At 43.2% G+C, this 108,419-nt stretch overlaps 1 protein-coding gene and 1 long non-coding RNA gene across 3 annotated transcripts; one reads left to right on the forward strand and one right to left on the reverse strand.

Moving 5' to 3' along the window:
- The first annotated feature begins 16,366 nt into the window (after positions 1-16,366).
- On the forward strand, positions 16,367-79,229 carry LOC119660176. Its single transcript, XR_005250404.1, has 3 exons — positions 16,367-16,458; positions 16,534-17,073; positions 79,079-79,229. It is a non-coding gene; the product is annotated as an uncharacterized LOC119660176 (long non-coding RNA).
- On the reverse strand, positions 78,825-89,435 carry LOC119660175 (troponin C, isoallergen Bla g 6.0101-like). Of its 2 annotated transcripts, none has more exons than XM_038068583.1 (5): positions 89,239-89,435; positions 80,206-80,233; positions 79,717-80,118; positions 79,236-79,256; positions 78,825-78,999 (listed from the first exon to the last, which is right to left on the reverse strand). In XM_038068583.1, exons 1-5 carry the CDS (start codon positions 89,257-89,259, stop codon positions 78,995-78,997), a joined length of 477 nt encoding a protein of 158 aa, XP_037924511.1. In that variant the 5' UTR covers positions 89,260-89,435; the 3' UTR covers positions 78,825-78,994. The 2 variants fall into 2 exon arrangements, with proteins under 2 accessions (XP_037924511.1, XP_037924512.1); XM_038068584.1 differs by lacking the exon at positions 89,239-89,435 and adding an exon at positions 89,173-89,228.
- Positions 89,436-108,419: the final 18,984 nt, after the last annotated feature.

Consider the following 108,419-nt stretch of genomic DNA (forward strand, 5'->3'; position numbering starts at 1 on the left):
ACAGCGCTTGGTAATAAAGATTGCTTCTATTTCTTCCTCCCCAAGTGTCAGAGCAGAACTCTCTAGCCAACCTTGGTTGCTTCTCTTGAATACAACTTAGCATCTTCACCAGTGCCATGTCGTCGACATAACCCACCACCGTGGCTTCATTAAGCGGATTAAGGAAGATTAAGCGTATCGCTGCACATGATGTCCCACAATAGTGGACGAAATAAAGAGCCTTGTGGGACATCCGCAAACATAACGTACTCTTGGCGTCCGTCCGTGTAATACCAGAGCGTCCGTTTTCAGCTATCGACCGTAGCAGTCCTAGAGGTGGGAACAGCAATCGTCGCCAGAAACTTTCGTATAAAGTTCCAATTGGCCAAATTGGATGCATTTGTCACGTCCATGATCACCGCGACGCATTATTTGCTGGTACAGCCGCTTCCGTGAATAGCATTTTGGGCCAGACCAGTAATAATTTTGATAGCGTCAATGTTGAGCTGGTATTACGGAGCTCACACTGCATACCTGAGAGGCCTCCGTGATTCTTGACAATCAGGAGTAATCTATTATAAATTACCCGCTCCAACATTTTTCTCAGAGTGTCTAGAAGGTATATCGGTCTATAGGAGAACGGTTCCTCAGGAGGTTTGCCCGCTTTAGGCAACAGTACTAATTTCTGCCAAAGATCCCCGTGGACATACATGCTTCGACCGACGCAAAGTAGATAACTTTTCCAGATTTTGTGCCAAACTTGAGGGCCTTGGTTAGCATTTCATCTAGGCCAGGGCTTTACTGCCTATTCTACCGCAGATGGCCAGTAGGTCGTCTCTGTTGACTGCTTGAATCAATGCCCTGTTTAGAGATCTCTGAAAGGTGTCAGTACTCCATTGCTGGGGAAATAACCTCCGGGCGATTTTTAAGAAGATAGTAGAGCACGTGATGTGCGGAGATCAACGTGCTCTAAATCGTCCCGTGGTGATTTTGTAGGCGCTACCCCACGAGTTTTTCACTCTTGTTCTGCTGGATGGCAAGCTTGAGAGTTTTATGGGCTTCCTTGTAGGCGCGTCCTTTTTGTCTCTGGTCGATTCTACCTACCGCCTCTGAGACTGATGGAAGCTGGCCAGTTCACTATTCCACCAGTAATTCGGTTTTATTATTATTATTATAAAGAGCAGCTTCTAGGCATGAACACGACACATGCTTCGGCGATGTACTGTGCTAGATCTTGAGCTCTTTCTGTAGAAGCGCCTGCTTTATAAGGTTGAATAAACTACACATTCATGAAGGTTGATGATTCTGCCCTGTGATTCCCCCGTTTTTCAACGAGTATTGCCTGGTGATCGGTGCGGGTATAGTTCTCGCTGTTGCCAGGACATGCTACCCGCCACTGTAGGGCTGACAAAGATTAGGTCTGCAATTGAAAAAAAAAGATTGTCAAGCATTTCCTCGAATTCGGACAATGTTAGACTTGGTGGGGCATAGTAGCTGTAGACATAGACATCACTTGTTTTCGCCCTCACAAATCACACTAGCTAGCCCAGTCTTACTTATAAGTAAAGGTGCTCAATGCATTTAGAGTCTGTATATTAGAAACAAAGCTTTCCATTGACCACGCAGCCTTTGGCGTATGCTGTTTTGCAACCTTAACCTGACGAGACCAGGTTTTTTCTAGCTCACTATAAAACCTATACTGGTTAAGGGATTATCCCATAAGAAATAGCCGACAGAGGTAGAGGTGGGAAAGAGACCTCAGAGACCGCGTCTTATTAAAATTTAAAGTAAGAGTGAGACCACCTGATGATGTAGACTATGTTTTTTTATATTTTTTTTTTTATTTGTTTCAGCATCACGTTGGTATTGTTAATTTCTTGGTTTTCCTCGTTCGGGTATTTCAGATACTAGTGCGGTTCAGTAATGAATAAGGCTTACTTCTAGTGAGTAAATTTACAGTCCGAGTTGAAGTCTTTGTCTGGTATTGTAGATTAGATTGTAAGTTTTTTCAATTTCTTTTTGTTGTTTGTTGTGTGGAGTCCTAAGTCCGGATCTACTTGGCGGACCGGACCAAAAGGACCCCAACCTCAAATAAAACTTGTCAAGCTCCGGCCAAGCGGAAGAATTTACGTTGAATAATTCGCATCGTTGCCGTGTTTTGCGAATCATAAAAGGGAGTGTATCTGCGAGCCGCTTCGGTCACACTGCTCCCAGGGCAGAGGTGAGGCAGCGTCTGATGAGTTGCCTCTGCCCGGGTACGAAACCGTAGCCATCTTCGTTACTATTTCAATTTTCCAATCTTGTTTTAAAAAAGATTTGTACGCTGAATTAGTTTTGAAATGTCAATAGTGTATGCTTGTTAATAAGTTGATTATCTAAAAATCAAATGAAACTAAAGAAAAGAGGTAATAAACGGTCGTTTCTATTATTGTCATTACTACTAAATCTTCGGCTGAGTTAAAAACGATTTTGGCAATTAACCTAGTAGCCTTTTGAAGTCAACCCCCATCCGAAACAATAATGATCCTTGACAAACATCCTAAGCAACAATAGGCCTTGACAAAATTTGTTTCTTAACTTATATAACAATTAAAATGGTATCATGTGTTAAATTATCAAGCAAAATCGATCCCGATCTAGGTCACTCTGCATCAAAGACCAAGCATCAATTAAAAATGAAACAGACCAAAGTGCATCAACCATTCAGCGAGCCAAGCCCATAATTCAAATGTTGAGTCCGGAGATGAAGTCTTTGTAAAAATATTAACTCTACACGATGATGGAAGGCAGAGATAGTCATCGCCGTTTTTCAAAAGTATCCAACAGTTTATCGACCATAAATCGTTCTCATGCCAACATATTGAGCCGTTCCCGGCGGCGTCTTGCAGCATTTCTTTCAATTACTTACATGACGCCCGTTAATGCGATATGACCTTAGAAAGTAATCGCACAAATCACACCATCATTTAGTAGCAAATTGAACTAAATGGTCCATCGCCGACGATTACTTTGAAAATTCAGATGCCTTTAAGGGGTCTCGCAAAGATTGAAAATGAGTTGCTTCTGCTTCTGGGAGGTGATCAGCTTGGCTCCTCTTGCTGGGTTCGGCTAATAGGCACACTTAAGTTCAGCGAAATGCCATATTTTTCAAATTGGTTTCCATCATTAGCGCGGTAAGATGGCGAGTGAATAGGGACAGTCTCCTTTTCGTTTAAGAAAACCTATTTCGGAATATGCAGACACCCTAGAAAACAGGCATGTTTAGATCGCTTGCCAATCCACTGACACCGCATGAGTGTCTTACAAGATAATGGTATTATAAGTTTCGAGAATCGACTTTCCTTTGAGCGTTTACCCTTTAGCGAAAGCGATCAGTGGCCTGTAAATATCAAGTCAAACCCTAGATTTAATCATGGCTTTCCGTCACGTACTTATTAATATCCGGTGAGGTCAAGCGGCTCACCTGACATTCATAGACTGCTGCTGAAGGGGCGTATACATGCAGAGTCGTACATATGGACATGTTCAGCTAGTATTGGACTTTTATGAATGGCAAAAGTGTTATTATTTTTACCATCGAGATGAACATTAAAAAAATAGATCGATCTTTCGCTGTATCTCTACAATGCACACCGCACCACAATGAGCTTATAGAGAGTCACGGTCATACTTTTACATGCCACACAGAAAGCTAAACCAAAATGAAAATATATTTGAAAGTAGTGGTTTAAAACGCAGAATCCCATAATTTTTAGAATAAAGGAATCAGTTGGATCTGATCCCTATCCCTATCGAAACAGGCTTGACGAGAGGGTGGGGAAAAGGATTGACTTCCCCGGGTCCCAAAATAGAGGCCGGAATAACCAAGAAGTGGGTTATTTTGACCAGGTGAAACCGTGTGGCTTATATGACACCTACATGTTGGTGTTTTACACTGTTAAATAAAGGTTAGATATTAACTCTTGTCTGTTTGATGAAGGTAGCCAATTCCGTGCAGAAGTTAGCTACAACTTCTGAGACTCAGGCCGCCTTGGCCCATTGTAATCGCCACTCCCATCTAACGGAATATTCCAGATTTCTTGACGTATCGCATGATTTCCGTTAATGGTTGTAATGGTACCCGTCGCAACTGTAGAACATCGGCACCGAAAATCTGATGCCTGATGCGTGTATAGAGGGGAGGCATTCACACAGGAAATGTTCCGTGGATTCCGGTTCCTCATTACAGGAGGGACACGTTATTATCTTAAATAATTCCTATTCTGAACATATGCCCAGCTAGTGAATGATGGCCTGTCAGAATGCGCACAATACGTCTGCAAGTTTTCGTGCTTTTCGACAGAATAAACTTTACCGAATATCTGTTTTGTCCTGGCAAGAAAAATTTGCTGTCTTTAGCAATTTTAATCCTGCCATTATGGGAAGCTTGTTCCCAGTTTTCGGTGGCATCATTAGTAATTTCAGATTCCGGTCTGGTATGGGCAAATTGAGCCTCGTTTGTTAAAGCATCCGAGATTTCATTTCCCTTCAATGACCAGGCACCCAGAGTAGTTCCACCGTATTGGGTCTAGGAGTTCAGTCGATTTCTACATTCCTGAACGATTTTTAAAGTGATGAAAGGATCAGATTGCGACGTGCGTGCCTTTCAATCCCTTGTCAATCGTCCAGGTTGCTACCCCTAGGATCTCATACACTTCAACCTGAAAGACCGTTACATATGATCCCAAGGGAAAAGCCCAGTTATTACTCGATAGGTAGCTGCAAAACCCTGTTTTGATTTTGAGTTAACGATGTAGACATTAGTGTATCCTAACACGTATTATTCCAGTTCGTCCCAGTTTTCTATTCGTTTCAAGATGATTTCCACCAAACAGATGTATAGGGACCGAGCATCAGAAGACACTGACATTCCAACACTCTGTGCTCCTCGCGTCCGTTGTTTTTCCCATATATCTAATCGAATTAGTCAATGCACTGCTCTCATTGCAGTGCTCTGAACAAATATATCTAAGGATTCAAAATTGAGTAATGCATTTAGGTCGTCGAATGATACGTTCATGGCAACGATAATTCCCAGATAAACAGTTCTTTGCAATAAAAAAAAAACAAAGTTTATTTTTGAATGCCGTAAATTTTTTTATTCGTCATATACCGGTATTACGAGGGCCAGTTGTCCACATCCTCAGTGAGTTTTTGTCTGAACTACTTATAGTCTAGCTTGGCCTTAAATACCTAAATCCAGATGTTAATTGCGAGTTAATTTTATTACCTAATTAACTTAAAAAGTCACCTGTTATCATCATCATCATCAGCGGCGCAATAACCGGCCTGCTTTAATAAGGAACTCCACATATCCCGGTTTTGCACTGAGGTCCACCAATTCGATATCCCCAAAAGCTGTCTGGCGTCCTGGCCTACGCCATCGCTCCATCTTAGGCAGGGTCTGCCTCGTATTCTTTTTCTACCATAGATATGGCCCTTATAGACTTTCCGGGCGGGATCATCCTCATCCATACGGATTAAGTGACCCGCCCACCGTAACCTATTGAGTCGAATTTTATCAACAACCGGACGGTCATGGTATCGCTCATAGATTTCGTCATTGTGTAGGCTACGGAATCGTCCATCCTCATGTAGGGGGCCAAAAATTCTTCGGAGGATCCTTCTCTCGAACGCGGCCAAGAGTTCGCAATTCTTCTTGCTAAGAACCCAAGTCTCCGAGGAATACATGAGGACTGGCAAGAACATTGTCTACCTAAGCAAAGAACTGATCAAATGAATGGCGCGTTCTCTTTTTCTACACACCATTCCGAGATCTCCGCTAGCAGTTAGCATTGCCAGGTCACGAGTCACGTGTCGATCATCAGCAGAAGTGGCAGTAACACACTTCTTTAAGGCAGCCTTTCGTCGCGTCCGTTGTTAGCTAGCTGTCAAAACCCACCTCAGCAGAAAGCATAACGGATATCCACTTAATTAAAGTTTAATCAACACCATGCTTCAATGTCCACAGACACTCCCATCGCGTACTCGTCGTTCAGAGTTGCGTCTTCTATCTTTGAAACCAAAAAGTGACGAACAGACTCAATAGATTTTCCATACTGCTAAGCATGCTAGTTTTCATTAAATGGGTACGAGCTCAGTGCCTTCTCGCGAATGTGACGCTCAACCAGTTTCTCCACGCATTTCAGCGAAAATGATGTTAAGCTGATTTGTTTTTTCGATTGGATAGTCATCTTCCCAGGCTTAGATAAGAAACCTACCTTTACTTATTACCAAGAGGAAAGTACGTAGCCCAGAGTAAGACATCCACGAAAAATATTTCCTAGAAATTGCCCTATACCCTCCTTTAACATCATTGGATTGATGCCATCCATGCCAGGTGTTTTGAAGTGTTTAAGCGACTCTTGTTTTTTCATTGGTAATAACCGCTCTTGCATTATCTCAACTGCGCTGGCAACAACTACGTGTTGAAAGGTTTACAAAAACCACCAATCCTCTCCCTCCCACTTCTGAGATCTGCTCTCCCAGGTGGTGTATTTTCAAGAGAGTCGGCATAGACTCAAGTCTGGAGTCCGTGAAAGATTCATCCGGGTTTTTAAGAGAGTCCAACTTGGCGACTCATCCTTAATAAGGACTCTACACAGCCTGGAGGTCTCCCTTTTACCTTCCAATTCCTCACAGTATAGACTAAAGGAGTCGCGTTTCGGGGGATTATATGTGAGTTCCGGAAGTTTAACCAGTCCTCATTCTTATTGCTTCTGCGTGCACGATTTAGAAATCATCTGAGTTGTTGCAGTTCTCGGTTCTACCACTGAATTGTTTCATCACGTTGGCTTCGGGAAATAGGACAAGTCTCTTCAAAGCACTCTAAAAGGGTGCGATTCATACTTTCCAGTTGATCTTCCATCGCCAAAGGAGTGGTTAGTCATTTAGGAAACATCACCCTGTCGCCAGGAACTTCATTGAACTTTCCCCAATCTATTTTCCTAGGATTCCGTCTTTGTATTACAAATTGTTCGCCTGGAATAGTTAGGTTAAATTCTTAGTAACGGTGATCTGAGAGTGAGACTTCATCTAACACTCGCTAATATCTAATCAACTCTAACAGCTTGGAAGTGTAAATTGTTGGGTCAATTACTTCATTTCACAACTAAAGTGATAAAATCAAATAGCTTCCCTCCTCAAGGATTGCTACTGGCCGAACAAATATACTGCGCGTTCACATCACAACCTATTAAGGGTTCAAGACCACTTGATTCTACATACACTACCGGATTCCCTAATTTTTGCGTCGGTGGTAGGCACAGGGAGTCATAGAGTAAGTAAGCAGAGGCAACTATGACGTTTCTCCTCTCGCTATTAACCTGGTATTGTAAGTTGACCGGAACTCCTGGAAACCAAATTGTCTAAGCATGGTTGCTTTTAACAATTTTAACATCGGGACGCAGGCTCTCGATCTCGCGGATCTCCCATCGAAGGATATCCTAGTCCCCTTTATTGATCCAATACCTACATAACGACGAAATCTATGAGCGATACCACGCCTGCTTGGTTGTGAATAAAATCCTGCTCAATAGGTTGCGTTGGGCGGGTCATCTACTTCGTACGGGTGGGAATTATCCAACCCGGAACGTCTATAAAAGAAATAGCAATGATAGAAAAAAAACAAAAACTGTTTCGCTCGAAAGGTCTCCTATAGGGTCAAACTCTTACTATGATCTTGCCAGTCCTTATGTATGCCTTGGAAACCTGGGTTCTTAGACGATCCCATAGCGTACATAATGACAAGATCTACGAGCGATACCACGAACGTCTGGTTGTGGTTAAAATCCAGCTCAAAGGGTTGCGGTGGGTTGGTCACCTAATCGGTGTGAATGATGATCATCCTGACCGCAAAGTCTATAAAGGTAATATCTGAAAAAGGAGACAAGGCGGTCCTAGATCGGATACCAGTTGTTGCGCCATTGATGACAATTATGATGATGAAGGTCTCGAACGGTCAGCGAAATTATTTGCTCCAGAGTTGCTTCGCCTAATTCTTGACGAGAAAGTTTTAATTCGCGAAGTAGTCGTCCTTGTTTCTAAGGATTTCATGTATAGCGCCTTCTTGATTTCCTCAGTGACGTGACTGTTTTTTATCCTAGCTCATAATCTAGTTTTGGCTGTCCTATATATAGCTGCAGATATTCTTTGCAGAGATCGCTTGGTAATGTACGAGTGCATGGTCAATATATTTTTCTTGATCATCTTCTGTTCACTACGACAGCACATCGTAGCATTATTCCCTTCTTATGCTTCGGCTCGTATAGGGACTGACCTCACATCAAAGACCGTTGGCTACCGAAAACCGTATGATTAGTTTCTGAAATGCTCGCTTCCTCCAGCTTCAGAGGGAATTCTCTCTTGAAGGGGCAGGCGGGTTCTGAAAGACTTCTAACTGCTAAATTCCGGTCCAGGTTAAGGAGCATCACAATTGTACAATGCTACGCAATAATGGAGGCTTCCGATATAGTGCAGAAGGATACCTTCTATGAGCAATTTAACGCGATTGATTGGAGGCTTTTTAAAGGTGACATTGCCATCGTGATGGGTTATCTAAATGCCAAGGTGGGATCTTAAAACAGCTTGCTTGAACATGTGATAGGGAAGCACAGTCTTGGTGACGGCAGCGGTAATGGTAGGGGGCTCGTATATTACCGTTGACTACGCTGATGACATCTGCTTGCTTTTTTACCGGGTCATGGATCTTGGTCAAGTCAAATGAGTTTGGATTTAGAAAGAGAGACAAGTAGAGTTGCACTGAAGATAAACACGGCGACTCTGGACTAGATTTTGTTCGGTTCGTTAACAGCGCTCAGTCACGTTTGCTGCCCTGTCTAAAATGTGGAAATGTAGTTATATCAATACCAAGACCAAGTTGAGTCTATTCTGTGCTAGTGTTCTTTCTCTGTTGCTATAAGGGAGTAGCACAAGGAAAGTAAACTGCAATATTACCCAAAAGCTCCAAGGTTTCGTCAATACCTGTCTGCGTCGTATCATCGAAGAACGCTGGCCTGACACTATGTCCAATTAAAAAAAAAAAAAAATAACTTAGTCGGCCTACAGGCACTTATCGAAGTGGATAGGTTACACATTACGGAGGGGCGACAATTGCATTGCGGACTCCGTCATGCACTATCCCATTATGGCAGACAGGTGGTGCGTCCCAAGGGCACTTGGCGCAGAGGAGAACGAGCGTTTCGGGAGGTCGTGGGGGAGCTGAATGGCATTAAAGGTAACCGCGAGTGGTGGTACGTAGGTTTGGTTGACGCTTTATACATAGGAGTGAAAGGCAACCCTATATATATAGTCTTCAGCTTTCTTTTTCAACATCCCCTTTCTTGGCTATTTTTATAATAAACTATTTTTCTTTTCAGTATCTTAATTCGAATAAGGAGGTTGTAACTAAGCGGTGGATCGTACTGTTGTAAGTAGCCATAAAGTTGTTGCTATAAAGTTAAACAAGTTTGCTTTAAAGTATGAATGGCATTGAGGCGAAATTAACTGCCTCGTACATAGGTGAATGAAGAAAGAGGCTGAAAAATTATGCTATCACACACTTTACTTACTCTAAATGTTTGACAGCAACAAATATTCATTATAAAATTCATGAAACAAACAAATATTAGGAACAAATTTGCGAATAAATGATGAAGCTTGTAATTATGTATAATGGATATGTTGCTGTTGCCTTCAGTTTAAATGCATATCATTCAGTGCAACTTAGTAGCAGCGAACCGTTATATGTACATAAGAGTAAATTAATTAGTTATATTGCTTCCACGTGATATCCATACAAGGCTCGAATTAAAAAATGCTTTACTTACCCAATCCAAGTTATATGAATATGGGTAAAATATCCGAATTCAATTGAATCCATTTTTTCTTGCTAATTAGACTGATTTGTCCAATTAGCACCACCAATTATCATCGAGTGGTTGAAAAAATATTGAAAAGGCCAATTAAGAGGTGTCTATCTTGTTAGTGGCTACTTTTTAGAAATAATACCGCTATTATCTCTCGCATGAAACTTTGTTGTTGAATTCATTATTCATACGTGTAGCATCTGGTCCGTGAATGAATGTTGCATGCGGCTAATCCACGGCACCAAATTATGGTATCGCAGGTATTGCAGCCTGTATAGGCGCCTGACCACAAAATTCCTTCAAGAACCACAAGAACGCGCCACTTGAGATACATTTGAGTACTTAAACAAAAACCGCCTGGTCAAATTAATAATGGTTACAATCGACCGTTACAATCATGCTAAAGTACAGACGATAGTAATTAATGGAATTAGGGGCGGTTTCAATTGGAGTAAATTATCATAAATAATAGTAGTGGAAGCTTTTCGTAAGGAATCGGATTACATACATCAGCATCTACGCAAAGAAACTGCATAATTTCTCTCCAAATGACCGTTACTTTTATAGGACGCTCGGGGGCTATTCTATTAACTCGACAATATGTTAACATAGCCAGGTTAATAGTGAAATAATTAACTACAGTGATTAATTGACAGTCATACTTCTATAATGAAGCAGCATCCGTTACCATCATCACCTACAAGAAGATCTCATAACAATTGCCCCCGTAACATTGATGATGATCACTTATATAATAATTGTAATGATAATCAAGCAAGTCATCGAAAAGGCTTTTACTTTCTTTGGAATGCCCTACTTCAGTTTTCATCTAAATATGATGGTAATTAAATAACACTCTGCAAAAAAACAGAAATTGATCTGCCAAAAAGTAAGTTCTCCTCCGAAACTGCAGACTCCAATCATCATCGTAAATGAAAATGAAACCATTTCACGATTTTCATGTTCATCAATTTATTTATTTTTTGCTTAATTGTACGTATTGGGTCGCTTATGCTTTTCCTATTGGCAGTAAATTTAATTCAAAGCATAAATGAGTTTTGTGTAAGTTTCCATTCATTATCTATATTCGCTTAACCTTCATTAACCTTTGACTGACTGAGTGTGGGCAATGGAGAAACGAGTAAACTCCTGAAATAGCATTTCCGAGATAAGATCAAATTGGAAAAGTGATCAAAATAATGCCGACTAACTGTTCAAGAAATTAAAGCGTAGTCGTTGGCAAATGTTACCCTAATCAGAATTCGACTACTTTTCTGAAGACAGACTTTGGTATATATTTCAACAAATGCGAGCTGAAGTAGCTCTCTTTGTTTAGTTCCTCCCAGTTTTATTCTTAGCGTCCTACAATCTAGTAATTTCAAATAGATCATCAAAATGAACTCGCAAAATTTACCTAAATACTATCTTTTCGAACAAAGCGGTATACTCACTATAGATGATTACGATTATGATTGATATTCGAAACATTTCAGACAATAATTTCCTTTCTATTGTTGCCAAAAAATATACATTGTGTTGCGCGTTTATGTAGTTAGCAGTAAAGTCGATCTTTCAAACGAAAAACTTCTTGGTAGTAGTATATATATATACCTATTCATAACCATAAGCACTGTAGATAACCAGAGATGAAATCCCGGCGGCCTAACGCGAGTACCTGCCCTGTCAGATCAAGGATCAAGGGTTTATATATTCATACTTGTGGACGCGCAGGCCGGGTAGGTGGGAGCAAGCGCCCACCCGTGAATTAAAGTGGGCTATGGGAAGCATACTCAACAATCAAACCAAATAAGAAGGAAGTTCTTTGTGGTGCAAAGTGTAAGAAACTCAATATCGGCCGCCGATATCCAGTGACCGCAGTGCCTTAGTAGTGGGAAACTTGGCTTGTTTGGCATCTACTGCTACAAGTGCTAATGTTGGAGTGAAAATGAGGTCCACTCCGGATCCTTTTCGTAAGAGCTCGAAATTTGAAAGATCACCAACGAAGGCAGCATGAGTTCATTAAGGAGAAGTGGAATACAGGCTCTGTTACGGGGTAAAAAGCTGTCCTATATTAGCGTAATATAGGAGGAGAACGCCCAAGTGTCTTGTAGGAAAATCACGCGAGAAACACAGATGACACCTCAACATAAGTTGTACTGAGCAAGAGACCAAGGAGAAAAAATAGACCCAACAACTGAAGACACGATTAGGAAGCGTCAAGGACCCCAAGGAAGACAGCGAGAAAAGCGGAATCTATAAAATAACCTGCACCAGTTGCGAAAAACCATATATCAAGCAAACTAGAAGATTAATAACCCCGCTTGTGAACCGGACAAAGGCTGAAGAAAAAGAAGAAGAGATTCAATGAACATAGAAGGGAAGCAAATCTAGCGAAAGCAAAGAGCACACCAACACCTGTCCTCAAACCATTGGTAGCCAGACATATCATCAAAGAGAAACATACAATAACGGAAGATAACCTTCTCTTAGTGGAGAACATCGGCACCAAAGATCTGATGCGTCCATAAGCGGGGCATTCACATAAGAAATGCTCCATCGATTCCGCTTCCTCATTACAGGAGGGACACGTATCATCTTGAGGATGATCTGATCTGGCAGGAAAAGTTTGGTGTGTCGAGCACCGTTTAGGCTCTGCCACCTGTCATTGTGGGAAGTCTGTTCCCAGTTCTTGAAGGCAGACTTAGCCAATGCTGCTGATACTCCAATTGCTGGTTCCGCTCTTTCGCTAAAGCATCCGAGATTTCATTTACCTCTACGCCACAATGACCAGGTACCCAGAGTAGTTCCACCATATTGAATCTAGAGATAGAGTTCAAACGATTTCCGCATTCCTGAATGATTGTCCAGGTGATCAGTTGAGTAGTCCTCAACTACAGATTACGATGCGCCTGCCTTTCAACCGCTCGTCAATGATCTAGTTTGCCGCCCTTAGGATTGCATAAACTTCGGCTTGAAAAACCGTTGCATATTGTCCCAAAGGAAAAGCCCACTTCTTTGTCTTTATTCGATAGATAGACTCCGGCCCCGAACCCTGTTCTGTTTTTGAGCCATCGATGTAGAAGACTTCCATATATCCCCGCCACGAATTCCTTTGAGGCTTCCAAGTCCTCTCTACGCTTCAGGGTAATATCTTCTCCCAAACAGATGTATGGGGACACGAGAATTGGAATGCATTGTAAGAACTGGATGCAGTACTCTCAGTAACTCTTCCAATGCTCTGTGCCACCCCCCATCCGTTGGAGTGTTACAGGGCATGCAAATTGAGTAGTGCATTCAGAGCTGCGCAGGATATGGTCCTCATGGCACCAGTGATACCCAAACACACAGTTCTTTGCACTGTGGCTAGTTCACGGTGGAAACCTTTTTGTTTCACCTTGGCCTACCACACTACCTAAGTGCGTTTCCACGAATGTGAAGCTCCACCAATCTCTCCAAACCTTTCAGGAAAAATAAAGTGAAGCTGATCTTTGTCTGAAGTTCTTTGGATTAGAATAGTCGTCTTTCCCAGATTTCGGTGTGCATACTGCCTTAACCTTTTGCCAAAAGGAAGGCACGTAGCCCAGAGCAAGACATCCTCGAAAAATAGTTCTTAGAGGTTGCTCTAAGTGCTCCATACCCTCCTTTAGCATTGCCCGATAGGTGCGATCCATGCCAGGTGCTTTGAAATGTTCAATGGATAATATGGCAGCCCTCACCTTTTCATGGGTAACAACCGCTTTCGCACTGTCTCAGTTCCCCTTGCAGCACTTGCGTATTGAAGGGGATGCAAGAACCATCAATTCCCCCCCCCCCCCTTGCCACTTCTCTCACCCGTTCTGCCGGGTGGTGTACTTCCGGGAAGGTCTGTACTAAATCCAGTTTGGAGCTCGTGCAAGTACCGTCGAGTTTTCTAAGGAAGTCCAACTTGGCCAACTCATCCCTTTTAAGGACTCTGCACAGCCTTGAAGTCTGTTTTTTACCTTATAGTTCCTGACAGCAGGCTCTACAGGAGTCTCGTTTCGAACACCTAACAAGCCTCTTATATCCACGCTGTGAGTTCCTGAAATTTAATCAGTCATGGTTCTTATTACTTTTGCAAGCACGGTTCAGAAGCCACCTGGTTGATTTCCTGAGCTTTTTGCTGTTTCCAGTTCCACCTACGAATCGTTTTATGGCTTTGGCCTCGGAAAATAGGACAAGCCAAGAGGCTTGAAGAGATAGCACTCCAAAAGTGTACAGTTCAGAGTTTTCTATTCATCTTCCAGCGCCAAAACTGAACTTTATTGCCAAGAAGTTCATTGAACTTTGTCCAATCCGTTTTCCTAGGGTTTCGTCTTTGTACCGCAGACTGTTTGCCCGCAATAGTCAAATTAACTTCTAGATATCGTTGATCTGGCAGTGAGAACTCGTCTAGCACCCGCCAGTGTGTAATCAACTCTAACAATTTTGAGGAACAGATTGTTACGTCAATTACTTCGCTTCTTCTTGGTGCCACGAACATAAAACGCACCCTTCGTTTGCAGTCATAAGACCAACTGAAGTGATGAAATCAAATAGCTTCTCCCATCTTGGATTGCATTTGCTACTGCACCAACAAATATGTTGAGCATTCGCATCGCAAGCTCTTAAGAGTTCGACATCACTTGATTCTCCATACGTCACTAGATCCCTAAGCTCTTGCGTCGGTGGAGGATACAAAGAATCATAGGACGGTCTTATGGATCTTTCATCGTAGAGGATCCTAGCTCCCTTTACTGATCCAATGCCACAGATTCTGTTAAACCGAACCCACGCCTCTTTCACCAGAAAGATGTAAAGGAAATCCTGCAGCTTTGCCATTCTCACTGCCAACAGGTAGGAGGGAGCTTTGGTATGCTACAGGTTGATTTGACCAATCTTCATGTTTTCGACATAAACTTAGTTTATTGTGTTATGGAAAACAGTCACAAGCATATGCGGCAGTCCGCGCGTGACGGGGGTTTCCACCACACCGTACCGCCAGAGACTCGATCCCCTCGTGTTGGACTTCCTGAGAAAAGAAATCTCACCTCATCACGCAGAGCATTCGTCTGTTTTCCGAGTATGAATGTGGTGAGGCTTCCAAATCCGCGCCTCGGCCGCGGCATGATTGCTCATGGTCGCGGGTGGCTTCTTACCACTTGGAGAGTTTATATCCTTCGTTTTCATATTCATATTTTGAACACCCTTAGTGTAGTAGTAAACTACTACAGGCTCCACCACCACGACAAGGTGGTGTCCCAGGGGGAGTACTACAACATATTCTCAACTATCTTGCTGCGCGGAGAGCCCCATATTCCCGGAACATCATTGGCCCATACCAAAGACGCTTTACTACAGACAAATCAGTAACCGATCAGATTTTCCCTCTGCGGCAAGCGATGAAAAAACTGTATATGCCATGAGAGAATTCGGTATCCCGACGAAATTGATAATACTGACTAGGCTGACTGGCCAATGATCAGATAAAAGCAGCAGAATCAGACTCGAGACCATTCGACATCAACAACGGTCCAATGCCAGGGGATGCAGTATCATTCGTCCTCTTTAACCTGGCCCTGGAGGAAGTGATTGGCGATGCAGATGCCAATGCAATTTCACTTAACTACTGGCCTACGCTGACGATATTGACATTATGAGAAGAACAACCCGTACAACCCATCCAGTACGGCTTACAAAAACTGTTCCGCTCGAAACGTCCTCATTTATTTCTCGGAGACCTGGGTTCTTGGCAAACTCTTGGCCGCGTCCTAGAGAAGAATCTTCTCCAGAATTTTTGGCCCCCTACATGCGGATCGGCGATTCCGCAGCCTATATAACGACGAGATCTATGGGCGATACCATGACCGCCTGGCTGTGGATAAAATCCAGGATATAGATGAGGATGATCCAGCTGGGAAAGTGTATGAGGGCAATATGTATAGTAGAAAAGAAGACCAGGCAGACACAGCCTTAGATGGAACGGTGGTGTAGATCAGGACGCTAGACAACTCTTAGGGATATCGCATTGGTGGACCTCGGCACAAAACCGGGGTGTCTTGAGCTCCTTGAAAGATTTATTAATTTCAAAAATTGCATTCGTGTGATATTGCAAAAAATTCTAGGAAATATAGCGCAATAGGTAGCGAAACGAATTTTCAAAATTGTTTACAAAGGACAGAGGATGTTGCAAATGAGAATGAGTCTCGTCTCCGATACTACAAAACGCTTTTAGAAAGTATTAAATTTCTATTAATTGAAACAAATCTTGGATGCATTATACATATATAGATTTGTACTGACAGAATTGACTTGAATGGTCATGAAAGCCTTTTCTGAACAAAATTATTTACAATTTCGACCCTTTCAAAATGTTGCATGAAAGCTTCATGTTGTTGAGTTCTATCATATCACGCTCTCGACTTTCTCCAACAACATCGCTCAGGCCCTTCAGTAGAAGCTTCTAATGCAATCACTCGAATCTAGTGCAGTCTCGCGTGGGCAACAGGTTTGCATACTTCGTGCTAAATTATTTTTTCTATTCAAATTTTGTCGCTAAAATTTCACTACATTTTCGGTAATAATTTACAGAATTTTAATACAATAATGTTGTATAATTTTTGAATCAACATCAATTCCTTCTTCCTTTCAGGCGATTATTGTGAAAAGGGACACATTGAATAGCATCGCAACCGCATGGTTCCTTCAAGTTCAGACGTGTGAAGTCTCCGCAATAAATGCGAAAACCAGTTTTCTTCTATTCCGCGCGCCAATAATAAGTGTTTCTAGTTTCGGGTCCGATTTCGGCATTTTTAATTTTTATTCACGAATGATAAGGACATAAGGAAAATGCATTTAGAATTTGTTCGTCCTTGACCGCGTTTTGCTTTTCCTTTGAATTATTCGAAGTCAACCGGGTTCCAATTCGTGTAATGCGGGCGAATATTAATATCTACGTGAGTGAATTGTGTGTAAAAGCTGACGAGATTGGCGGTGACTCCTTAGGAATACCAGTGCATTCAGTGATACTAGAGATTGACAATGAATTCAATTTTTAAAATTTCAAAAAATTCGATGAGTGTTTATTCGGTAATTTCGCGAGTGGATTGCGTAGTGTCCGAAATATATGTAGGAGTGCAATTTCTGAAGGAGCCGCAGTTCAAACTACGACTGGATAAGGAGTTATCAGGCGGTGAGTACATATTTCCATATATTTCTCTTATATCCAATTTATTATTAATTCAGTTGAATGATAAGGGCTTAATTATGCGGTGATTTACAAAATCGAAATTGTTATAGAGTCAAACGAATCTGGTCATGGCTTGGTCATGTCATTTATCGGGGCCAGTCTCAGCAAATCCTAGCTGAGCATAGGCTTTTGTTGTGATGTGATCTCGGGAATATTGCTCAATGCTGGAAAGTTGAAGCGAGTCTGCGTTAGGGTAGCTCTTGTAGCAACTAAATGTGCTAATTTATTAATAGAACCCCGCTGTGCGCTGGAGTCCAAATTATTTGGGCTTCCTTAAGGTGAGAATCCTCGACATAGCCAGGAGTTTTTGAAAATAAGTAGTGGATGGGTGTTTGAGATACCATGCATTTCCACGCTACCAGACTGTCAGGTAAATTCCAATTTTTGGGCATTGGGATCCTGTGCTGCACCGGTTGCAAATTTGATAACGACTTGCTCAACAATGAGGATCGAAGCTTCACCGAGATTGAAAAGTAAACATTCCTTAGATATAGGAAACACAACAGCGCAACCTGTGGAGTCCGCCGAGCGTGCTGTGTCAGTTCCAAGCGGATGAAAGCCAGGTTTTGTGAGCTCATCCGCATGTCGGCAACATTAGGATGCAATTTGGGGCTGGGTTAGTTGGAGTACTGTGTTCCAATATGGTTTGGATTTTGGTGGACTTAGTGTGTGTTTGATCGGAACAATGTGGCGAATATGGCATGAGCCGGGGTGGAAGTCGTGAGCCGTGCACAACATCGCAGTTGGAGGCTGCAATACTTTCCAACTGCTAGTGAACGCTGCAGCAAATTCAAGCCTCGGTCTGATTAAGCCTCTATAGAGAATTAAAATTTTGTTTAGGTGGAGTTAACTTTTAATATCGGACACTATCTGTAGGGCATTGGTTTCAGCTGATGCAATTTAATATGGCTGGTGAGTGAGATCATCTGATACTAAGTCCTTCCTTTTAATGTCTGATAATTCGTATGGTCCTGGACTTATTGATGTTGATGGGCAACGTTAATCTGTTGCTTAGGCTAATAAATTGATTGATCTCCAATTGGAGGTTGCTGGCTGACAATTCTCTTACCAGACGAAATGATGAGGAAGTCGTCAACAAATTGCCGTTAGGACGTCAGCAATAGTGTTTGGGCTAGAAGTATACACATTGAATAAAACAGGGCTAAGGAAGCTGCCGTGCGGTAGGCCATTTTGTATGAGTGTGTGGCAGTTGCCAACTTTGAATATGCCCTCATGCAGGAAGTTTAGTAACCACGTTGAAATGTCTGTAGGGATAGCTTGAGATTCAAAGCAAGTTTTTTAGACAGAGGCAACCGCGACGGTGGATGGTACTGAGCCCTAAGCAAATCAATGCTGACGTTTGACCCTCCTGGGCTTTTGTTGCCATTCGCCTGAAGCTTTTTTGAATAAGCTAAAACTTCTTGGATTTGATGTGGCACAAAAGGCTTTGTAGCAACGTTGTCTTTCGTTGAAAAAATGTTTTAGAGTCTTTTGGCTTCCTAGAGTTATTAAGGTTTTGTTTGTAAAACAAAACCTTATTAAAATCGGTTCACTGTCTGTCTGTCTGTCCGTCTGTCTGTCTGTCTGTCTGTCCGTCACACGCATTTTTCTCGGAGACGGTTGTAGCGATTGTCACCAAATTTGGTAGAAAGGTGGGAACTGTGAACGCTCACGCATATAGTGAGTTACATCCTTTTACGTCCAATTTAAGGGGGGGTCCCCATACATGCAAAGGGAGGGTGTAAATTTTTTTTTCATCAAATATAGTCATGTGGGGTATCAAATTAAAGGTCTCGATTATTACTTTTCGAAGCCAGTCTTAGTTTTAACATTTGTTGAAAAGGTGGGGGGTGCGGGGGGTTGAAAGTGGTCATTTTTTTAACGAACCCATTCTCAGAAACTACTCAACCAAAAAATCTGAAAAAAATCAGGGGGCTGTCACTATATGGTGCCTAGGCTCCGAAATACCCTCCATACCGATACCTGTTCAAATAAAGTCAATAATAGTACATTACTACAATTTTTAGTAATTGACAGGTAAACCCCCCTTAAGTTCACCCTAGAATCACCAAATTTCGCAACAATAGGCTATAGCATAGAGCATGATTCTACCAAATTTGGTGAAAATCGCACTATTACTAACAAAGTAATACTAAGTCAAAGCTGTCGCTTCTCTGCAAATTCGAGACTAGGAATGTCAATATCACTTGAAAGTGGCTATTTTCACATAATATATGCATATTTTACGTGCTACATGCTAATGGGACAAATGCACACCCAAATCTCTTTATAAAAGAAATAAACAAAACCTTTCATACCTGAAGCGTCTAGCTTCCGGTGTCCCGACTTGTTTTTAATATTAAAGGTGAGTGGACTTGGATATTCAGACTGTAGGTAGGAGGGTATACTGTTTATTTTTATGGGAAGTGTCATGTTTACTAGATTGTAATATCCTACATCCATCTTAAGCTGGGGTTGTTGATTATTGTTAAGTCCGTAATTAAGAAATGATTCCATGTGTCGCTGATGAGATGCTAGTAGCTAGGTTTCTCATTATTAAGAATCTGGAATTCTATTCCATGAAGGAGTTCTGAAAGAACTCGACCCTTGGAAGAATTGATAGTATAACCCCATGTTTGGGAACATGCATTGAAGTCACCAGCCAGAACACCATTTGGTCAGCCCTCATTGGTTGACGAAGGAAGTTATACGGAAACAATTGTGATATTGAATTGTAAGTTTCTAATGCAAGCTATGATAACACCGTGATCTGTTGGATATCGGACTCTTTAGAAAACAATTTTGTGTGTGAGGGCGATTACGACATCCCCAAGTAGGTCTGGTATTAATTTAACAATTGCATTGAAACCAAGAATGGAGAAATTACTGCTTTTTTGCTAATAGTTGAAAATTTCGGCCAATACCACTATATCAGCATTAAGATTTTTAGCATAATACTCAAGAGATGCTTTGTTTTGCGGAAAACATGGTTAGCTAAAATGCAGCTCTTCATCATTCGGTTTGGTGGGAATTGAACGAAATGCTTTAAAATTTATTTTAGGAGTTTGTAATAGTCAGAAACTATCTGATTGCTGGGATGGTTATAGATGGAAATTCCGCTATGGAAGGTGACTTTCGTAGGGGTGGGGAAGATCGACCTTTTTGTTTACGGGATAGAATGGTGTTTTGGCACTGTGCTGAAGGGGTGTTTTCCACTTAGTGTTTTGTTTACATCCTCTTGAGGGTTTCTGATGGGTAAAACCCTCTTTTTCGTAAGGGACGGGAAAGTTTTTTTTGAACATGAACTAAGAATAAGAACATCATAATAATTGGTAGAATTGTTACGTTCTGGATGGGAGTTATTTGATTATTTCGAAGATACTCTAGCCATTTTGCCGCAAAGTAAGCACTCTGGGTTTTCGAATGGATCATAACATGTCGGGATTTTGCAGCATTTTAGACATCTTTCATTGGAAGAGTAATCTTATCTTGCACATTTGCAACGTTGTCAGATTTTGAGGAACAAAGGCTTCCAAGCATTTTTCCTTCAACTTTTCGTTTTTGACAAAATCGTTCGCATTTTCAGTGGTATCAAGGATGACACGAAAACGTGAAAAACCAACTTTTTAGCGTCGGTGATACCATTTAATTTGAAATTTATGATCGCTTTGAAAACTGGAGACCATCCAAGCTTTTAATAGTTTCGCCTGGGCGGAAAACGTTGTCAACTAATAATTTTTAAGGATGCTTTCGTCGTAAGTGACTCTTTCGCGCCCCTTTCGTTTGGGGGATGTTTTCAACAGGGGGCGGGGGTACCGGGGATACCGAACTATCTCTTAATGTGCGTTCTTCCTTTTGACAAATATTCAAGGCAGATTTTCGGACATTGTGAGAACGTGATGGATGCTGATGATCATTCACCAACATCGGCTTCCACTTATAATCGGCACGTTGGGAATAGAAATGGCCGACTTACCTTTTTGTTTGTTGATATTAAAAACTACCCATGTAGAGCCATGCGACACTGATAGAAATTAAGTAGCAACAATGTCTTTGGGGTCAACGCTTATGGATGCTAACAGTCTTGGTTTCTGGTCGAATACATTCGGATGGTAGTTGAATATTAGCTTATCTTTTTTGTTTTACGTTTTTCGTGGAGGCGTTAGAAAATGCACTCGTGATGTCCCAAATGCTCAGATTCGACCAGAATGTCATTCAAGTAGACGAAATAGAAGTACATGTTTCTTAGAATAGAGTGGATGAAACTCTGGAAGGCTTTCGCCGCATTGTGCAGGCCAAAAGTCAGCCGTGTAAATTCGAAGAGTCTAAAAGATCTGCAAATTACTGTTTCTTGAATATCTTCCGGAGCTGTAGGGGTTTGGCGGTAGGCGAGGTCAAAGAGGCATGACAGTTTGCCAAATAATGCGAAAGGATTGGGATAATGGGAGTAGGGTACCGGTTAGAAATCGTCTTAGCATTCATCATCAGCAACGCCGCAACAATCGGTATCCGGTCTAGGAACCAGACAACGCGGGTTTGCGCCGAGGTCCACCAATTCTGCTGTCTGGCGTCTTGACCTATCGTCCCCTCTCAGGCAGGGTTTGCCCCGTCTTCTTTTTCTACCACAGATATTGCCTTTATAAACTTTGGTGGCTGTATCATCCTAATCCGAGGAAGACTGAGAAGATCATAGTCTTGTACAGTAAGAGCTTTGACCCCATGCTGAGGCGATTCGAGTGGAATAGTTTTTGTAAGGTAAAATAGGCACTGTTGACAGCCAACATCTGGCCGCGCACATTGGTCTAAGTCAGCCTAGTCAGTCTTATTAATTTCATCGGTATACCGAATTCTCTCATGGTCGTGTATAGTTTTACCCTGGCTATGCTATCATAGGCGGCCTTAAATTCGATGAGAGATAGTGCAACTGATGTCCATATTCCAGCAGTTTTCCATCGCTTGCCGCAGAGAAAAATGTTGCTCTATTGCTGATTTTAATGGAGTGAAGCCTCTTTGATATGGACCAGTGATGTTCTGGGCGTATGGGGCTATCCGACCTAGCAAGAGAGCGGAGAATATCTTATAGATGGTACTCAGCATCGTGATGCATCTGTAATTGCTAAACAGATAATGCCTCTTTGCAAGTCGTTGATTCGCTGAACCATACCTTGAGCATAAGTTAATGAACCGTTTTGTATAATTGGTCGCCTCCATATTTAGCCGTTCTGGTGATGCTAGTAATTGTCCGTCGTTTTTAGTTGGCAGGACCTCCAACTCGCCGATATTCTGGTTGTTTAGCAGTTCATCAAAATACTCAACACATCGCTCCAATATGCCCATTCTGTTGGAAATTAAATTTTACTCTTTGTCTCAGCAGGGTGATCATCGAGGTGTAGAAGGCTTCATCCTGCTGACTTGTTGGTAAAGCTTCCGCGCCTGGTGCGGTTACTCCCTGCAATTTGCGAGTTCACAAACCTGTTGGTTCTCCCAGGTTTTCTTCTCCCGTCTGCAAAGTCGCTTCTTCGCTCGACAGAATTCGTGGTAAGTCCCCGCGCAGGCCCGCGTTCTTTGAGAGTGCAACATTACTAGGTACGTGAAATTTCTCCGTTCCGTTGCAACTTTACACTCATTGTCGAGCTCTTGCGACTGATGCCAAGTATTTTTGTGGCCGTATCAATGATAACGTTCTTGAGGTGGTTGTACAGATCGTTTGTCGATTCTTCATCTCTAGATTCTTAGTAATCCGCAGTCCGTTATCATTGGCATCCCTGTATAAGCTATGGGAGCCACCATATCCCCTGAATACGGGCTATGTCCTTAATGGGCTGTTAGAAACCCTAAGTATAATTTTAATGTCATACTTGGAACAGTTGTTGAGGGTTTGTTTTACGCCCTCGTAAAAGGCATCCTTCTCCTACTCCCCTTTTGCGGCTTTTTATGAAACTACGATTGCCGCCCACTTCGGAGGATTACAGAGGTGCGGGTGGAAGTCAAGGGCAATTCTATATTTTGATAAGTAGTTTTCCTTATATCAACACCGGGTACTGTTGATGTTTTGTGATTAATTCTGAGTAAAATATGTGCTTCGAGGATGAAAAGGTCGTGTTCAACAAAGTGACCTGTTCCGTTAGCAAACTGGAAATTTGGGAGGAAATTGTTATCGTAATTCTCGTCCATAATTGATTTGATGGATCGCTAGAAGAGTTGGCGGAAGTTGAAAGGAGGCAAGTAGGCCTGTAGCTATCACGAAGGAAGGGTTTTCGTTTTTCTTGGGAATGGGTGTGGTTTGAACAGACTTCCAGTTCGTCGAGAAATTGGTCTTCAGCAATCAATGATTATTGAGGGAGGGCAGGAACGGACTAATGTTTGTGAAACTTTTCTTCAAGATGGGATTTTGCCAAGTCTGGTTGACTTTCTGTTTTTGCTCCTATTAATGGGATTTGTAACCATTTTTTAAGCTTGATTAACGTGATTGACGTAATCGAGGCAGACAGTCTGATTGAGAACAGTGGGTACAGGAATAATTTAGTTTGATTGGTTGTTTTGACGTACAATAAGGAGTTTAAGATGGACGATTGATGCATAAGCTTCAGCTTCAAAGCTTTAGTCAAGCATGTGGAGGGTGCAGCGGTGAGCTTTGAACAAAATTTTTGCAAGGATGTGTGCTTTTTCGGGAAGAGAATTGTTTTAGGATAGCTTATCATAACGGCAGCTAGCTTTGTCAAGTTATAGTGCGATTTTATGGATTTCCCTATATATATTTGAGTTTAATTCTTTATTGGTCTGGCGGTTATGAAGATGGATGGCATGTAGGGTGGCGATTTTTTTGTTGATTGAAGTAACAAGGCCGTAGATCTCCTCCTTTGCGGAGGAATATTGCTGAGGGTACCTATTTCAAAATAGTAGTTTATTTTGTAAAAGAAGTTGTGGGGAATGTCGTCCGGAAGCAAATGCGGTTTCGGTAATTGAGGGTTCGATGACGCAAGTTCGTCGCAAAATTCCGGAGTGACTTTAGTATGTTGATGTCAATAGTATCATTCGATACTGGGCGGTTTTAAGGAGGTTGAAATCGATGGACGGATGACCCGATCTGAAAGTTGTATGTTGAGGATAATATCATCGTGGTCACTGGTGCCACGGATAGTTTCCAGGAATGGGAAAGTGCTTTGTTTGGACGTATGTTGATATTGTTGCCGATGATGATGTAGTCAAAAGTAGGAATAGCGGTTCAGCACACCGTATGCAGGGCGCGCCGAGCTGAAATGGGAAATGTCTCCGGCAGCGTGGCTTGTTATTAGTCTGCAGAGTAGATGGTGACCAATGTTGTTAACATAGGAGCCAAATGGGGAAATGTATGTCGCCTCCTAAAATTAGGAATCACTATCAACCAGGTAGGCGTGGTTGATCCACGAAGAAAGAAATGATAACGGCCATCTCGTGGGATTTAAGGACGTTGGTGGGTAGAAAGAGCTCTTTAGTTAGGAATTTGTCAGAGAATAGAATTGGTGATGAATATAAGCATTTGGTTTGGATAGTGTCTGTCGGTCGAGAAAATATTCAAGTTAGGAAATGAGGACCTATGGCGGCAATACAGCCAGATTTCACTCAGGCACAGTATTTGCGAGCTGAGTTTATATTTAATTCAATGATTTTAATATTCCTGATTGAATGGAGTTGTAGACCATGTGTGATGTACCTAGTGTGACCTTCCCCTTATGATGAGTGTCATCACGAATAATTTACCCACACAGTTCTTCCTTTGAAAGAACATCAAGTTTCACCGACAAGCGTTAACGAAGATTTAACACTTTCATCAATTTTGAAAAAAGCAGGGAAGGTGGATCTAGGCGTAGAACTGCATTAATTTTGGTGCCGCCGTCGCCACAAACAACGTCTCCACAGTATACAAAACTGGAAAACATTTCCCCTATTCTGCCCATTAATTTAGGCAGGACGAAAGTGACATCCTGACTGATTGAGAACCTTGGTTTTGTTGATGTTTCGATTCAATTTGTCTTCTTTTCTAAATCTGGAGTCATTTGGCTAATGTCCATGACTGCAACACTTACATCTAATTCACCAAGCAAGGGTACGCTTGCTTAGGATTTGACGTCGAACTGGGAGGTTCAACATGCGATCTTCATTTTCACCTCAAATAGACAGTACTATTGCACGGAGAAAAAATTACCAAATGCTTAGCAAACTTGTTTCATTATATTCGAAACAAATTATTAGAGAACTTTTGGGCATGGAACATATGTTGTAAGACTGTATTTTCTCCAACGGAGGGTGAGGATTAAGGTTGTCAGGTTCGAAAAAAGTGGAGCTATTCCTATCTACGTTGTTGCTTTTATTTACTATTTCCTGATTGACTTACTTTTACCAAACCACAGACTAGAATGAAAGCAATGTATATTCTTTTCCTTTCCCGTTCTTGCTTCACGGTAATCCGATCTTCATCAGTAAGTTCCTTGAAAAGAATGTAGGCGACTCTGACCCATGGAATTATAAAGTTAACTTTCTACCTACACGATTGTCGGAACGTCGCTTATGTGGATCTTGTTTCTAATTAATAGAAATGCACCTGGTCAGTATATTATATTCACGGGAAAACCAAAGATTTAAGCAAGTAACTCGATTTACTTCCAAGAGTATTTTTCCACTGAAACTTAATGATTCAAGCAGTTTTTTAAAGAACTTCAAGATGCAGCTGAACTAGTGGCTTGCAAACAATTTTGCTTTTACACAATAGGAAAGCAATGCTATGTTCCGAATAAACAAATAAATTATCTGCAAATTAAAAGCAATTTACGGTGTTTGCTGATATTTTCGATTATTCAACCATATATTAAGCAATTGTTTGCCGCTTTTGTCCTGTTTTTTTATATTAATAGTTTCCCGGGTTTAGTTTCGTTTCCATTTGTAAGTAACTCCATTTTCTCAGAACAAATATTTCATTTTATCTGCAAAACAATACCTTGCAGGCCTACTGTCTATCATGAAATCTTATAAAACAATGCGATTTTTTGCGTCAACCATTGCGCAATTGCCATATCATTAAACTATTTCAGTCCATCAAGACACCCACTCACCAGAAAATCCGCCACTATAAATCACATCACGAACTTAATTTCTTTCTCCATACCAAGCATCGTTCCCTAACTCAGCCAGCAACTTAAGAAACATAATTTGATATCTTTTTTGCAAAAGACCGCTTATGTGTCAAATTATAGCGAAAAGATATTTAAACAAAATAGTGAATTCCTTTGACACTTTCCCGTTGTTTCCGCTACAAAATTAACAACGCAGGCCGAAAAGCATAGCGCCATTGTCTATTGACTCATTGATCGGATTGCTGGGATCGCAGCATGCTTGGTCCTCAATGGTATTTGCATAACCGCGTGTCATGTTCAAGTGCCCAATTGCATAAAAGCCTGTGGGACACGATATTCAATCTGATTAACTGTGGTCTCATTAAAACGCCGACAATGATGGCAATGACGACCAGCACATTTTGAATGAAGCACTGAACAAAGGGGAATTGCAATCGTGATATTAGAGAAAGAACTATCTAACTATCTTATTAACGAAGATTGAAAATGTTCAGTTTTTGGTGTTGACGCAATGCTTTGGTCAGGAAGAAAGTGTTAATGGGAAACTGTAATGATTCCATCAAAAAAACGTTTTTTTTTTGTATTCTATGTGTATTTGGATATTAGTATTCGTTTTCTCAAACCAGACATCTAATGCCCGCAACTATTTACTAAATAGGCTGCTCGTTATTTTTGTGATTTTAAATTATAAAATAAATTAATTTTTTATTTGGTATTTGAACATTATATGTAAATGTACTTTTTATTTCTGGAGCATGTTCATAAAAGTATTGTTACTATTTTCGAATTTTTCTCAAAATATTGAGTGGAATCAAGTCCGCATTACAGCAAGAAGTCTTCATGGGTCAACAAGTATTCACTATGCTGAATAAGTAGTATCAGTGGTCACCCCAAGGAGTCCCATTATCGTTGTGATCCTCCGTTTGTGATAGCACAGACTCCCAAGATCAGGACTTCTGTGGTAAACGCAAGGGGGAAGTGTTCAGCCAGATCATATCTTTAGAACAAGCCTGTAGCATTCACGAAGGATAGCAGCCCCCCTACCTTGCAATTAGAAATCTTCTCGAAACCCTCTAAGAATGGGCGTAGCCTGGCGCTAATTGGGGCTGGGCAATATCAAAGGCAGGGTTTTTTTCATCCTCTGAGCAGCTTCAGCAGTACTAATTGAAGGGTATACTAAGTCTGGCAGCATGGTGAGTGCCCCGTACAAATTGCTGTAACCCTATATGCATTTGCGCTCGTCTGGCCAAGAAACTCTGCCGATCGGATTTTGTTATAAGAGGGCTAAATTATCTCATGTTACACTTTTAGCCCGGATTTCTTAGCCTTTGGCAGGCCTTCACTATCTCTAGTACCTCCGCCAGCAATATACTGGTAATTCCTGGAAGCCCACTTGGCTAAATTGTCTGTATCCGAGAAAGCCCCCACGCCCACTCTACAGATCATTTTTAATCCGCCGGTGCAGAACATGTCACCGGCCCTCCACTCTATCCTTGTTAGAAAACTCACAACAAAATTCCTCTTGATGCTCGACTTGCGTATAGCATAGTCTGGTGGGAATGCCAAGAGCTCCCAAGGTTTTTCGTCTAGAATTTTACTATGGCCGTATGGCTTCGTTGTCTAATATCCGGATTTGTGTAATTTGACGCCACTGCACGCTACAACGTATTTAATGTGGAGGTCTTTGGGGACACATGAGTACATTAAAGGCATCTACTGGGCAGAATTTCGAACAGCACTAGCACTAGCCCAGAAAGCTTTTGAATCTTCTTAAGCTGGGTTCTATTACATCTCTTGCTCAACGACAGCCACCACACAATAGAACCGTACAATACAGCACAACAAACCAAGATTCTGTACTTCCTTTGAACCGCCCTTGATCGAGGATCCCATTTCCTTGCAAAGGTCCTCTTCCAGACGTAGGAAGCTATACAGGTGTTCATTGAGCCTTTGATGGCTCATCGAACCTCCTCTTTAGTAACATCCGTAAAATTTATGTAAGACATAATGACATGTTGAGTGCCTTCACGATCTACTCAGAATGCTAGGCGGGTAACCCCTAAAGTCAACTCCAATGTTATTTTGCTTCCGTCACCGAAAACTATACGGCGTGGACGCGCGGTTGGGAATCGTCGAGAGATATGAAAAAGACTTCGCTGGTTCCTCGCTGGAGTGACTTTCGCCATACCGTCGTAATCGACTACATATGACAGAAATTACTGTTTTAGTGCGTCCAGAATTTCAACCACGGGTGTTTCACTGGGGATGGCATAGTTCCTGTAAACCCTCTGCACTTTATTTCTTGCCCGTCTGTTGGCATTGCCAGAGCTGATTTGAATCAGTCTAGCAATGTCCTGCCTTAGCGGGTCACGCCGACGTTCAAGACGAATTTTCCATGGTGGTTCTCTTCAGTCACTCAAACCAATAATCCGAAAGCGAACCTTCTGATCGTACAATCTGACAGCCGTAACTGCACCACGCTACACAAGTATTTGTAGTTGCAACAGCGACATACAGTGGAGACGCAATCTCATCAATAATTTAGAATTTTCGGAGGTTCATCTCCTCAGTCGACTTTATCCGTTGTCTATGCGAACCTGTTGAAGTGGTGGCTGCAAATTGTGGCGAAGCGGCTGCAGCAGGCGAACAACGCTTCTTGTTATCGTGACGTCTAGACATCGAAATCACCCCATGATTAGCGATTTCGGCGCCGTGCTGTCGACTCCGTAAACCCGGACGAGTCACCAAGTCAAACGATTCCCGCCAGTAATCCGTACCGAACCTTAAATTCCTCTCTCTCCTCATTTTGGGGTTTGAATTATACGTAACTACCCGGTGTGGAGATAGCTTTGCAGTGAGTAATCTGCAAAATTGCAAAGTTCCTGGACTTTTCTCACTGACCCCATGAGACGCTGCGGTGGCGTACAGTCATTCAGGCTGGAGCTATCCATCCCACCTCCTTTCCTAATGGGGCTTGAGACCGGCAACGATCCTAAACTTCCAACCAAGCTTTCTCAAATCGATCCTCCTGGGGTCTTTGAAAGATCTCACAGTTGACAAGCTTCTTTTGAATGGATCCCTTTCTTCGTCCTGAAGGAGCAGGAGGTACTCCTGCTGTCAGCCATCTTGAACATATGCGGTGACTGTTCTCATAATTTTAGTCGTCCAACGATCTGCCTTGAGTTTATCTATATTTGGTCTTGTGACTGGTGTTCTCGGGAAGGTCGTACTTCGCTCCTTCTCCATATCTAAATCACTTGCAGTATTATATGCCAATGTGGCCAAGTTGTCCACCACCGAGGCATTGCGGTCGAGGGATACCGACGACCGGGAGCCCACTTGCTCCTTCCGAAAAGCCTCCGCTACTGGGGTTCCGATCCTAAACACCGTAAGTTTCCTTCTCCTCCCTTTTACATGGTGATTTTATGCTCTAGCTATCCTTTCCATAGTCATTTTGGTCCACGCGCCAGAGATACGCAAACACTAGCCCATATACAGTCAGAAAAGAAAAGTGCACGAACACATGTTTACACATCAATAGGTATGCCCCTATCCGCCAACTGTGGTTGCGACTGATGGGAGATCTGAGGGACTGTGTGTCTGTCTGTCTATCGGTCACACGCATTTTTCTCAAAGACGGTTATAACGGTTGACACTAAATTTGGCGGTAAGTTAGGAACTGTGAATACTCACGCATACAATGAGCTACATCCTTTTACGTCGAACTAAAGGGGGGGGGGGGGGGACAGGCTAAAAAAGGGTATACACTTTTTTTTCATCAAGTATAGTCATGTGGGGTATCAAATGAAAGGTCTGGGTTGGTACTTTCCGAAGCTAGTTTTGACATTTGTTAGAAGGTGAGGAGTGCGGGGGTCGAAAGTGATCTCTTTAACGGACCCATTCTCGGGAGAGAGAGAGGCTGCCACTATATGGTACCTTGGCTCCCAAATACCTTCCATACCAATATTGTTTCAAATAAAGTTAATAATAGTATATTACTATAAGTTTTAGTAATTGGCTGCAAAACTTCCCTTAGGGTCTCCTAAGTACCACGAAATGATGATTGCAGTGATGTAAGCTATCACATAGAGCATGATTCTACCAAGCTTGGTAGAAATCGCACTATTATTAATAAAGTTATAAAAGATCGAAGTTGTCGCTTCTTTGCAAATTCAATATCACCCGAAAATGGATATCACCTGCTACCTACTAATGGGGCAAATGCACACTCAAATGTTTTTATATTGTATAAGAAATACACAAAACCTTTCAGACATGAAGCGTCCAGCTTCTGTTTTCTGGACTTGTTGCTCTTATTTTGATATCCACCAGTGAATTAAACATTCCCCGAGCAAACCCCTTTTATCAGACATTTCTTCAATTAGATTTAGAACAATTTCAATTCGATACCAAAGATGAAGTCACGTCTTTTCACATTTCCCAAAGTTTTCTTTACTCCTATATTAAATAAAGTTGCACGCTTAAGTCTTTTGTTTCTGGGTTTATGATATTTGTGTCAAGTTGATTAGGTTCAGTTCTACTTTATGTGAATAAATTTTGTTTGACACTATCTATTGCAGTCCGCCAGAGATTCACACCCATAATAAATAGTTGTAAATATTAAACTAAGAATTGTGAATTTGTTTAACGACGGAACCAGCTGTTTCCAAACAGTTTTATATTCGGACTGCATTATAAAATCGATTTAAGTTGTAATTACAGAGATGAAAACGTAACATAGATAACGACGTATTCCAAGCATGCATCCTTGAATATTTGTCGAAACTTCCAATACTTGAGGTAAACCTTGGGGGGTGTGGTAAACCTTTGGGACTAACTGATTGATAACAATGGATAAGTTGTATAATTGTAGTTTCCATTCCTCGTCGATGACGCAACTAGAAACTTACTACATACATCCTATTTCCCACAGCTATGCAGCGAAAGTTTGGTGAATAATTGTTCAGAATCATAAAACAACAAATTGGTTACCATATCGAACAATTATCCGCGGTTACGTAATTACTCAAACAAAACTAATCACGCTTTAACATCATTAAAGCATATTGTATCCCCGTTCACGAAAACATTTCATCAAAAGTATCACCAAATCGATCCATTATCTGTATCTTTGGCTACAGGTGAATACCTACCACAAATAACGAACTTTAAAAAAAAATGGATTCATCATCTACAAAAAGACAGTTAATTTCTTCAGAAATTCAATTGTATTAGACTCTTGAGGGACAGCCAAAAAGAAAGTAAAGTAATTTGCTGGACTGGCTCCAATGCAGCCATCAACATTTAAAGCGTTCATTCAATTCAAATCCAGATCAATAGCAGATACTTAATTGCAAATAATTATGGCATTTTATGCGGGTCTTCTCTGCATTTATACGCTTGGCTGCCTTAAATGATTCCACGGTGACTTTGATTGACATCAACTGCAGAGGTGAAAACTGGCCGATTATTAAATAAGTTGGCATAAACTGCCGGTCAACCTGGCAATGGGTCGGAATTTCAAGTATTTCAGTGATTTTATTGGAAAGATTTCAAGTTCAGTGACGAACGTTGCTATGAGAAATTCCAGCGATGCATATTTCCGAAGTTTTTAATAATTTATTTGGACGTAGATTTCAGAAGGCGTAAGGCGTGAAAGTGGTAATAATGACTTTATCTGAAGCAAGTAAGGCTCCCGAAAATTACAGGATGAGGAACAACTTTATTTGCATTACTGAGTCTGACTGACAAATATGTCCAAAACCTTCAGTTAATTATGGTTTTCTTATTATGAATTTTAAATCAGATCTCCTTCTCAAAATGTGCTGTGGGACATACACAGCATTCCAACTTATTGGTTATTTTCGCCATCTTATAACTTTGCTTTCATCTGGGGGTATATTGTATCCGCTCATTGGTAACAATCTGGACCCACATTTCATAATGCATTCCGAGGTAATAAAGTTCATGTATGAAAACGAACGAAAAGCCAAACATGAAGGGGGCTAACTACCCAAATTAATGGGAAATATAGTCCGCGCAACCCGATAATAGATGTAATTTCTCCTTAGATGGGAGTGGTTAGACCAGATAATTTTCCACTGGAAATTGTTAGCCTGCTGCAAAATACTATGAAATAAAATCCGTTTAACTTTGATACCCTAATTAATTAACTAGTTCACCACAAGAGTTGGCTCAACACTATTAACTTTAGCCAACGAAATTAACACATTACCCACGTAGCTTTCTGGTGCACATTGGGACATTGATAAAAAGTCGTTTCCATATACGATATGATTGGTGATTGAATCAGGTTGGACGTGATAATTTAAATGCAAGCAGCGAGTTAGAGCATGAAAGTGTAATGAGTGACACACCGCTTTTCACATGAATAAATAAAATAAATGACAAAAAACATTTGGAAAATAATAAGAGACAAATTTATTGGCAATATGTGGACTGAATTCTTGGGAAATCTTGCGTTTATTTCATAATTTTCTGAGTTAGAGTCGGTAGGTATCAGGAGTCACTCCAAGAAACCCAATTATTGCCGTCATATACTATTTTGATGCCACAAACTCTTAAGATTATCCCCGCCGCTATAAAAGCATGAGGAGTAGCCAGCCCATAGTATTCATGAATTATACCAGCTGACCATCCCACAACTAGACGCCTCTTTAAAGTACTCAAAGAATTGCTTACCTAGTGTTCGTAGCCTAGCTCTAATTGGAGCCAAATATTCGGAAATGAAGTGTCTGATTCAGTATGTAAAGCGAATTGGGTCTGACACATTTGGACACATGTGACTCAAAAGTTGTTAGAACCGGATCTCGTTATAGGCGAACCGAATCCTCCTTAACTGACGCAAGTGGTGAACCTCCACAGCTCTAGTCCAGTGACTACCTCCCAGAATCATTTCGATTATTATTCTATCCATTGCATAAGATATCCCCTAATCGTACTCCGGTTAGAACTTTCTAGATGGCTTTCTAGATGGTTGTTGAATGTTCCCTCTATATCCAGAGAGACTGCTAGAATATATGTTTTGCCTATAGTAAAGCCACCACCCAACTAAGCTAGTTACTTGATAAAGTGGGTGTGCTGAGACTTGGAAGAAAGATCTGTGGTTTACAGATTTCAACAGGAAAAAGGTGAAGCTGACTGGCCGGAAGTCCACCGTGGACTTAGAGTCGCGACAGCCCACTACCATTATAAAAACTAAGCGTACGCGTCTCCAAGGGTGCGGTACATATGCGAAAGAAATGCAGTTCCGGTCAATCTCTACAAGCTCTATAAGTTTCTGTTGCATAACTGACATTATACGATTCCGGTCCGGAAATTTATATGCAAAGAAACTGTTTATAGCCAGCTGATTTTACCCTCGGTAATCACCGACTTGATAATCTCACATGACTAGGGTTACATACTCAGCTTGAAGCCTGAAGTCATCCTTGCTAGGGGAGGAACGCATATGAACTAGCAGTTTCAAGGTCGGACCAAAGGACCAGTTTTCTTGTGTTAAGATAACGCTACATTCGTCACCATCATCAGCTCTTAATGCCAGTGTTCGGATAAAGCCTTAGTAAGAAAGTCCAGGCAATCCAATTTTGAGCCGGAGTTCACCAATTCGATAACATTATCCACTGTTTTGCCTCTTGCTCTAGGTCTGTTATGTCTTCTTTCTTTACCGTTGCCACCATAACATATTACGGCTGAACGATCGTCAGCCATACGAATTACATGACACTCTCATAACCATCTATTGAACCTGATTCTATCCACAACGAAACAACGATGATATCACTCATATATTTCATCGTTATATAAGTTTCAGGGGTAGAGGGAACACACCTTCCATTTTCTAAGCGGGGTTCACAATTCAGTCTAGTACTAGGTTCCTTTTATGGCTTCGTGATATGTAGAATTAATTGGCACAACTTGTCAAAGTTTTAAGGAGCGGAAGACATCCTCCACCGTGTGTAACTTTTCGTGTAGAAAAAACTACCTCCGCTTACTGCGTCAAGGTGGCGATAAGGTTTGGTCACTGAGCTATTCGTGTTGGTATAAATATAAGTTTCCAAGCACCAATCCCTCTTGAATCTAGACTGCCTTTTAACCATGATTCTAATTAAGCAAACAGAAAACTTGAAGGATATTAATTATCTTATTTGCACCCTGAATTGAATACTATCTATATCACTATTTAATTTGTGTCCCACAAGATCGCTAGGCTTTCTTGTGCACCTAGTTTTCAGCTGTTGCTGCATTTCCTAATTCTGTGCATATTGTTCCATATAATGTTATGCCCTTTTTCTTCAATATGCGGTGCTACTATCGATTCCAGAATACATCCATGATATTCTCGCACCCAATGGTTGCAGGCGGTTCTTAGTCACGATAATATGTTTCGTCTCCTTTTTGATTTTTCTGTACTGAGAGAGATAATTGCATTACATTATGCACTTTTTTGTGGAAGTGACTGCTTCCAGCCTGTCCCTTGCATATGTGTTCATTTTCCTATTGATATCAATGAGAATCCCTTTTTCCTTCTAATTATATCTCCAATCTCCATTGTAAATCATTCTCCTTCGTAAAATTTTCCTGTCGATGTTTGGTAACTTTCTGACATGCACTCTGGCACATCCTTCAGCTTTATGGTGAGGTCTTCTCTTTTCCTAATCGATCTGTCAGAAACTAGTCGACTAGTTCGTCGGAACTAACTAGCAGCTAATTTTGGATTAGCGAGGTTGCCGCTATATTAGAATGTCTGTTCTAAAAGTAGGACGACCCATTTAAAAAAATTATTTGTGGGAATGCAACAAACGAAGGTGCACCCTTCCGTATCTACAGCGTGTTGCCAACGAGTTTTCTAGTTTTAGTACGCTCTCAGCAACATCTAGCCCAGAATGTTGTTTAGTTTCCATATCAAGGTCTTTTTAACCGCCTCTAGCTTCCCTTGAGTGTCGATTTTATTCTCGAGAATAGAAAAAAGTCTTCGGGGCCTAGCCTAAAAGATCGGGGTCCTCATTCACATGATGAAGAAAATCCTGGCGGATAACCACTTTTCAGTGTTCCTTTTATTCCTTCGACAACACTCGCCGCGCCAATTTCGCGCAAACTTTTCTCATGGCTAAGTTTCCACAAAATACGACAAGGTTGCGAATTAGAAACAAGTTTAGACCGCCGACAGTTTGGCTCTGAGCTAGGCCAAAGCCCGTACCAAACAAGGATAGACCGTGTATATTCATGACCAACAATGGCGAAACAACCAATATCTGGTCTAGGCCTGCCTTAATAAGCAACTCCAGACGCCACGGTCTTTGGAACGCGGCCAAGAGTTCGCAATCTTCCTTGCTAAAAACCCAAGTCTCCGAGGAATACATGAGGACTGGCAAGATCTTTGCCTTGTATAGTAAGAGCTTTAACCCTACGGTGAGACGTTTCAAGCGGAACAGTTCTTGTAAGCTGAAATAGGCTCTGTTGGCTGACAACAACCGTGCGCGGATATCGTCATCGTAGCTGTTATCGGTTGCGATTTTCGACCCTAATTAGGAGAAATTATCAACGGTCTCAAAGCTGTAGTCTCCTATCTTTATCGATCCCGTTCGACCAATGCGATTTGATGTTGTCGGTTGGTTGGTTTTCGGTGCTGACGATGCCACCATATACTTCGTCTTGCCTTCATTGATGTGCAACCCAAGATCTCGCGCCGCTGGCTCGATCTGGATGAAGGCAGTTTGTACGTCTCGGGTTGTTCTTCCCATGATGTCGATATCGTCAGCATAGGCCAGTAGTTGGGTGGACTTAAAGAGGATCGTACCTCTTACATTTACCTCAGCATCACGGATCACTTTCTCTAGGGCCAGGTTAAAGAGGATGCATGATAGGGCATCCCCGTGTCGTAGCCCATTGTTGATGTCGAATGGTCTTGAAAGTGATCCTGCCTCGCACATTGGTCAGGATCAGTCTAGTCAGTCTTATTAATTTTGGCGTGAGACCGAATTCTCTCATGGCCGTGTACAGCTTTACCCTGCCTATGCAATCATAGGCGGCTTTAAAGTCGATGAACAGATGGTGCAACTGTTGTCCATATTCCAACAGTTGAACAGTTGATCTGTTGCTGATTTGCCTGGAGTGAAGCCTCTTTGGTAAGGGCCAATGATGTTCTGCGTATGGGGCTATCCGGCCTAACATGATAGCGGAGAATATCTTATAGATGGTACTCAGCAACGTGATACCTCTATAATTGCTGCACTACGTGATATCTCCCTTTTTATATATGAGACAGATAATGCCTCGTTGCCAATCGTCAGGTATTGATTGGCTGTCTTACACCTTGAGCACAACTTGATGAACCAGTTGGTGTAACTGGTCGCCTCCATATTTAACCAATTCGGCTGTAATTCCATCGGCTCCTGGCGACTTATGATTTTTTAGCCGATGAATTGCACGGACTGTTTCTCCTAAACTTGGTGGTGGCATTATTTGTCCGTCGTGTGTAAGGCTTCATCCTCTTGACTTGTTCGTAAAACTTGCGCGCCTGGTGCGGTTGCTCCCTGTACTTTTCGAGTTCACAGACTAATTGTTTCTCCCAGGCTTCTTTTTTCCGTCTGTGAAGTCACTTCTCCGCTTGACGGAGTTCGTGATAAGTCTCCGCGCATGCCAGCGTTCTTTGAGAATGCAACATTACTCGGTATGCGGCATTCTTCCGTTCCGTTGCTAGCTTATATTCATCGTCAAACCAGCCGTTCCGACTCCTGGGGCCAAGTACATTTGTGGCCGTATCAATGATAACGTTCTTCAAGTGGTTGTGGAGGTTATTTGTTGATGCTTCATCTCCAAAAGCACCATGCTAACGAGATAGTGATCCGAGTCTATATTGGCCCCCCTATATGTTCTGACATTTATCAAGGCTGAGAGGTGGCGGCGTTGGATCGACACGTGGTCAATTGGGATGAAAATGGTCCCATCTGGGGAGGCGCACGTGTGTTTGTGGACCGCTTTCCCCGCAAACCGGGTACTTCCAACAAGCATTTCGTGTGACACTGCTAATTGAATGATCCGCGGTCCATTATCATTTGTATTTTGGTGTAAGCTATGGGAGCCAATGTATCGCCTGAATGCAGGCTCGTTCCCTACATGCCTGTTAAAATCCCCAAGTATGATTTTGATTTCATATCTGGGACATTCTTCGAGGGTTCGTTCTACTGCCTCGTAGAAGGTATCCTTCTCCGACTCTGCAGTCTCCTCTGTAGGGGTGTGAACGTTAATGAGGCTTATGTTTCAAAGCCGATTACAGCAGGTTTCATTTTTTGGCTGACTAAGGAACCTACTCCGAGCACATGGTTTACTGGATGGCCACTATAATATCTCGTGTAGTGGCTTTTCTCCAGGAAACTGGTCCCTGTCCAACGCATCTCCTGTAACGCTGTTACATCAGCTCTATTTTGGGACAGGGTATCGACTAGCTGCTCATCAGCTTCATCTCTGTACAGGGAGCGCACATTCCATGAGAAAATGCGCAAATCGTTATTCCGTTGTCGTTTCCGGGTTCGTCGTTGTGTAATCCGTCCAGTTCGAGGCTCCTTCCGCGGCTTCGTAAAAAGTTGTTTTCCTTGTTGGGTTGTCAGCCCTACCCAACCCCCAACCTGGAGGGCCACTTGGTACAATTTGTCCCGTTTTTAGGTGCGTTAAGAAAGAGCTCCCAGCGGTCACCACATAGAGGTGAAGATAGGGTTTGGTAGTGGAGCTGTTGGTGTTGGTTCAGCAGGCATTTCCCAGGTTTTATGCTCCTTCGTGGGTACCAATCCTTGTTTTGCGCTGGGACCTATACTACTCTTCGACCACCGCCTTGCTTTTCCTATGTATACGTGCACAGGTAAGCCACCGAATTTGCAACCGATGAAGCAGTTACTAGCTTCAATTGCTTCAAAGGATCGGTCATCTTCCGCGATCGTAAAAAGTTTGCCTCTGTCCTCCTCTTTGCTTCTAAAAACTGTTCATACTCGCATGTGGAGATCCATCTTTTGAGTGATGAGGATTCACAGAAGCTTCCTCGTCTTGATCGTTTTTACTTTGGAAAGCTAAACATTAACCGTTTATATTCCCAGTATATGATACAATTCAGCAAATGTTGACCGTTTTTTTTCCATCTAGCCTCACAATTTGGGGACTATGCCTAAGTCAGTCCGCGTACTTTCCGTCGCGCACTTTACCTATATATAAGTTACTTGAAAGCGTATGTCGGTGGACACGAGACGCCCTGCTCCATCCCTTACATATTTCCATGACTATAAGCTCTTTGCAGACTTCTTGCTTCTTACGAGTGAGTATTAGCTTTACAAATGCTTTCAGCAGTATAGTCAATCAAATGCCCTTCAACACAGTATCAGAACCTTTCGGATGTCCGACATTTTGACCTCAGAAGTACTTCTGCTGGTTTCTGTTTTTTGAACGGGCACCTTTATTGGTTGTGAGCTTTGTAGTAAGCCAATACTAATTTTGACTTGTCTATTTTACTTCAGCCGCTCCATAGGTTCCACCGTAAGGCCAAACTTACTCACTGAAAGGACCAGCTTTAAGTGAGCGTGGTCCATTCGAATTTAGTTATCCCCGACTGGTTCGCATGACAGCCTGGATTCTTAGTTTAGATCCGTAGTGTTTTGATAAAAGTAGGGGTATCTCGTACAGAGTGTGGCTGTCACCGCCCACTAACAGTGTTTGTAGACGACTAGCTCCCGGAGAGTCGCATATTAACCTCCAAGAGAGATATGATAGCTCCCATGGAGTTATATTTCCCATCAGTATATCCCATAATCCACTGCTTGATCCCTGGTATAATATTCAAGGAGGTTCCACATCCTATGGACATGATCTAGTAAGCCATCATACGAACATGGACTGCACCTGCCAACACAAGCAAAGTTATCTTTGTCGACAACTTGCTCAAACGGAGTATAGTCACCAACTTAGATTGTCTATATGCGCAACTTCTCTACAGCCCCTGCACTCTTTATAGGTTCGTAGGTCCTGGCGTCCATGATGAGCACCATTAATGGAGGAATAATAATTTTTCTATTCCAACGATATCAATCTAATTCTTAAAAGATACAATAGATGCAGAACAGCAAATAAGTCTAGAAACTTTCTATAAATCATGATCATTCCCCAATTTCATTGATTTATAAATGATTTTCTTGTAGCTTATTCGGTCCGGTTTAAATGCATCTTAATACCTTATCTTTCACTGTATCTTCTGCAAGTCGCCTCGCAAAAAAGTCATATTTCGAATTCGAATTACAAGTATTTCACTGACGACTTTGAACACAGCCAAATTTTGCGTGTTTTGCTACCATCTTTCATTTTTAACGTAGTCAGTAGACATGTGCCTGGTCACGTAGCCATAACTCACTAGGTCCTCATCCGCCTTGCGCTTCGGTATTTTTGCAGTCAACTAGTATCAATGTCATTGACGTTAGAAGTTTCTCTCACTTCTTAGATAAAACTACCGCAATTCCACTTTTGTATGTTCATATAGATTTAAAAGCGCAAGCAGTTCGTGGTAGAAAAGAATAAATGGAAATTTTCAAATGAAGACAACAAAAGTAATTTCAGGAAAATGTATCGAAGCCTAAGATGCACGTGCTTAACACACTTTTACACCTTGAACCTGCCTTTGCCGATTTTGAGAGTTGAAAGTTGCTAATCATCCACCTCGAAGTGATGGTTATTGTTTTCCACCTTTCGCCAGAATCGAATTAAGTTGCTTCAAATTGAAACATTACACCCAAATGGTAAGCGTTACTAACATCTGTTACTGATTCCAGTAGCCACATTAAAATTTAATGTGCAGTTACGCATCGTTTTCTTTCACGTGGAATGATTTATAATCGTATCCACACGCACTTACGCTAATCCGTTAATATATGCGTGCACTTGCAATTAACGTCTTCCGAATCATAATAAAGTTTGACTGCAAATTGCTAGCTTTCATACAAGGTCTAAAGAAAGTAAAATATTTATCTATCACGCCGCGATAACTACAAGATGTCAAATAAGTTTGCAGGGCTAATTACCGACTCGGTAAAAAGGAGGGACTGACTTCTTTTTTAGGGGCTAGAAAACGTTGCCGTCACAAAATTGATCCTCTCTGCTCCCGCTATTTCTAAATCGGTTGACCGGTCTGAGAAATAATTAACATCAGTTTCTTCAGTATCCATAAAATAAAAGATAATCCTCGTCTATAACTAGTATTCCTGTTTTCTGATTACACTTGCATATAAGGCGGGTGCCAGTAAACTGATCGCTTAAACGGACGCTCTTTACGAGGGCTTTGCCCTATCATCATGAAAAGATTGCAGTCTGAATTTGAGAAATTTAGTTAGGTAGATAGATGGCTTACCCGATGATGAGGGTTTGGAACCGCAAAACTTGACGTCAACCAACGGCAATATAAAGTTACTCAAATGACATTAGGAAACCATGGAACAGCAGAGGCTAGGTATATATCTAAAAACAAAATCATCGTCAGTCTTCCTGGGCAGTCTCCAGTATAAGCCCAATATGGAAACGCATTGAATGGACTCTGAAGATTTCAAAGGATAGGACTTAGCAAAATGCTATAATCGGCCTGCTAAGGAGGACCATCATTCTATCTTGTTATAGGGTTGAAGCCAAGACAAGTGTTGTAGTACAAAGTAAGGAAGTCAACAAGGGCAGCAACATAGCTCAACAGATGCATGTTCCACTTTGGTGGCTTTTCGCTATTGTAACAACACTGGCAAATTAAAGGATGACCCTGTGAAAAAGAGACAAAATGATATTATTCACGGGATTCGTCACGATCACGACCATTAAAAAAAATACCGAAACGAGCCACACATCCTGCATCCCGCGAGCGTCTAATCAACCGTGATTCATGGCTATGAAACAACGATATCCAAACTAAGGATTGTTTAAAGTAGCGCTTTTACCACAGTTACAAAACGCAGAAGGTCGATATTAGCTATTGCGAGATTTCGAGCATTTATACCGCATTAAAGATAAGAGCAGAAACCTAAAGACACGAATATATCCCTCGGTAATTTTTCCCTCGGCCATTTTCACAAACACGACTGATTTTTAGAGGTAATGAAAGAAGACGAAAAGACAGACGAACCTGATAACATTGCAACTGATTTCTGACATTTCCATTAACGATAATGAAGTGGATAAAGTGGTCCGTTTATGCACAGAATCACTCCCGCGATTACCATCACGGCCGGTTCTGAGACATATATAAGGCATTTGCGATACAGGGTATTTGCCCATGTCTCCGCGCCGTAGAGCAGAACGGACTATGTTAGTCTCCAAAGAGGTATAGAACCCCAACATCCGCTATTAGCCGACTCAAGGCCGAGTCTCCAGCTACAGCCTTGTCCGTTGCTGTTTTGATTTGCTGGAAGAAGCTCATATTCGACTCGAGCCTTAAACTAAGGTATTTAACCGCTGGTTTTAGCTCTGTACCCAACCCGCCGATCGGTGTGGAACGCAGGGTAGAGATTCTCTTTTTAGTCATGGTGATTTTTTCGGTTCTTTCCAGCGCAAGGTTGAAATAATGAATAGCCATCCATCCGCTTATCCGTTGCATTAATATGGCAAGCCTGTTTTACACCTGTTCCACAGTGCGTCCGGCAACAAGTTTCGCAACGTTGTATGCATAACCGCCCAGGCGCGACTCTTCTGGTCCGGCCCTAGGATGGATCTGTGTGGTACTCCCGACGTGATCTCCATCCTCCTCTGGTCCACTACCATCTTATAGAGCAAGATACAATCTCAGTTCATTCCTTAATATCAGCAGGAGCATTTTCTAATGTGCCTAGCATATCTATCCAACTTACGGAATTGAAAGTATTTCTGACTTAAAGCGTTATTAGTAGCACGATCTGTCGTGATTAGTAGCTGTGTGCGTCAGCTCGATGAACTGCATACACGACCTCCACCACAGCATCCACCGTGAATAATCCTGCTCTCAACTGAAACTCCCTTGAGAATAAGTCCCTGGCAGCGTGGATCTCCAGTCTTGTCAAACATACACAATAGTCGATATACAGACGGCAGCGCAGTCTTCTTTTTCTTACTGATTAGCGTGAGACTCGCCACTTTTCACTTACAAGGAAAAATGTCCTCCAACAAGCAAGCATTGAACGTGCCAAGCAATAAGTCTGCCGTTGGCGGAACACCAGTTTGTAAACTTCCCCATGGATATCATCAGCAACCGGTGGCTTTCATAGTGAAAAGTGGGCAGTCCTCGACCCCTTCTGCGCTGTTGACATCAACTCGTACGCAGTGTCCCAAGAATAAAGCCCGTTCAATGTACAATGCACAATTGGGTCACTCGGTCCGAGTGACAAGTTTATAGAAATAGATTCTGCCTGCCGCAAGCTTTGCTTTAATTTATCAAGCTGCAAAGTCTCCTTTTTGGCGATCTGTACTCTGGCCTTGTGGCAGAAAAAACCCTGAGCCAAACAAGAGAACTAACTACACTCCTTCCGGGAGTAGGCAATTTCTGCCGTCCACCAATCCATAGAAGACTTTTCACGACTGGGGCCCCTCCGAAATGTGGAAGCTTCACAGGCTGCTCTTATCAGGTTCATCACTGAATTTTCGACAGTGTCAGTTGCGATGATAACACTCTCCGAAGTGTTTTCTGGCGCAACTCACGAATTTCACGATGTTTACCCTCCCAACATTTCACATCACAGCGCCGGAACAATGGCATGGAACCGTTCAACTGTGTTCCAAACTACAAGCCTGGCTCTTACCGCCATGCCCAGGGTCGATTCCATCCCTCTGGAGTCTGCCCCATTCAAAAGCCATTAAAGTTATATCCTACCAAGATTCGCCCCCCGTGCCCGAAACGGTGTCCTCCAGGTATCAAACTTACGTCGGAAGCCCGGCATCGCCTCATTCGGCGTTATTTAAACACTGAAAAACTTTATCCCTAAACACCGAATCCAGACTAAGCCATTCTCTCGTCCTAGGGCAAAAGCCTGAAATCGAGTTCCATCCCGAACCCAGATGGCAGCGGTGCTCGATAAGTCGAGATGCCATGCAAAACTAGCTTTGATCAGCAGAAAGCTACCAAAGCTAGTTTTGTGCTGATGAAGGGGGTAAGTTGCTTCCGAAATACATATCTACACTGAAAAATAAAAATTGCAGTTTGGAGGAAGCAACTGGTTTATCAATTTTAGGCTAGACTACAATTAGCAGACAATATCTAATCTCTTAGAAAGTGCAATGCTAACCACATTGCTTCCTACGAGCTACTGCTGTCCTGTAGTCTACAGTTATGGTCTTAAATGAAGTGCTCTAGCACACTTTAAAGCCCTCATACAATTGGATCTTCGCGCCTACAATTATTGTTAAACTAGAGTATAATGCTTGGACTGTAGTGACCGTTCAACTGTGCTAAATACCTTGTGAAGAGCGGTTTCTGTGAGTTTAACTTTCAGGTAGGCATGCTCAGACTTGAGAAGGGCGTCTTCTTCATAATCGTGGATGTTCAGAACCCGTTCTAGGATCTTCTACACGGCCGCCCCTGTTCGCTACGAAAATCATGCGCGCGAGTCTCCAAGGATGTAGTACATATCCAAAAGAGATACAACAGTGGCAAAGCTCGACAAGTCATGGTGCGTCTGTTCCTGGCCGTCTTAATGATATTTTTTCAGGTAATCCTTGCCTGGCTGCCATTATTTGTGCCTATAACATATGTTCAAGACCTTCCTGGCCAGGTGAAAATGTCTATTTGCTGTACTTGACAGGGCACGAGGCTTTGAAGACGGTTTCAAATACTTTTTTCCGAACCTCGACTGTTGGCTCCAGTTTGTTTACCGTGTCGATTTTACCAATTTTCACACTGTTGAGTTTGTTTTTGAAAACTTCGCCAACGACAGGAGGAACCAAAAAAAACAAAAAAAGACTATCGGTTTCGTCCAGGGCAGAAACAACTCTTCAGATGCTGCCTCACCTCTGCCCTGGGAAACGTGGGAGCAAGTTGTTCCCCATTTGGTTCGGTCCAACATCATGTGGATGTGGACTTAGGATCCCAAATATCCTCAACAATTACGACAGTAGGAAGTCGTTTCTCCTGGGGTCTTAGATTGGAGACTTCTGCAGCGATATCTAGACTGAAAAGTAGTCAACTGTGATATACGAATGATCTTTAGTCAGACACTCACTAGTTCCTCACCATTAAAAACGTATTGAAGGGTGATGTCAAGAGGGTCCCCAACCATCACAGCTCTCCGAGTACAGAAAGTGGAACCTCGGTGTTTTGCCCCTGTTGCGCACCGATAGATTTGTGTTAATAATAAAATCAAAAATTGTCCCACCTCTTTTGTTGATTTCTCGGCTGCACGAACGCGTTTGCTATGCATTGACGTCACAGCCTTTCAACAGGTTGGTCTTCTTTGGTGCGATTTTGAACGTCAAATGTTGCAGTTCTTCTGGGCGAGTTGATCGGTCCTGACTCATGACCGCGAAGCCGTAGAAATATACACGTTTTTCACCTCCGCCTGGCACCTGAAATCCTGACGCTGCGTCGCTCAAGGGTTTTGCAGTTCATGCCTCGTCGGTTGGCTGGTGCTGCTTTCGTGCTTGCGGAGGTTGCTTGGCGTCAGAGCCCTTGCACACTCTGCTTCGCTTGTATTGATATTTGACATTTTTTGAGGTTGGTTGTGTTTGAAAACGATGGGCTTTGCTTTCTGTTATGTAGTTTCCTAGACGTTTATTGTTATATTCTTCAACAATTGTCTTGGTTTTTTAGCGAGGTCCTTTTCATGCCGCTTGTCGGCAGCATCGACCTCCTCATTGTTTGCAATCCTTCTCCAAATGTGACTTCTGAGACTGGCTTCCTTGCTTGTTTGGGGAAACCGACATTCTTGTTAGCCTTTACCGATGTTGACGCTTTTAGGTTAGGAATACTATGGTTCGTTATACCCAGCTCGACGACAGCAATTTCCAAGCTGAAAACCACAAGTCCATCAACGCAAGTCCATGTTGCTGGTTTCATCACTGCGCTCTACTGCTGGCATCAACTGTACGGCCTTCGGCGCTACTGTTTCTTGGCTGGATGCCAGCAGCCCGTCCTCCGATTAGCCACCTAGCATCACCATATCCTTTCCTTCTATCAACGATCTTTTTATTTTTTCTTAAATTAGAATGTATGTATTGGCCCCACGAGTAGTCCGGGAAAATGTTGACCCTGGCTAGCTTTGCCATCAGGGTAAGGGTCTCATTAGAAACTGATGGTGCCCAAAATATTCAGAGTTCGCATATTAAAAACCAAGCTCTGAATTGGTCATGCAATCTTCGGCGTATACTGTTAAATCTCAGCTTAGGGTCCTGTTAGCACCAGTGCAGGGATACCCGGGTTGCTGCTTCGGCTCGTCCTTCAGTTAGATCCACTTGCCCATAACACATGACGAGTAGACAAGTCCCAGCTCTTCGCTTTCCAGAGCTCAGATGCGATGTCGTCAGGTCCTGTGGCTTTCCCCGATTTCATTCGTTTTATTGCTTGCTCGACTTCAGTTGTGCTGACAGGTGGAATTGCTCAAAAGTCGGCAATGATTGTGGAAGTGGAGGATGAGCAAATTCTTCAGTTGAAACAGCGCAAAGTATTCTCGCCATCTATCCATCGCGGCTCGACGGTTGGTAAGCAAAGTACCGTTCTTGTCATTTACGCCACAAAAGTGTTCGATATCCTGTGTGCGTTCGCTTTGGCTTTTGGCAAGTCGATACAACAGTCTCTCGCCTTCTCGAGTGTCCAGTTTATCGTTAAGATTTTTGTAAGGGTTACCTCGGGTGACAGCAACCGCTTTCTTTGCTTCCCGGTTGGCAATTAGCAGGCGTTTTATCGTCGAGAAATTTGTGGTAGAGGCGTTTCTTTTCAGGGACCTCAATTTCAACATCATCGTTCCAAAGTCAAATATATTGGTTGATATACCGCTTACCTGGTTTCTTGATCCCGAGGGTTGCAGAGGCAGAGATCTCATAGATGTCCGCAAAATCGATTATACACTCGCCACCCTCATTGCGCACTCCAAACCCTTTTCCCCATGGCACATGTTACCGTCTGCCTTTTCACCCACATGACCATTAAGGTCACCGGCAATAAAGATATAGTCGTCACCAGGTACGTGGCAAGTCTTTTCATTGAGAAGTTGCCAGAAGGTATCTTTCTTGGCATCAGGTCCACCTGTCTGTGGTGCGTACGCGGTGAATAAGTGAATAGTGCGAGCTGATATAATGGTGAGCTTCTTTGGCCTATCATTAAATCGTTCAACTTCTTTAATAGCATCACCATCACCATGTTAAGTATGTGAGCTACCAAAATAGAAAAGTTTATAGCCATTTTTACCGCGTTCGCGTTCAGTGTCGTAGCTTTTTGCACCAGACCATCGGGTTTCTTGCAGAGCGCAGATATCAGATATGCGCCTTTTCCGAAGGGCTCTTGCGAGTTCCTTGGTCTTTCTAGTTAGAGTGCCAGCATTTAACGTGCAGACACATATTTGTTTTGTTCGGACTAACTTACTTACGCCCTGACGCCGTCCATACGTCAAGAACCCTTGCCCATTTCTCGACAGGACCGGGGCCCGTCCTGCCGCGTCGATTAAGGTGGACGACCCTAGCATTTTCCCGAGGCGTGTGACTCAATCCGATCATTTTGTTGCTAACGACATTGTATGCATTTTCTTGGTCGGTGTGTCACGGGACCGCCAATAGAGACTTGGGACCAGCATACTATGTTAATAGCATGACGGTGTTGATGTTAGGCAAATTGATCCGAACGATTTAGATATTATCCGCTTTCTGAATTAAGACCACTTCTGACTCCATGCCCTTGTGCAAGGCTATGTTGACCCTTACCGCCTTAGAAGAGATCCTAAGATGATTTATAGACCTGTCTGGAGTAGCGCTGAGAATATAACATCTACACCGGATAATTTCAGTTTTGCTGGTTTAAAGGTCCCCACTTCCCCTGAAAATGTGAAAACATTTTTCATTTAGCGTAATGGAAAACTGAAGATTTGATTACCTTTCAGGTAGGTAGGTAGGTGTCAGTGGCTGCTCCAAGGAGCCCAATTAGCGCTTTAGCGCGCTGTTTTGATGCCACAAACTCCTAAGGCCGTGACTGTTGTTATGGGAGCAGGATGGCAGATTCCAACCGGCTCGGATCTTCAGAGCGAGCCCATAGCATTTACGAAGGAAAGCAGTTCTTCTACCCTCCAGCTGGAAACCTTTCTGAGGTCCCCAAAGAATGGTTTACCCAGTGTCCGCAGCCTGACTCTAGCTAGAGCTGGGCAATCGCAGGGAAAATGCATGAACAGCTTCGGCAATGCGAGTTATAGGGTATGTTGAGCCTAGCGGCATGGTCCCCTATGGGCCAGTGCCCCATGCAGACCGCCGTAATCTTGAATGCAATTGCACGCGTCTGGCACAGAAGCTTTCGTGATCGGGCTATGTTATAAGCGGGCCAAATTCTCCTTGACTTAGCACAGCTCGTAAGCCTACGCCATCACAGGCCCGCGACTGGTAGTGTGAGTGGACTTAGCCACCGACAGCCGCCAGCGGAACACCGACTGTATTCGCCGAAAAACTGCCCGGAACCCAGGGGAGAGTGACCTTGAGTGTGCCGCCCAGATGGTTAAGCGCTTCTCTGTACTGCGCCACCAGCCAGGAAGATGTCATCGCTAAGTACAAGGCCTTGATCGCCGCTTGGCTGCCGATCAGAATGGCTATGTTACGCTCGGAGCTCGAATCACGCTCCTGCCATCGACAGACTTCCAATATCGCCAGTATTTCCGCCTGGAATACCCTGGGGAAACCTGGGAGACTGTACAGTCGTATGTATTCGAGAAAACCCCCGCGCCGCCTCCATAGGCCATTTTTGATCCGTCCGTGAAGAATACTGTATCATAGTCTTGCAACACTCCGCCGGTCTTCCACTTCGCCCTGGTTGGAAGGTCCACAGCAAAGTTTCTGGTGAAGTTCAGTTTGCGTGTGGCATATTCCTCTTGCAGGTATAGAAGGCTATACAGGCCTTGTTAACCCTCAGTTCTATGTTCAATCTCCAATTTAGCTTAGTATCCAGGATTACACCCAGGAACTTTCCATTAGAGGAAAGAACCAATCTATGTTCATTCAGCCGTGGTAGATGGAATTCAGGTATCCTTGCCTTGGTCCTTCGCAACGCTCCTTCCATGATGTCGCTTATAATGGACAGAAACATCCCTGATACTAATATCACCAAGTCGTCATTGTACGAAAAATTTTGTCCAAACCAGAGCACCGGTGAGATGGCGCCACCCTGGGGCGTGCCTCTATTCACAGCTCTGTTCGAGTGGTTGCCTCCCAGATCCGACTGGATTATCCTGGTACTTAGCATGGATATAATCCATTACGTGAGATACCCCTCCAATTCAATACCTGTCAAGGCTTCCTTGATGGCGTTGGTACTGACGATGTTAAAAGCTCCTTCTATATCCAAGAAAACAGCCAGGGTATACTATTTGTACTGCAGCGACCCTTCAACCAATTACCTCGTGGAGGGCCGTTTCTGTGGATTTTCCTTTGAGGTAGGCATGCTGGGACTTAGAGAAAGGCGTTCTCTACATAATCGTCCTTAAGTAAATGTCCAGGATGCGTTCTAGTTTCTTCAGCACGAAAGAGGTCAGGCTGGTTGGTCGAAAGTCCTTCGCGACTGCTGCCTTTCGGTATGAAAACCACTCGTGCACCCCTCCAGAACTGCCTAAAGAGATGCAGCTCCGGTAAATCTCAACAAGCCACGGCACAACCCTTGTGGCATGGCTGGCCTTATGCCATCTGGACCTGGAGATTTGTATGCAAAGAAGATGTTTATAGCCCCGCCGATCCTATCCTCGGTACTTACCGATTTGACAGTCTCGCACAACTGGGGTTGCCGCAAACCTTCCAAGCAAGGTTTTGACTCACAGTCCTCCTCGCTGGAGGGAAAATGCGTTCGAACAGCAGCTGCAAGGTTTCGCTATCCTCGGTACTTACCGATTTGACAGTCTCGCACAACTGGGGTTGCCGCAAACCTTCCAAGCAAGGTTTTGACTCACAGTCCTCCTCGCTGGAGGGAAAATGCGTTCGAACAGCAGCTGCAAGGTTTCGCTAGTAGATTCCGTCCAGGAGCCTTCCGACTTTTTTAGAAAGGATGGGCTCTTATGTTCTCTCGATCCTCCTGGGGTCTCTAAAGGACTTGGAGACTGAGCAGTAACCAACTGTGATCAGAGAAGGATCTCTGGTCAGACCTTTCAGATAATCATAATTTCTTAACTCCTCTTTTTCCTAATGCCTTTCAGGCCGTCTTCCATATGTCTGAGCGTTTATCCTTTACCCAGTTGTTTTCCAGCATTATGAGAGCACTTTTCCATCACCCTCCCTAACCTCATCTACAAAGCTTCACTTGAAGTAGCAGAAAAAATTGGAATACGGTATTCATGCATATCAAAATTACAAAATAGATTGTTTCTATTAAATCTGTTGGCATATTTCCCGTTAATATTATGCTATATTAAGAAACAACTATGATTTCACGGAATTTCATTTACCCAGATTCCGCTTAATCATGCACAGATAAGCACCACGCCCCCTTTACCATACTATATGTGGCGCGAAGTATGATCATTAATCGAATTTATCAGACCGATCAAACCTGATACCAATTTCATTTTGTGCAATTTACAGAATATTTGAAGAAAATATTTGAATGCAAAGCACCCCAAAAACGTATCCATAAAGCATACCGTTGGATTATTGTTTGATTTGACACCTTTTCCTGTTTGATAATTGGAAATAAAGTGAAATTTTTCTATTATTATAGAAAACTGCATTCACTGAAAATTTAGATCATAAAAATTTGCCTGCAGGAATGCCATATTTCTTAACACCTGACACTATAGGAACTCAGTTAGTTGCAAGTATCTTATGCTAATTCAATTATGACTGTAATAAACTTATTTACAAATACGCTGAAGTTTATGTGAATAAAATATTTCGGAAGCTACTCAATTCGCACATCCAACCAGATGAAACCCAAATTGACCTAGAGCTCACCGTAAAATTGGCGTTATTGCTCCTCAGCATGAACTTTCTTTGCGCAGCGCCTCTCGGAAAAGCCCTGGGGTGTGATATGGTTTCAAAGCCATAATTTTTCGTAAATTATAATGATGCAGTCGTGAACTGCTCTGGGCTTTTGTGACTTCTTTCTTCTACGGATAACTACCATTCGCAGACGTCCAAGTGCTCTGGATATCAAAATGAATCAAAAACTGTTGATCTAATGGCAATACAAAACGGCCACGCAAACATCTCAATAAAAGAGAAACGTTTGCAGCCGCAAGATATTTGGAAGTAAAAGATGCATTTCCAAATCAATTTTTTATTGAAAGGTGCAAACGTCTAATAGGGGCATCGATGACTATGGTCACAATTGATCTAATTTGAAATCGTTTCCTTATACTAAATACGTGCGGTGGGTTCCTTTTAAAATATTTTATTGCCAGGGTTTTGTTGTTTGACTGTCCGCTAGTTGCCATAAATTCAAACTGAGATTAGCATCTCCAATCTTTAATCCCAGCGCGTGATGGGTTACAGCTTACGGAAGTCGGTTTATCTGAAAAGTGTCTCCGAGCTTATTTATGCATGCAACGATATAGATTGAAAGGTGTGTTTATAAATATAATTACTACCAAGCGAGGCAAGTTATAGTTACACTCAAGGCGGTACTTCTAATGAATCGTGCCACTTAAGACTTGCCCATTCATATCGTAATGCGATGTAGTTGCGTAAGGAGATCTGCTCTTTTAGATTTCCATGTCGAATTCCAATCCGAAAGACAATACCGTCCATTGGAATTGTTTACTACGTAAAGTCACTAGATTAGTTCAATTCGATTGATTTGGACCTTGAAATCGGTCGATCTGCACTATTGCTTGACATTTTTGTCGATCTACATATTTAAAATTATCTTTTAATTTATTCTTGGTAAAATTAGGTCAATGTATTAGGAAATTTTGATTGAATCTCATTTTATACATTTGATTATTTAACAGAAAGTAAATGTTATTTCCATGATGTCAATGTGTGGCATATGAGGTCATATCCATTTGATTTGAATTTCGTTCATTCTAAGCCCCCATTGAGAACTTTAATAATCTATAAATTAGAGCAAAAAAAATTAAATATTCGCATAGATAATTAATTATAACGTCTTGTGAACACATTGAAATTCATTAATTATTATAATCGTCATAATTTGCATGGAATTTTGTAGGTTTTTCCGTTTATAATGACTTAAAATATATTGTGATTTCGGACTATTTATCTTCTCTTAGCTAGAGAATAAACCAGCTCTGTTTTACATAATATAGTAATATAGAATATATATAAAAAAGCTCCAAATCAGATACTTTTTGTTGGGAATTCTAGCTGTTTGTCTGGCCCATCTGAAGGTCTTATCCAAGTGGGAAAGATGGACTGGATACGACGAAAAAAGTCTCATTATTTTTTCTGAATTCCCCAAGCAGACCAATGAATGATGGAATGGCAAATCCTACGCATTTGAGTGGGACTAATACTCTATATTCGGGTAAATTCATTCGATGCTTCCGAAACCTCAGTAGAATCAGCATGAATTGGCTTCAAGTCGATTTTTCCATGTAACAAGGATTTCGTAGTTTACTTCCAATTCGGATGAAATATTGTGTCATCTGTAAACCATTCAGTCATCGTCGAGGCACTACACCCCATTTCGGGCCTGCACTTTCAGGATGTCCTTCTTCTAGCCATTTTGATACAACGATCGCTTCCTTTAATTTTTAAATCCAATAAAGGTGAGCTACTGTAGTTTCCGCGCCTGTGCGAACGGTGCAGTTCCTTCTTCTCCTTTTTCAGAGACAACGAAAAAGTATATATCATTCTCCCCTTTTCCTCAATTTTTAACACCTCTTACCTTAACACCTTTAACACCCCTTACTTTTCCTATTATACTTCTCACAATTTCGTTTTCCCCATCCCCGACATTCATTCACATCAATCATTTTAAATTAAGAAACAAATAATCATTTCATTTCGTTTATCAAATAACTTACCACATGTTGCCGTTCCCTAAAATTGCTTCAAATCCCTTTATACATTTATATACTGTCAGTTCGACCTTGTATTTAAACTTGACTGGTCCATATATTTCGGAATGCACACCTAATGGTTGGTCTAGTCGAGGCGAGTGAGGATGTATAGAGTAATTAAAATTATTACAATATATTTTATCGATTAAAATTTTTACAAATTTATAAAGTAATTATTAGAGAGGAGTACCTGTCTCTTCGGGCTTATTTTTGTACTGAATTCTGTTATGACACCGTGTAATGAATTAAGGGGGAATGGTGATGATCAAATGATTATCCTGAGTGGGCTGATGCGACCTAGAGGGTAGAACTACCTCAAAACCTAAAAGAAATTGGCTAAGTTGACCGTGAAGGTCTGCGCGCAAATAATGAAGCTCCATCAAAATCCTCTGTCGACACGAGCTTGCACGCCACTGTGCTAGCCAAGCTCGGGAATGCAAGGGGTCCTTTGAGCGCTTCAATCACTCACGTGTTATTCTACAAAATCCATGTGTCTATACCAATGCGTGGGTCTGCACCGAATCATGCAAATATTCAAACAAACAAAGGGGATTCGCATAAGCCTGCTGTGATAATCCAAAATGCGAGCTAACACCTGACAAGCCGTAAATTTCTAGATCGAAAGAAAGAAATCCACGACGGATCACAGTCTTGATCCCTGTTTTTTCTGCCTAAGACGTTTATTAAGGCACAGCCTCTGATATTCCCTCCCTTCTTTGACATCCTGAGGCCATTATTCTGGAGGATGCCCCTATGTTAAAGTTTTAGCGGGGTTTCCGGAGGATACCCTACTTTTTGCAGAATTTCATGGTGCTTAAAGGAACTTAGGGGAGTTTTGAAGCCAATTACTAAAAATCATAGCAATATATTAGCTATTATTTGTAATATATTAACAATTATTAACTTCATGTGAACAAATATTGGCATGGAGGGTATTTCGGAGCCAGTTGTGTAGTTTCTGAGAATGAGTCCTTTAAAGAAATGATCACTTTTGACCCCTCCGCACTCCTTATCTTTCCAACAAATGTTAAAACTAGCTTCGGAAAGTACTAATCGAGACTTTTCATTTGATACTCCACATGATTATATTTGATGAAAAAAAAATACACCACTCTTTTGCATGTATGGGGACCACCTGAATCAGCTTGAGCTTGCCTCACGCCGATGCTTGAAGGCACTTTTCACTCCTCCTCCGTTTACTCATTGATAGTCTCACTTGACTATTCGAATACGAAACGCTCCCGCATCATACTGGCGCATTGCCTAAATTCTTCTCTCAACAATTAACACTAACTTCCGACACGCAAGTTGCTCGCTCCGCCGCAGCACTCCATTCCCAGCTGAAACCAAAGGGGGTTTCAACTAGGAACCAGAGGCACGATTCCCTCGGCTCGGCTGCCACAAATTAAAATGAATGCGTCGCGCACCCCTGCTCCTGGCTACAATTTTGTGCTGGATGAACGGCTTCAGTCGAGCCAAGGAAACCCGTTTGTGCCGTCGACGTTGAGGGTATAATGAACCCCACTTCGCTCGAGAACTTCGAAGGGTCCCTCGTAAGGTGACTGCACCGGCTTCTGAAGGGTCTTCGTTCTAATTAGGACATGCGTACAGGATTCGAGATCCTTGGGCACGCCAGCCACGATTTTCGCATAGTTAGTAGGTGGTAGCGGCTTCAGATTTGGCAGCGAATTCTTCTCGATTGGCTGTCCAAAGGCCAAGTAGAACTGGTGGCAAGACTTGCGACCAAGAAAGGCCGGCTTGGACCATTATAGTGGCCTTAAGCGTCCTGCGCCACTTTTCCAGCATCCTTTAGACTGCAGTTAGTACGCGGTTGTCTGGTGGCGTTTCAATCCGAGGAGTTTGCCCAACTCAGAGAAAAGAGAGGATTCAAACTGCATTTCCCAATCGGTGATTATAATTGCCGACACAACAAATCGTAGAATCCATTCTCGGCAGAGGACGTCTGCACAATTAAGTGTAGTAATGTCTTTCAGAGGATTGCCTCAGCATCGAGGGAACACTCCTACCTCTTTTCTCACATGCTTTGTAGTCTTGCCCTTCTGGCTTGCGATGCACTGTCTGGCCCAAGAAGTAACGTCCTTGTTCATAGAGGACCAGAGATATTTCACGGTGACTAATTCGTTATCCGAATGCCTGGGTGCACCAAATTGTGAACGACGTGAAATACTTGCTTTCGGAAATCGGCCGGGATATACGGCCTTGGCACCTAGTCTGAGGTCTCGCAGTATATACTGGATGTTGAACCGAAGATAGGAAACTCCCTAAATGTGTAGTTAGAGATGATACTCAAGCTCTGAAGAACTGCGTCGTCTTTCTGCGCCTTGGTGATGACCGTAAAATTGATGGCGGCAAGGACTTTGACTTCTGCAACTCCAGACAAAGCGTCAGCAGCCACGTTATCTTTTCCAGACACGTTTTGAATATCGGAAGTGAATCAAGGGAATATTTGCCAGGCTTTTGTTTCAAAGCAAAAGTGAGTGGCTTATAATCCGCGAACAATATAAACGATCTGCCTCGAAGGGAATACCGGAAGTATTCAATTGCAAGATACGCGGCTAACAACTCCCGATCATAGGTGCTGTCATTCCGTTGACCGAGATTCACCTGTTTGGAGAAAAAGCTCAACGGTTTCCGGATTTAGTTCACTTTTTGGTGAAGAACAGCATCTCCAACAATGTCTGAGGCATCGACGAGTGGCATCTTGCGGAGGGAATGCCAGAGTGCAGCTGCTTAATGGTCTCAAATGCCTGAACAGCCTCTGGCTACCACACAATCAGACGAAATTCTTTGGTTTTCGGCCGAGACAAGAAAGCGTTAAGACGTTAGGGCAAGAAACGACGACAGAAGTTTAACATGCTCAAGAACCTTCTGGGATCCTTAACAGTTTTTGGAAGCGGGAAGTTCGAAACCGCTTGCACCTTAACTGAGTCCGCTTGGATTTACGCTTTTCAAAGTTGGATACTAGACCGGCCTAAAAGAGACGTTGAAAAATGCACTCGAGGTGTTCTAAATGCTCGGACTCATCGGAAGACGCGACCAGAACATCATCCAAATATACGAAACAGAAGTTGAGATTTCGTAGCACAGAGTGGATGAATTTCTAAAAGATTTGCGCCGCGTTGAACAGTTCAAAAGTCATCCTAGTGAACTCGAAGATTCCGAAAAGTGTGCATATTCGTTCGAAATGTCTTCGAGAGCTATAGGAATCTAATGGTATGCCTTGATTAAGCTCAAGGTCGACAAAATACGGCAGTTTGCGATAGAGTGCCCAAAATCGTTGATGAGTGGGATGGGGTATCGGTTTGGAATCGTCTGAACATTTAGACATCTGTAGTTGCCACAAAGTCTTCATTTACCACTGGGTTTAGGGACCATGTGAAGTGGCCAAGATCAACAACTGTCTGAATGTCTGCAAATACCCTGCTTAAAAAGTTCTTCGAAGATTTTCCGCGCAACTTCGAGCGTCTGCGGTGGCAGAACCGGTAGTGTTGATGTGGTGCTGAACATCATGCTTGACAGGCTCAGGGAGACTACACTCGGTACTGATGTTGCAGTATTTTTGAAGCAGTGCGCGAATACGTGCGTCAGCAACGTCTTAAAAAACTATGGGAGAAATGCTGGGTGAGCAGGATGAGGTTCTTCCTGATGACCTAGGAAATGTTTCGGGGTCAATGAGGGACCTATTATGTATTTCCACTAGCAATCTATAGTGGCACAGGAAATCCGCACCTATGTTAGATATGCTGATGTCCGCGATAATGAACGGCAAAGAAAACGCTCGTCAAAGTAAATTGAAACCCAGTGAGGGGATCGCACCTCCATATGCTAGACAGAATAGCCATTTTCACCATGTAATGGAATAGAAGTCTCCAGATAGCGGCGTGATTAGAGCGATCTCACTGGTGGGAGTGGGATTTGTATCGTGATTTGACGTCGGATACTAGTCGACTCAGCTGTGAATGAGTACTTGAGTCAAATCAGAGTAATAATCTCGGGCGAGCGGAATGCTCACCACATTGTCATGTTCAGGCATGCCTTAGTCGAAAGGAGTATCATCGTAAACCCTTTAAAAGTTAGGATGACTTTTACTCATTGAATCTGCATTTTAACTGAAGTTTCATTGACATTACCATGGCTTTCTAAAGGCCATCATATGCCGAACGTGGGTTGTAGCGACTGCAATGTAGAACAATGTTCGCTTCCATGTCCATCTATCCGTCAGCCGCATTTTTATAATGACAAAATCCTCCCGGAACTATGGCAGGGCTGAAATATATTCCCTTCAAATTTCTGGACTGCGACGGTTCTGTGGAATGATTTTTCACGGAAAATGGCTATGGATTCTCTCCACTTGCCTAAACATTCACCGTTGTAACGCTTGTTGCGGTATTACCATCTCTCCTCTGATTAACTATTGCATCAACACACCATTACTTTCGCGGCGATTCAACATGCCTTCCGTCTGAGAGATGGGATTCCCATTCGGCATAAAGGATTTCCATGATCAAAAGAGCAAGCTTCGAGAGAATTTATGGGCGAGCTTGCCCTATATGGTTTTGATTCTCAGTGACGACTGTAACCTTCCTATGCTTTCCTAGCCTACTATTCCCGGCGTTCTTTCCCTTTCCAATAACTCATCTCATTCTTCCTTCGATTGTGGATTGCCGAGCAAATCATAAGCCTCCTCGGACCTCAGCATCTCCGCAACTAAGTCCTCCGGGCTCACGCTCCTGCCTAACACTTGATCTAGGTTCCTTCTCTCCATTGCAAATCTTGGGCAGTGAAATATCACATTCTCTGGATTCTATGGTATACCACCGCATCTTGGATAATTCGGAGAATAATCCAACCCAAAACGATGCAGATACTGTCTGTAGCAACCACCGTATCCCGTGAGGAATTGGTTAATGGGATATTTGGTCTCTTGGTTAATGTGATATTTGGTTTCTTTTCTTTTGCAAAAATGTCAACAGTGATCATTTCTGCCACCACCAATAGTGCCTCATCTGATGTAGTTCTAAAAGCACTGCAAACCCTCAAAGCCATCAGCCGGTAAACCGAGTTCGCCTGCTTCCGTCTCTGAGAGTTTGCAAGCGCCTCTGCCCACCCATGTGCCGAGTAGAACAGGATTGAACGTACCACCCCGGCTAGAAGCGACCTACTACAATGTTTCGGCCTACCAATATTCGACAACATTTTTGCAAGTACGCGAATCAGCTGCATATTCTAGGTGTTCCCTAAAGCTCAATTTGGTGCCAATTATCACCGCCAAGTATTTTATAGCCGGCTTTGATACGACCGTATATCCACCGACTTCCACTTTCACAGGGTTATTTTTCCCGCGTGTTCGCCAAGGTCAGCCCAGCTCTTTCTAGCCAGGACTTTACTGCTTACTATTTCCGTCGCGTAGACCTCCACATCTTCTAGGTGTTTTGCTGTAACAACCATAGCTAGGTCATCAGCAAAGCCGAAAATCGTAACCCTGTCTGGGACGGGAAGAGCAAGCACCCATCTTACTTGATATTAAACAACAGGGGAGCAAGTACCGCTCGCTGTGGTATCCCGGCTGTGACAATGTACTCTTTGGGGCCCATCTTTGGTCATCTGTCCAGTACTAGCGAGTCCTCTCTGAGAAATAGTTTTCCGCCAAATTCACCACCTCTGTCAGCCAACGCCCCTTTAATTCTATTTAATTTGCCGAATTGAATGCGTTTTTACATCCAGAGCCAACACGGTACAGCAGCCATCGGATACCAGTACGCCTATTGCCAGGTTTACTACCATGCTAATTGCGTCCACCTTAGTGTGGACACGTCGAAAACTTCCATCATCTTCCCCATTGTATGCAGTAGGCAGATTAGACGATACGTCGCTGGGTTTCCAGGTGGCTTGCCAGGTTTCGGAAGCAAAACCTTAAAGATGTTGACAAAAAATTTCGAAGCTCGGTTGGGGATCCCATCTAAACCTGGGGCCTTGTTGTCACCGATCCTACCACATATTTTTCGTAGCTCCTCCACAGTTACTGGAGGTATTATGCCCACATTTAGCTGGACAACCATTCGCCTTCCCCTATTTTCGTAGTGAGGGAACAGAGTGGAAACAACCTGCTTCAGGAGTCGCGGACAGGTCACCTGGGGTGCTCTTCGCAACCTTTTTATTATCACCCTCTAAACCTTGCCCCAAGGGTTTATGCCGGCATGGACACACAGCTGTTTTGAGCAGTCCTTTTTGCTCCTACGAATGGCTCCTTTTAGGCGGCCATGCAGTTGCCTGTGCACCTCCTCTCGGCGGTCCCTACCGGGCATTCCCCTGAGCCTCTGACAAAGCCTTCTTGCCAGGAAACAGTAGTTGAGTTGCCTACTGGGGAGCATTCGCCTTCTGGGCATAGTAGCGTCGCATGCTTCCATCATCCATTAGGTGTTTGAATGGCATTTTGTCTACGTGTAGCATTCAGAGATATCTCGGGTTTGAGCGCCACAGAAAACATGTCCCCCTCAAAAGCTTTCGCGTTCAGCCGACCCTCTTTTCTCTTTTTCGAACTCGATCGACCCTTGATTTCCATGCAGATTGTGAGTAGAGTCCTCACTAGCAAGTCAAGTGACTCTACTGGAAAAAGCGGCACTCACGTATGCCAGGTCCACTATAAACCCCATTTGTATCATCCTCATCTACGATTTTCGTTGCTGAAAGTTTGAGTGCTCACTCTACTGCTAGCCTGATAATGGTGGTTTGTGTTCCCCCGTAGGCTTTCCTTACCGTTTTCATTGCGGACTCTTGTAGGCCAAAAAATCGAACTGCTTCGCCAACACTTTGCGAACGTCTTCCTTCGTGGTGACTTCGGCTTGCAGATTATAGTGATCTCCGGGCTTGCTTGCTCCAGAAAATTGAAATAAGTAAATTTATTCATTCCTCTTGTGTTGCAAATTATTTTATTATAAATTGTAAGGCAGACAGATATATGTATAGATATGTAGATAGATAGATCATACTACTCGGTGGTCCTGAGGCAAAAAGATATGCAGATTATATAATAAATTTCATCTCAACTGATTACCGGGCTAACATCTCTTTAGTAAGGGAAATTAAGAGTTATTAAATGCTGTAATTAGCACCAAACGTTACTCATTAAGCTCATAACATCAAATGCGAATAATATAAGAGTTCAGTTCGCAGCATGAAAGGTCGTACTACCTCACGACTCACCTATGTTGAAAACTCCCCCTCTTAGTGATTGTATAAATACAAATTCTAGGTCCTGTTACGACTTCAAGAAAAGCAGAAATAAAACCGGAAGTTCACCCAAGAGTTTAATTAAAACTACATAACTTCTACAATATCTTCGCTCTCGCATAAAATTAAGACAACAAGCAACAAATATGATTTGCAATTTTTATGTTTATTGCAAATTTAATAGTAGCACGAATCAGTAATAATTTTATACAACTGCTAGAAAGTGTGCAATGGACGAGTAATATCCACGAATAACAGCGCGTTTATGTTGATGATTGCACCCAGGATTACCCTGGGTACTGGCTTACGGGGGTACCTTCCAACGATTCAACAATGTCATGCAATAATTGCAAGCGTCGATTATATTGTTTCAGCCACTCATCGACGAATCATTGCAATTTGCAATAACTCAATACGCTCGTAAACGACCACGCATAGATGCGGCATGTTTACAATATGTTACGGAACGGAATGGAAATCTTTTCCAGCCCCAGTGATATAATTATTGTGCTAGTTTTCACACAAAAACGCTTTTACTTCTACTTCTTGCCACTTGAACGTTTGTTTGCATAAATTTTTCTTGTCATATTACAATGCAACTTTTATAGGTGCTTTTACATTTTTCTTGTTATGTCTTGATGGCAACATGCCGGAGGAATTTGCAACATCATTTGGTTTCAGAGTATTACATGTGCTCAAATTATGGATATAATGCTTGACTGGAGCAAAATTCAGAGGAGGACAGACCCTAGGCAATTTATAACCGAACAAAGTCATTGAAAATTAGAATTAGAAAAAATGTATCCGATCGAACCATAGGCTAGTTCATATCACTATATATCGCACGCGGCAATGTTCCAGTCGAGGACTAAGTCGACCGTGGGCTATTGGTGGGGTCAAGGGCCTAAACTTCCAACATGCTGACCTATTGTATGCCAATGAAGTTTCAAGACAGCAGCAGTCTCAAAAGACTTCTAGGCTAATTTGATTAACGACCTATGTGATGGCTACACTGCATCCGCTAAACTAATCATAAAAAGTCAACAAGGAAATAAAGGGGTACTCTGGTGCTCTGCATATTTCCCCTATAACGCAGAATACGTTCCCAGTGGAACATTCACCAGAGCTATCCAATATGCCAAAAGTAATGGCACGGGGGGAAATAGCAGGATGTGATGCAACGTTCACCACATATGCTGAGGAAGCTCCAACATCAATGCAAGAGGATTGAGACTACTGGAGTATCTAGTAGGAACCGATCTGCAGATCCTTAATTTGGGTAATGAACCAACTTTCTTCAACGTGGTCAGGCGGGAGGTCATCGACATTACAGTGGCATCTAATGACCCTGCGGCTCTGGTCAGGGGGTGGAAAGTATCAAACGATATCACACTCTCAGATCACAGACGCTTTGATTTCGCAATGGGCACGGATCCACCTTCACCCACTCCATTTCGAAATACGCGAAAGACAGATTGGACAACATACAAAATAGAACTAAGCGCCCGAGTCACGATCCCTGGGAAGCGCATCAAATCCATTGCTTGAATTGAGAAGACAACCCAGATGACCACAACTGGCATGAAAGAAGCTTTCGAAGAAAACTGTCCACTCAAGATGCCAAAGAAGAGTAAAACACCGTGGTGGAACTCAGGCTTGGCAAAGCGGAAGAGAATGACAAAGGTGCTCCTGAAACGTGTTCTGAACTGTGATTCAGCCCCTAGCTGGAATCAGTACAAAGAAGCACAGAAAGCTCAAAAGAAGAGCATAATATTGGTTAAACGATCATTAAGGAGCCGCTTTTGAGAAAAGATTAACTCTCTTGAGGCAACCTCAAAGCTGTAGCCGATTCCTGTTAAAGAACGTCCAAAATCTAATCTCGGGACCGACAGTCATGCAAAGTAGTATCACTGGATCGAGTAAAATGGGCATTTAACACGTTCCATAGATACAAGTCTGCAGGTCTGGATAGCATCATTCCTGCGCTAGTAATAGAGGGAATGGATGCCCTGGGTCTACATATTCGGAATATATATCGTGTATGCCTAGCACACGTTTAAATTCCAATTAACTGGCGTGATGTGAAGCTAGTATTTATTCCCAAACCAGCGAAACCCTCCCATACGGACGCAGAAAGCTTCCGACCAATCAATTTAACGTCTTTTCTAGTAGATCAGTTTTTAAGAGATACACACATTCCTGAGTGGCCATTTCACTATAGACAACACGCCTACCAGAAAGACAAATCCACGAAGACAGCAGTCCATGAATTCACTGCAAAAATTGAAAAGGTGATGTCGGAAAAAGAATGCGGATAGACATCGAACCGCTGTTAATCAATTGGATCCTTCGCATTTGTGTGTGTGTGTGTTTGAGGTGGGGGAGAGGCAAAGCCTCTAAGCACTCAGACCTTAGTGGTCCATTGTACTCGATTCCCCTGTCTAACGCAATTTCCCGGATTCGTTTATGTATTGCAGGATTTCCGTTAGTGGATGTGATGTTATCCGCTGCAGTTGGTGCACATCAGCTGATGCGTCCGTAAGCGGGACACTCACATAGAAAATGCTCCGTGGGTTCCGCTTCCTCATTACCGGATGGTCACGTATCATCTTGGATAATTCCTATTCTGAACATATGTCCAGCTAGTGAATTATAGCCAGTCAGAATGCCTACAATACTTCTGGAAGTCTTCCTGCTTTTCGACAGGATAAACTTCGCAGTATGTTTGTTTGGTTCTGACAGGAAGAGTTTGGTCTGTCTAACGGCATTAAGGCTTCGCCAACTGTCATTATGGGAACCTTGCTACCGGTTTTTGATAGCAGCATCAGCCAATGCTACCGACACCACAATTGCTGGTTCCGGTCCAGGTATGGGGAAAGTTGAAGCCTCTTTTGCTAATGCATCCAAAATTTCATTTTCCTCTACACCACAATGACCAGGTACCCAGAGTAAATCCACCATATTGAATCTGGAAACAGAATTCAATCGGTTTCTACATTCCTAAACGATTTTCCAAGTGATCAAAGTACTACTCAACGCCTTCAATGCAGTTTGAATAAGGCTACAGATTGCGATGCACCTGCTCTTCAACCGCTCGTCAATCATCCAGGTTGCAGCCTTTAAGATCGCATACACTTCAGCCTGAAAGACCATTGTATATTGTCCCAAAGGAAAAGCCCACTTTTTATTCGAGAGGTAGACTCCTGCTCCAGAGCCATTTTCTGCCTTGGAGTCGTCAGTGTAGAGGACGTCAGTATATCCTGAAACGGATTCTTCTGGTTCGTCTCAGTTTTCTCTCCGTTTCAAGGTAACATTATATCATACCAAACAGATGGGGATGTGAGAATCGGAAGACATCGCGAAAACTAGATTCAGTTCTCACAATACCTCTTCCAATGCTTTGTGCCCCCCACGTCCATTGTTTTCCCATAGATCTAATCGAATTAGTCTATCAGACGCTCTCATTGCAGTGCTCTAAATAAACAAATCCAAGGGCTGCAAATTGAGTAACGTATTCAGATGTGGTGCTCATGGCACCGGTGATACCCAAACATACAGTGCTCTGCAGTGTGGCTAGTTTACAGCGAAAACTCTTCTGTTTCACCTTAACCCACCATACTACGGATGCATAAGCGAACATCGGCCTAATTATAGACACATATATCCACATTACTACCTCAGGCCTAAGTCCGCATGTAAAGGCAAAGGCCCGCCTACTCAACCCATAAGCTGTGAGAGCTCCTTTCATCTTTACCTCTGCATGTTTATTCCAAAGAAGCTTTTTGTCTAGAATAACTCCCAGATATTCCACTTCTTCTCTGGAAGGCAAAGCCCATTCAGTTTCCTCCTTTTTGTAAATAATACCATTGTGGTTTTATTTTGATTTACTGAAAGTCCATGCCTGAGACCCCAATTGTCAATCAAATCAACGGCACGTTGTGTATTTCTACACACCGTTCCGACCAACAGCCAGTACAGCCACGTCGTCCGCATAAGCTTGAACGTGTATTGGCAGATTTTGCAGTTCGCATAGTAGTGAGTTCATCAGCATGCTCCACAGAAGTGGCGAAAGCACACCTCCTTGAGGGCACCCTTTCGTCGCTTCCGTTGTTAAGTAGCGATCAACACCTACTTTAGCACACAATAATCTCTGCGTTAGCATAGCGTAGATCCACTTTATTAGAGTTTCGTCAACCCCATGCTCTCTCTCGGCATCACAGAGCTTTTGAAAGGGCGCCCATTCAAAAGCCCCTTCAATGTCCACGAACACCCCCATCGCGTACTCACCCTTCAGAGTTGCATCCTCTATCTTTGAAACCAAAGAATGAAAAGCAGACTCTCCACGTTGGTAAGCATGTTAGTTCTCATTTAAGGGGGAACTTTAGCGCCTTCTCGCGAATGTGACGCTCAACTAGTCTCTCCAGACATTTCAGCGGAAATGATGTTGGGCTGATTTGTCTAAAGTTCTTTGGATTAGAGTAGTCATCATTCCCAGGCTTTGGTATGAAGGCTATCTTCACCGTCTGTCAAGAGGAAGGCACGTAGCCCAGAGCAAGACACCCTCGAAAAATATTTCTTAGAAGTTTTTCTAAATGCTCTATACCCTCCTTTAGCATCGCTGGATAGATGCCATCCATACCAGGTGCTTTGAAGTCTTCAAATGATAGTATAGCAGCTCTCGCTTTTTCATTGGTAACAACCGCTCTCGCAGTGTCCCAATTCCCCTTGCAACACCTTCGTGTTGAAGGGTTTGCAGAAACCGCCAATTCTCTTCTTCCCACTTCTGAGACCTGTTCTCTCGGGTGGTGTACTTCAAAGAGAGTCTGTATAGACTCAACTCTGGAGTTCGTGAAAGTACCATCCGGTTTTCTAAGAAAGTCCAACTTGGCCGACTCATCCTTATTAAGGACTCTGCACAACATGGAAGCCTCCCTGTCACTTTCCAGTTCCTCACAGTACGCTCTGAAAGAGTCTCGTTTCGAACGTTTTATGAACCTGTTATATTCACGCTGTGAGTTCCGGAAGTTTAGTCAGTTTTCATCTTTATTGCTTTTGCAAGCACGATTTAGAAGTCGTCTGGTTGATTTCGTGAGTCTCTACTGTCCTCGGTTCCACCATGCAACTGTTTTACCACTTTGGCCTCGGGAAATACGACAAACCTCTTCAAAGCACTCTAAAGGTGTGCGATTCAGGGTTTTCAATTGATTTTCTATCGCCAGAGGAGTCCTTAACCGCCTAGGGAGGGGATTTGTCGCCAAGAAGTTCATTGAACTTTGTCCAGTCCGCTTTCCTAGGATTCCGTTTTTGTATTACAGGCTGTTCGTCTGTAATAGTTAGACTAAATTCTAAGTAACGGTGATCTTAGAGTGAGACTTCATCTAGTACTCGCCAGTTTGTAATCAACTGTAACAATTTTGAAGCGCAGATTGTTAGTTCAATTACTTCACATCTTCTTGGCCCCACGAACGTAAGAGCGCACCCTACGTTCGCGGTCATCAGACCAGATGAAGTGATAAAATCAAACAGCTTCTCTCCTCTAGGATTGCATTTGCTACTGCCCCAACCAATATGCTGAGCATTCGCATCACAACCTATTAAAAGTTTAAGGCCACTTGATCTACCAGATCCCTTAGTTCTTGCGTCAGCGGATGGCACCAAGAATCATAGTGTAAGTAGGCAGAAGCAACTATAACATTTCTCCTCCTACCATTAACCTCGTATTGTAAGTTGACCGCAACAAGGTCCTGTGAACAGAATCGTCTCAGCATGGTTGCCTCTAACAACGGTCTAGAGAATCTTTCATGAAGAAGATCCTGGTCCCCTTAACTGATCCAATAGCACAGATGCTGTTAAAACGAACCCATGGAGTAGGTTTTCCACTGAAGTGGAGAGCCCGTATTCCACAGATTTCTCCATGGGGGAACATGAATTAGGTGAGGCCTCCAAAATACGTGCCTTGGCCGCGACCTGATTTCTCAAAGTCGCGGGTGAATTCGAAGTCTGTAACTTCTTACCACTTGGAGAGTTCCTTTGTTTCCATCTTCATGTGTTTTTCCACACTCTTAGTGTGGTAGTAAACTACCACAAGCTCCCCCACCACGACAAGGTGGAGGGGAGGGGAGGATCTTTCACATACTAGAGTGGAGAAAAATCCACATATTAGTCGGCCAGAAGTCTATTGAAGCAGGACGTCTTAGGGGCTGCCCACAGGGAGGGGTTCTCTCCCCTTATGGCTCATAGTAATGGATACCCTGCTCTGGCTCCTGGAGGACAAAAAAGTCTTCGCGCAAGCATTTTCGGACGACCTAGCCGTAGTAATTACCGGCAAGTTTGCGGACACTGTATGGGACAGCAACCCTGCACATTGCTCCGACCTAAGGCACCTGCATTAATGCAATGTCGATGTCTTCCTCTAGGAAGAGGACATGCAGATTAGCCGAAGCGCACTTCTAGTGCTGCAAACTTATCTGCATTACCCTCAACAGGATCTACTTGTGTGGGGGCTTTTCAGTCCTCATCGGACCTTTGATCCTCATCTCCTACAATAGCTTGTTGGCAGCGTTGACTGCATCCAGGTTGCCGTCCAGTTTTACAGAGTGGAATACTTTCACCTTTGCGTTTTAGATTCTGAACCGTTTATGATAATAATAATCGTTGGCGCAACAATCCATATTGAATCAGGGCCTTGAAGTGTGTTAGAGCACTTCATTCAAGACCGTAACAGTACACTGCAGGATTACCGTGCACTACAGGATTACCGTCCGCAATGTGATCAGCATTGCGCTCGAACCGAACCATTTATATGGAGCAGAATAGGTTGGCTGTTTGTCTGGGGTTCCTTTTCCTCGATAACCTCCCAGTCGTCCATGGGAATCCTGGAATTTTGAAGGCGCAGGGATTGGACCAGGTTGTCGTTATCCCCGCGGATTTTCGGCAACCATATGTGAGCTGCCGGTCACCTGCAGATCTCGCCATAGGGGATGACTTTGAGCTTTACGACCTCCCAGGCGTCGCTGATCTTAGCAATGGATAATTGGTCCTTGTAAGCTATAACGTCGAACTCACGGACCACCGGAGAGGAATGAAAGCAGGGAATGGATCCAGTGTGTTTGCCCTTGGCGTCCAGAAAATGCGCAATGTCCATCTCCGACAGCCTGACCTTAACGCTGGTCTACACCTCCCGCGATAGTTTGCCGCTAGCAGAATTGCCATCCGCCAGCGCCACACGTAAGCGACTCCTGCCACATTGCTGAAGGATTTTGCAATTCATGGCTTGTCGGCTAGCTGTTGCTGCTTACCTAGCTACAGAGTTTGCTTAGCGTCCCTTGCATGCCCACTCTGTTCCGCTTGTGTTTTTGTTCGACCTCGTGTTGAGATCAATTGCGTTTGAGAGCCGTGGGCTTCGCCTTCTACTCGTCTGGCAGGCATTTGCTGTTATATTCCTCAACAATCGCCTAGTATTTAGCGTGGTCCTTTTACTCCCGCTCATTGAAAGTACCAGCCTCCTTATTCTATGCAATCTTGCTGGGAATGTACCTGGCCTTCGCTTCTTGGGCGACGTTCTTGTCGGACTTTTGAAGGATTGGCTTGGGCACCTGCTCCAGTACAGAGAGGAATATCCTTGGGCTGTTGCTTTGGCTCAGCAGCAGATCCTCGTCAGTTGGATGAGCCTACTTCCAGTCCGGCCCTAAGCACTCTTAGTTCGTCGAAAGACGGTCGTGTGAGGACTTGCCGAATTATCATCAACTTTAACCTTATGCATAATCAGACCAGGTCGCCTGACCAATTTAAGTTCTACTATACAATAATTGGCATTTTACTGCCATACCATAAATGGCTTTGCTAACAGGAGCATCTAAGTCTTGCAGTATGATGTGAAGGCTGTGTGTTAAGACTCGGTACTAATTCACCACTACTACTACGCTTTTTGAATCTGCAGTTGGATTTTACCGTCTCTACACCGACAGCAAACAGGAATGAAAGTTCAGCGAAGTAGCCAAGATTTGGGGGTGATGGTACCATCTGATCAAACTGAATATGACTGACCAAGGTCCAAGGCCTGACATAAATTAACTCACATCAATTCTGGGTCAAAACCAACCTTTGGATTCACTTGATAATTCACAGGCATCTTGCAAGAGATCATTCGTCAACAGAACCTTCAAACAGTTTTTATTTGAGTCCTCGTCGTAAACCATTTTTCCAATAGCGTCCGAAAGGTTCCTAGCTTCGTTTGAGCGGTATTCAAGTAATTTAGTATATTTAGGAAAATTGTGATGTCCGCTGGAAGCACTTTTTTTAGCCGCCGTCTGAAAGAGGACACAGGGGGATGAACATTGTCTAATGGACTTTAATAAATTAAAATAAAATTCAATTTGATTCCGTTTGGGAAGGATCGTACGACCGTTTTATTTAAATTCCAAATTTAGACTAAAGACTACTTACAATATTTCTTACAAAGTAACCTATCTTGTAAACATTATCCTATCTTTATCATGTGTCGCGCACATGTCCATATTGCATTTTACAATGCGCAGGTCAAAGTGTCTTCATTAATGAACACACATTTCTTACGAAATAGGGTACAAGCAATATAAATAACATTATGCTTGTACCATTTTTATTATCAGGCCCGTTCACACATGTTACAAAACAAGATGCGTTCTTCGAACAAGGTCCTGTTATTATCTTAAGATAAGAATATGTCAACAACTATGGTACAGGCAATATAAAATACATTATGCCTGCACCCAATAATATTTATTCTATATGTATACCCTAAATATTCATATTGTGCTATTACTAATATACCAAGTAATCTAAGATAAGATAAATCAGATACGAGTATATGCATGTGTCTATTTGACTATGACATATTATGAACAACTAGAACGTCTACCACTTGCCAAAGCTGGGGAGACTTTAATTCTTGGAATTTCCAGGTCCTTTTTAGAGACAAAATAGATGTTAGCTTAGAGTTTCTTATACCTCATCTGTTCATCTGTTATCCGTTATTGCAGCTAATCAAACTGCAAACAGTAACAAGCCAGAATCTAGGAAATACCATGATATGATTTTTTCTGCAACAAATAAATGAGGTGTAATGAAAGTATAATAGTTCCATATGTATGTGCATGCGCTTATGGTACATGCATACGCTCATTGAAAAGAGAGGCGGGCATAAAAACTGAAACCTTTTCTCCTTTCACATTTGCTGTAAAATTAGCTATAAAACTTTGATTTATGCTATCTTCGAGCATAAGAAGTCAATTTCAACCAAACTATTTCATAATTACTGAGTAAATGCTTCCATTTTCACGAACGAAATGAAAATTAGAATGGAAATCGATTGCAATCAGCATAATGACTTTATTTAAACGTTAAAATTTATGATTTCCAGAAAAAAGACAGTTGGCGTTTATTGAATTTCGAACCGTAACGGTCATACCGATAAAATCAACCAATTAATATGAGTGGCTTTTTCATTTACCCTAATTGAAATAAATTTCAGCAAGAAATTATCAGATTACCTGGGATAGAATAAATTTCGATTGCTCTTTATGATTTCTTGAATTGAATGTTTCTGAAATCATTTATTATTGTTGGTACCGCGACTATGAATTCATGTGCATCTAAAAGTTTACAAATGCCAAGATATTTTCTGTGAATTCCAGCCTTGACGTTGTGCAAAGCTATACGGGTGGCATGGCGAGCTTATGTTAGTTGCGAGGAGAAATATTATTTTTCATATTCCGGAAATTTTTAATCCATCTTATTATCATTACGTAATTTTTTCGGGTGCCGTTTTAAGTCAACAATATCCAACTATTTGAAGAGTTAATATCAATATTATTCCGGAAGAATATCGAAATAAATCACTTGGTTGCGGGTAAGAAAATCTTGTGCAGAATTAATCATAAAATTGCGGACAGATCATGCTGCGCTTCAGCAAGGAAGTTTGAAAAGTTGAAAAATCTATGCAACGAAAAATAACTTATTTCAAATTATTTCATATTGAATTTCGGGAAAAAAAAGCGGAATAAAAAAATTAGATTGCTAACTACATTGCCATATATGTTACATTGGTATACAGCGGAAGAAGGCGAAAACATACTGTGCAGGGTCCGCGAAGAACTTTCGGCCAATCAGGATCACCTTTTTCGTGTTAAAGACCCTTAAGCGCTTGCTGGACACCCACTTAAGGACGATTATGGAGAGAACGCTTTCCTCTAATCCCAGCATTATTGTCTTAAAGGCAAATCCACAGAAACCGCACGTCACTGCAGTACAAGCAGTATAGCCTAGTTGCCTTCTTGGATAAGAGGGAGCATTCAACAATGTTAGTACGAACGCCATCAAGGAAGCGTGACCAGTATTGGTAAGGTATTTTACGCATTGGATAATATCCATGCCAAGAACTTGAATAATCCAGTCGCATCTGGGAGACGACCACTGGACCAGAGTTTTGAACAGAGGCACATCCCTCTAGTGATGGACGAAATTTTGCGAATATTAGACAGCAGCCGGGTGAAGATGGTGGTGTTTGCCGACGACTTGTGATGTGACGTGATATCATAGAAGAAGCGTTGAGAAAGGCGTGCTTGCGGGCCGCAAGATGCGGACTCGCACAAACTCAACCAAAACGGAACGGATGCTATTCACCACCAAGGCCCATTTTGCGGCTGAATGAATACAGATTGGTTCTTTCCTTCCGCCCACCACAACCTATTGAGCCAGATTCTACCCACAACCAGACGGTCGTGGTATCATTCATAGATTTCATCGCTATGTAGACTACGGAATCGTCCATCCTCACGTAGATCATAGTCTTCTACAGTAAGAGCTTTGACTCTATGGTGAGAGGTTTCGAGCGAAACAGTTTTTTAAGCTGAAATAGGCTCTGTTGGCAGTCAAAAACTTTGCGCGGATTTCATCATCGTAGCTGTTATCGCGTGTGGTTTTCGACCCTAGATAGGAGACATTTTCAACGGTCTCAAAGTTGTAGTCCCCTATCTTCATTGTTTTCGTTTAACCAGTGCCATTCGATGTTCGGTTTTAGTTTTGGCGCTGACGTTACCAGCATATACTTCGTCTTGCCTTCATTAATGTGCAGCCCGAGATCTCGCGCCGTCTGCTCGATCTAGATGAAAGTAGACTGTACATCCCGGGTTGTTCTTCCCATGATGTCAACATCATTAGCGTCGGCCATTAGTTGGGTAGACTTGAAGGGGATGGCGCCCCTCGCATTTACCTCAACATCACAGTTCACTTTCTCCAGGGTCTGGTTAAAGAGGACGCATGATAGAGCATCCCCTTGCCTTAGACCGATGTTGATGTTGAATGGTCTCGAGAGTGATCCTGCTGATTTTATCTGGCGTCGTCAGGGTCAGCCCTGTCAGTGTTATCAATTTCATTGAGATACCGAATTATCTCATGGCAGTGTACAGCTTTATCCTGGCTATTCTGTCATAGGTGGCTTTAAAGTTAATGAAAATTTGGTGCATCTGATGGTTATATTCTAACAGTTTTTTCCACCGCTTGCCACAGAAAGAAAATCTGATCTGTTTCTGATTTGCCTGGAGTGAAGCCTCTTGGGTATAAGCCAGTGATGTTCTGGGCCTATGGAGCTATCCGGCCTAGCAAGATAGCGGAGAATATCTTATAGAGGGTTCTCAGCAACGTAATACTTCTATAATTGCTGCACTGCGTGTGATCCCCCCTTTTTAAGTATGGGAGGGATAATGCCCCGTTGCCAGTCGTCAGGCATTGATCCGCTGTCCCATACCCACACCCATTGGTGTAATTGGTCGCCTCCATATTTAAGCAATTTTAAGCCGATGAATTGCACGGACTATTTCTTCCAAGCTTGGTGGTGCAGCATTTGTCAATCGTTTTCAGTTGACGGGACCTCCAACTCGCCGATATTTTGGTTGTTGAGCAATTTAGCGAAATACTCATCGCTCCAATATGCCCACTCTACCGGAAATCAGATTTCCCTCTTTGTCTGAGGGTTAAGAAGGCCTTTATAGCCTTCTATGCCTGTAAGAGAACCTTTGCCAAGAAATGGGGTCTCCGGCCGAGGATGGTTCTCTGGATGTACACCGCTGTAGTGCGTCCGATCCTGACGTACGGATCTATTGTATGGTGGCAGGCTTGCAACGTGCAGTGCCGTCAGACTACGTGAGTCCGGATGCTGGGCAGCGAAGTCCTACGGCCACAGCAACATTCTAGATGAAATACCTCGAGAAATCTGGGCATCCCCCACGGACTATGTCACACGCAAGCTGAACTTCACGAGAAACTTTGCTGTGCACCTTCCAACCAGGGCAAAGTGGAAAACCGGCGGCGTGTTGCAAGACTATGACACGGTATTCTTTACCGACGGATCAAAGATGGCCTATGGAATCGGCGCGGGAGTTTTCTCGAATACACACGGTGTATCCAAGTCGTATGGTCTCCCAGGTTTCACCAGTGTATTCCAAACGGAAGTACTGGCGATATTGGAAGTCTGTCGATGGCTGGAGCGTGATTCGAGCCCCAAGCGTAACATAGCCATTCTGACCGACAGCCAAGCGGCCATCAAGGCCTTGTACTCAACGACGACATCTTCCCGGTTGGTGGGGCAATGCAGAGACACGCTCAACCATCTGGGCGGCACGCTCAAGATCACTCTCCTCTGGGTTCCCGGGCATAGGAACATAGAGGGGAATGAGCAGGCTGACGGATTGGCCAGGCAAGGCTCTGCTCTTGGCAGTCCCTCGGGGAATACAGTCGGTGTTCCGCTGGCGGCTGTCGGAGGCCGAGTCTACTCGCACTACCTAGCAGCCGCGGGCCTGAGATGGCGAAGGCTTACAAGCTGTGCCAAATCAAGGAGAATCTGGCCCGCTTATAACATAGCCCGATCACGAGAGCTCCTGTGCCAGACGCGTGCAAATGCATTCAAGATTACGGCGGTCTGCACGGGGTACTGGCCCATAGGGGACCATGCCGCTAGCCTCGGCTTACCCTACAACTCGCATTGCCGAAGCTGCGGAGAAGGAAGGGAAACCTTCATGCACTTTCTCTGCGATTGCCCGGCTCTGGCTCGAGTCAGGCTGCGGACACTGGGTAAACCATTCTTTGGGGACCTCAGTGAGATTTCTAGCTGCAGGGTCGGAGAAATGCTTTCCTTCGTGAATGCTACGGGCTGGCTCTGAGGATCCGAGCCAGCTGGACTCTGCTTCCCTGTTCCTATAACAACAGTCACGGTCTTAGGAGTTTGTGGCATCAAAACGGCGCACCAAAGCGCTAATTGGGCTCCTCGGAGCGGCCACTGATACCTACCTACCTACCTTGTCTGAGCAGGCTTCATCCTCAAAAACTTCCGCACCTGGTTGTTCCTCCTCTGTAGGGGCGTGGACGTTTGTAAGGCTTATATTTCTAAATTTGCCTGGCAAACGCAGAGTGCACAACGTGCATTTTTTCGCTGACTAGGAAACCTACTACGAGCACATGGTTTACTAGCTGACCGCTATAATATATGATGTAGCGGCTCTTCTCCAGTAAACCAGACCCTGTCCAGTGAATCTCTTGCAATGCTGTTACATCAGGGGACAGGGTATCGGCTAGCTGGTCAGCAGCATTCGGTCCGTACAGGGAGCGCACGTTCAATGAGAAACTACGCAAATCGTTATTCCATTGTCGTCACCGGGTTTGTTGTTTTGAAATCTATTCTGCCTGAGGCTTCTTCCGTCGATTACCTTTGGTTTTCCGTGTAGGGTTGTTAGCTCTACCCAATCCCCAACATGGAGGACCAGTTGGTAAATTTTGTCCCGTTTCTAAGTGGGGGAGGCTCCCCTCCATCCGTCTCCGTCTGCAGTTTTTCATGAAGAAAGAACTCCAGGGGTCACCACGTAGAAGTGGAGATAGGGTTTGGTAGTAGAGCTTTTGGTGTTGGTTCAGCAGGCGTTTCCCAGGTTTTATGCTCCATCGTAGGTACCAATCCACATTTCGCCCTACTACCCTTTGACCGGCCTACTTACTTGAAAACTACTATTTACATGGATAGTTACAATTACTTAAAACTTAAAACTACTATATAAAATCGCACATCACAGTAACTTATGCTTATCCTTTATGTACTCCTACCAGGCCAGAAGTGTCAAAGAGGAAAAATATGGAGGGGTTTAGGTTATTACTCACAATTTTGGAGGTCCTGAGAAATATAGCCAATGGGGATATGCTACCCTGTTGGTAAAGTTGCCGAATTAATGGATTTGTGTGGTCTTCCGTTTTCTCAAAAAACCTGTCCATCAGATTGAGAACATATTCTCGAATTGGTTTCACTTTTGCTCGCCGACATACTTCGGCATTTTTCCGGACCTTTCTAGTCTTCCAGATAAGCTGGTGCAATATCTTAGTGTTCGGCGTTCAAATGCTTCGCATTTATTCATGGGACGGTTGGAGAAGGTGATCGGCATAGGTGCTCAGTAACCGATGATGAGTCTGGTCAGGGTCTTGCAGAGAATCAGTTTGGTTTTCGCACTAAGACTTATTTTCTTGCAAAGAAGATAGCAGATCTTACTAACTTCTCCGCGTGCCTTATTCATAGCGAGCTCCAGGTGCGGATTAAATTTGAGAAAAACTTAACTCCCAAATATTTGATCGTGTGTGAGTTGCTCACTGTGGTATTTCCGGTTCTAATTTTCAACCGTTTAGCTTTTTTATGAATACTTCTAGAACCTGAGTATCTAGATTGTCTCCTAACAGTACACAATTGCGTTTTTGCCTCATTCATTCTAATGCTCCAATAGCGGAAATATTTGCAGAGAACTACCTAGTGCATTAATGGTCGAAATGGTTTCTTTTCTGCTTGAAGAAATGGTCTATATCCGCATATTACGGCGACCGGCCATTTCATCCAACAGAAGAGAGACCTTAAGGCATGTGATACGGTTAAGAGCCATAGTGAAGTGTTCTTTCTACATTTTCAGTTGCTCATCATCGTGGATGAGAAGTCGACCATTGACGTCGTTCACAGGATACAGCATGCGACCACATGCAATCTCTTTCCTGATGCGGTATAGAATTCTGAAATCATTGCTATCCGCGGCATTTTCCGCTTTCCTCACCAACGCAATAGCAATTTCTCTCTTGACAAGACTTACACTACATTCAACTTATTTGGATTTCGCTCGGTATCGGAGTTCGAGCGTGTCACGCCCGCCATCACTCGCAACGGTCAGTAGAGGGTTTAACCCCTTCCATTCATCAATCCGCTTTCACGATTTCGCAGTTCGCCAGATCAGGCCTCGGAACGTGGCTGACGACCTGTGTAGCACCCGAAAAAAGAGCATTTTGGATGACAGCCCTACGTTTACCAATATTTTTAAGCGGGTTATCTGCCGCCCGACCAGCAAAATGACTCTCCCACTGTCAACCGACAGCTTGGTCATACAATCGGTCGATATTGAACTCAAGGGTTCACAGCTCTCGATTCTTGCGAGAAGTGGCAGACGCAACACGCAAGCGAACATAGGCGACCATTAGATAATGATCCCTTTCGAGGCAGATGCCAGTGCCTCTCTTGCTACGCATATCCAGAAGGCAACTCCTAAATCTAATGCTGATCGTCAAGTGGTCGATCTGATTGCTCATACGGGGTCGGTCAGTTGAAACCCAACTGACCTTATGACAGGCTCTATGTTCGAACAATGTGTCACCAATGACGAAGCGGTGGAAATTGCTGAAATCTACTAACTTCTATCCCTTTTAATTGCTCTGACAACAAGCAGGGAGTGTATCTTTAAACCCCAATTCACAGCGCTAGGGGAATTACACGATGCTGAACGATCATTTTCCCGTTGGAGTAACCAGAATGGTCGGTTAAAAGATAAACGGGGGCAAATCAAACGAGTGGATTCATCTACTTATGTGTTTTGGTTTCTAACTGACTACCTTGTGTGCCGGAGGTTGGCAAGGGTGGAAAACCCACTACAATTAAACACCTTATTATATTTGTGAAAACTTGCTGAATCGATTATCATGAAGTTTTGCAAGTTGCAATGGGTCATGTGAAGTGCGTATATGATACAAAGACAGTTAAACGCCATGAAAAGATAAAAGCATTCAGTCCCCGCGGGGTCATAACGTTTTTGTTTTTTTTTTTATGGATGGAGGTGGAAATCTTAGAAAGACGCTGCTGCGCCAGGTTGCAGTAGTGTGTGGGATTCACACCCACTAAAACCACCCCCACTCTTCCGCCTCTCCCCGCGGGACCACTGTCAAGTATTACTTCGCGGGGGAGGCTCTGGTTCGCTATACCAGCTCGTCCATGTCACGTTTCCGTCGCGCCGCCTTCCGAGCTCGATCCAACTCCAGGAGTTTTGTCTGCACCACGGCTACTGCCTCATTTACCGCCATCCAGTTTTCCTCCGACTTCAACATCTCTTCCACCAGGTTGGAGGGCTCGATGTCCGCCCCTAAGATGCTGTTCAACCTCCTTTTCTGCTGCAGAAATCTGGGACAATGGAACATAACGTGCTCCGGGTCCTCGAGTGTAGCACCGCATGCAGGACAGTTGGGAGACTCGTCCAACTCGAAGCGATGCAAGTACTTCCTATAGCCACCGTGTCCCGTAAGGAACTGTGTCAGGTGGTAATTCAATTCTCCGTGCTTTCGATTGACCCATTTCTCGATACACGGGATCAATGTATGGGTCTACCTGCCCTTGTCGGAGTTATCCCATCGTTGTTGAAACTTGCCACACAACTCTCTCCTGATGGCTTTTCGGAAATCCGCATTCACCTCGGCTGGATTTGCCTTCCGTTTTTCGTAGAGCCAGTGTGCCCCGCTCGCTAGAAGATCTATAGGGATCATTCCTGCGATAACACACACTGCCTCCGTCGACGTCGTCCTAAATGCGCTGCACACCCTTAGCGCAATTGGCCGGTATGCCGAACATATCTTCCTCCGGTTGACCGCGTGGTTCAACGCTCCCGCCCAGACAGGGGCCGCGTATAGCAGGATCGACCTCACCACTCCCGCGATTAGTAGCCTGCGACTATACTTCGGCCCTACCACGTTAGGCATCATCCTTGTAAGGGATGAGCTGGAATTTGCTGCCTTCTCTCGCGCATAATCCAAGTGTCCCTTGAAACTCAGCTTGGCATCGATCATCACCCCCAGGTATTTGACAACCGATTTTGAGACGACCTTACGATTACCAACCTGAATGGTAACCGTGTTGTTCTTCCTACGGTTGGTAATGAGGACCGCCTCCGTCTTTTCGTCCGCCAGGTCCAGCTTGACCATTCGTAACCATAACTTGATGGTATGAATGGCTTCATTTGCATAAAGCTCCACGTCCTCGGGATGCTTTGCAATTGCAACTACTGCCAAGTCGTCCGCAAAACCAATCAGCGTTGTCTCCTCCGGCACGCGAATCCCAAGCACTCCGTCGTACATTATGTTCCACAGCAGCGGCCCGTCGTCCGTCTCGTACCAGAGAAGTCTGTCCGAAAAGTAACTCTCGATGAGCCGAGCCAAGTAGCTAGGAACACCCAGTTTGGCCAAAGCGCCCTTAATCCAGCCCCAGTTGGCTGAGTTAAAAGCATTTTTGACGTCCAGCGTCACCAGAGCACAGCATTTGCCCATGGCCATTGCGTTCCGAGCCAATTCCACGACCTTTGCTACTGCATCGACCCTAGAACGGGCTCGCCGAAACCCATATTGCCGCTCTGAAAGACCACCCGCAAGCTCGATGAACGGGAGCAGCCTGTTGTATATCACCCTCTCCAACATCTTCCCCATGGTGTCTAAGAGACAAATAGGGCGATATGAAGAGGGCACGCCGGGCGGTTTTCGGGGCTTCGGTAGCAACACCAGCTTCTGCCTCTTCCACTGGGCGGTTCCACCAGTAGTTTGACCTCTTGCCGTGGTGCAAACGTCGTCGTGGCATCATAGCGTCGCATGCTTCGGTTACACGCTGAGACAGCTGTGTGACCCTTTCCACCGCTGTTCCATCCGAATCATGGGCTCCCTCCAATGCGGCCAGGAATGTCTCCTCGTCGAAAGCTCCAATAGACCAGCCAACCGCCTTAGCCTTTCCACCTCCAGAGCGTCGTTGACTGCTTCCCCGGTCATAACACTTTAAAATCCTTAACCTGACTGTAGGCAGTTGAGAATGATGTAGTCTGGGAGAGAATCTCATTTGAACTAGAGCGAGATTAGAGAAGAAATAGTAAAGGTGGCGGTGAACTCTACCACCTGCCTTTCCGCACTTGTTGCTGTGTTGATTACCATTTTCTGAACCGCACTTAGGTGGCGGATCTGTGAGACGGTCATCCTCAGTTGTTCAACTGCGAGATATATTTCGCCTTTTTGGTTGACAAAGGTTAACTCCAGAAAGTCTTTTGGTTTCAACTTTGATTATGCAGCATTGTCTTCGCACATCAGAAAGACCTTTCATGCCATTGGCTACCTTCATTAAAGTTATGTGAAATTTGACAGTAAGAACTGTTACGCACCCAGCTAAAACATCCTTGGAGAAATTCAGGAAGATGACGGATAACCATTTAAGGACAAAAAGAGGCTGTACGCTATATATGATGCCCTAGCAGTTGATCAGGTGAAAAAAATCAGAAAGTTTCGTTAATTTGGCAATGTTTACCTAATGGGGAACTCTACAATGCCAAAAAGGAAATTCAAATTGAAAATTGATGCTCCCAGACCGGTTGGAAAGCCGAGAAAATTATGGACGAACTCAATCAATGACTGAAGCCAATACAATCCTGAAGCTTAAGAGCTCGAAGCAAGGGATGACCCTCCTGAATAGTTGTGCGACTTTTAGGAGGGCACAGAATATTTATCCCAATCCAGGTTTTTCTCCTTACGAGCCGCATTGAAGTACTCGTAATCATTCATAATTTTTTTTATAATCAATTGTGGTAAATACAAATATTTCTAGGGGGTAGTATCATTTTTGGGAAACTGGATATAAATTACTATAAATATTGGGCATTAATAAAGATGTTAATGAAAATAAAGTAAATAACAATTTTTGATATGATTTCAGTTTGATATTGAAGAATTAACACTAATAAGATAAGAACATTATTTAGTAGAAGAATTCAAAATATATTATGCTTAGTAAAACGCTTAATACGTTTCTTCCTCAATTTATTTATTTCACATTGTTTTCAAGAATATTAAAAATATATTCACAACATTTTATATATTTCAACCCAATTTATATTCTTTTGATAATTTCCCTTCCCATGAGAATACTTTTTCTCTATTTTTTATGAAGAAACCGCTACCCACTTAATGTACTTAACCTAAAAATAAAATTTAAGAAAAGTTAAAAATTAAGTATAAATTTCATATGAAATAACACAAATCGATGGACAATTGCAGGGAGATGATGCACCAGCACACCAAACAACGAACTATAAACCAATCTAAACTAGACATCACGTGAAACACACTCAGGTCTTGGAGTTCATCTTGTGAACAGTGAAAACGATAGTGAAACATTCATGTATGTACACATATATCTATTAGACTAAATCACCTGTCATCACTGTCATGAATTCTGCAAAGAAGAAAGTTTTAATATTAATTTATTTGGAAAAAAAATGAAAACAAATCTACTAGTATCTTAACAAACTATCAAGAAAAAACTTGATTATTTCATTATTTCTCTGAATATAGCCCCTATATTCCGAAATCCACAATATTTTAGATATTTTCAGGTTAGATTGCTTTAAAAATAGACATAAATCCAATTTGTTTCAGCGTTGCATACATAAGCGACCTGATATTTTCGAATTGAAAGGACGGTAAAATAGCCATTTTGAACGACATTTCCTTGTTTGTATTTTTTCGAACTTTTTGTTTGATATGGAAAAAAAAAGGACTATTTGGTCCTCGAAACAGGCATATACGCAAAATACAAAATAATGATGTCTGCTTTTTAACTTGTTTTTTGTAAATGTCAAAAGATTTTCAAGATTTTCCATTACCATCATGTCCTTATAATATCACCAACTTACCATCAAAATCAACAGTTCCGGAACCATCAGCATCAATCTCATCGATCATCATGTCCAAATCTTCATTCGACAACTTATCGTCCAGCTCATGCAGAATGTCCCTAAGGACTTCTGTAGTGAGATATCCTTTACCTTCCTTATCATACAACCGGAACGCCTCCTTCAGTTCCTCGGCAATTGCATTGACATCTTCCTCAACTTCCACAAATCGGCCAGCTAACATTGCAAATTCATTGAAGTTCAGCTTTGTTGCCTTGGGATCGTTCTTCACTTCACGAATGAGACCCTTCACTGTCTTATCGTCCAATTTCTGTCCCAACATTTCCAGGATTGTGGAAACTTGGTCGCAGTCAATGAGACCTTCACGATCATAGTCGAATGCTTGAAATGCGTTTTTCAGCACTTTTGAAAAAAAGAATGTTTGTTCGAACTTTATTTCATAAAACAAAAAATCTAAATCTAAATCTAAAACGTTAGATATTTACTTACATTTAATTTGTGATGGTTCCAACTCATCCTAGAAGAAATAACAAAGAAGATTGAATGTTACAGTCAAAGAAATATTAGTTTCAAAATGCGGAGGGGCATTGAATAAATCGTATTAATTCAGCCATATAGTAACTTTTAGATTCACAAGAATTCATGGAATATGCATACATGGTATGTAGAGGATAGGGTAGGTAGCTAGGGGGAGGAGCTACGTTTCTACAGTACCTAACTACAACAAAAAAAATACACAAACCAAAAAAAATAACACAAAATTTTACTGAGACTTTTACGCGACACCTCCCCCCCCCCCAACCCGTTGCATTCACGAAGCAAAGCAGCGTTCCCAGCCTACAACTAGAGATTTCCCCATAGAATATTTTACCTAGTGTCCGTAACCTAGCACCACCGAGAGTTGGGCAATCGCAAAGGAAGTGTCTGAGGATTTTTCCCTCCTCAACGCAGCTGCAACAATGCGAATTATAGGTTATGCCATATCAGACGACATGATATCCTTTAGGCCAGTGGCCATGCAGACCTCCCTTATTTTGTATGCTTTTGCACGTATCTGGCACAAGAGCGAAGGGTCTTGTTATAGGCGGGCCAAATCCTCCTTGACATGGTGCAGGTGGTGATCCTTCTTCATATGAAGTCCACGGCTGATAAGTAGTGGGAGTAAATTCCACCCTGCCGAGGGCGAAACCCCACCTGGCCACACCGTCAGCCCGTCTACTTCTCAATATGTTCCCATGACCGGGCACCCAGAGGAGGGTGATTTGGAACTGTTCAGCAGAAGAATGTCGCCAATTAGCACAACACCTTAATGACCGCTTAGCCGCCGGAAAGAATGGTTATGTAGGCATATCCTGTGTAACCGTACCGCTCGGAAAAGCCTTGGAATGCTCCCGCCACGAATCCACAGACTATCTTTGATCCATCGGTGAAAAATGATGCATTCTAACCTTACACCATGCGCTGGTTGGAAACTGCATAGTAGAATCCCTCGTGAAGTTCGACTTGCGTGTGGCCTAGCGGCCAGTATTCCTGAAATAATTTGTCTAGGATGTAAAAATTTACTGTCCATCGTAATCTGAAGACACTGCACACTACAGGGTGGAAGTCCAGAAGTAGGAGGTGTTGAATTACATTGAGAGCATCTAACATTGTTGAATGCTCCTTCTATATCCAGGCAGGCAGCTGGAGTATATTGATTGTACTACAGCGATCGCTCAACCGTCTTAGTTATCTCGTGAAGAGCAGTTTCTGTAGATTTGCCTTTGAAATAGAGGCACTAAGATATGGAGAAGAGCGTTCTCTTTTCAATTGTGGATGTCCAGGACACGCCCTAGGGTCTTCAACACGAAGGAGGTGAGACTGACTGGTTGAAAGTCCTTCCGCCTCCAAGAGGGTTGTACGTATCCCCGAAAATGCATAAAACCGTCTAATATAAATCAGCTTTAGGAAGTCGGAAAAAAGAAAGACTTATAAGAAAATCATTTTTAAGACAGGGGTGCTCCTCTCTTTTTGATTTCCTCCAGTCCTTAAAGGGCCCTAGACATGTGAGCAAGTTCTTTTGACGGATAGCTCTTGTTTGCATTCACCCAGCTTTTGACGCTAAGGCTGCTGCTATTAGTAACTTTTCTAGCCATCTTGGTTCCAAGGTAAATGAGACAACTTTTAAGGATTAAGAATTGGTGTACCGGCGCAAAACCGGTATATTTGGAATTTCTTACTAAGGCAGGCCTAGACCGGTTACCGGTTGTTGAGCCGTTGATGATGATTATGAAGTATGAAAAACAACGATTACTCGAAGTACTCCGAGTACGAGTACTCGGAACTATGCAGCACGAGAGATTTATTCTCTCCCTGCACTGGCTGGCTTCGGGATAGTATTTTCCCACTGCTACGTACCGAAAGCGCCTGGCGGGGGCTTCCCCTTTCGTGGCAGGATGAAAAAGATAGTCATGCACTAGGGAAAGGGGGAGGTTTGCTAACAAAAAAAGAAATCCAAAAATTAATTTAAGTATCAGGATGTAGCTGTAGTGTCAGCTTCTCGATTTCGTCCTTACCCCACTGATGTAGGCTACCATGGATATTGCCCTCATAAACTTTTCGGGCTGGATCATCCTCTTCCATACGGATTAAGAGATCCCCCCCCCCCCCACCGCAACATATTGATTTTATCTACAACCTGACGGTCAGGGTATCGCTCTTAAATTTCGTCATTATGTAGACTACGGAATCATCCATCCATATGTAGAAGGCCAAAAATTCTTCGGAGGATTCTTCTCTCGAACGCGGCCAAGAGTTTGCAATTTTTCTTGTTAAGAGCCCAAGTCTCCGAGGAATACATGAGGACCGGCAAGATCGTTGTCTTGTACAGTAAGAACTTTGACCTTATGGTGAGACGTTTCGAGCGGAATAGTTTTGTAAGCTGAAATGGCTCTGTTGGCTGCCAACAACCGTGTGCAGATGACGCCGTTATTACTCGCATCCCCATGACGGTCGCGGATATCCTTGTTTCGGATGTGATCAAAACGTGTCACGCCACTGGTTCAAAGCAACATCTTCGTATCCATTACCGCATGACGCTATTCATTGTTTCGGCCAACACTCAGAACCATAGACAATGACAGGGCGGACGACATTACGGTACATTCTAAATCTGAGACATTTGTAAAGGCGTGGAGGAATTTCATAGCGCAGTTCTTCATTGGCTGATAACGTTGACCTGAGATGACAATGATTGTGCCTGTTTCATTGGGATCGGTCGTCAAAAATTGAGTTTTATTCAGATTCAATCTGAGACCGTGTTACATGAGGTGATCATTCCATTTTTGGAGAAGTTCCTCGCGATCATTTCTGCTATCAGATGCTAGGAAAACATTATCTGCATAAAGCAGTGTATAGGGCGCTGGATGTTAGATATCCCGTGTGACGGTCTCGATAAAAGGAACAAAGAGGAGTGGTGAGAGGGCGCTTCCTTGATGAATACCAACAGAGGTTTTGATACACCCGCCATACTTCGAATTTTACTTTTCGGATCGTGGTAGACCAATTGAATCCAGCATACGAGTTCTTCTGGCACTAAGTGTTATCGTAGAGCATTCCAGATGAGTGCGTGCGGCACACGGTCAAACGCTGTCTCTAGATCCAGAAATGCAATGTAAAGAGGGCGATGCTTTTCACGGTGTTTCCCCATGAGTAACCGCGCAGCGTGTATTGCGTCAGTAGTTCCGCAGTTCGTGACAAATGCAGCTTGGTTCAAGAATCTGTTCAAAAATCTTCAGATTCAATTAGCGTACATGTTGATAAGTGATATTATCCTTATGAGGGGCGGAGGCGCACTTGTGCCTTAGCAATGCAGCCGCTAGTTCTTCTAGAGGGAAGGGCTTGGAAACTGTAGGATATCTAAGGATGTCCCGGAGAGAGGGGGAAGGGGGCTGTAAGTTTTTCTTTAGATCTCAACATGGGGACTTTTCGCTAAGGTAACTATGGATTTCCAGAAGGGCTTGACATTTTTTGTCACAGATAAGTCAAATCAAATTTCAAGCCAACGCTTCCGCTTCGCATCAGCGACGGCCATCTTCCACAAACGTTTGGTCTCCTCGAATAGGAAAAAATTTACGGTGCTGGATCAAGCCCTGAGTCGCCTATACGCAATTTGTTTCCTTTTGAAGTACAATTTAAGCTCCGCGGCCCATCACCTCTTCGATTGGCCCATGTGATTAGTGCAAGGCCTAGCTGCGTCGGCAATTTCCCTTTTCAAAGTGTTAGTAGGAGTAGAAATATCTACTTGAGACGCTAAGTTGCTGATCTGCGCTTTTAACATATTTGAATCAATCTTGAATTTAGGAAAAACATGTAGCAACTGCGTAGAGAAGTAAGTGGGCAGGTGGTGACTATTAGATAATTTATCCATAATGGGATACATACTCAACGCGCGAAGAAGTTCCTCGATTTGGCAACATTACCGGCAAAATAGCAATAAAGTTACCGCCCATTTTTTCATTAGGATTCTTTACTTCAGATAGCTCCTCTGGAGCTGAAAGACTTTACTGATCACGGTGCTCCCTATGAAAGGCAGGCATTTAACACAAACGGGTTCATACTAGCATATGAGTTTGCAATTAGTAGTGTCAAAACTTTCAGAGAACTTCCTTATGGAAAAATGTTCATTCTTTTTTTCTGATAATTTCATAACATTATCAAATTCATGGAATTCTGGGGTGACCACAAATAGTAGTCCTTCGATAAATTATGGCAAGAAAATTTGGTGTACGAGATCAAAAAATACTTCCCACTAATGGTCACGAAGTCCTGGAACAGTGTCTAATTGAGCAAAAATTCAGAATTGAAGACAATTTTGTACAGCGTGCTACTACGACATTAACGCTGCAGTATCATAAGAGAACGAACTAGGGCCTATACCGAGTAATCAACTCAGTTGTGCCAATTATAATATAAATCTAGATATGAAACTATGTATAAAAGCAAAATATTTGAAAAACAAGTAGAGAAACCGGAAGTTCAGCGCTGCAGGTATGAAAGGTTTTGTTTGTTTCTCCTGTGAATATATCTGAGTGCAGAACTATCCCATTTGTACGTTGCCTGTTTTGTATACGCGTTTAGCATGTCAGACTACTCACTTTAGTATGGTGTTGATAGTTGCAGTAAATTTACATGGTAAACTCAATTTTGAGCAACTGTAACTTTGTTACTAATAGTACGACTTTGATCGAACTTGGGGATAACATACTTCATATGGTAATATACTATTATTAACTTAATTTGAGCAGGTGTCGATATGGAGAGTATTTTGAGGCCTGGACACCATATAGAGGCAGCTTCATGATATTTTTCAGATTTTTTGGTTGGGTAGTTGCTGAGAATGAAATCATCCACCCCTATCACTCCCCACCTTTCCAACAAATGTCAAAACTAAGACCGGCTTCGAAAAGTATTAATCGAGACCTTTTATTTGATATCCAACATGACTATATTCGGTGAAAAAAAATTTTACACCCGCCTTTTGCATGTATGGGGAACCAAGCCCCCCCCCCCCTTACTCTCAAAGTAGAAGGATATCACTCACTGCATGTCTGGGCGTTCACAGTTCCCACTTTCTCACCAAATTTCGTGTTAATCGGTATAGGCACTTCTGAGAAATGTACCTATGACAGACAGACGGATGGACAGACAGGCTGACAGACATGCCTATGGCAGTACTCAAACAGCCTCATTGTGGTTACCAGTGGACGCAGCGCAGAAGTTATTGACAGCCGGGAAGGTTCGAATGGGATGGGTTATTTGCCGCCTCAGAGAGCAAATGCTTCAAGTGCCTCGCGTTTGGTCATTTCGCGAAGGCATGTACCTGCGGCATTGATCGGTCCGATCGATGCAGAAGGTGTGGGGAGAAAGACCATATTCTCAAAGCGTGCAATAGGGACGCCAAATGCTTACTATGCGAAGGAAGTGAGGGACGGGATTACCGGCGGCATATTGCCGGAAGTGGCAAATGCCCGGAATTTCGGAAGGCGCTAACTGCAATGGAAAAATGAGGTTTATTCAAATAAACCTCAATCATTGTAGGGTCGCTCAAGATTTACTCGAGCAGACCATCTACGACTCCGAGGTGGAAATTGCAATCATTAGCGAAACCGTCACGGTGGCGTATGGGTTACAACTTGGCTGGTAGAGCGGCGAAATGGGCACGGTAGAAGACCATCATGCCCGAAACCGAGGAATATGTCAGGCTGGGCCACCAAAGCTCTGGATGAACAGACCTTCAGAGAGGTGTGGTTAAACCAACCTAATAAAGCAGGCGCCTTTACGGAAAGAGCTGTCCATGTGGCCCAAGGCATCGCCAAAGTCTGTGACGCGTCTATGAAGAAGACCAAACTACTGGTGGAATAGTGAACTGGGCAGTCTTCGATCAGCCTGTCACCGAGCCAGAAGAACGGCTCAGAAAGCAGTAGGCAGAATCGACCAAGGGCAAAAAGAGCGCGCCTAGAAGGAAGCCCGCAAAACCCTCAAGCTCGCCATCCAACGGAGCAAGAGGGAATGCTTTAAAGAACTCTCTTCGGAAGCGGACGTAAACCCGTGGGAGAGCCCCTATAGAATTGTGATGGGGCGATTCAGAGGCCGATCATCTCCGCAGATCACTTGCCCTTCACCACAGCAAGAGCTGGGCATAGACAGCTTCCAGCGACCACTGAACGACACGGCAATACCGCCAGTCACCAGTGACGAGCTGCTGGAGATCTGCGAAAAGAATAGGAGATAACAAAGCTCCGGGTCCGGATGGCGTTCCGAATAGGGCCCTTAAGTTTGCCGTGAAATTCACACCGGACATGTTCGCTGAATTGTTCGAAGCGTGCATGTCCGAGGGAATATTTCCTGCATCATGGAAACGACAAAAGTTGGTGCTACTGCCTAAGGCTGGCAAACCTCCAAGTGAGTCTACCTCCTACAGACGTATTTGTCTTTTGGCCACTGTGGCCAAAATGCTAGAGCATCTACAATAGATTACTCCCGGTTGTTGAGAGCCAGGGAAGTCTCTCAAATCGGCAGTGTGGGTTTCGTAAAGCCAGATCAACCATTGCTGCCATCAAAATGGTTACTGGCTTAGCCGAAGATGCAATCCACGGAAAGGGCAGTACTAGCAAATATTGCGTGGTAGTGACTCTGGATGTGAGAAATGCATTCAATTCAGCCAATTGGAACCTAATACGGGAATCTCTGGCGAAGATTGGTATTCCCGCTTATCTTGCAGCTATTGTCAACAGCTATTTACAAGAACGGAGGCTTTTGTATGATACCGATGACGGACCCCAGGAGTACGATGTCTTCGCGGGTGTCCCACAGCGCTCCGTACTGGGTCCACTGCTGTGAAACATCATGTACAACGATGTACTTGATCCTCCTCTTCCGGAGAAAGCCACGATGGTGGGCTACGCCGACGATATAGCGCTGGTTATTGTCGCAAAGCACCTCGAAGATGCTAAGTTATACTCATGCGAAGCGATCAGTGCTGTTAAGGGTTGGCTAGAAAGGTCTAGTCTGACACTTCCGGAGAAAAAAACGGAAGCTGTCCTCATCACCAAGCGCCGTAAAAGAAATTTTGCCCGTATTCAAATTGGGAATCATATCATCACTTGTAAGCCAGCCATGAAATATTTGGGAGTGATGATAGACGGGAAGCTTAGCTATAAGGAACGCGTGCAGTATGTTTATGATAAAGCATCCACTGCAAGTGTGGCCCGGGCAAGGATGATGCCGAATGTAGGAGGGCCACGGCGTGCTTTCAGGTTACTTATAGCTAGGGTAGTGTGTTCGATCCTTCTCTATGTAGCTTCAGTTTGGGGAAAGGCATTGCACGTTGCATGTAACGCTAACAAACTGAGTTCAGTCAGCAGAGAAAACCGCCCTAGGGGTGTGCTCGGTATTCAGGACTGTTTCAGATGATGCAGCATTCCTCATCTGTGGAATGATGCCCATTGACATCTTGGCAGATGAGATGACGAATATATATAATGGGAAGTTTATCTCTCCCTTATCGCATACCATCGAGTGGTTGGAGAGACGGCACGTTGAGATTAATTATAATCTTACTCAGTTTTTAACGGGGCATGGAGGATATCGTCAGTACCTCTTCAGGTTTAAACTAGATACCTCACCCGATTGTCCAAGCTGCGATGGAGTCCCAGAGGACCCAGAGCATGTATTCTTCCACTGCCCAAGGTTTGTGGAGGAAAAGAAGAACCTAGAGGAGACTCTAGGAGAGGTGTTCGTACCAGAGAATCTGGTGCGATGAATGTTAGCATGTCATGTCGTATCTATCCGGAGCAAACTGCGAAAGGCAGAGGAGAATAAAAAAGCGCGGTTACGTACGCCGCGTAGAGACGGAAGGGAACCAGGGTAAAATGAGCTGACTCCGCCCCGTGATGTAATACCGTACGGTGGTTCCACGGGGCTTGGGGGAAGTCAGGGGTGGTTTTAGTGGGTAAGAATTCTAGCTTTACGATTTGATTTTCTAACATTGATTCCATTGTTGAGGATGCTGGGAATCCTGAGTACCAGTTGATGACGGATTGGGAAGTAACTTACTTCCTCTCTTGTGATCCCTTTTTTCGAGTTAATTTTCAAATGAGAAAGCTGCAGAAATGTAATAAATGCACGATATCGATAAACATTTTGTGGGCAAGGTTTGGAGTAGCCTTTATACTGGCTTCTTTGATCCCTATCCCCTTATAAATAGGTTCATGCAATTACACTATTTGCTTTTATTCTATAACCACAGAACTGAAATTAGATATTACAATTGACATCATTTGTGGTAAAAGAATAAATTTCTTCGAAAGATTTTGGAGAAGGTAACAGAATTTATCATCTAATCTGCATAAACTACTTTTTAACTGAGATCTCCCACTACAGCATACGCTTCAATTTAAATCTTAGATACATCTTTAGTTCAAGATATCTTACCATATTTGGTAAAATAAAGATGTCGGTGCAAAAATGCAACATCAATTTTGGAGCTAAGACGGTGAAATCATTCCAATCCAAGGTGAAACTAGTTAGTGACAAGGGGCGGGCACCTTCAACATAAATAATGGCAAGAGCCTATTTGGTTTCACTCTGCTTTTATTATGACTGGTTTGATCAATAAAGTTGGGGCTCTAATATTGCTGGGAAGTCTATCCACTTTCCGTATCCAAAAATTTTAATGTAATTGTGTGGCACCAAAGGTTTTGACTCAGGACACTCTATACTAGTGGACTCGAGATCCATTTTATTGAATATTAAAATTTTACAAATTTTCCATTCACCACTTCATCATTCAAAGCGAAAGAAGTTCACATAATAGTTAAAATAACGAAAGCGGAGGACAACAAAAGTAAGATTAATTTTCAGTGAAAATCACGGACAAACACAAATTGCAAATGTTACGTAATAGAACTAAACTACCATTTTATGAAATGTTTCCCGTCGCACGTTAACTAAGAAACTGAAGGAAAAAAACTGAATACTTACCAAAGATTTTGGTGGATCCATTGTTCCCACTTAAAAAATAGGGTGGACTCCGTCGTATGGGGAACAAAAAATTACTTTATTCCTTGTCTCTCTTACTTTCTTGAAATCTTATCACTAAGAGCTACTTGACGAAGAAAAGAAACGAACTGATAATGCCCCGCAAGTGCGTAACACAACTATGACCCGGACTACGTCACGCTGTGACTAAACCACTAAGGACGAAACGATCGACTGAAACAATTAGATTTATTTTTTATCCGCAGAAAAGATACTCAGATACTCGTCTATCGCACTCGAAAGTAATGCTAAAAAAACTAATTGATCGCTTGCCGATCAACTTTGACTTTGGCGCGAAATGCACAGATTCAAATTTAGCCACTCAAACTGCAGCTTAAGCGCGAATAATTCGAGGATGTTATTTTGGACTTGGATTTGGATTAGCAGGTTCAATTGTAATCGACGGCAGCACTTATAGAATTGATGATCGACTTGGCCATTTACCGCGGAATGTGTCAATTGGCGACAACTCAGTGCACACATTTGCTATGTTATTTTTGGGCAGAATATTTTCTAAAGTTTATATTTCGCATGCATGCATCGATTGCACTTTTGACCGAATTCGAATTCAATTTGAATTCAATTCAAGGCAATCAGAGATTCAAGCAAGTAACAAGCGTTTAACTCACGATTTTTGTCTTCATATTTATTATGAATTTATTAAACATGTTTGAGACGAGGCATAACTTCAGGGTATAGTACTCTGTGAGTACGACCACTTTGTTACGACTATGTGGAGAGTCCTTTCTTAGAATTATGATAGAATTATTGCTTAGAGTTGCCAGTGAATTTATGATTTCAAGAGCAAACTTACATTGATTATTTCAATATTCCAAAATTGAATTAAGAATAAAACAACTTCCTTTAGTTTTGTCCCAAACTTCTGTCTATTTGACTCATCTTCTCCTATTTTGCTACAGTCCGATGTCGGTCATTGGCCTTCCGAAGCGATCGTTTCAATTCTTCCCGGTCGAGCGAGCGGGCCTCCAATTTCGGAAATCGAGCAACTTTTAACTTGGGTTGTCCACTGAATCCTCCCATTTACTTCAGGACTTTCCAGTACCTTCGGCCTTGGCTTTGAGTAGGTGCCTGGAAATATTCCTGTGATTGATACTCTATGCCAAATGCAGTCCCACGCAATCACTGTTTTCATGGTTTTATAAAAAACAACACATTATAAAGATTAGTTCTTTTTTGCCTGCCCTTCCATCTGTCTGTCTTTTCTTTCACAATTTTCACACTCTAAAACCAACCTTATTTTCTCTTGCTTCCTTTCCCAATAGAGTGCTCCGCCATGTGAAGTTCCGCGTGAATCTTGCTACGGAGTTCACTTTCAGCCAAGCCAAAGGGAGGATTATTGGACTTGAATCGATCCGGATATTTTACGTACTTTTTGCCCTATGAGTCAGGATTTAAGAATCCAGTGAAAGTCTTCTCTACTTGTCGTAAGAGGCGACTAAAAAGGATACAAATTCGTGGGCTAACAACCGGAAAACTTTGAAAATGTATTGCTACCGAAACATCAACAACCCCTTCGAATAAGGACTGACCTCACACGAAAACCTTAGGCTATGAAAAAAGGAACGTGATTGGTTTCTGGAATGTACGCACGCTCCTTGACAACGGTACCGAAGGTCCTTAGAATGCTCGCTTTCTTCAGCTTAAGCGGAAATTCCAACAACATCAGTTGGACATTCTGGGCCTAAGCGAAGTAAGATGGTGGGATCCTGGAGAGGAAGCCTCTCCTACTTGCGGCGAAGAGCCGAGCGGCTACCTCAAGGCGTACTGTGTTGATCTGGGAGCCGGTTTTTGCCAGACTTACTGCAAGATTCCGGTTCAGGTTAAGGAGCATCACAATTCTACACGCACCAACGAAGGCTTCCGATATGGAGAAGGATGCTTTTTAAGAACAATTACACGTAGTTCACGGGGCCTTCCTAAAGCGACATTGTGATCGCGATGGCTGATCTGAATGTCAAGGTGGGACTCGACAACACACGACATATGATGGGGAGACACGGTTTTAGTGCGATGGTAATGAATGGGAGGTTTGTAAATTTCTACAGAGGCACAGAGCCTACCATAAAGTCAGTTGGGTTTCAACTGACCGACGCCATACTATAATAGCAATCAGATCGACCACTTCGTGATCAGCAGTAGATTTAGATGTTGTCTCCTGAATCTGCGTAGCATGAGAAGCACTGACGGACTCGAAATGGATTACCATCTGATAATCACTTACGTTTGCTTGCGTATTGAGTCTTCTCGCAGGGTTGGAAAGCTGCGACTCCGCAAGCTCAACTGCGACCATTTGTATGATCCAGCTTTCGCGCGATAGTGCGTAATGTGCGGCATGACAAAGCAACTTTGCTATTGAGCTGGTCAGTGAAGTGGAAGATTTCGTAGATGACAATGATTTCGCATCACAAAAGAGCTTGCATGTAGTCGCAAATCTTTCGATGGCCAGTGATGGAGGTCGTCGGTCGGTTTCTCATCCACGCTAGTGGCCAATTAAAGAGGTGGAAAGAACACTTCACCATGACTCTTATGCAAACCACATCCGATGAGGTTCCTCCCCTGGAAAAACAAATGGCTAGTCACTGTTTCTCCAAGCAAAAGATAAAAGATTTCGGCCTTCAATTAACTCAAATGGAGTAAAGCAGCTCGGCGGTTTCAATGAACAGTTATTTATCGCCGCAACTGCAGTTACTGTAGGTCTGCTGCTTTCATTCGTACGAAAACCTTGGGAATCCAATACCTTTCCCAGAAAGTGAAAGAAAGGAATGACCGTTAAAATTCCAAAGAATGTAACCCGTTTTTAATCTGACAGTTGGAGGGTTTTTATGTGCTCCCTGCCATCGCAAAGAAAATAGCTAACATAATCCTGGAATGCCGCAAAGAACATCTCAAACGCTTGATCGACAGAGATCAGGCTGGTTTTCGCTCTACGTGGCAAGTGGGCACTTGGCGTAGAACAGTAGAGAAGGAGTGCGAGCGTCTCGGGATATCGCGAGGGGAGCTAAAGGGCACTTTAAGTAGCCGCGAACGATGACACGCAGGTGTGGTTGACAGGCTATATCCCGCCAAGGGGTAAATGGCAACCATATATACTCTGACAGAAATTGTGTCAAGTTGTATCTCTATAATTTCGCCATGTCGTTGTTAAATTCACTCCGAGCCCCAAGAATAACATAACCATTCTGACCGACAGTTAAGCGACCATTAAAGCCTTTTACGCAGCGGCACCATCCTCCGGTCTGGTGGGGCAATGCAGATACGCGCTGAATAGTTTGAGCGGCACGCTCAAAGTCAGCTTCCTTTGGGTTCCCGGTCAAAGGAACATAGAGGAAAGTGAGCCAGTTGACGAACTGGCCAGGCTGGGCTCTGCTCTTATATATTATATGTCCTGCTGACGATTTTTCAGCGTGGTGTCTACTCACACTACTTAACAGCCCCGGATCTCTGATGGCGAAGGCTCATAAGTCAAGGAAAAGTTGGTCCGCTTATAACAAAATCCGATCGGAAGAGCTTTACGAGAGATTACGAGATTACGATAGTCTGGACCGGGCACTGACCTATAGGAAACCATACTGGCAGGCTCGATACTGCCAGTGCCTAAAAGGTATCGATCCACTAAGTCTTCACAACCTACGGGTATTCGCGGCATAGGAATTCATTCGCCTATACTTTGGGTACAGAAAATGTACCTTGCTCTGCTTAACAGTGTTACCACAACGTCTTCTCGGAAGTCGATATAACTGGCCTCTCAAAAAGAGTCACCCGCGAACAACTCCACTCAAAGCCCGGAGCTATTATCTGCAATACGTTTCTACGTGGGGATGCTCCAAATAACTCTACACGAGTTACGGACTACTGAAGATCCTCATTTACTGGTCATCATGCCCCCAGACAACTCTTTGCTTCGAGGTTGGCATTTAAAACTTCAATCGATAATATTTTGATGTATGTAGAATGCACGCTGGGGTATATGCCGCTTCTTCTCGCCTGTAATAAATTGGCAAAAGACAAATTATAGCGTCCTTTGAAATTACTTATTCAAAAAATCTGGAAGGGTTGAATCTAACATCGTCACTTAGTGGAAGGGGTCTCAGGACTAAGCTGATAAAGGCCCGCTTTTCGGTTGCTTCGGCAATGCATAAATGAGACGTGACTCGATTCTAATATACTTAACTGAGAGTTACTCAATGACTGCACAGTTCTTCACTGCAATCGTGATTGTCAGGCATCGAGTAAACTAACCGAGGGTGATGTTCTTACCGCTGTTAGACAGCATATTCCTGTCGTTTCTTTTAGCTTCTGATTCACTCGTCCCAATGGCCAGCTTATTGTTCTTATTATTTCTCTGAACTGCCTCCCTTTTATAAAAGGTTTTAGGTGCCTACCACGTTCAGGCATAGCTTCCCTTATTGAATGATTTTTCAGTACACTTCAATCTGCGTTTTATTGAATTTAGTTCGCGTCGAATCTTTCTAAAAATGGAAAGATAACTGGAGACATTGCCTGCAAATTCTATGAGGCGAACGACGAAACCTCCTTACATCCTTACGTATTTTGGGACAGTGTCCGCCACTTACGCAAAGTAGGTTGATACACCTGGGAAAATACTTAATATCAGCTAACAAGTTAAAGTACTTGGAGGTAGGGATCGTATTAAAATTCCTGCTGGTTATTGACTTCCTTGACATACCAACATATAGCTAATGCCAAAACCAGTGAAAGGGCACAATAGTTCGTGTAGGACGACTTTTTCTAATAATATTATTATTCAGAGTCAAAGCCTGATATTTTGGGTAGGAGAAGAAATAAGTTTAGTGCGGGTGCGGGATAGGACACAGGTAAGCCAAGGTTCGAGGTAAGAAAGGGCTGAGTAGGTTTTGGAAATTGGAATTGGATTGATCACTGGTGTAGAAGGCTACCCGGCTCAATTTGCCAGCGCTACTCAGCATCTTTCTAACAACGTTGTCTGAAGGGAACTCCCCGTGTCTAACGAAACACATCCCACCTTCTACAGGAGAAGAAGCTGTTATCAGCTTCACACAATCACACAATCAAGAAATCGTGCCTTCTCAACCTTGTGCAGGTAAGACCGAAAATATCCATGTCCGATTAGAAGTTGGATAAGGGATTAATCAATCCTACCATGCTTTCGATTCAGCCAGAGATCTTAATTGCCGATAAGCTGCGCATTTTCACAGAAAACCACCCATTTTAAGTCCTCTTCTTTACGGTTGTAGATGCCTTCGCGTTTAGAGCTCCCTGTATCTGCACCTGGACAAGGCGCTTACGATGTACCTTATTGCTGGAAACTTCAGCTCATACCTCCGCTCCGTATAGCAGAGCAGACTGTGATGCTGCTATAAAGACATGACTCGAAAATTTAACGGACATGTCTCGGTGCTGAAACATTTGTCATTAGCCGACTCAAGCACAAAACTCTAGCTGCAGCCTTGTCCGCCGTTGTCTTGATTTACTCGAAGAAGCTTATATTCGAGTCCAGCGTTAAAATAAGATATTTAACCATTACGTTGGACTCTATAGTCAACTCAGTAATCGATATGGGGTGCAGAATGGGATTTTCTTTCTGGTAAAAAGAACTACTTTGGTTTTTTACAGCGCAAGGCTGAAATCATAAGCAGTCAATCATCACGTACTGTGCGTCCGCCAACAAATACCACAACCGACGAGGCGCGTGCCTAGCATATCTATCCGTCTATGGAATTGAGAGCAATTCTGGCACCACGCGTTATAAGGAGCACTATTCGTTCAGGACGATTCCCACTGTCACCATGTTCAGTGTGATGTGAACGTGGATGGTTGGGAAATTTTCACGATAATCTGAGTGAATGAAAAAATTGATGAAGAGATTTTATGTGGGTTGGGTGCAGCAAACGAAGGAAATCCACTGGAGTCGGGAAACTGTAACTTTTAGTACGAATATTGAGGGTGCAGAGGCGGGACTAGAAAAAGCGGTTTGCTGGGATATTCGCCTTTTTGAGCGGGAAGATGTTTTAAGGTAGGATCGCAATTTACTGGGTTATTTTTCCCAGACAAGGATAAGTTTTTCTGATTTCCTGAACGGATCAAGGTTTAGCCTGATATTGGAGATGCGTTTGTGAAGGACCCCGTAGACAGGGTTAAATCCTTGGCAGATTGACCTGTCAAGGTTGCATCTTTCTTCAATGAGGTCAGAGGAGTGCGGAAAGTATCTATTTCTAAATGGTCCCCACCAATGGGTTTGTTGTGAAATGGATGAGTTCATTGAATTTACAAAAGTTGTGGAAAGACGGGCCGAAATCAGTTCGTTTCTTACATGCTGAATTACTCCTGTAATTAATAATTACTAATAAGTTTCTAGTTTACTTTCTAGAAATCTAGAACTTTCAGGAAGTTTGATATTGAGAAGCTAAGCTAAAATGGGAGGATCCTTGAGCAACAGTTTGCTAGAAACCGGAGGAGAAATTTTCCATTCCGGTTCGACCCTGCATCAAACCAAGGCTGTTGCTTTTCGTTGAGATCTCCAACAATTATTAGGTGCCAGGCTTCACCTTGTGCTCTTGGTAAAGAGACATAGATGGAGTGGATCCGTTGGAAATCATGGAAATCGAAAGAATGGTTGGTCCAGTAAATACTCCGGCAACGAAGACTGAGAACAATTGGGTTTCAAATGAAATATAGACCTCGAGTTATTTGAAGCTGTTGGCTGGCGGGAAATATAGGTGGTAAGAACGGCAGTACCATTATCTACAATAGTAGGCTCTTCTAGTGTAAACTTCAAGTTGCGAAAGCTGGGTCTACATTCCCAGTGCAACCTGGTTTCCCATAAGAGCACTATGTGGGACTTGTGCGCGTCACTGTCTGAAATTCGCACCTTCGAGCTCGGTTGATGCTGGAGTTGATGTTCGCGGGTAGTGAATCTACTGATCTCACTGTGGTAACACATCCTTAGGCATATTCTTCTTTTTCTTCAGCCTTTGTCCCGTTCACAAGCGGGGTCGGCTCGTCGTGATCGGTTTCGTCATTTGGCTCTATCCTTTGGAACATTATTTTACAATATTGGACCCTGAAAATCATAGCAGAGTAAAAGCACGGATACAGTTTTCACCAAATATATAACTATCGATAAGTTTACCGAGATATCCTGAGCACTATCATCCACAAGTGATTTTCCAATTACGTCGTTCATAAATAGTAAAGAATAAGCTAACAATTTTAGTCATACGGAAATAAAACCAATGCATTTTATGAAAATATATCCTTACAGGGGCCAATAATAAGCAGAATAGGATTTAAACCGGTAACCCTAATTTTGAATATGAATATCCACTTTACTCCCATAATTCACAGAATTTCATGCCCCAAAATCTACGGATCGGTCAGAACGTCCCTCAACTGACCTAATCGAAGAATTATGCAGTTGATTAGAAAACTATTTTCGTACTTAATCGCTAATTTATTAATTGGCTCAAATATTTTACGAATCGCTCAGCACCTACAGATGTGTCGGCTGTCATGTAGCGAAATTGTCGGCGTCTTATATAATTTGTGAGATTCCAAATGATGATACGGCCAAAGTAGCAAAGGTAGCACAGCGGCCGTATCTTTTATCTAGATATACGGTAGAGAAACACAAATGGATCACCTCGTAGTCTAGCTGCCGTGCAAGATGTTTAAGAAGAAATAATTTACTTGTCGGCGCATTTTATCCATAATTTCTGTTAAATGAAAATATTGTGTCTGGCGCTGGTAATTATTCAGATTAAGGTGGACTATCTTTGTTTCTGGTGTAGAGGAAATGATTGTTTTTGCCAGTTCAAAGCGAGAACAGGGAGTAGGAACGCATGTGACAGTTAAATATATTTTCGTGGCCTTGTTTGTTTCGAAGGATGTCTGCGCAAACCGTACCAACTCACTTAGTTGACATTTCGCAGCTATGCACCCCATCTCAGCTAACTCAAGCTTGGCAAGCCTCTTCAAAGACGCATTTATACCGTAAATTTTCGCAGGAAATATGCACCAATGATTTGAAATTTCTGCAGCAAATGTAAATGATAAATTGGGGATAACTTTTGATTTGTTGCTTTATTTCTGAAAATATTTCACAATTTTCATCGCATTTGACAGAAATATTCAAATTAATGTTCAATTTCATTGGCATATCGGCATTTTACCATGTCAAACATTAATTTACATAAATTCAATTTAGTAACGCCTTGGGATTATTGCGGAATATTCAAGGGAAATTTGCGTATATTTTGCAATACCAATTTTGTATATAAAAAATAAAATGTACACTTATTAAGTATATAAACTTGAAAAACCCATAAACATTTTCATCAAATTCTTGGAAACGCTTTATGAAAGGGAAGTGTATTACTTCCTGGTAAATTCAGGGAAGGACAATTTAGTATATTTTTATGATTTCGGAAATGTAGTTTCGAAGACCTTTTTTCATGAAAAATTGTCTGCATATAAGTTTTGCTAGTCAAATTGGGAATAATCAAAACTAATTTCAGATTTCTCCAGCCAAATTCAGAATTTTCCAAACTAATTTGGAAATTAGTTATCTCAAATTGAGAAGTTTTCATTTCAAATTCAGAATATTTTCATTATTTTGTTATAAGGTTTTTATCTAAGTTTTACCGCTGGATAATCTATCCTGAGATTTTTAGGAAAATTCCTAAGAGACTCTTCAATTTTACTTGAAGCCAGCTCTCCTTTGACCTCAGTTTCTCCGCAACTATACTCTTCGGGTTCATGTTCCTTCCTAACGCTTGGTCCAGGCTCCTTCTTTCCATCGCGAACCTTAAGCAATGAAATATGGCATGGTGTGCCACTACATGCAGGAAAATTCGACGAATCACCGTGTCCCGTCAAGAACCGGGTAACGTGATAGTTGTTTTCTCTATGCTGTCGCTCAAGCTATACCCTAATGTTGAAAATAAACCTGTGCACCCACCAGCTCTTCGAAGAATCGCCCCATCTGCGTTGCCAGAGATCATACGACTCTGACCTTGCCGCATGCCTACGTTCTGTGTTCCCCGCCTTACGTTTTGCATGGTATAGCATACTCATTTCATTCGCCAGAATGTCAACTGGAATCGTGCCCGCCGCAATGGTGCCTCATCTGATGTAGTTCTGAAGGCACTGCAAACCCTTAAGGCCATCAGCAGGTAAACTGAATTCGCCTGCTTCCGTTTTTGAGAGTATGTGAGCCTTCAGCACAAACAGGTGACCGGTAAAATAGGATGGATCGCACCACTCCGGCTAAGAGCAATCTTTTGCAGTGTTTCGGCCCACCAACATTTGGCAACATTTTTGCAAGTGCCATGGCGGCGCCAGCTCCCTTTTAACATGAATACTGTAGCTACTCCCTAAAGCCAGTTTGGCCATATACAGAGCATATACAAACCGACTTCGACTTTCACATGCTTTTTTTCGTACGGTTCGTTCTTAAGACAGCTTCCGCTTCAATCCCGTCTTTCCCAGCCAGGTATAAAATTTATTGCGCTCACCGTCTCCGTCACCTCTACATCTTCTGAGTGCGTTGCACAAGCACAGCGAAATATCGAGTAACACCTATGTCAACCAATGCGCTTTCACTTCGGGTCCAGTTGACGAAATTGAATACGTTTGTGACATCTAGCGCCACCACAGCACAGCAACCATCAACATTCAGTGCATATTTTGCCTGGCTCACCATCATGCTTATTGCATCCACCGTAAAGTGGACCGTACTGGCGCTATAATAGGCCGTTACCGCTTTCGATGATGGGTAAGAGTCTGTTGATATGACTCTCTCCATCATCTTCCCCATTGTATTCAGTGAGAAGATTGAACGATATAATACTGGATCTTCGGGTGGCTTCATGGGTTTGAGAAGCAACACTAATTTTTGCTTCTTCCACTGGGCAGGGAATATTTCTTCCTTTAAGCACTGGTAGAAGGAAGGTTTTGACGAAAAGGTCAGGCTTGCCCATCATGTTATTACATTGTACCACCAGTAGTTGGGCTGCCTATTGGGGAGCAGTCGCCTTCTGGGCGTTGTGGCATCACATGCTTTTGTCACCCAATGGGTGATCTGAGTGGCCTTTTCTATGGCCGTCCCACTCAGAGACATATCATATACAAGTTTCGTAGAGAACGTATTCCCCTCGACGTCTTTCGCCGTCTAACTTGGCTAGTCACCTGGTAATCTGTGGCACCTCTTTTTCGAGCACGATTAGCCCTTGATCTCCATGACCGATGATCACTGTGAGGGTAGTCCTCACTAATTTATCAAGCAACTCTTCTGAATTAAGTGGCGCTCATGAATGTCAAGTCCACTATAGACCCCATGCCCCTTCCCCTGAAAGAGTATGGTGTCATAACATTCGCGAGTACCCCGTCTAGCTCCGCGAATGCCTCTAGCAGAACATGTCCTTTCACATTCGTTGTCCGGCTGCCTCATTCAAAAGCTCACGTATGAAAACCACCTGCTATGATTATTGGGCAATGTCCTCTTGCATCTCAAACCGGAGCGCTCAGCACCTGCTCATACTCCGCAAGTGTAGCACTGGGCAACTGTATATGTGAACTAATGGATGTTCCATTATTTCCTGGAAGGCTTGTTCTTCGTTTGATCCTTGACCCAAATGCCACCACCGTGATTTCAATATGGCTCGCTAATTATGCCCACATCGATATTTTTCTTACGAATGGTTTCTGAGAGTAGATCCTGCATCGCCTGGCAGTGGTTGAGATTGATTTGTTTCAACCTTTTCCTTTTTCCAAAACCTGACGAACCTCCTCCTTTGTGGTGATCTCATGTATATCCTTGCAGACTACAAATATCTCCGTTCTGCTTGCCCTGATTTGGGCTTCCTGGCCCAAGGACTTTTCGAGTGGACTCAAGAATTTATCCGCCGTTATATCCTTGGACTTCATGAGCTACAACATAAGGTCTTTTCTGAGACCGTCTAATGCAGCTAACATTATCTACCAAGTTGGTCAGTTCGGGGTCTGCCTTCACCCTCTTTAGAATGTCAGCGAATTACCCTGCACTAAGCTTGGTGATGATAACCTCCGGTCGTATCCGCCCCCTATCTCTCTTTTTCCAAGCAGCCACCTTACTCCCGGCTTTCACATGTTGCTTGCGGGGTTCACTCCTTCTTCCCGGAATTGCAGCTACATGGGATTCACCAGCGGCTTGATCTGTCTCCTTTACTTGTTCCACTTTTCCGGGAGTTGAGCCATTTTTTCTCCTAGTGGTGGCTTCATTTCTCTCTCATCCTGGGCATTACCGCAACCTAATAAGTCGAATTAGGCCCGCATATTTTAATGAATATTCCGGCATTCCTTGACAAATTCGCAAAGCTCAAAGATTTTATTAGCTACGATAAATGCAGTTTCCGATTTGTCGATGCAGCTTATGTCACTCAAGGAGTGACCCCTTAGGAGTAGTATTTTCATTCGCAGGGGTTTATGCCTGGAAGGGCGAGGATCTTCGAAGGGTCGAGCTCCCACTACTGGTGCGCTGCGGTCGGTGGATATGGATCGCCGGGAGCCCGCTTGCCCACTCCCAAAACCCATTGATACTGGGTTTCCCTCTATTCTAGTTTGTTCTCCTCCATGTCTAGTTTGTTTTCTGGGTATCCTTCCTATAGCCAATTTTTATCCACAGGTGAGCGGTTTTATTCCCACCTACCCGGCCTACGAATAAGTATGCTTATACAAGCATATCTCCGGATGCGTGCATGTACATACCCGTGACACATCCGCCCGAAGGGACGCGCCTGATAGAAGATTTGGGTATTATAACAGATATACGATAATCTCCAATGCAGGAGTACTTGGTTGCTTTGAAAACACGTGTGAAGAAAATCCTATAAAGACACTATAGCATGTGAGAGAGAACCCTCATCGCGGTATCTTCATCAACAGCGCTTCAACCGGTCATCTTGCGCCGATGTTCATCAATTCTATAACCCTAAAAGTTGTCTGGGGTCCTAGCTTACACCATCATACCATCTGAAACAGCGTCTACCACGTCTTCTTTTTCTACCATATATATTGCACTTGTGTACTTTCGGGCTGGATCATCCTCTCCCTTACGAATTAAGTTACCCGGCCGCAACCTTTTGAGTTAGATTTTATCCAACACCAGACGGTCATTGTTATATAGGCTACGGAGGTACAGAGGCTATCGTGTAGATTAAAGCAAATCAACCATTTAAAATGCCCTAAAAAGTTAGGAGGAACAGAACAAAATCCTAAGCATCGAGATTTTTCGGATGAACTCTCCTTTAAATCTTTGGAAAAAGATAGGCTATGCTTCGAGAGGATCAATTGGGTTCCAGCAGAAATGGAGAATAGTGGCCAGACTAGCCCAATTAGCACAGTGATGTGCAGTTTTGATACCTCTCTAGGACTATGACACCAACCGTAAAAGCTGGAGGCGGAGCCCAGCCGGCTCAGATCTTCAGAGCCAGCCTGTAGCATTCACGAAGGACCGCAGCTTTCCCACCCGCAACTAGAGATGTGTCTGAGGCCATAGAAATTGGATTACCTAGAGTCCCCGGCATTGTTGCTGCCTGTTTTGGGTAATCACAATGGAAGTGCCCGAGGATTTCCCCCTTTTTGACAACTTTGGCAATGTGAATTGTAAGATATGCCGAGCCTGGTGACATAATGCTCTATAAGCCGGTGGCCCATATAGACCTCTATAATCTTATGTGAGGTTGCACGCATCTTGTACTAGAGCTCTCGCGATCGAGTTTTGTTACAGGCGCACCAACCCTTTTTGATTTGGATTGATTTATGTCCCACTGACCGAGAACCCAGTGAAGGGTGACTTTCAGCATGCTTCCCAGATTGTTCAGCGCATTTCTGCTATGCCATATGTCATCCGTTGGTGAAAGATACAGTGTAATAGCCTTGCGAGATGCCGCCAGTGTTCCACTCTGCCTTGATTGCAATGTCCACAGCAAAGTTTCTTGTTAAGTCCGACTTGCGTGTAGCGCAGCCCGTGGGGAATGCTCAGAGCTCCCGAGCTACGTCATATAGGATGTTACTGTAACCATAAGGTTTCCGGCTCCTGTATCCCGACTTACGTAGTCTAGAAGCAGTGTGTCCCAGTCTGCTCTCCTGGAATAGAGGATGCTCATGCGGAACCCTCCAATTCTTGACCAAGCCGCTCATCTGAGTGTTCCCTATAGTTATCTATAGTACCCCTTGCCTGGAACTGGTCATGAATATCGCCATTTTCTCTCTCAAAAAGGTACATCGATTGTCTTTGCTGCTACCCCAGATCTCATGGAGTGAGTTGGCGTCGCAGCCGAGGAGAAGTGGTAGCTCCTTGTTCTTGCAGAATTTTATCAGTCTAACGACTAACTGCCGTGAAATTCGGGTATCCTGCACGCGTCCTATTGTCATGACCGCCCTTTGCTAATTCTTCCCCCGACTTTCAGTGAGACTTGGACATTCACGAGGTCTCCAGTTTGTAACTCTAAAAATTATATATATATTTTAAGCTTCGTTTGAGAATGATGCGAACCCTTGGTTTTTCGCAAGGAGAATCCTGAATTACTTGCATGCTTCCTTCTTTCGGACCACGAATCTTCCCCGGTACATCCAGATTTCTTAAGCCAGCATTATTCTAATATTATCCCTGGAATTTGACCTGGCAATTACTGCAGATGCAGCTTTTGTATGGAGAAGCTTTACCTGGGCTACTTTAATAATGGGCATTGTCTTTATTAGTGTTTGTAGGCCGGAGTATTATCCTCCTAAGCTCTTTCCTTGGGCAGCTGGTCCACTTGCCTGCTCGGTCCTCCCCTTTCAGTCTACACGATCCCTCCAGGGATATCGGTAGGCTTTCTACGCGATGTATCCTCCGAAGTATCTCTCCTTAGGAGGTGCACCGTGCCCTGAACCCCGAGGCATGGTGAAGTAACACTGAGAATAGATTCAGTTACCCCGACTGCAAACTATCAAATGGGCACGGGTCTTATAACCCCTGGATTAGAGGACGTGTTTTTCGTCTCCTCAGTCTAGGTTCGTAATTGTTAATAATAGGGTTACATTGTACAGGGTGTGGCTATCACACTAACGGCTTTAATAAACAGAAGGCTTGACTCCTGGAAAGAAGGTCCGGAAAGGATTTCATGCTCCTTGTTCATGTTGACCGTATTAATAAAGAGTCAAAATGACCTTTTAGTGCTTAGTATTTCGCTTGTGTATTAAAAAGACCTTGCTCTGCTGGTCGAAATTCGCATCGCAGAAATAGTTTGTATTGTAAAGGGCCGCAGGGCGGCAATCTGCTTGTTTGCTGAAGTAAGAAGAATACAATTCTTTAGTCTTCAGCTGATCCTTATGGGCTAGGTATGATTACATGTTTGCAAGCGATCAGTCGAAACCGAACTAAGTTTGCCACAAACGTTGGTTGTTGTGATTACAGTCCCCAAGTCTTCCCATCGTGTGTCTGAGTAAGGCATTGTCAGTGCCAACCTTTACATTCAAATTACCCATCACTGCCACAATATGCTATTACCTTTAGAGCCTCTCCTGGCCAACATTTAGTGTAGCACAACACAATGTTGACGCTTCTTACCCTGGACCTGCAATCGTCTTGGGTTACTAGAGGGAGTTATATATCCTCAAATCCAAAATGCGATATCGAGGTGTATTCCGTTATCACTGCGAACGCGAAGCTCCACTTGACCACGCGCGACGAGCTGGGAATCTAGAGACACTTGTGGTTAGATTCAGTTGGATGACTCTCATTTATATCATGTATTTAAAGGTCTACTCTGGAGCTGCCAATTATACGATTGCAGTCATGATCCTTGACTTCTTTGCATAGCAGGCAGTGAGGGTTTACAATACAGTTTTCTATTAGATAGTTTACTTCCTAACATCTTCGATCGGTCAGCGCTGCCCGATGCTAACCTCGTGAAAAGTTTACATTCTACATTACGTCCTCTTGCATCTAAAACCAGAACGCCCAACCCCTGCCCATACTCCGCAAGTGTGGTACTGGGTGGAACATAGCAGCTGTATATGTAAACTCCTTTCACCTTCACTCTGATGAAGCCTTCCTACGGATGCGCTATTATTTTCTGGCAAGTTTGCTCTCCCCAAGCCTGAAATACCATCGCATCGATTTCGATATGGCTCAATGATTACGTCCTTATCGATATCATTCTCTCGTTTGCATTGCAAGAATAGGTCCTGTGCGGCCTGGCAGGGGTGGCAGATTGGTTTGTGTTAACCTAATCTGCAATTTTCACTGAAGTTTCTTCTACATTCCAAGCACAAGTGCTGCTGTCTGCAATGTGCCGATGATCTACACCCTCCTTCCTCTTGCACAGTGGGCAATTTTGATCAGCTCCATACTCCTTGCTGATATTACTTTCCTCTCCGCGTCTACTGCATTGATTCGACCTCTCATTTGGACTGGTACTGGTCTTCGCCACCTGATCCCTAAGGTGGCACATAACTCACAATATTCTTTTTGCCAACAGTTTGAGTAGGCGGATGATGGCGGTTTGTGTCCAACTGTAAACTTTTCCTTGCGATTTTGACGCTGACTCTTAAAGTCTGATAAGGACGAATTCCTTTTCCATGGTCTTGCAAACCGTCTCGTTTGTAATGACCTCATCTATCTCCTTGCAGACTATATATCTATGGCCTTGTGTCGGTGGCCTGCCTTAAGGACTTTACAATTTGGTTCAAGAGTTTGTCCAGTTTGTCCTTGGGTTTCTTGAGCTCCAACAAATGGTCTCCTTTCTGTAACCGTTAACACGGCTAACATTATCTCCCAAATTGGGGAGTTCTTTGCCTGACTTTACCCTTTTAAGAATGTCAGCATATCACCCTTAGCCTCATTGGGAGATAATAATAACCTCCGATGACATCTTCCTCCCATTTTTCTTTTTCGAAGGTACCACCTTTTCCAAACTTCCACATACTCCTGCTGGCGTCGACACTCACTCTCCGGAATCGCAGTTTGGTTTCTCGCCTCTCGAATTTTGTGTTATGTTGTGTTATGTGTTTGTGTTATGTTACCTGACTTATTTTTTCGCCTTCACTCCTCTTTCATACTGGGCCTCGCCGTGCGCCAAACAAGGGCTCGAATCATGACCCTTATATTTTTTTTAAATATTCCTTCCTTCCTTGACAAATTGGCAGAGGTCCTAGATTTTATTACCCAGTGCGATAAAAGCAGTATCCGGTTTGTCTATGCATTTTACGTATCTCGTATGTCTCGCGTCTTTGTTTCCTCCCCTTCGTGACTCGCTACACTCTCTCTATTGGGAGCAGTATCTTCATTCGCGGGTTCTTGTGCCTATAAGGTCCGGGATCTACGAATAATCGGCCTGTAAGCGGTAATGGGCAATATTTGTTTATTTAGGATGATCCCAATAACAAAAATATATATCTGCAGTTTCGAGATATATGAAGAAATATTTTGAATTTTTAGCTATCTACGAATGGATAAACTTACGCCATAACAGAAACGCAACACCTTCCATATCTTTCTTAGTTTTTAAGATTTTATTGAAAACAAAACGTTATTAAAATCAGTTTACTGTCTATCTGCCTGCCTATATTTTTGAAGGCGATGGAAGTCTCGAAAACACATTCGCCTAGACACGCAAATGAGTGGGACTTTTACCCATTAAAACTACTCTCGACTCATTTCCCCTTACCCTATGGAATCACCTTTGACGTTTGACGAACCCTCTCCCACCTCCCACAAGAAAAAAAGGTGTGGTGGGCGTCGTCCACAACTCCATTGCAAAACACACAATCCGAAGTTCGCGCCTTTCCAATCTCTGGCTCATCTCCCTTGCGCTTGTATATGGCTTGATGCAGACAGACAGAGCAGGACAGACTGCATTGAACTCATCAGGAGACGTCGCTTGCTAGACGTAGGACCCCCATTATTTGCCATTAGCCTACTTAACGCCGAAACTCCAGCTGAAGCCTTATTCGCTGCTACTTTGATTTACTCAAAAAAGCTCATCTTTGAGTCAAGAGTCAGCCCCTAGTGTTTCATAGAGCAGGGAATTAAAGGCGTTTCTGACGTCAACCGTTACGAGGAGCACCACCCGTCGAGTTCCGCGGCTATGTGCCTTCGCTCGTCGAACGGCATCCACGGCTTGCATGACAGCATCAATTGTGGATTTTCCTGGTTTAAAACCTGACAGTGCGTTTCGCTTCAGGGAGTCTACTTCTGATGAACTTTTCGAGCACTTTTGCAGCAGTGTCAAGCATACATAGTGAGTGGTATGAAAACGGCAATTCGGCGTCGCCTTTCCCTTTAAGTGCCACTTTCCAACAAGCAGGGATAGTGCCCTCTTTCAGGCAAGCGTTGAAAGCGCCAAGCAGTATGTCTGGCCGGTGTTGAAATACCAGTTTGTATACTTCTGCTGGAATAACATTGGGTCCTGGCGCCTTCTTGCTTTTCATAGAGAGAACTGCCTGTTCTAACTCTTTTAAAAGGAAAAGTGGGCAGTCCTCTGCGCTCTTCGCGCCGACGTCATCATCCCATACGGGGTGCGCAAAGAATAGTACCCTACAATGCGGTACATTTGCTCTGCCTTAAGTGAACAGGGTTTCTACAGAGCCCCGATTTTTCGGATTACCAGTTTATAACCAAATTCCCACGGGTCCCAATTCACCTTGTCCACCAGTTGCTGCCAGCAGCGAGCTTTACTCGTGTTTATTGCACTGCAGAGTCTCCTTTTGGTTGATTTGTACTCCGTTTTTATGGTACATGCCTCCTCCCGGTCGCTTAGACATTGTGTTAAGCGGCAGAGTCACCTGTTCCAAGAGTTTCGACACATCTCCGTGTTCACTTTCGCGACGTTCCATGCACAGAAAGAGCGCCGGGGTGGTGCGTACTGAGAGTTTGTGTCCACTTCTTCGAAGGCAATGTACTGATGGTCGCTTGCCAAGAAGTCTTCCAGAACTCGCAGAACTGCGTCCTTGTTTTGGTACTGCTCAGTGATGAGTACTAAATCAGCTTTGATCTCCGCAGTGAACTGCGCTAGTAACTCGTGAGCGGTTGCACTCATGTTGAGCACGTCTTACTTCTTTCCAATTCTGCTCTGAAGACTGGACACCGCCCGAGCCCGCAGTGTGCGCAATGTTCTCATCATTCGCGCCACGGTCCCTGCATAGGACGCAGCTTCCTTTTTCATTCCAGGCGTTGGCTTGATGGCTTCTTCTACCTCGTTCTTTTCTATGAAGCAGTCAAGGACTCGAATTTCCAGAGAACACATGAGTTCCAGGCTGGAAACCAAAGCTTTTTCTCCCAGAAGCCCCTTGGCTGCTTCACAAAACGTAATTTTATTTATTGTCGTCGAGCCTAGTTCCACTAGGACTCCACCACCCTTCGTTTTACGAATGGAAGACACTTCTGCTCCGTTATCTTCCGGTTTAACCTTCTACCGGATTTCACTGATGACTTCCGCAAAAGTCTTACCTTCCTTACCTTCCTTAATTTTAGGCAGAGGTTTTTCTGATGGCTGCCTCTTGTTCCTTTTCTTCCTTTTCTTCTTTTGAGCCCTGGAGAGTACCTGAGTGAAGTCTCCTTCAGATGTCCCTTCCTCCTTTCGTTTTTTCCCCAGTTCGCTCTGCAATGGGCTGCTTGCGATCCATTTGGTACTGGTAGTGTTGCCGTCGGGAGGCGCGGTTATTTCTACTTCCTGCGGATTATCTCTTACTCTTCATGTCCGCCTACAATATACAATCCTGTCCAGGAGCTTCTCCAGTTCCATTAGCCCGTGTTCACTCCTTCGTTGACGTTTTTCTGGAGGAACGTTGCATTTCTTAGTAAGCCTTTCCTCTTCAGCTTGCGCCAGAGTAGTCAACAGCCCACACACTCGGCTTATGTTCGAAACCATTTGGTTAGTTCCAGCAGTTTCCACTGTGCCTATTTCTGCAATTATAGCACTGTGCGGTATGGTCTGGGTTCCTGTCTCCGTTGCAAGTGCCGCATCACTAAGCGGGTACTTCTCTCTGTCTGCGCGTCCCGATGTCTCGTCGGGTATTTCGGCCCGTGTTGCGTCCTTCGCTGGGCGCTGGGGCGAGCGGCGCATTTTCGTGCTGCGAATAAA

The sequence above is a fragment of the Hermetia illucens genome, chromosome 6, assembly GCF_905115235.1.
Source record: "Hermetia illucens chromosome 6, iHerIll2.2.curated.20191125, whole genome shotgun sequence".
Lineage (NCBI taxonomy): Eukaryota > Metazoa > Arthropoda > Insecta > Diptera > Stratiomyidae > Hermetia > Hermetia illucens.

Excerpts from the sequence above, each read along its gene's own strand:
- LOC119660175 (XM_038068583.1), bottom strand. The coding sequence starts at position 89,259 with ATGGATCCACCAAAATCTTTG. Across the intron at positions 80,234-89,238 it reads TGGATCCACCAAAATCTTTG|GATGAGTTGGAACCATCACA; the intron begins GTAAGTATTCAG and ends TATTTCTTCTAG. Across the intron at positions 80,119-80,205 it reads GGAACCATCACAAATTAAAT|TGCTGAAAAACGCATTTCAA; the intron begins GTAAGTAAATAT and ends TTTTTTCAAAAG.